Genomic DNA, 144179 nt, shown 5'->3' on the forward strand with positions numbered 1-144179 from the left:
TTGGGGAGCGGGGAGCCACAGACCTGGGGGCGGTCTGGGCTCCTGAATTAACTCTATGTTCGCTCTTATATACTATAATTTCCCACCAATAGTAGCACATTTTAATAATATGTTTGGTCCAATCCGGTTGTTTCTTCTGTGGGTGGTCCGCCCCTCCCCCTGGTTTCCTCTGTGGGGGCTGGCTGCCCCCACCTCCTCGATCTCCTGTGTGGGTCTTCCTTCAGTAAACAGAGGGGGCCGCCGATGGCCCCCGTCGGTGTGGTCTTTTGATGAGTACAGAGGAGGGCGCTTTTGATGACCCCCTCCTTGGCTGCTTAAGTCTCCCCTGAATGAATCTACATTCCTTCGTGTACCATTATTGACCAGATCATATAACTGTGATAACTATACCAGGATTCTTAATTCTAAATATCTATATAGATGTTTTTATTGATTTCTTTATAGAGTTGTCAATCCAATCAAAGCCAATCAAGTATCATGCTTTTTCATTTAACTTTGAACCATGTCTTTATTGATTAACAATCTTTAATCCTGTCTTATACTTATCAGAGCCAGTTATCTGGTCTCTGCTGTCGGTGCTGACATCTGCTAACATTTGGGTGTGACTTTTCAGTTCCTTTGTTCTAGTGTTGCTGTTATCTGATGCAACTGTCAACAAGTCTAAGCTGGTCTGCCCTGTTGTTCAACTCAGCTGTCTCTGTAACACCAGTATCAGCTCCTTACTTTAGCACTGAAAATCCATTCTGCTGTTGAAAGGTACACCTGGCATAATATTATGGTTTTCTAATTATTCACCCATATTAATTATGAAATTCCAAGTCAATATCACGACACGTGCCCATTGGTGCCCTTCCAATGGTCTAAACTTGACCATGTGCCCCCACAGTTGAAAACATCGCGCTAAAGTGCCCTTTTGAGTGTCGAAAATGAGAGGACATGCCCATTGGTGCCCTTCCAATGGTTAAACTTGACTATGTGCCCCCACAGCTGAAAACATCACGCTAAAATGGCATTTTGAGTGGCGAAAATGAGAGGACGTGCCCATTGGTGCCCTTCCAATGGTCTAAACTTGACCCAAACGGTTAAATAATGTCACACAAAAGTGTTAGCTACCTACAACTCTGAGCAGCCCCGTCACTACAATATTCCATCCATTTAAATGTTCAGTTTTAGACACATCCCCTCTTGAATGTTCAGATGCCAGAGGGCTTAATGCAGTCTGAGCTGTAACCCTGCATCCTACTGCTGTGTGTGAGGTAGGTAATACAGCAAGCTTTCTTTGAAGTTGCAAAGATTGAGTTTGTTTTACCAATTATGCATTACTAAATACTAATGTATGTACACTGCAAGTGCTTTTATTGATGGCAGTATGTTTTAGCCTAGGCTAGCTGTACTACTGTAGCTAGCTAACTAAATAGGTACCTTGCTTAGCTGATTCTATGCTAACCTGTGTTCTCAATTTAGAAATAAAGTGTACAAATTATTTTAGGATTATTTGCACAAAATATACCCATAGCACTTTAAACCGTGTTGATAAATACCTTTATGTTCTACCGCCAATGCTCGTGCATGATTATCCATATATGGTCATGAAACACCCCCATGGGATGTGAAATAATGGACTAACCCGAGCGAACTCTGAGAAACTTGAGTAGCCTCCAGCTGCATCCCCGGAGATTACCGCTCACGGGCAACTTCCACCAGCCACACGACATTTCTGACGCTGACAGAACACGCGCTGATTGGCGGAAAGTACAGAAGTATCTCGAAGTACGTCTGACGTTTCTCTACGTTAGCGAAAGTTAATTGAACGTCAAAAGCAAGTACGTCTGCGCTGACGTGCGGTTGTTGAGAGTGATTGATTGAATTGATTGATTGTTTCTTGTTCCGTTATCAACATGAGAGGGGGGGGGGGGCAAAGTTACCGAACGTATATCGATCAGGTAGGAATATCTTGTATTGATCAGCTTAGTAGATATTGTACCGATCAGGTATTACAGATCATATCCGCATGAAATAAACAAATGTTAAAACCCATTTAGACTGTTTCTCATTCCTGTACTGTTTATACTCTGCTCCTGTGTTGTAACCCAACCCCCTCCAATGTACAGTAAATGACCAAGTATGGTTTTGTCAATATTCCAATGTACAGTTTTGCTTGTACAGTTGTACATTATTTATATAGCACTTTATTAGAAGTCATCTCGAATTATATATTCCAACTATATTTATTGTAGGGCAAAATAACTGATATACATACCCTCATCTCGCACCTTGTTGCTCATATGCACATGTCCAGAGTTAATAATATTGTATATTGTTTACACTGCCTTTTTATTCTATTTTTACTTCTCCACTGTACTATAATTATGTGACCTGTACCTTTATGTCTTCTACTACCTGTACCTCCCCTCCCCCCTCCCCATGCTGTACTATAATTATGTGACCTGTACCTCTATGTCTTCTACTACCTGTACCTCCCCTCCCCCCTCCCCATGCTGCTGAATTTATCTTATCTTATGAATACAAGGTAATAATAAGGCTTACCTTGTAATTGCATTTCTCCATCTTTGTTAAAGTTGTATGATGCGTGCTAACTAACTGCATCTGCTTTTGACGTTCAATTAACGTTCACTAACGTAGAGAAACGTCAGACGTACTTCGAGATACGTCAGACGTATTTCGAAATACTTCCGTACTTTCCGCCAATCAGCGCGTGTTCTGTCAGAGGCAGAAGTGTAGTGTGGCTGGCGGAAGTTGCCCGTGAGCGGTAATCTCCAGGGATGCAGCTGGACCCTATTGGGAAACTTCACTGAGAGCGAGATTGTTCACGGAGGTCTGACCAACTAATTCAACGCGCTGTCAAACCAAGAAGACACAACGCGTGTTATGGGATAAATAAGGACTTGTACACGGTGATGTCAGATATCAACGACTCCCTAAGACCATTGCTGCAATTCTGCCTGGACAGCTCCACTGTTTGGCGTTGGTGTGTCATTATAACCATGCTGGAATATGAATGCCTTTATTAGTTTCGTTCGATTGGCTACCGGGTATAATATGATTTGTAGAGGTATACAATCTATTTTGTTGTCGGTATTAGGTAGCCTATATGAATTATATATAATAGCATAGCCTACATTATGCAACAGTAACTTGCGCATATATAATAACATTATATATTAAATAATTAAATACATTAAATAATATGTATAGGCTATAGGCCGTCATTTTGCCTTAATACTATAGAGCCTATATTCTCAAATGGCATTTAATGGCTATCCGCTGTGGGCTAAATCTCCTCGCTGACGGACCAGTATACCTTATAATATCATATTCCTATATGTCTCCAATGAATCATGGGGCTCTGGGGAATAAAGGTTGGGAACCCCTGCTATTATAGCCCATATCCTTTATAATGTTATAGGCTATTTTATTTACAGTTTACTCTATCAGCCTACCCAGCATGTAATACGTTCTTTGTTAGAACTCAACTCGTTATTATTTTGCGCATAGATTGCAGAAATACGGGAACGTTTTGATTTATATTTAAAAGGCTTTGACATTGTAAAACGAAATAAGTGGAATTTCGAAGTTATGTAAGCAGAATACAAGTCATATCACCCACACGATATATGCTCTGTATCCAGAGCATGTATGCTTTTCATTAATTTAAGACACATTTATTGCAAGGGTTTTGTAATACACATAAACTCAACAAATAACCTCTGGTCTCGTTGCAATGCGTTTTTAATTCTTTCTTATACAGTAGGAAGGGGGAAGAACACTATATCATGGGTGTTCATATGAATTGTATTCTGCTTACAGCTTCGAAATTCCACTTATTTCGTTTAACAATGGCAAAGCCTTTTAAATATAATCAAAACGTTCCCGTATTTCTGCAATCTATGCGCAAAATAATGACGAGTTGAGTTACGCGGAGCGCAGTCAGTACACCCCGTATATTCTGATAACGCTATATATAAACCATGCTGCATTCATTCAGAAAGAAAGACCTATTATTCCAAATGCTATTTATAGGGTTTTGACAATAATTACACTACTGTTGCTATTTTACAATTAACTATAATGAATTACGGGGGGTCATACAGAACACGTCAGTCAAACTAATGCACGAAAGCTTATTTCCGCGTTGAAACGAATGCATGAAACTGATGAAAGCATATGCCGTCCGTCTGCAGTCTCCATATTCTACCGCCGGGCGCCAGGTACGCACAGTCAGAGCTGTGCGTAGATATACTCACAAAGTCAAGCACACGTTCAAATTGATAAGTCCCACACTTTGCTTAGAAATGATCGTACGCACGGGTTACGCACATATCTGTGCGTACGCAACGTTGATAAATGAGGGCCCAGAAGTAGTTTTCCCCAGAATGGCTGGAGGCTTAAAAAACACCAGAGATCCATAGCCTGAAGTATTTTTTTTTTTAAACTTAAATTTTTATTAACATTTATAGACAAACAGCACTTACACAAAAATGGATCCCATAACACAATATGAAAGAATGCAGTGAACATAAATGGTTACATGAATAGCATTGTTGGTTATATGTTTCCACTACAGTTGTTTTTCCAGGCACTTAATACAAAGACTGATTGTATACTGCCCTTGAACAGGTATAGACAAATTTATTACCTACTCAAAAGGATTAGATACTGACTAAGGCAAATATGTATGGTATGGGTCCAGTGACCCTCCTTGAATTTCCTTCTTCTCTTATCCTTCGCCCTTTCAATTTCTTTTATACTAAATTTCTCTTTGCCTTTTGATTCACCCATTTACAAACCACATCCTCCTTGATTATTAATACAACATTGTTAAACAGACATAAATAATAAAGTACAAAAATGTAATACAATTGTAATGCCCAAAAAAAATAAAAATAAAATCAGAAAATACTAACTAAGTCAAAAGTGTGTGACATGGGTTCAGAGACCCTCCTTGAACCTCTTTCCTCCTTTACCCTTCGCCCTCTTGTGATGCATTTGGTTCTTCCTCTGTGATGTCGTTTTCGTTCCCCTTGTAATCCTCCCACTTTCCCCATCTTTCTCCAAATTTCTCTTCCTGTAACCTCAGCATGTGTGTTATCCTCTCCATATCCTGTATCTCCTCCACTATTCCTACCCATTGTGCTATTGTCGGTGGGTCTTCTTTGTACCACAGTCTTGTTATTGCTTTTCTGGCCGCTATCAACATTATCTTTATTAAATATTTGTCCCCCCCTTGTATTCCCTCATGTGTCAGGTCTCCTAAGTAAAGCACCAGTCCTGTTTGTGGTAACCCGTATCCTAATATTCTGATCATTGCCTCCCCTATCTCCTCCCAATACCCCTTCAGCTTCTGACATCCCCAGAATATGTGCGTGTGATTTGCCCCCTCCTTCCCACACATCCTCCAGCATGCTCTTTGTGTTGGTGCATATTTTCCCTTCAGCTCTGGGGTTATAAAGAATCTGATTATGTTTTTCCATCCAAACTCTTTCCATATCCTCAATCCTGTTGTTGAATGTTGCACCTCGCATATGTTCCCCCATTCCTTCCCTGTTATTCCTATCTCTAGTTCTCTCTCCCATTTCTCCCTTATATAATCGGTCGTGTGTCCCTTGCTGGTCATTATAGCCCGGTACAGTGCTGATATTACCCTTCCTTTCCCTCCTTCGTATGCCCTTACTATCATCCTAATTATTCCATTCTGTTCTTCTTCCTTGTCCCCTCTTATTTCTTTATTATAGTAATCTCTAATCTGTAGATATCTGAAGTGGTCCTTGTTTTCTAGTCCAAATTTCTCCTTTAATTTTTGTAGTGTTTGCATTTCCCCCTTCTCTATCATTTTGCATATCGCTGTTGCCCCCCCCCCTCTCCCACCTTCTGAATCCATGGTCCAGCCTCCCTGGTTTGAATCTCTTGTCATGTGCTATCCATCTCAGAACCCCTGACTGCTTCTCTAATTTGTGTGTTTTTACTACTTTGTTCCATGTGGTCAAGGTGCATTTGGTGATAGGGTCTAACAGTCCCTCTTTTTCTTTGAACAGTTCCCTATCTCCCACCAGAGCTTGTACCTTGTATCCCTCCCCTTCTTTTTCAATGTCTTTCCATCTTGCCTCATATTTGTCGTTACACCAGCACGTCACTGCTCTCAGTTGCGCTGCATAATAATAATCTTGTAGGCTGGGTACTGCCATCCCTCCCTCTTCCTTTGGTAGTTGTAGTGTTTTATATCTGACCCGTGGTCTTCTCCCCGCCCATATGAACCTCGATATCAGTCTGTCCCACTCCCTGAATTGATTCTGTGGTATTTGTATCGGTAGTGACTGGAACAGGTACAGTAACCTTGATAGTATGTTCATTTTAATGACCTCTATTCTTGAATTGAAGTCCAAGGGCATTACTGTCCATCTCTCTAAGTCTCTCTTGATGTTCTGATTTATCTGTGTATAGTTCGCCTCAAACAGTTTCCCCACCCCTCTCGTGATGTTCACCCCTAAGTATTTAATCTTGTCCATGTCCCATCTTATCCCGTACTGTTCCCTAATTTCCGTCGTTGGGGTATAGTTCTATGCTAAGGTCTGTGTCTTTGTCACGTTTAGTTTGTATCCTGAGTAGTGGCCATATTCCTTCAGTAGATCCATCAGTGCCGGGAAGCTCTTGTCTGGTTGTCTCATGTATACTATCACGTCGTCCGCAAATAGGCCTAGTTTATATTCCGTTCCCTTTATCCTTACTCCCTTGATGTCCTCGGTCTGTCTGATCAGTTGCGCCAGTGGTTCAATGAAAATGGCGAAGAGCGTTGGTGAGAGACAACATCCCTGTCTGGTAGCCCTCTCTAATCTGATTCTATCCGTCAGGCTGCCATTCACCTTAACCCTCGCTGTCGGTTCTTGATATAGCGCCTTGATCATCTTCATCGCCCTCCCGTTCAGTCTGAACCTCATCAATATTTTATATAAAAATGTCCAGCTCACACTGTCGAATGCTTTTTCTGCATCTAGGCTAATCAGTACCGCGCTACCACCTTGTTTTTGTATCTCCTCTACTATGTGTAATGTCTTTCTCACGTTGTCCTGTGTCTGTCTCCCTTTAATAAATCCAGTTTGATCTTCATCTATAATGTCTGGCATAAACGTCTCAAATCTCTTTGATATTATCGATGTATACATCTTGTAATCCACGTTGAGTATGGACACAGGTCTGAAACTACTACATAATTCTCTATCCTTCCCTTCCTTCGGTATCGTGGTGATTATGGCTTCCTTCCACGAGGGGGGCATTTTACCCTCTTCCATCGTGTGTCTGAACGCCGCCCCTAACATGGGTGCTAATTCCGTTCTAAATGTCTTGTAGAATTCCGATGGGAATCCGTCACTCCCCGGAGATTTGTTGTTTTTAGCTCTACTAATTGCCTCTTCCAGTTCTCGTTCCGTAATTATTTTATTTAATTCTTCATTCTGTTCTTTCCCTATCGATGGTAACTCTAGCTTCTCCAGATATGCTTCTACATAGCCTGAAGTCTTATGTAGATCATAAAGATCCGTTCAGAAATGAGTGATTAGGAGTGATTTTGGTAAACTGTGTACAAAAGAAAAGCTCAGTTTTCTCATAGACTTCAACTAATTCTGCTGTTTTTCTCTTCCTGTTTTCGCTCGTGAGTTTTCACCTAGATCCCTGATTCGTACATCGCCAGGTGGGGTATCATTGGAAAGCCACACGCATTGGCTACAACCCTGTCCAATCATTTTCGAGATCGCCAAATGATTGACGGAACTAGAGCCCCAAGAGTCGGGAGTAGTATTTGCGCAATACCGTGTACTTCACGCAAGCCTCACATATCCGCATGTAACTCGAGAACCGCTGAACGGATTTTGTCACCTGTGAGGGATATCGACAGGCAACTAATGGGGCTTTAATTCGACATATAGATTGTATTAAAAAATATGTACAACCGAGCCACTAGAGGTCGCCAAAGTGCAGGTGGGCAAATCGTCCTCAAGAGGGCCCCCACCTGATAAGAAGTGGGTTTAGCATTGGCCTATATTTTATGATTACAGATGCCAAGGAGAGAAAGAAATCGGAAGAATATTAAAAAGCAGCTGAAAAATGCTCTTTGGAAAATTGGGTCTAAAGGCAACAATAGTAATGGAGGAGATAAGGATACAGTTATGTATTTGTAAGTCCTCACTACTAGATACATGTACAAGCTTGTCTCACAGAGCCATAGTTTGGATTATAACTGAGAATCTGGTGCTAACATGGTCAATAATGCTTATTTTGGACAGACAATTGTGTCTTAAACATTTAAATTGACCAACCATATACCCTTTTTATTCCAATCAAGGCAAGAGGGCTAGTGGTGGTAGTGCTATATGACATATTATTTTATAATACAATTATAACATTGTAGGCTACAGTACGAATATTATATACAGTACAATTATATTACTATTATAAAACTAATATTATTTGCTCCACCTTAGATAAAAACAGTACAGACAATGAAGATGGAGATAGTCAAGAGGGAAATAATGATATCAGGAAGAGAGATGGTGAAGAAGTGGAGGAAAGAGAAAATGCAGATGATTCTATGGAGAGAAATTATGAAGAAGTGGAGGAAAGAGAAATGCAGATGATTCTATGGAGAGAAATGATGAAGAAGTTAAGGAAAGAGAATGCAGATGATGCTATGGAGAGAAATGATGATGAAGACGGTCATGGAGATGCTAAAGAAAGCGAGGATGAAAATGATGATAGGGGAGAGAAATTATTCAAACGACACAACAAATAACTTGAATGCTCTCCTGTTGCCATTAAAATATCCCACTGATTCAGCCAGTAGCCAGGTACAATATATTAACTTTAATGGAGATAATGGGGAAGATAGAAAGCGGGGAGGGAGAGATACAGTAGAAGAGAGAATGAGAGGACAGGATGAGAGAAGGAGAGGAAAGGACATGAGGAGAGAAGGAGAGGACAAGAGGAGAGAAGGGGAGTACAGGAGGAGAGATGGGAAGTACAGGAGTACAGGAGGAAAACTGTTAAACTGTTTTATATCCTGTAAAATATATGTTGTAAATAGCTTTTAAAGAATAGGTTCACTATTTTTCAACTCAGACTATATTAAAATGCTGTTTCCCAAATATTTATATTCCTCACTGATATCTTTAGCATTGAGAAATGTACCACTGCAGCAATGGTTTAGGCCTTCAAACACCATGATAATCTACTTTTCAAACACCATGATAAATCTAAGTTTAAAACACAATGATAAATCCACTTTTCAAACACCATGATAATTTACTTTTCAAACACCATGATAAATCTACTTTTCAAACACCATGACAATGAGGTGAAATAAACATTTGAAAGGTGTATTGTTCCCTGTGTGTTTTTATCATAGAGGTGTGGTTATACTATTAATCTGGATTGTCTATGTTATTCTAATGTTAATCTTAACCCTTTATCTGCCAGGGATTATTCTGATCATATACCCCTATCTGCCACTGTTGAAAGTTTATGGAGATGTTCCCCTTCTTTGCAGGGCTATAACTTTTTTAATTGTATTGCTAAATTGACATTACTATGGCCCATTCAACGTCAAGTATCTATCGTTTAGGATGTAGCAACGTTCTACTTTTTCATTCACATATTCATACTAAAATATGGTCTAAAGTATAAATATGTTTTTATCGCTTTCTGCAGCATTCTGCAGAACGTGATTTATAGCCCTAAATGCATTATATTGATGATCAAATACAGTTTGATTCATGTAGTGTGGGTGATATGATCATCAGAGCAGTTTGTATCGAACACGGTAATAATAAACGCTGAAACTTACCCCAGTCTCCTCGGGCCGTTGGGCGATCAGCTTGGAGTAGAACGTTTTCTATTATGGGATGTTGATCTAGATTAACCATTTCCAGGTTGTATAATACTATATACATCCAAATAATGTTGTTTATTGAGTTAGGGCGAGCGATTGATTATCCAGTGTGTCGAGATGGAGCCCCGGGAGCTATAGCGAGTGGCCGGACCGGATTTGGATGAGCACCACTTTCGGTTTCCGGTTTGCTGTTTGGGCGATCCGCCGATCGGCCACCAGATGGCGCTCTTGAACCGTTGGAGAGTTGAGAGGAGATCAACAGGAGATCTCAAGTCTCCGCGGGTGAAATATGATTGCCATCACAGATTTTTTAAATATTGATCTCAATGACGTGTTACGGCATCATTGGCAGATTACGCATGGCGGAGAATGACGTGTTAACTCGTCCTTGGCGATTAAAGGGTTAATCAAGGATGAAGACTATTTCACCATACATGACGCATCATAGCTTTTTGCTCACTGATGGGGTCCCATCATGTTGTGCAGTAGGTGCCCTTTTTTTCTTTTCGCCCCTGCCCTTCAAACAGCCTGAGTCCGCGAGTCGGATATGTGGACTCCAAGGTACTTGAAATTGTTCACACTCTCAACGAGTGCCTCATAGATGCTGAGGGGCTGTAGTTATATTAGATTAGATTATTTAATGACCACCCAGCCAGGCTGATGGAATTTGTTTTCAGTGCATTACATTGCATTGTTCCAACATAGAACATCACTTACAATACATACACTACATGCAGTTAAATACATATACATAATTACAAGACCACAATATCAGTTTATGTCCATAACAGCAGAGATAGGGGGGTTGCTGCTACAGGGAGTTCAGTGTCCGTATGGCAGTGGGGAAGAAGCTGTTTTTAAAGCGGGATGTTTTGGTGGTCAGGGATCTGTAGCGCCTCCCGGAGGGCAGCAGCTGGAAGATATGGTTCCTTGCCCCAGTCCTCCTAAAATCCACAATCATCTCTTTACTTTGACTGACGTTCAGGGAGAGGCTTTTCGCCTGGCTCCAATGATGGAAATGTATTCATAAATGTTTTTAAGACATAGGTATATCAACAACAATAGGTTCACCATAGCATGTCCATGTTGTAAACAGGGACCAGAGATCTGCTTACCGGAGGCTCTGAGCAGCTAACATGTGTAGTATTACCCTTGTGTTCAAAAGGTGTAACTTTATACTGAATATAATATTTCAATGGACAATTATGGAAATTAATTCAAATATTCCTTGGTCTGCTATCAACCTATGTTCAACGTTTCATCCAATCATCCCTGTAGTTTGAGTACTGTATATTTGTACAGGGTAGACTTAGGTTAGAAATATATATATATTTGTACCTGGGGTTTACTTAGGATAGAGTGTGTATATTATACTAGGGTGGGCTCAGCTGTACCACATAGTGATATAATTGATATAGTAGTGAGTAATGAGTATACATACAGTATGTCTCACCTGTCCAGACATCCAGTGCAGTTCAGACATGAAATGCCTCCGGCTAAGCTGTGCCATCAAGGAGGCATAATTATGACGACTATATTTACAGATATACTGTATTAAATACATTTGCGGAAAATAGATACATGTCCATATCAGCATCAGAACTTGTTCAGATTACTGTTTCCAAAATGGAAGTTGTAAAATATGTTGATAATGACACCAGAAATGTGTCAAGCGCTTGAAAAATGCCAGTGTATCATATGTATCGACCATAGAGTCCCATTCATTCAAGGGTAATTTTGGTAACTAACGTATTAACTCGGTCATACATGCCTCATCTTTGATGCAGCTTGGCATGATGAAAGAACATCCAAAGACATACAACCAAAACAAATTGCTGTGGGTGTTAGAACAAGTGCTGAAAATCACATTCAAATGGACCCTGTAAAATAGATACATTAAATAGAACCATTTAAGAGTTGCCAAAGACTACATCTATTAAAATTCAAACAAATGTTATTAATGATATGAAATACATCTTTGAGCAGCTTTTACTCAATTAAAGGTTAGATTTCCCTCATATTTTGAGTGTAAACTAAAGCAGAGAAGTGAAGTTATTTTGTTCATATTTACCTATAGGGTGCCAATACTTTTGCAAGGCACTGTATATATATATATATATATGGAGATCCGACATATCCGAGTGTCATCCTTCCTAGGTATGTCTTTCATGGTTAACAGTTGCTTCTTCAATGATTTGGTTGGGTGGTTGAAGAATAATACATTTGATTATGTATCCATCTAAAAATAAAGAAACATGTAAACAAATCATGTCTGCACCCAATCTAGTTACCTGCACATGTTGTCCTGCCCAATACTTGGATACATATTTTACAAATGTGCTGTTGAAACAAAAAGTCAAGACTTTAGAAACACGTGTGTATCAAGGTTTTTATTAAGCTCACTGTACATCCATGTACCAAACCGCATTATCATCACATGAAAGTATAATCTTGAAATGAAAACTATATCAAGGGAGGAAGGCAAGAAAACACCAAATAATGATAATGCAGGCACAATATCACCATGGCAACACAAGGACAAAGAAATAAGGATTGTGAATGGACGTTGTACAAGTGTACTAATAGAGAAACTTTATTGAAACTCAAAAGAAACTTAAATCTGATCTTACATTTTTGAGGATCATTCTCCAAAGCTGAACAAAGGTAAAGAAACAAGAATAAAATCAATAAATAGGCACTAGGAAAGTAGACACATAGTAGCCAGAGGCATTTAGTCTTAAGAGATGCTAATTGACCATATTCACACAGTGGCCATTCTGCTCTTATGTCATGCTCAGATTGGGATTTATTTCCACTCTGTTCCCACCTGGAAAGACGTCCTAACCTGAGCGTGACATAAGAGAAAAATGGCAACTGGGTAAAGAAGGTAAAGAGGCTTCATCTGGTGGTAGACAAACAGAAATAATGAGCAGGGTGAAAAGCACAGCAGGGTAAGAAGGGACAGCAGGGTGAAAAGACAGCAAGGTGAAAGGGACAGCAGGGTAAGAAGGGACAGCAGGGTGAAAGGGACAGCAAGGTGAAAGGGACAGCAGGGTGAAAGGGACAGCAGGGTGAAAGGGACAGCAGGGTGAAAGGGACAGCAGGGTGAAAGGGACAGCAGGGTGAAAGGGACAGCAGGGTGAAAGGGAGAGCAGGGTGAAAGGGAGAGCAGGGTGAAAGGGAGAGCAGGGTGAAAGGGAGAGCAGGGTGAAAGGGAGAGCAGGGTGAAAGGGACAGCAGGGTGAAAGGGACAGCAGGGCGAAAAGACAGCAGGGAAAAGGGACAGCAGGGTAAAGGGACAGCAGGGTAAAGGGACAGCGTGTTTACAGGTTAGTGCGGAGTTGACTTTGACAAGGCTATGAAGGTTGCAGTCAGGTCATTTGTCTGAGGAGAAGGCTCTGTGTGTGTTGGGGAACTGTTGAGAGCTGAAGTCAGGGTCCTCCCTCACTCGCTTCTTAATGTCTGCCTTCACCTGAAAGACAACACAGCCAGGATTATTCACATTATTATTGTTGTTGGCAATAATAAAACATTACAATTAGACTTTGTCAACATACGGGCTGGTGCGGTTTCATTGCTAAAAGGCCCTACATGTAGAATTCTGAACAACAAAATGTCATATTTCATTGTAACCATTTTCAGACTGTAACAACAGCTACTACAAGGACAATTTATGAAACCATTTACAGACTAACAACAGCCATTACAAGGAAAATTTGTAATCAATTGCCAGATTGGTTGTGATACCTTGTGATACAATTACACTAAACAAATGAGACCATTTGTACCTGTTCTGCATAGGCTTCCTGGAGCTCCTGGCTGTCCAGCTCTTCCTGCAGGCTGTCTGGGGTAGTGACAGGCTTCACTCCTGCCGTCCTGGCTGCCCGACTCACCGCATCAGAGAGAGACAGTAGAGCCCCGTCCCCCTGTCCTGTCTGAAACCACAAAAACACACACATGTTGAAAGAGGTAAGTCAAATCTGATTCTTTTGCACAACTAAATGTACTAAAAACTAAGGATATGTTAATTAACTTTAGAAAGGTTTACTATAAGTTTACATCCTATTCCTAGGCACACAGCTATCAAGGACAATGAGCTTGTGGACCATCACAAGTACAGTACCTTGAAACCTTGTTGTAAACCTTGACTGTAAACAAAATGTTGAGACCAACACTGATGCTATGAAGAAGTGGTTGTCTTTTCTATGGAAGATGAGATCATTCAATGTAAATACTGCTATGCTGTCTCTGTTTTACAAGAGTTGTATAGAATCTGTTTGGACTTGTTGTATGGTAGCCTGGTTTGGCAATTTTAGTCTGTGTAATAGGAACAGTCTAGTCTTATGAAACAGACGAGCAGGATCATTGGGGTGGGCCGGGCCCAGATGAATGACATCTTTACCAGGCATGGGCTCAGGAAGGCAGATGCCATCTTGGACAGTGCCGGCCACCCACTGCTGGGAGAATTTGACTTGGTCTTCGTAGGTCTTTTTTCTTTTGGAAATAGGCTGCTACTCTTGCTTATGATGCACTTGTTGTTGTTGTTGTGTCAAATGTTGATTTGACTAGACTTGTCAGGTAAGGACAGGTGAGGATCAGCAAAGGGAACAAGGATTGGAGATTATACCCTGTACATGACTGTAGGCAAAGTTTCTGCAAGTCCCGCCTTCCTCCTTACCAGTCTCTTAACTGAAACCTTATCAAAGGTGGGTGCCTCTCTGCTGTAGTGGTACTAGTTATGGTTAAGGTAAAGACTGGAGTTGGATTGGTGAATCGCTATGTCAATCATTATTTAGCAAAAAACAGTCAATTACCTTCCTGCGTTTGGCAGGCATCCCGTGCAGATAAGCATCAGACAATGGAGGCTGAGCCTTCATCTTCCTCTGGGTGATCAGGTCATGCCTGATGATGGGAACCCACTCCTGCCACACAGACACACAGCATGGGTCACCAGGGGTAATGGCAAACATACAGTACACACACGGTCACCAGGGGTAATGGTGAACATACAACTACTCACTCGTAAAACACAAACAGTAACAGTGTAAATGTCAAACATTTCCAAATAAAGGTTTGCTTCTGTTAAAACTACATATATATATATTTATGACACACGCTACTAATTCACTTTCAATTCTGGATTTCATCAAAACTGAAATGTTTTTAAAATACCGACATTAATAGATTATCCTTGATCAAGGGATGGTTTATATGAAATAAATTACTACTGCGATGACTAAGGACCTTTCATTTTACGGTATACATCACAATATCTGCTTTACATTTTTTATTCTCTTATGATATTCACAATTTCTTTTTAATCAAATGTTGTGAGAAAGTGAATAATTGCTATCTTAAAAAAAAATAAAAAAAAAAGTATTTAAACAAAATTATGTGACATCACAAAAAAGGCTGATTTCAGCACAATATGATCCCATTGAAAGATGATTAACGATAACATGTATTGCCCAAACAGTTGAGTGCATTTTAGAATGATCTTTTAAGAGTTGAAAACGATTCTATCCCCCCAACCGTGGCTTGACCCATTAAACAATAAAGCCTGAATGTAATACAGTAACCAGGCTCCTTACAGGAGGTACAGCAGCTGCCCAGGCCTCAGAGTCTCTGAGAGACTCCTCCCTCCCTCCCTCAACTCCTGCCGTTGCCATGGCGCCACCCAATGGCGCGGCTCCTCCTGACGCTCCCATTTCCCCTGGCGCCGCCCTCGTCTCCCGTGACGACTCCCTGGTCTCTCGGGACGCCAACATGGCCTCCTCGGCGGTGGTGGCCGGGGAATGGGTGTCTTTGATCTGGAAGAGGAAAAGGGATCAAAACATGTCCTCACTCAGAAACAACAAGGTTAACTAGCTACTTTCATGTGAAAGGGAGTCAAACAAGGGTGCACGGTGCTTACCGGTACACTCTGCGCTTGTTCAGGCTCTTGTGTAGCACTTGTTGAAGACTGCTCTCGCTGTGAAAGACATCATGCAATATGTATTAGCTATTTCAAACTGAGATGTCTGACGTAATGGTGACGTAATAGGATCTGGAAGAGCCACCAGGGTCCTTATGTTAGGAGAGTGTGATGTCTCAAGTGGGTGAAGTTTTAAATGTGTCAGAGTGACAGAGTCTTCCACTAGAAAACACAGGCTTACATACAAAATCCTGAATCCAGGAAAGATTTGATCAACAAATCCCAGAATGGGGAAAATAAAAGTTGTCTCTTAACTCATTCAGCGCCGGAGCTACCGTAATTTTTGGACTATAAGCCGCTGCCTTCCCCCCCATTTTTCGACCCTGCGGCTTATATAACGGTGCGGCTAATCTATGGATTTTTACAGCTAACTGGGCGCGCTCCCTTAGCTCTGTGACCGTCAGATCAGACTCCTAAATCTGCTGCAGCAGTGCACGCCTTGCCCCTCCCCCTCACAGACCCACGTCAACAAACCATTACGGCAAGAGTCTAGTGTATGAGCAGCTCAGAGCTCCTCTTTCAACATAACTGAAGCATTAAACAAAATGACCCAGTCAACGAACTATTCACTTTAGTTTATTAATGCATGAGGCGTTGTCTAATGTTATCTAGCTACTGATGGCTCCTGATATCATCAGTTTGGCATTCGATTTCGCAGGTGCTGGCTAACTAGCTATCGTTCTGTGAGCTGGTGTTGGTACCTGGCTGGCTAACTAGCGTGGCTATCGTTCTGTGAGCTGGCGTTGGTACCTGGCTGGCTAACTAGCGTGGCTATCGTTATGTGAGCTGGCGTTAGTACCTAGCTGGCGCTGGCTAACTAGCGTGGCTATCGTTCTGTGAGCTGGCGTTAGTACCTAGCTGGCGCTGGCTAACTAGCGTGGCTATCGTTCTGTGAGCTGGCGTTAGTACCTGGCTGGCTAACTAGCGTGGCTATCGTTCTGTGAGCTGGCGTTGGTACCTGGCTGGCGCTGGCTAACTAGCGTGGCTATCGTTCTGTGAGCTGGCATTGGTACCTGGCTGGCTAACTAGCATGGCTATCGTTCTGTGAGCTGGCGTTGGTACCTGGCTGGCTAACTAGCGTGGCTATCGTTCTGTGAGCTGGCGTTAGTACCTAGCTGGCGCTAACTAGCGTGGCTATCATTCTGTGAGCTGGCGTTGGTACCTGGCTGGCTAACTAGCATGGCTATCGTTCTGTGAGCTGGCGTTGGTACCTGGCTGGCTAACTAGCGTGGCTATCGTTCTGTGAGCTGGCGTTAGTACCTAGCTGGTGCTAACTAGCGTGGCTATCGTTCTGTGAGCTGGCGTTAGTACCTGGCTGGCGCTAACTAGCGTGGCTATCGTTCTGTGAGCTGGCGTTAGTACCTAGCTGGCGCTAACTAGCGTGGCTATCGTTCTGTGAGCTGGCGTTAGTACCTAGCTGGCGTGGGCTAACTAGTGTGGCCATCGTTCTGTGAGCTGGCGTTGGTACCTGGCTGGCTAACTAGCGTGGCTATCGTTCTGTGAGCTAGCGTTAGTACCTAGCTACCGTTACTGTTTAAACAAAAATGTTAATAAATGGGAGCTTCCTCAAACAGCCATCTCTTTTCCGACAATCCCCTCTGTGCACGAACCCTTACATATGGTAATTAAACATTAAAACACCTGCGGCTTATATATGTACACATCATTCAATTTAACTGCTGCGGCTTATATTCAGGTGCGCCTTATAGTCCGAAAATTACGGTATGTGCCTGATATAGGTCTAGATGGCCACCGCTTTAATCAATGGGAGGAGTGGGAGATTTGCGAGTGCTTAAAATATATCTTAAATTATGCCTATGGGTCTAATACACTCATCGATTATCAGTGAGTTGCTTGCAGTCAACATGTACAAAACGGATAGTTTTTTCATCTGTACATTTCCGTTTGATACCGTTTTGAATAAGAGTATAGTTTGTGATTTCTAGTAATTCCAGAGAAAGACGCGATAATAGCCCTTTAGTGGAATACACAAAACACGTTGTAATTTTTCGGCTGATTATCGAATCTTCCTGAAATCAACACTAGATCATAATTATTATCCTTCCTCGTGCATTCATGCAATGTTGTTTAGATTACATATCAGATCAAAAGAAATAATCCAATTATCTGATCGCCATTTGAAGTACTGGGCGCGGAGGTCCGTGCCACGTTCAACAGCATTGCATATGAGGGGAGGGGGGGGGGGGGGGCAGCCTCGCAGATCTATCATTGAAATCAGGTTACCTCGCCTGATTATTTAAACCACGCCTGCACGTCTTGGATCGTCCCAGAAAAAAAACTATACCATTCCCAGTCGAGTGCAATACCAGCCGGAAGGCGTAGGGGGGCGGTATTTGCCCTTTTGCGAGCTCAGACCCATTCCCAACAATAACATCAGGCTGGATGGATGAAAATGAATGGATATCGCTAATAAAAGAAATAACGATTCAAACCCAACTATACTCGTGATTGGCGCTCAAGCGATGGCGAGTTAACCCGACTATCATTGGGTCTGGCGTCCAATGAGTTAATGTCTGACATTAAGCATTTGTAATGTTTATGTCCCTTGCCTGTTTCCCTGTAATTACTGTATGTTTGAAAATTTGTAATTAAAGCTAGTTGGCAAGTTTCTTTAGAACCATTTTGGTAATATTTCAACCTTCAAGTGTATGAATTTGTGTGTGCAGACAATGTAAGGCTGATGTATGTAGTTTACCTGTGTGTATGTGATGTAAGGCTTGATGTGTGTAGTTTACCTGTGTGTAGAGACGGTGTAAGGCTGGATGTATGTAGTTTACCTGTGTGTAGACGATGTAAGGCTGAATGTGTGTAGTTTACCTGTGTGTAGATTAGGGGTGCACCGATATATCGGTCGGGTATCGGTATCGGCCGATAAGTGCCTTGTTGACTGCCATCGGCCTATAAGCTCAAATGTGCCAATGGCAGTAGCCGATAAATATCCATCAATTTGTGTCGCGTCAATCTGGCCCACACGTTCAAACTTTGAAAAAAGTTTCAGTCAAGCGACCTGCACAACGCCGCCCCCCACACACACGCTACTGCATCAAAGTTACTTATGATTAACAAAGGCATTCGTTTTGTGGCATTAACGTTGTATATAGTTACATGTTCAATAACATCAGCGTATTTACCCGACCATATAGCATTGTTGGTCATTCATATCTCAGTGCCTTCCTTTGCTCAGAGAGCCTGTACTGAATTGTACCCATTCTGCAATCTGTTAATAAAGTTTTCAATCAGGCAAATGTATAGAAAAGCTTTTATTATAACATTCGTTGCAGTAAAATCATTATGCCTCGTTTAGTACTCCTGCGGGGCGCTGGTAATCTACTCGTGGGCCGCGGGGAGCTAACTTTATTAGCTTTGTTGTTGTTGTTGTCAAAATCAATGGCGGACTTCCCGGAAGTAGAAAACGAATAAACGCTTGCCGATTGGTGGTAAGAACAGCAGGAGGTGGGTGCTAGCGGTGTGATGTAATTGGCAGAAGCGACTGTCAATCAAAATGGTTCGGTTGTACCTGACACGACACATGCATTGCAAACTCAGATTATGGAGATATTACTGGAGAACATGGAGCTTTGTTTGAGAGAGATACAGTGAGTGCTGTCTCTTAAACTCTTAAAACTCATAAACTTTTTTGTCTTTTTAGTCAAGTTAGTCTGTTGAAGATGAAAGCCAGTGGGTATTGTATGACTCAGACTTCAGCAATAATCCTGAGAATTATAAAATATATAAAAAACATACATGGCATGATGGTAGGGATGCCCCGATCGATCGGCCACCGATCGTTATCGGCCGATAATCAGTATAAATATGCGATCGGTGATAATGCTTTATTTTCGGCCGATTGTCAAAACCGATCTTACTCGCTGAGTTCTGTCTCAGACACCGGGTGGTGCGGCGTCTGCTCATCCTCCAGCCCCTCCCGCACGCATGTAAACACGGGTCTAGTCTAGTGGGACGGCGTCTCCCTGAGCTAACGTTAGCTACCGTTACAAAATGACCCAGTCAACTATTCACTTTTAGTTTAATACATGATGAGGCATTGTCTAACCGAACGGTATCTAGCCGGCTAGCTACTGATAGCTCCTGATATCAACAAACGCTCCAGCAATAGTCTAGTAGAGACGTGTATGATACTCTGTTAGCTCACGTTAGCGCAAGTTAGATCACTGTTCAAAACTAAATGTCCCATTGAACTAAATAATTCACTGAGGCGTTGTATTAACGTTATATATACGGCTAGCAGTAGCTACAGATAGCTCCTGATATCAATGTCTTATAACACTCGATTCGACGCGTATTCGAGCTGAGGGCTTGCTGAGCACAGTAACGTTATACCAATTGTGAAGAAGGCACGACAACGCCTCTACTTCCTCAGGCGCCTAAGGAAGTTCCAAGTCAGTCAGAAGATCCTTAGGAACTTCTACTCATGTACAATAGAGAGCATCCTGACCGGCAACATCACCTCCTGGTTTGGGAATAGCACTGCACAAGACCGTAGCAGACTACAAAGAGTGACACGTTCAGCCGAACGCACAATTAGAGGGGGGCTTCCCACCCTCCAGAACATTTACAACAAGCGGTGCAAGGGGAAGGCTAAGAGAATTATTAAGGACTCGAGCCACCCGAACAACTGCCTCTTTGAACTGCTGCCGTCAGGCAAGCGATACCGGAGTCTTATGGCGAGCACAGAAAGACTCAGAAGGAGCTTCTATCCCCAGGCCATCAGGCTGCTAAACGAACAATAATCGCTAAACTAACAATAATCACTATGCAACAACCATCAAATGCACACAGCACACACACCCACACGCACACACTCACTCACTCAAACAAACAACACACTGCAGCACCCACTCTCCACACTTTAGATCACACAAACACACTTACACTTTATATTTATTGATAAAGGATTTGCACTACAACTCGTACACCTACTGTGAATTGTACCTAAACTGCACCTCGTCCATTTATGCCTTGCACTATATAGTATTGTATATTAGTACACTGCACAGTATTGTATATTGTATGGTAACTACGTCTACGAACATTGTACATATGTCTAAACTGAACACTGTGACCTCTTTTTTTACTTCTAATTTTTACTATGTTTTTATTTCATACTTATCTTGTCATGCACAGTCTCTGGAGCGCAACAGTAAGAAGCATTTTGTACAAAAGTATTCTGTACTTCTGTATGACAACTATTAAAGAAACTTGAAACTTGAAAGAAACTAAAGAAACTTGAATAGGGTCCAGCTGCAGCGCAGGAGAATCCTGGCCGTAGCTCGAGGCTACTAGAGTACACACAGACAGTGGAGCTTGTTGCGTGGTGGCGATGTCTCGCAGATAATACAAGTACAAGTCTAATTATATAATATATATATTTTATAAAAAAATATATATATATAAAATAATTTTAAATTTTTTTAATCAAAAACGATCGGTATCGGATCGGTATCGGCCGATATGGCTCACGACGATCGGTGATCGGTATCGGTGGCAAAAAACGTGATCGGGGCATCCCTACATGATGGAATACCATAAACATATTTCTTGATGTTTCCTTTTTTAAGTAAGTAAAGAGGCCTACCGGTATGTTGATATCGGCGAGCACAATTTGTAACACAAAAAGAGAATTGTAGCCTATTTATTTATTCATTTTATTATTATTATTTTATTTGTTACCATGCCTAAAATAATAGTCAAGCATACTAACACATTCATAAACAATAATATAATTTTTTGTTATATGGTTATAATAAAAAGCTTTTCTATACATTTGTCCGATTGATTGAAAACTTAATTAACAGATTGCAGAATGGGTACAATACAGTACCAGAAAAAGACTTTCGGCTTTTTTACATAAGGGTCCTCCATTTTCAATTCATCAAAACATTTAGATACATACAAATATACAGTAGTTTCAAATTATCAAAGGCTAGAAACACTTATCTTTCAGCGGGATGTGTGTAGTTTACCTGTGTATATACGATGTAAGGCTGGATGTGCTCCTGTGTGACAGGGATGTGCTCCAGGATGACCTGTAGTCTCATGGTCATCATGCTGGTCATCCAGTTTACCAGGCTGGGGCTCATGTCACTGGACATCCTCCTCTGGAACCACAGACAATCAGAGAGGGGATTGGCTTTTTACACATTACACTACTGTTCCTAGTAGTGTCCGAGGGAAGCAACAGTTGTGATTGGAGGATCAAGAAAAGAGGGCGGGCATTGTAGACATTACAAAATGATAGGGCTGTCAACTACAGAAATTCTAAGTTGAGGCGGCTAGGTGGCGCAGTGGGCAAGGCGCTCGCCACCAACGCAGGAGATGCTGGGTTCGAGCCCAGCTCTCGGCGTTGCTACCAGCTTGGCTGGTCGTTCATACTAATACAATTGGCAGTATTAGGGGGTGGGAAGCTGGTGGGTGGGGATTGGAAGTTGTGGACAGCGACTCCTACAGGTCGGTTGGTGCGCCTGCGCAGTAGAATCAGGAAGCGACGAGGGCGGCGTGTCCCTCCCACGCAGACCCTCGCCGCTGAGAGATCACGCTGTGCAGGTGAAAAGATGCGACGGCTGCCTCCTCGAGTACCGGAGGGGACACGTGATGCAAGGCTTCGTCAACATTGCAGCCGGCTTGTGGGAGGCATGGCCTAACAACGTTCGAGACAGGGGAGGGTAGAATTGGACAATACGAAATTGGGGACGGGAGAAAAATAGAAAAATGGGGAGAAAACTTTGATAAATCTTTTTTTTTTATAATAATTCTAAGTTGATCGACTAACAAAGTCTTAGTGATATAACACCCCAGAAATGAATTAGAAGACTAATTGACTAGGAGGGGACAGGCCTAATTGCTACACACATTTGACTATTAGACTAATATATTACTGAGAACTGGTATACTGTATATACCACACCATCTTTCAGAAGAAAACAATACACTGTGTGGTGAATATCTACACTCTTTTCCCCAAAGAACATTCATTATTTTGTGTTTTTCCCACTTTTAATAAACCTGGAAATTACTTTACACACCTGCACAAAAGCTCTGTTACAATACATGAGAGAATAATCACAGATTTCAGTCTAGTAATATCTTAGGGAGAATCCGGCGATAGTTTCAGTGACTCCCACCACAGTAGCAGATGAGTTTGCCACATTTCCAAATTTACCCATCTCAAACCCCGCCCTCTTTTCTTGATTGTCTAAATCCATTTCAGTGCTTGCCTGTGTGTTCCTTGCCCTGCCTAACCTGCTATCACCAAAAATAAACATGGGCAATCTTTTTAATTTGAAAGTGTTTTTAACGAAAGAGAAGGGATAATGTTATCCTAGAAGCCAATATGAGTGTTTTAATTCAGTTGCCACTCCCAGTGATAGGGGGAATCTGATACACACTGGTGGTGGGTGGAACAATATGACAGCCTCTGGCTTCTTCAGCACCATGAAAAGAGCTGAATATGGAGAGAAAAGAAACTGCATGTGATTAAACTTAAAGTGATTTACTTATGCTTAGGATTCCCCCAAGCTTGTTCTAATTTTGGGAAAAAACTGCCTTATTTTTTAGTGCTTCATACTCTTGGAATGCCCTTCAATGCAGTTTCAAGTTTGATATTCTTCTAACTTTTGGACAATTTAAAGCTTTGATTAATAACCATTGTACGTCATTTTGTAATTGTAATGTCTGCTTTTCCCGTTTCTGGTTTTCGGTTTGTATCTTATCTTGTGTTTATCGTGCTGTGATCACTTGTTTTTATCTTTGTGGTCCATCTCTTTTAATTGTATACTCTACGTCCCTGTAAATGAGGGAAACCTCATTTTAAATACAGGTTATGGAGTTTAAATACAAGTTATGAATAAGGAACAGAAGCTTGTACTATCAATTCAAAACCTCTAATACAGGTTGAATAAATAACGAACAGAAGCTTGTACTATCAATTCAACACCTAAATCACAGGCTATTGAACTTTATTTCTGGACATTATCACTTCAGGTAAAAGAAAGTGATCTGAAATTAGATTGCAGGAATGAGAGAGCTATAGTTTGTTTAACCTTTATTTTACCCAGGGTAGGTTCACTGAGCACAGATGCTCTTTTCCAAGAACGCCCTGCTTCACATTCACACAGTTCCATTCACACCTGGGAGCTGCCCAGTACAACCACAGTCGACACCATTGGCCACTGAGCAACTCCACTGGAGCAGTTGGGGGTTAAGTGCCTTGCTCAAGGGCACGTCAGCGGTTGGTGTTCCTGTCGATATATAGAGTGAGCTACTGTAGAGACACAGTGAGAGAGTGAGTCTGTGTGTGTGTGTGTGTATACTGACTATGCGGTGGTTGATGACAGCAGTGAGGGCGGTCTGGTCTCCCCTCAGACAGTGCAGGTTGAGGGCCAGACACTCAAACAGTGCCTGGTTGCACAGCTGGAGCAGCTGGGGCCCAAACGACTGGTCTGGATTGGGACAAACATAAAATATATCCAGACAGAACAGAACATTGTTTCTCCTTTTCCACTGAGAAAGACACCCTGCTGTGAAAGGTCCTATTGTTGCTCACGCTGTCATGCTGCTGTGCATATGGAAACATGCAGAACAATTATTTAAACAGGATAATTCATGGCACATGAACAAGCCAATATTAAAAGGAACACACCAACATTTTGGGAAATTAGCTTATCGTCTTCTCCAGAGAGAGACAAGAGGATAGATACCAGTTTCCTCTGTTCATTCAGTAGAAAGCTATCTGGCTGCATTAAAATATTGACAGGGCATAATCAAAGCCTTAACACTTTGGTTGCCTAAGGTTAAATTAATGATATACCATAGATTGCCAGCGCTATTTGTCTATGGAGAAAGTCCCCTTCTTTGCAGGGCTATAACTTTTTAAATTCTATTGCTACATTGCCATTATTAGGGCCCATTCAAAGTCCTATATGTATTGTTCATTGTGTAGCAACGTTAAACTTTTTCATTCACATATTCATAGTAAAGTATGGTCTAATGTATAAGTATGTTTTCATCTCTTTCTGCAGCTTTCTCCAGAACGTGATATATAGCCCCAAATGCATTATATTGATGATGAAATACAGTTTGATGGCAATCAGCGCGATATAAAAAATTCCAACTAGACGTACTTCTAGAAGTTACTACACGTCATCTGATGTTGACCGGATGGGCGAGGGGGCGTTTATAATTCCGTGGGCAGCGTTATACCAATCATCTAATGTGGGTCAAATGTTGATAATATCAGTTATTATCGAAGACGGTAACGTTACACGCTGAAACTCACCCCAGTCTCCGCGCGCCGTTGGGCGATCATCGTCGAGTAGAAATTTTATCATTATGGGATATATTATTACCCGGTCCATCTCCAGCTTGTATAATGGTATATACGTCCAAATCATGTTGTTTATCGAGTTATTAGCAATCGATCGCTATGTAGTGTGACGAGCTAGAGTCACGGAACATGTACCGAGTGGCCGGAAGCAATACGGACGTCTAGCAAAACCTCTAGTGCGCTTCCTGTTAAGCGCTTGCGCCGATCGGCCACCAGATGGCGCTCCTGAACCGCCAGAGAGCTCAGTGGGTCCTGCTGGTGGATCTCAGGCCAGCGGAGGGACATTATGAATCCGATCGCAGATTTTTGAAATATTGATATAAAGACGACGTACAGCGTCCCCCGGCAACTTTAGCATGGCCAGCAAAGACGTCTAAAGACGGCTCCCGGCAGTCAAAGTGTTAATGTTATTTATAACAACTTATATACAGCCCAATGCAGTGGCAGGTAGTTTGATATTTCCGGTTTCAAAGTTAACTCTTTCATTACACCGGAATGAAAAGAAAAAAGTCCTTCAGACACACGCCCTTATGAGCGCCACCTAGTATTAACAAATAAGCCTAACTGATACTAGACAATACTATGCTTTCAGATAATATTGATGTTTTTGGTTGTTGTTTTTTTGCTTATCCGATCTGTGACTCAAAACCGTGATCCGAACCGTGGGTTTTATTTTGCAGCCCTAGTCGTTACCCACCACTGTGCTAAATTAATCAGTGACGTGTCTGTGTTCACCTGTGCACCGGAGGATGTGTGTGGCCATGCGTGTGAGCTGTTGTCTAAAGAAGGACGAGTTGGTCTGGGTGATGTCGACCCCCTCCAGCACGGTGACAGACGACTCTCTCTGAGAGACCAGGGGAGAAGAGGGAAGATACAGTGTTGTTGTAGGTTCTTTCATGTTGTGTTATTTCCGTTGCATTATCCAAAAGGAGGATGCGGTTGACGGTAGACGAGACTTACAAAGCTCTCCGTGATGTACTCCTCCAGGTGCACTCCCACCAGGCTTTCAGCAGCAGACTGCCATTAGAGGACACGAAAGGGATGGGGAGGACAGAAGAAAAAGAGGGAGAAGATAAAAATGATAAAAAAAAAAAAAAAAAAAAAAACGTATCAATCAATTATAAGTTATTTAAATTAGTTAATCCATCTCATATAAGAATAAATAAATATAGATGTTTGACCCCAGAAATGTTGCTATGATAGAATTAACCCATCTCAAACCCCACCCGCCTTTCTCGATCCTCCAATCACAAGTGTTGTTTCCCTCTGAGGGAACTAAAATCTGAACAGGATTTGAAAACATAACCACATAATTAGGCGTCTAGTTGAAACAGAATTTGCCAGAAAACTCAAAGCCATGTTGGTAATATTAAGATACTTTTTCTTAATGTTCCCCAATATCTAGGTCCACTGTGGAGGGTACATTAGCCCCGTGGCTTGCTGGGTCTGCATCAGCGGTTCTCAAACTACGGATCGCGACTCAAAGTGGGGTCGTGGGTAGGTGACAGTAGCAAGTAAAACATTAAAAATATATATATATATATATTTTTTTTTAATGTTCTGGCAACATATTTTGGCTAAATATGCCTAGTTTTATACATGTGTATTGATAACAGTGCTGTAATAAAATTTTCGAATAAATATGCATGATCAAGTTCAACAACGTGTGCTTTTATTTTGATATTCCTAAATTCCACGTTGAAATTATGCGATACATTAAGTGTGGGGTCGCCAAAAAAAATCCTAAATAAAATGGGGTCGTGGTATAAAAAAGTTTGAGAACCCCTGGTCTGGATAATAGACTGATGGGGACACCCTGGTGGCTGGCGAGGGGTACTGACAGCGATGTTGGCATCTGTGGGTTCCCTGCCGCTGAGGAAGTTCTGGGTGAAGAACTGAGACAGCTGTGGCTGGATGCGGCTCAGGGGCTGGTGCTGGCCATGGAGCAGCATCACCAGGTCTGACATGGTGAACGTCTGGCACACCAGATTCAGAAGCTCTCCAAAGAAACCTAAGACAAAGAAGGGGAGATATACAGCTAAGAGTCTAAGACAGTAGCCAGGTCTGAAATACCTCAGTAGTACCCACATAATCAGAGAGAAGCTACTAACCATACTACCCTCAGTACCCACATAATCAGAGAGAAGCTACTAACCCAAACTACCATCAGTAACCACATAATCAGACAGAAGCTTCTAACCCAAACTACCTCAGTACCCACATAATCAGACAGAAGCTTCTAACCCAGGGGTCAGCAACCTTTACTATCAAAAGAGCCACTTTTCCCCCCTCCCACAAAATAAAATGCTCAGGGAGCCGCACAACCTATTTACCCTTAAAATGAAGATAACAGTGTATAACGTTTTATATATCGCCAAGCATACCCCACATTTAGCATAAAACGCCTGACAATTGCATACCCAAAGTAATGGTTGAGGTACTGGAACACTGGTGCCAGGACAACAGCCTGCTCCTGAACATTGGTAAAACCAAGGAAAAGGAACTGATCGTGGATTTTAGGAGAAGACAGCAGGAGACACACACACCACTGAGGATAAACGGGGCTACCGTGGACAGGGTGAGCAGCTTTAAGTACCTGGGGGTCGACATCTCAGAGGATCTGACATGGACAACACACATAGACTCAGTCGTAAAAAAGGCGAAGCAGCGCCTCTACCACCTGAGACAGTTAAGGAAGTTCAGAGTATCTGGGAAGATACTCCAGTCCTTCTACTCCGGAGCTGTAGAGAGCATCTCGACTGGAAACATCACTGCCTGGTATGGAAACAGCACGGCACAGGACAAGAAGGCCCTACAGAGAGTGGTGCGCTCAGCCGAGCGTAACACGGGTATTGCACTACCACCCCTGCAGGTTCTATACAACAAGAGGTGCAAATCCAGAGCCTGCAGAATAATGAAAGACCCTCACCACCCCAACAACAGCCTGTTCATGCTGCTACGGTCAGGCAGACGCCTGCAAACACCAGCTACTAGGACAGAGAGACTTCGGCTCAGCTTCGGCTCAGGCCATCAGAGCCTTGAACACTGAACTCTCCACACACAAGCACACATGAGCACACACACGACACACGCACTGTACACGCTCACACACTAGCAGCCACTTTAACATGAGCAAACACACACTCATGCTGCACACGCTCACACTTGGTCACTTTACAAAAGGAAAGGTCACTTTAAGAATAGTATAACTTGAGATTGTATAATATAGCATGTATAGCAGTGTACATAAAAGACCCAGTGCCTCATCCGTAGCCAACAGTGTATTGCACTACCACAGGACCTAGCATGTCCTACCATGCTCTGTAAATAACTCATGTACATATACCAATATGCCCTACTTTGTTTACTTGTTTTATTGCACAATGTCGTTCTATTGGATTCTATTATATATTACTATTGTATTATGCACATCGTTGCGGGCAAGACCCCCCGCATTTCATTGTATACTTGTATGCCGTGACAAATAAAACTCTTGACTTGACTTGATTTGCGATTTATTATACTTTATACTTATAGCACACAGTTTGTTGCATTAATGGAATTATAAAGCAACAAAAAGACTTTTTTTTTTTTTTTACTTTGTATTGCTGTTTTTACCTGTTATAACAAAGGAAAACATCAAACTCTTATGAAGAGGAGAAAAAATACTGGCTGTGTAGACCTATTTTTTTTATAAAACACAGAAGAGGAGACAAAACACCGATGTCTGTAGACAGATTTTGAAATAAAACCCTGAACTACCGTAATTCCTCTAATAGTAACCCCGGCTTGTATTTGTTTCAACTGTAGCGGGTACCAGGCTTGTATTAGGAGGAGGCCTGTATAAGAGGGAGGCCTATATTTCAAATTTTCAAACGGATCATAATGAATAAATCAACATTTTGTGTCAGTTTGAACCCAGTAAAATGTACTGGGTTCATTTATTGAAACCAAGTACTGTATGAAATAGTAAACAGTGCAATTACAGGTGGTCACTGGTCATTTCAACGTTTTCAAAGTGAAATCAAGTAACTAGCTCAGTATGCAGCTCAGTATATTAGTAACCCGGCTTGTATTAGGAGGCCGGCTTATAATTGCTTAGCTCAAGAGCGCACCCGGCCATTAATAGAGACCCGGCTTGTATTTGAGACCCGGTTACTATTAGAGGAATTACGGTATTCAGGTATATTTGAGTCCTTCCCTTATTTGTGGAACATTTATAAAATAAAAAGTAGTCCACTTTGAAAAAAGACTACCATGTGTAGACCTACTTTGAAATAAAACACAGAAAAGGAGAAAAAACAATGGCATCTGTAGACCTACTTTGAAATAAAACCCTGAACTATATAGCTCTATTTGAGTCCTTCCCTTATTTGTGGAAAATCTATCAAATAAAAAGTAAATTTTTCGTTGTTTGCAAATTTCGCACCACATATCAGGCATACAGGTAAGCCTGCATAGTTAGTCGTGAAAGCAACTTAATCTGTCCACGCTGAATTAAACCCTCTATGTTCCTCAGACTCCTTTTTTTGGATGTATCCATGGTTAGCTTACTGGGGGGTCGGAAACTCAACATTAGCTACTTGCAGACGGCAGGGAGAGGTGCAGGGTGTGACGTACTGTATATTTTTGTTGACTATATATTTTAGATGAAAAAAAAAAAATTGGGGCCAGGGAGCCGCAGCTGATTGGCTAAAGAGCCGCAGGTTGCCGACCCCTGTTCTAACCCAAACTACCGCAGTACCCACATAATCAGACATAATCTTCTAACCCAAACTACCCCCAGTACCCAGATAATCAGACAGAAGCTTCTAACCCAAACTACCCTCAGTACCCACATAATCAGACAGAAGCTACCAACCCAAACTACCCTCAATACCCAGATGATCAGACAGAAGCTTCTAACCCATACTACCCTCAGTACCCAGATAATCAGACATAACAGAAGCTTCTAACCCAAACTACCCTCAGTACCCACATAAGTGTTGTCAAAAATATCGATTTTTCGATACATATCGATTCTGAATATTTAAAACGGTTTCAATACTCATTTCCCGCAATATCGATATTTAATTAATTAAAAAAAATATTTTTATTTTTTTTGTATAAGGAAGTTGCATTGTTCATTTCAATACCTGTAATAGTACAGTAGTCCACACACACACACACACACGTGCATTCAGTTAAGTTGGAATATGACTAATACAAACAGTTCAGTTTTTTGTCAGGTACATGCAACACAGATTACAGTGTTTACATCCGTCTGCTTGAGAAAATACCATGTTCTGCAATAAAATGATTGAAGTGAGATGAACAGACTATTTGATTAGATAAAACATGTTGACAAAGTTTTACTTTGCAGTTGAAAAAAGGTAATAAATTAAATTTGATAAAAAAATGTTATGATGAATTGAAAATGGGGGACCCTGATGTAAACAAGACAAAAGTCTCGTCTGGTCTGCATCCCCTTAACAATTGTGTGTAGTGAGCTCTACTGTATTGTATTCTGCAATCTGTTAATACAATTGGCAATCAATCAATCTGTTATGCTTAACACGCAGTACTATTAACTTTACTTAATTTCTAAGATTATATCATTTAGTTATTTTTATGACTGTGATCTAAAGATAAACAAAGGGTTTTAAAAGTGTTATTTATATTTATCTTCTCTTATAGTACCAGAGAGAAGCTGAGGAGAATCAACCAGCAACAAAAACAAAATCTATTAAAAAATAAAATATATATCAAATTCCACCCCCCCCCCCCGTGGTATCGAAAATGGTATCAAATATCGATACTTTTCAAGGTATCGTATCAAAGTTCAAAGTTCCAGTATCGTGACAACACTACCACATAATCAGACAGAAGCTACTAACCATACTAACCTCAGTACCCACATAAGACATTAAATAAAGAAATTCCCTATCCATAGTTGCCGTGAGAAAGAATAAAATAAAAAATAAATTCCCTACCTACCCATGGCCGTAACTGACAACCAACAGGAAACAAACAATATTTTTTTGTTATGCCTAAACAGACAGAAGCTACCAACCCAAACTACCCTCAGTATCCACATAATCAGACAGAACAGAAGCTTCTAACCCAAACTACCCTCAGTACCACATAATCAGACAGAAGCTTCTAACCCAAACTACCCTCAGTATCCACATAATCAGACAGAAGCTTCTAACCCAAACTACCCTCAGTATCCACATAATCAGAAAGAAGCTACTAACCCAAACTACCCTCAGTACCCATAATCAGACAGCCGTTTTCTGTAGCCATGAGATGTCCTCACAAGCATAGTGATTTGTTGATCTGAATTCTATGCAGGTGTGATATTTTATCTGTGGATTCAGAGACATCTATAATGTGCAGGGTTAGCAGGGTGGCCTAAAGGTTAGAGAAGCGGGATTTTGACCAGAAGGTCACCAGTTCGATCCCCCGGACTGGCAGGAAAGATCTGTATGGAGAAGTCAATTAATAATGCACTCCTGTCCCTCAATATCCACAGCTGAAGTGCCCTTGAGCAAGGCTGCTCCAGTGGAGTTGCTCAGTGGCCAACAGTGTCAGACTGTGGTTGTACTGGGCGGCTCCCAGGTGTGAATGTGTAGAACTGAGTGTGAAGCAGGGCATTGCTGAAAATAGCATTTGTGCTCAGAGAACCTAACCTGGGTAAATATACTTTTTCCGTTTTGATTCTAATAACATGCACGGTGCTGTAGCGTTGTCCGACTACATTAGTCTGCATCCCAGCCAGGAAACAAAGAATAATAATAATAATCTTTATTTGTATAGTACCTTTCATACAGAAATTCATGCAGCTCAAAGTGCTTCACAACAGAAAAGACAGGGCATAAAATGAGCACATAAAGTGCAGACATATAAAATCAGTTTTTCACATTAGGATCTAACATCCCAACAGGCCATCTTGTTTATTGATTGAAAACTTTATTAACAGATTGCAGAATGGGTACAATACAGTACAGCTCAATACGTAATAAATAATATTATGGTTTGATTCAGTTTTAAATAGACAATAATAAAAAGAGTAAGATAGAATACAGTAAAATAGTGCACATAAAGTGCAGACATATAAAATCCCAGTTTATAGAAACAGAAGTAGCCAGTTTGCTGCCACGTGTCTCAGAGCGATAAGTCATTGTAGTAGACGATGTAATGGCTTAACGAACGATCAGATCAAGCCATGATTCTACACACGAACAAGATGCTGTCAGTTTGACAGGTCTGAGAGAGAAAGAGAGAAAGAGAGAGTCTGCACTGCGGAGCAGATAATGTTATGGAGGGTGTTGCAGCAGAAACTCTGTAGGTGTACACTGTATACACAACAGTTCTCTGCAAGGGTGACTGGGATGGAAGCCAAAAACTACAAATCATGACATAGGTTAAAAGTTGGCCCTATTTTATTTAGGCCATTTACTAATACTTCGACTATTCACTGGAAGAAGCTTCGACTACAAGTCACAGTGGCTGTAAAAAATAAATAAAAAATAAAGGGTTATGGAACTAAGGAACATTCTATTGGGGCAGATTTGGCATGGCTTCTCCAAATAAATCATGACAGAGCTTATTTTGGTGTAAAAATCTGGCTATTAATAATACATTGTGGATAAATTACCCTCTAAAATCTAATTTCTTGCAAAAGTTGCATTTTGGCAAGACTAAATCTATACCTCACGATGTCTGTCATGTTAAGCAAAGAAAATATGAGACGTTTAAGGAGATCTACACCAGAGTTCATTAAAGAAAGAGGCAGAAAGGGGTCCGAATGTTCCAGACTGAACAGCATGTAGACTAGAGCTGACTAGTTTTATGGATATCCTTTCAATGAAAGATCAGCACATGGACTTCATTCAGAAGTAGACCTACAGGTAATGTGTAAGTGCAAGTCATTATATTTGCATATGCTTTGTCATGCAAAAAAGTGCACTTGTCCTCCTAAACCAGCTGTAAATTATGCTGAAGGCCACGAGCCTGTGATGAGACTAATATTGTTGTGCATTATGTTTTAGTACTGCTGTTTTATGTGCACGGTTTGATACGGATAGATCTATTTTATAATCTGTTATGTTAGCCCTCTGTCTTTATAGTACGTCTATTACAAGATCAAGAGTAAACCAAAACTTCCTTGAGGTCTGCGGCAGCCTAATTTGTCTAGCCTGCGGGTGGTCTTTCTGACATAATGAATATGAATAAAGTGTGCTAATAGGTGCAGAAAGCAGCGAGGAATGATGCATGCTCTCGAAGGCAGAGAAAGCCAGCGAGTCTGAGTTGCTAGGCAACAGTGCCTGTGGCCAGATACACACGAGGGAGAGAAGAGGAGAAACAACAGAGGCATAAACATTTTCCTCATGGTATTTTCTGATTGCTATATGGAGGGGGGAAATAATTAATAGTCGAATGGTCGCAGTGAACAGCTAAATCTGATTAGACTGAGAAGATTCTTAGTTGGGTACAGCACTATATTTATTAATATATAACAATTTACTGGCTACAACAACTAGGTTGAGCAAGGGCACACATGCGTACAAATGTTAAAATTATGAGGTACCACCTCCGCCTGAATTTGACCCAGAAAAAATGCTGAAAAGGGCAAACTCATCATATTGACGACATGACATGAAATTGGCCAATACGGACCGTGGACTGCGACGATAGTATTGAGTGACTTTTATTTTGAAAGAGGTATCATGGCAAGGCAAATCGGGAAGCAACAAAGCTTCTGGCTGATGGCTTTTCTACAGTGGTAACAACCAAACATGTGGCTGGTTAACAGAAGAGGAGGATAATCACAGAACAGCAAGCAAATATAACATTATCATTTGCTGGATTTAATTGTTCCTTCTGTCGCAAAATGTATTGTTTGTGCATGCTGGCTTCCAGGCTAGTGTGTGGGGGTAGCTAACATTAGGTGTTGGTGTGTTTTTGTTTAGACACACAGTAGTTATCTCGCTATAGTTTCTAGCGAGAGTAAAACCGAGAGCAAGGGAAAGACAGAGCCCTACAGAGAGATGGAGACAGAAAGGAAGACGGAAAATAAGGAAGTCGTAAAAAGAGTAAAGGCCTAGCCCTAGAGGGACAACAGGGTTTAAACCTCAAATAACTAAAACTAAAAGAGGAAATGATGCAGAATAAGATCTTTTGTGATACATGCGTGATGCGTGGCTGTTACCAAACCAGTGTTCCCATACGTATTTGTAGCATCCACCACAATATCCACAATAAATAGCCTGCCCAAACTGATGAAATAACATGGAGATGGTGTGGTGGTTAAGAAGACTCACCGATATGGAGTATGGATATGAGTACTTCCATTGATGAAGAATTCTGACAGCTACAGTTCTAATCTAACCAGATGCCAACCTCCCACAATATTGAACCTTAAATCATTTTAATATTGTTAAATAGCATTGTGCTACTTCTTGGCATCCGTAACATTAATCAATACAGAGTGCAAGTATTTTAGCCTGGTACCAGACCAATACTCGATACTGTTGTTATTATTATTATTTGTATCCTCTAGTTAAGACTCCTGCCCCTGGAACCAGAGGTTCCCCTGCTGGGCTGGGATCAAATCCAAAGAGAAACCCAAGAAAAAGAAAGAAAGAAGCATGCTAATTGTATATATCTCAAGTACTCTACTCTGTCCACTATAACTCCAAGGAGCACTTTACCAGTAGGGTCCTCGGGGCTGATGAAGATGTTGGTGGTCTGGGAGAGCCTCTGCATGAACTGGGCGATGCTCTCCGTGTCGCTCTGGGCCTGCCCCAGAGAACCCATCATGGTGGACAGCACGCCGCGCACGATGCCCGTGAACAGCTCTGGGTCGAGTTCCGTTCCGTTAGGGGGGAGATTAGGGTTGGGGTTGGTGGGGGTAGTGCCTGGCGGAGGAGCAGGTCTGGTGCCGAAGTCAGGAGGAGGAGGAGTGAAAATGGGCTGGGAGGCCTGGAAAGGGAAATTGATACAAATGGAGTTTGTTTGTTTTAGTAATACGTATTTATATCAAGGTATTTATGGACAAGCAGAAACATTTTTAATCACAATCTATTACTATTTCAGAGGGAGTGAACGTCTGTCAAAGTAGTCTCACTTCAGAAATTCTTAGTCGTTTAACACTTTGGTCGCCAGGCTTATATTCACAATAAACCATCCCACGCCAGCTCCATTTGTCTATGGAGAAGTTCCCCTTCTTTGCAGGGCTATAACTTTTTAAATTGTATTGCTAAATTGACATTACTATGGCCCATTCAACGTCAAGTATCTATTGTTCAGGGTGTAGCAACGTTATACTTTTTCATTCACATATTCATACTAAAATACGGTCTAAAGTATAAGTATGTTTATCGTTTTCTGCAGCTTTCCCCAGAATGTGATTTATAGCCCTAAATGCATTATATTGATGATCAAATACAGTTTGATAGCAATCTGCGCGAGATAAAAAAAATCAAATGGACGTGCTACTACTTATCATCTGATGTTGACCGGATGGGGGGGGGGGGGGGGGGGGGAGGGTTGTTTATAATTCCGTGGCCAACGTTAGATGATTCATCTAGTGTGGGTGATATGATCATTAGAGCAGTTTGTATCGAACACGTTAAAAAATAACGCTGAAACTTACCGTAGCTTCCTCGTAGCATTGGGCAATGAGCGTGGAGCAGAAATATTCCTATTATGGGATGTAGAAATATGCAATCCATCTCCAGGTTGTATAATAGTATATACATCCAAATCATGTTTATCGAGTTATTGGTAACGGATTGCTATCCATTGTGTCTAGCTCGAGTCCTGGGACTATTAGCGAGTGATCGGACCGAATTGGAATGAGCACCAGCTTCTGTTTCCTGTTTCCGGTTTGGGCGATCCGAGTTGAGAGGGGATCAACAATAGATCTCAAGTCTCCGGGCGAGAAATATGATTGCGATCACAGATTTTTGAAATATTGATATCAAAGACGTGGTACGGCGTCTTTGGCAGAATGAGCATGGCGGGGAATGACGTGGTAAGGCGTTTTTGGCGACCATAGTGTTAATATTCGTTGGATTGTTGTTGATTATATCAACAAATCTGTAAAATTGTATTCCCACATTATTGTCCCTCCACAAAAATATTTAGTATTAGACTTTTATATTTTTTTTATTAACCCAAATTAGCTAATATTCCATACAAATGTGCAACAAGAGTTCATTCTTCTGTGTGTATTGAATAATTAAATAGTTGGACATTTACAGAGGGGTATTTTTAAAAAGAGCAAAATAATTTGCATTTGTCCCTATTTTTTCCACATAAAATGGATATAGCAATATATATACTGTATATATATATAAAGTTAAAATAAAGCTTCTGCAAATTAACAGCTATTTCTGTTAACAAGCACCGTGTCAAGTTTGATGGCAGTACCTACAAGTTATGGTGAAAAAGAAGTGTTTTGCATAAAGGCAATATGTCATTTTGAGAAAATGGCTTTTTCAGTAGCTTGTTTACATTATGCAGCTCGTACAAAAATTTAAACATTTGATTTTTATACCGGTAGTTGCTTTTGATGATTGCTTTATGTATGAAATTAAGGGTAAAAATGTGATGTCTCAAGTGTCAAATCTTAATGTTTCTTTTGTTTTTAACAGCTTGCTGCTAAATTAATTACCCCAGTGAGGAAAATAAGATTTCTCTACTCTAATTCAATAGAAATCACCATATATATTGTGACAGATCTCCTCCCCCCTCCTTTGGATATGTGAAGGATGGAGATATGTCCATCACGGAAGGAGTAGAGTCAATTAGGTAGCTGATAGTACTGATAGAACACACCTGCACATCATTAGTCGAGCCACATCTCACGTGCACACACCCAGTCCCACACACTACATTAACACTAGGTTAGAGAGGGTTGAGTTGAGCGGAGTAAGGAGTTGGAGTTGTGGTATAGAGAGAGAGAGATTGATATTCAGAGTTGCGACGGTGAGAGGTAGTGAAAGGTGAGGAGAAAGCGAGATAGGTGTTCTTTGTGTACTGGACCATGGACTAGCTGAGATTCCCCCTTGTGTACGGACCCTGGACTGGTCGACTACTCTGAATTGTGAACAATCCCTTTTTCTGTCTGCGAGCCTGTTTTTTGTTTTTGACCCACGGACCGGATCACGACCATTCTATTGCATTTTCCTTCTGCATTCTGCCCTAAATTCAATAAATACTTCTATTTATTGATATTGCTCGTGTGGACATTCGCATTTGTTTGTATTCGAACCGTGGCGAGCCTGTACCCTATCAGGTTTGTCAGAATATATATATATACAGTATATATATATAAACAAAATGTCGACAGTCATATGCAAACTTTGAAATGAAAGTCCAATGAAATGAAAATCAGAAAATAAGTGGTATATGATGAAAAATATGAAAGTCAATGCTTGAAAGAAAATACTTAGGAAATCAGTTTTTCATTTTCAATTCTGTAAAAGTCTTGTCGAATGTGTATTATGTTTTGTGTGCTCACCCCAGGAAGACTAGTTGTTGTCATGCAACAGCTAATGGGGATCCTAATAAACTCAATTATGCTAGTGAACCTATTCAGACACCAACCTGCTGCATGAATTCAGACACTCCCTGGATGAAGGCTGGGACTCCGGGCATGGTGACGGTGATAGAGGGGGCCCCACCAGGCCCCACACCTCCTACACCTCCTACCCCTGCACCTCCCAGGATGGAGCCAAGGAGCTGGTTGAGGTCTGGTGGCAGCGCTTGGGGCTGGGGGTGGGGCTGGCTGGGGGCTGTCCCGGGTTGGCCGGTCGGAGCGGTGGCATCTGCAGTGGGAGGAGGCGCTGGGCCCGACGTGGAGAAAGAAAAGGAGGAGGAGGAAGAGGAGGATGAGGAGGAAGAGTGAGTGTGAGTGTGAGAGGGGGAGGAGACTGTTGGGCCGGCTGTAAAAATCAATAGAAACAGGTTTGAAACTGAAAACATTCGTTTATTTACATTGAAATCATATCAAATCAATGTTAGATTTAGAACTGTCCCACCAAGAAGACAACTGGTTTACTATGCATACTTCAGAAAGCCACCTTCACTCCACTGTATGACCATTAGAGCACAGTGGCTCTACTTACCCATCTGCCCAGGCAACAGGAGCTGTCCCACCAGTCCACTGATCATCTGGTTGAGGGCAGCAGGGTTGAAAGGCTGTGACAGGACAGCATGGATAAATATAAAACTCAACTTTTAAATCACACAGCATCAGCAAGCTAAACCCACAAGCCACTGAATCCCGAGACAACATGCCCACCTGTCCCGGTTGCTGACCCGGCACGGCAGCCCTCACGTTGATGGTGGTCCCTCGAGTGCCAAAGGCCATCGGGTGCATGCCGGGGGCAAAGGCCGGGCGGGTGAACACCACCCTGGCTTGGGGCTGGGGGCCGGTGGGGGGAGGCGGAGGCGGGGCGGTGGGGGTGGTCGTGGGTGTGTTGGGGCCGGTGGTGGTGGTGGAGGAGGTGGCTGTTGAGGTGGAGCCGGGAGGGGTGGGCTGAGGTGGGATCGGCTGGCCGGTGGCAGCGCTGGTAGCCACCCCGGTAGCCACCCCGGTGGCCACATGCTGGCTGACCCCAGTGGCCATCTGGCTGATCTGCTGCATGAGGTTACGCACAAAGTCTGGGGGCATAGCGCCTGGGGGGGGGCAGATAGATATGAGACACAACAGCTAAAACTGTAAATCTATGTATGTATGTATCGATTTTGGTGCAGTGGTGGATGGTTACCAAAATAATTAAGAGTTATTAGTAGTTATTAGTAGGGGTGTAACGATTAACTCAATTTGGTTCAATATGCGACACTGGGATCACAATTAGATTCTTTCACAATATTTAGAAATGCTGGGACAGAAAGGTATGATTTGGCCAGCAGTGGGGAAAATCAAGCATTTTCATTCCACCACTTGAGAGGACTGAGTGAAATAGAGGCGTCAGTTACAGTCTGGATTCCACCATTGGGCCTTGCGGCCACTGGTTCAGTGAACGAGTCCCAGAGGAGATCTTCCAGTCTTCTTGAGGGGGAGATTGTTCGGTGTCCGTCAGGTCACCAGGCTCCCCTCCTGCATGTGTGGGGCTGGTGGTACCTACTCCCCTCGCTTCCATTTCATCCAGTCAAATGGGACTTTTAATAGCAGAGGTAGAAGAAACTTCCTAAATATAGGGTATCTTCACAAAAGCAACAGAGGCAAGCCCTGCACATTCACTCTCTTTCTTTTATCTCCCTCACACACAACCTATACCTGAACACACAAAATTACATCTAGGCAGTTTGAGAAAGCCCAGACACACACACACATAATCTGTGGAGCATATAGATGATGGCGTCCTCCACCCCGATGTTTGCACACAGCAGGGGGGGGGGGGGGGGGTCGAGGGAGTCCCACACCAGGGGCTTGAAATGTTGCAGGACCAGTCTCTCAAACAAAGACGTGTGACGTCAGAGCAACTGGCCTGTAGTTGTTGAGGGTGCTGGGTCGTCCCTTCTTGGGCACCGGGACAATGCAGGAAGTCTTCCAGAGCTGGGGCACCCTCTCCAGCCTTTCTCCTTCAGCCTGTGGAAGATAGATGTGTTCCTCTGTGTATCTGTCTGACAGGTCTTTCAGTCTGGCTCTCTTCATGTATCTGTCTGACAGGTCTTCAGTCTGGCTCTCTTCATGTATCTGTCTGACAGGTCTTCAGTCTGGCTCTCTTCATGTATCTGTCTGACAGGTCTTTCGGTCTGGCTCTCTTCATGTTCTCATGGCTCTCATTGGATGCCCTGCTCTGCTCCATTGTGTGCTTCAGGGGCACAATGAGAGCCACTGGAGATCTTTTCACTGTGGCTGTTATCTGAAATGTAAGAAGCCCCACTATGTCCTCAGCATGTCAGAACCATGATTCGTTTGTGTAATGGAAGCTCCAGCAGTTTCTGTTTGGAGGCGAATACAGCCATGGCTGTGGAACTCGGTGGAGGAACTGTCGACCAAGCAAACAACTGACGTGGGGCAGACTCAAACATGCTAATGTAGCAAGGTTTAAAGTGAGCAAAAATGTGTGGCGCCAGCCCGGCCTCTCTCCCCGCTACACCCATGTTCATCGTCTGGAACAGCAGCAATGCCATGCTCAGCCCTTTCAAGCTGCAGCTATGTTGACTCCAGTGTGTTCACCTTCATCTGCTGCCGCTGTGTCGTTGCGTCTGATAACGTTACTTCCACACCCGCCTCCACAGAACGCAGTGCGACGTATGCCGTTGAAAGAGCAAAGTCAAAACGTGATAGAATAACGTTGATTGCCGTTCAAACAATTTTTACATATATTTTTTGTATTTTTATAATTATATTTTTTATAGTATATAAATTTGTCCTGTTCTCTTGTGACCACAAATGTTATTGTTATTGTCTGTTGATTTGTTCCAAGTATGTCTTGTTATGTTATGTTAAAAAAAAGAAATAAAAAAGATTTGATAAAAGAATTATAATAATAAGATTCAATTATTAGAAATAATAGAACACCGCTATCGCAAACCATTTCTTAATTTCAAGGATGCACATGGTCAAGCTTTTTGCATCGCAATCTATCGTTACACCCCTAGTTATCAGTAATCAGAATGGGTATGAGTTTCATTAGTGGAGGAGGACGGCTGTATTTCTCACCTGACGGCTGTGGGATCTGCTGCCCAGCACCTTGAGGGTTACTTCCAGGGCCTGTATGGAACACACAACACACACTAAAGGTTGAGGGTTACCTCCAGGGCCTGTATGGAACACACAACATACACTAAAAGATTGAGGGTTACTTCCAGGGTCTGTATGGAACACACAACACACACTAAAGGTTGAGGGTTACTTCCAGGGCCTGTATGGAACACACACTAAAAGGTTGAGGGTTACCTCAATATTCCAACATTTGACACTGTATTCCAAAATGTCAGTTAGCAATAATGAGTGCTGGGCGGCTACGTGGCGTAGTGTGCAAGGCGCTCGCCACGAATGCGGAGACGCTGGGCTCGCCTGTTCGAGCCCAGCGCTCCACATTGCTTTCAGTTTAGCTGGTCGTTCAAACTAATACAATTGGCCGTATTAGGGGGTGGGAAACTGATGGGTGGGGATCGGGCGTTGTGGACAGCGACTCCTACAGGTCGGTTGGTGCGCCTGCGCAGTATAATCAGGAAGTGTCGGGGGCAGCGTGAGCCTCGCACGCGTTACTCCTCGACACAGAGATCGAGCTGCGCAGGTGAAAAGATGCGACTGCTGTTACCTCAAGTACCGGAGGGGACTTGTGCTATGTATGACTTAGTCCACATTGCAGCCGGCTTGTGGGAGGCAAGAAACAGAGTTCGTGACAGGGGAGGGTTGAATTGGATGACACGAAATTGGGATGGGAGAAAATATAGAAAATGGGAGAAAAAGTGGATCAAAAAAAAAAAAGGCAATAATGAGTGCTAATTATTCAACTGGCACAGCAAAAAAAAGAGTATTAAAAAGCTTCCCAAATTCAGTTCTGTAAATCAAGAGAAGTTCCAAGCCACTTTCACTCTTTGGTTCACTGCACACTCAGCTAATGCTTTTGGCAGTAGGGACGTCACCATGTTAGATTTTGGTGGCACAATTATTGTCAGAAGAAATAAAGTTTTCTTATCGACAATATGGAAGGAAAAAAACACAGCTTTTTTTTTCATTATAATTGTCTTTGACTAAAACTCAATTAATAAAGAGAATTAGCTTAATTCATGTCAGAGCGAGAGAGACACCTATAGCAGACTTAATGATTTTAGAACATTTCCAATATAGCTAATGAATTTAAATTATTATCATCATCATCAGCTATATCAATTTTTTTTATTTAAATTTTTTTCTCTGATTTTCTTCCCGTCCCAATTAGTCGTTGTGCCAATTCCCCCCCCTCCCCTACCTGGCTGCTGTATGCATGTTCTCCTACGAGTCGGTACAAGGGTGTCCCGAGTCGATCGCACGCTTCCTCCGAGACGTGCGCCGACAGCCAGTGACGTCTTTTCACTTGGCAGCGAGGACTCTCATTGGTGAAGTGTAACGCGTGGGAGGGCACGCTATCTCCACCAAGTCCTGCCCCGCTTAGCAAGCGCCGAGACCTGACCTGTAGGCGTCGCTGTCCACAACGCCAGATTCCCACCCGCCAGCTTCCCCACCCCCTAATACTGCCAATTGTATTAGTGTGAACGGCCAGCCAAGCTGGTGGCAACGCCGAGAGCTGGGCTCGAACCCAGCATCTCCTGCGTTGGTGATGAGCGCAATCTCTGCTACGCCACCTGACCACCGCTCCAGTTCGTTTTTAATAGTGTAACGTGTGGCTACTTAAAAATCATGTATATTGGGAATACAGTATACAGCTAGTTTAAGTTTATATTTTGGCGCTTTCTTGGTGGATGTAAGGCTGGAATGTGAACAAACCACCACCACACACAACGTGACTCACGAGATGCAGGACACCACAGCTAGACATCGTAGCTTTTACAATTCTTAGTTATGAAACTGTGATGTTATTTAACCGTGGTTATGGCAAAACCGGTTCATCCCGACATCCCTACTTGGCAGCGTAAAAAGGATGCAGTGGTATAGTAATCATCCGGTCCCAACGGGCTGCAGCCAGCAGCAACAACTCAGGAGGGGTCGGAGCATTCAATTAGTGGCAGGTAGGAGACACAACACACCGTCCGTGTTCATCTGCATCATGACCACCGGGACCGCCTGGTGGCTGATCCTGATGACCCGGGGGGGGGCCTGTCCCTGTCCAGCCTGCTGACTGGACGGGGCAGTCCATGCGGGGAAGGTCTGTCCCTGACCTGCCTGCTCCGATTGGCTGGCCGGCTCAGTGGGTGGAGCCTGTCCGTCGCTGCTGCCGCCACCGCTGCCGGGCGTCATGGTCACCGTGGCGCCCAGGTTCATCTGTGTGTGTGTGTGGGGGGGGGTTTGAGAGCACATCATCAGCTCCCAGTTCAATTCAATTCAGTTACATGGAGCAAATCATATGTTTCACAGTAGAACACATCAAGACATGAATACTAAAATAATGTTATGCACATCATTTACTGTTCACTTATACTTCCTTACATATCTTACTGTGTGGAAGTATGGGGGTCGACATTTAAAAAAGACAGTAAATCCAATAGTCTTACTGCAAAAGAAGGCCATTCGGAACCTTTTCAAGGCTGGTTACTATGAACACATAAATCCATTGTTTATAAAGTCTCATCGTTAGGGGATGTTTTTAACAAACAGGGTTTTTGTAGTGATAAAGAAAATGTTCCGATACAATTTTTTCCTTTCCGATCCGATTCCGATACCTAAGCTTTGGGTATCGGCCGATACCGATACTTATCCGATACCAGTGCATACATTTAAAAAAAAAAAGTATAAAAATTATATATATATTTTTTTTTTTACATATACTGTTTTATATATATACTGTTTTTTTTAGTAATAACTAGAAAGTAATGGTATTTATTCAACAGGTGATTGTATAGATTTGTATTAGTATCATTAATCAATGAGTATGGGGCTGCAGCACTGCAGATATACCCTACTCTAGATCCACTCGCTTTGCACTCGCTACCCAGTGGCTCTGCAGATATACCCTACTCAGTCTACAAGCTCCGTTGAAGTAGCAGAGGAACTGTTGTGATTTTTGCACAATAAATGATTGATGATTTGAGAGATATTTGTAAATTTACTGTTCAAAAAGCTAAGAAAGGGATTAAAAGGAGGTGTATTTCTATTATTGGGGTTAACTTGTGGAACAATGCTGATATACAGTTAAGAATGAGTAATTCGCTTTTGGTTTTTAAGAAAATGGCGTGTAAAGTTATTTTTGAAAACTACAAGGGTGAATAATACTGTTTTTTTGCTATTTTCTTTTAGAATACTGCAAGTCTTAATTTTGTTAAGAATATAGGACAGGCATATATAAGCATTATGCTTCAGTCTGTACCTTTTCAGTCACTGTAAAAATCAAATATTGTTAAATGATGGTGTATATTGTACTACTACTACTACTACTACAGTAGAACACATCAAGACATGAATACTAAAATAATATGTTTCACAGTAGAACACATCAAGACATGAATAATACTAAAATAATATGTTTCACAGTAGAACACATCAAGACATGAATACTAAAGGGTAGACCGCTGACTAGGGCTGTCCTCAATAGGGATGCACCGATCCGATATCAGTAAAATAGCTGGATCGGGTATCGGTAAAAATAAATATATATAGATTTTTTTCATTTATATATGTATATATATATATATATATATATATATAATAAATTAAATAAGAAATAACCATTCAGTACATTTATATCTATGTGTTAATTTGTTACATTTAGTTTCACTAAGTTAGGAAAGTAATGTTTTAAGTCAAGCCTGATGTTGCCTTGCACAAAAGAATGATCCGTCTCTTCCACACAGTGACAGTGAGGCATACAGTTTATTAATTGAATGAATGAAGTTTATTTTCTGTCTTTGTTTACAACAAATCAAAAACACACTTGTGATCCTTTACAATTCTTAAAAACAAAATATATTTGAATACTTTATATTTTTACTTTTGGGGGGGGGGGGGGGGGGGATGGACAATGGGTATCGGATCGGTATCGGTATTGGCCGATACCCAAACCCAGGTATCGGTATCGGGACTGAAAAAGTCGGATCGGTGCATCCCTAGTCCTCGACGAAAGAACATTCTGAAATTCTTAGTAGACTAAAGGTTTAATTGATCAATCTAATTAATTGACAAATGTTAAATAGTGTTTCCCACATTACTGTCCTCCTGCAAAATGATGCAATCATGCAGAAGGACCTCCTTGAATTTAGTAATCATTGGATGTGAATATTACTGTGATAACCAGAAAGGTGCTCTACATTTTTCAGCAAAGAAAAAACAAAGACTTCTTACTAAAAAATAAGTGTGTTAGTCGACCAAGGTCGATGAATGAGTCCCCTACTACCAACTGGAACAAGCTGCCATTGACTTACATGCAGAGGGATGTGGTGGTGGTGCATGGCTGCCGGCAGAGTGACTGGGCTGGTGTAGTGAGACATGGGCCGGATCACGTGCAGGTGGCGGGGGGCGGGGCTCAGGAGGATACAACGCAGGTCACTGAGGGCCACCAGGGCGTTGCCTAGGAGACGGAGGGCCTCCCCAACCAGGTTGAGAATGCGCTGGTCCTCCTCTCTCTCCTGTGGTTGACATAGTAAACGGTGATTCACTTCTTTTGGAATAATTATTATATACACAGGAGGCAGCTCAAAGTGGGGAAAACAGGCCGATGCACACTTGACCTCCCCACCACCTTGTCAATTCCCATCCAATCTACCTATTTTTAGTTTGTCAGTAAAAAAACGAATTTTTCATAGCCTCAAAACGAATTTTTCATAGCGTCTCATGATGTTTACCATGTCTACATTTATCAAATTTGGCTGTCTCCAGGTAAACAGACTATAAGAATGCATAATTTTGTAATAGTAACAGGTATGGAGATAGACTGGTGGCAACGCTGGCCAGTTAGCTTTATCTAGAGCATTGGTTCTCAAAGAGGGGTCCTTGATGTGGTTCCAGGGGGTCCCCAGCTAAATGAGTAATAGTTTAATTTCACTAATATTTTCTTCACTAGAAGTTACCCCAGTGAGAGAATGTATAAGGATGGATATTCTGATCAAAGGTCATAGATCACTCCCTCCACTATTATCTCCTCACCTACAGTATAGTATATACTTGACTTGACTTGTATAGACAGTTTTATATTTTGGAATTCTGGACTAAATCACATCTGACAACAACAAATATCTTCTCAGATGGGGGACCTTAAGACAGAATCTTATCAAAAGGTGGTCCTTGAGGTGTAAATTCAGGGATCCTTGACATGAAAGGGTTTGAGAACTAATGATCTAGACTCAATCTAGCCCACAATCTCTAGAAAACCTTTAAGTTAATTAAGAATCCTATTGTTTTGCGGTTACATTTTATGTTCTTTCTGATAATCAGACATAAAACGTACAGACGCATTCTGTGTCTCGAGAGCTCGGGTGCATCGGAACTCTAGTGATCTGCAGATGCCATTTCCTCAACTATTTTTAATGGTAGTTGGTCCAACTCAAGGAAGGTTGAAGAAATAGTTGAGGTAATAGTGTCTGCAGTTCACTTGAAGTCTTCTCTCCACTGGGTGACGTTATTTCTGAGTTACATGTCCTCTTCACAGCAGAATGATAGGATTCGGTTTTAAATTGGCAAAAATGCCCCTTTAACAAGCCAAGGTTGATGGCAGAGATGAGTGACTGGGTAGGCAGTAGGACATGGACGGACGAAGTAGGGCTGGGCGATATATCGAGTATACTCAATGTATCGCGGCTTGTTCTACATGAGATGTAGCAAATTACTATATCGTGAACATCGAGTATATGGTGTCACGTTGCGGCTGAGATGAGACTTGCTTTTGCGCAGAGCTGTCCTCTCATTTCATTAGACATGACCAGCACGGACCTTAAATGACATGCAATTGTAATTTCATTAGACAGACCAGCGCGGACCTTTAATGACATGCAATTTAATTAACACGAGCAATGGGCTAACGTTAGCTGCTAACCAAGTTATCCATGATGACTATGCTAAGCTAACTAGCGTTAGCTGCTAACCCTGGAAAACGCTCAAAGCGGACTCCACAACACTAGTTCCATTCGTGAGGAAAGGGGGTGGGTTATATTGACGACGCTTGACAACAGAAGTTTAAACATAACTTCATATTTATTGGTTATTCGTTTCTTTATATCATCCAGTTTCCATCTCCGTGTGTTAACACTTTGATCGCCATGGGTTAAATTCATAATTTACCATCCCTCGCCAGCTCTATTTGTCTATGGAGAAGTTCCCCTTCTTTGCAGGGCTATAACTTTTTAAATTCTATTGCTACATTCCCATTATTATGGCCCATTCAATGTCCTATATGTATTGTTCAGGGTGTAGCAACGTTAAACTTTTTCATTCACATATTCATACTAAAATATGGTCTAAAGTATAAGTATGTTTTTATCGTTTTCTGCAGCTTTCTTCAGAACGTGATTTATAGCCCTAAATGCATTATATTGATGATGAAATACAGTTTGGTAGCGATCGGCGCGAGATGAAAAATTTCAACTGGACGTACTTCTAGAATGATCTACGTATGATCTGATGATGACCGGATGGGCGGGGGATCGTTTATAATTCCGTGGGCAACGTTAGATGATTCATCCAGAGTGGGTCATATGTTCATCATAGCAGTTTATATTGAACACGTTAGAATATAACGCTGAATCTTACCATACGTTCCTCGCGCCGTTGGACGATCAGCGTGGAGTAGACCGTTTTCGATTATGGGATGTAGAAATGGCGGATCCATTTCCAGGTTGTATAATAGTATATACGTCCAAATAACGTTGTTTATTGAGTTAGGGCGAGCAATCTATTATCCAGTGTTTCAAGATGGAGTCGCGGGAGCTATAGAGAGTGGCCGGACCACATTTGCATGAGTACTACTGGTTCAAAGGTTAATATCCGGTTGGCGATCTGCCGATCGGCCACCAGATGGCGATCTTGAACCGCTAGAGAGTTGAGAGGAGATCACACTTGTGTCTCAGGGCCCCGGAAAGGAAATATGATTTCGATGACAGATTTTTGAAATATTGACATCAAAGACGAGTTAAGGCGTCCTCGGCGGAATGAGCATGGCGGGGAATGACGAGTTCCGGCGTTTAAAGTGTTAAACTCTTCCTGTTTACATTTGAGTGTGACATCATCACCTACGGCAGCTTAGACGATCAAAACGCAAACCTAGAACAAAACCCGAAGGGGGGGGGGGGGGGGGGGGAGCTGGCTCTCTTGCGCGTTCTCGCCCTCTCTCGCCCTCTCTACATTCAATGATTTAAAGTAGCCAAACGTTACAGTATAAATACTAACTGGATAGTTGATGATATAAACATTTAATTTCATTATCAGAAATAAAATCATTAAGTCTGCTATAAGCCATTATCCTCACAGTAGTGTGTTTCAAGTTTCTTTAATAGTTGTCATACAGAAGTACAGAATACTTTTATACAAAATGCTTCTTACTGTTACGCTCCAGAGACTGTGCTAGACAAGATAAGTATGAAATAAAATAGTATAGCATGTAAAATAGAAGTAAAAATAGAGGTCACAGTGTTCAGTATAGACATATGTACAATGTGTAGTGTGTATATATATATATACATATGTAGTGTGTATATATATATATATATATATATGTGTGTGTGTGTGTGTGTGTTTGGCTAAAGTGGATAGAAAACACAGTACTGTGCAAAAGTCTTAGGCACCCAAGAGTTTTTATATAAATTGTCTTAGATGTAAATACATTTTTTTATTAGTGTGTCAGTAGACTACTCTTAGTACATTTTCATTAAATAATTTTTTAAAGCATCTTCATGGTTTAATAATGCAAATATATGTTGCAGGGACTTATTATAATCATCATATTGGTGTGACTGTATGCATCAAAGGGTTAAATCAAACATTTGTAAGTGCTTTAGAGGAAATGTCAAAATATCGCGATATATATAGTGTATCGTGATATGGCCAAAAAATATCGCGATATCATTTAGAGGCCATATCACCCAGCCCTAGGACGAAGCTTACTGTGTTGTTATTGTACTCTGCCGTGGTGGCTGTCTCCAGGATGGTGTGAGCTCTTTGGATGAAGGGTTGCAGCCTCTCCTCCACCCTCCTCAGCTCAGACAGCATCTCCACCAGCTCAGCCGGGCTGGGGTGACTGAATGAGGGACAGAGACGGAGGGTTTTTTATTCATGCCACAGAAATAGCACTGAAGGCCAACACCACAGCTAATTTGAACGATAGACAGAATATTGAATATATAGACAGATTGAGAGTGCAAGTGTAACCCTATGACATTATGCTGTCTCCTGCAGTATCTCATTTCACAGTGATGACCACCTTGTAATATGGAGATGGCTATATTGCAGTCTTCCCAATGTGGATATTGAGTTCATTCCTATTTCTATATAAATATGATATATCATTCCGGTTAATTCATACAATGTTGGATTGGAGAGAAATCTAGGTTGTGTGGTGCAGATCCTGAAGCACATGCTGCATTCACTGAAATACACACAACTACCGGTGTGACAGTGACAGTTGTCTTACATGGGTCCGGCTTGGGGCGTCGGTCCCTCGGCTTGGGTAGAGGAGGAAGGGGGAGGAGGGGGAGTGGATGGGGGAGGGGAGGTGTCCATGGGTTGGGCGGAGGGAGAGGGAGTAGAGGTGGTGGACGAGGAGGGAGGAGGGGGGGGAGCAGCAGCAGCAGCAGCAGGAGCAGCAGCAGCAGGAGCCGACTCCGGAGCTGACGTGTCGCCCGGCTGACCCTGAACATATCAGACATTAGAGACAACAGAAGAGCATGCAAGTTAATCAGCAGCTACTAGGGGTATAATGACACACGTTTTCCATTCTATATGGAGTAGGGCTAGGTATCAAAATTCAATACTATTATGGTATCAAATTAATTGCTTCAATACTATGGAAAGATGGAATGACATTTTGTTAATCTCCGTGTCAGTGAGCCAATAAGCGTGTTACAAGATATAACTTCCTCTGTTCAACCACAATTCAAAATCATCCAAAATTAACAATGGGCCTCATTCAAGAATACTTATTATTTTTCTTATATTCTTGCTTACCTGTCTGTTAACCCTTTATCTGCCAGGGATTATTCTGATCTTAATCACCTCTCTGCCACCACTGTAAGCCTATGGAGATGTTCACCTTCTTTGCAGGGCTATAACTTTTTAAATTGTATTGCTAAATTGACATTACTATGGCCCATTCAACGTCAAGTATCTATCGTTTAGGATGTAGCAACGTTCTACTTTTTCATTCACATATACATACTAAAATACGGTCTAAAGTATAAATATGTTTTATCGTTTTCTGCAGCATTCTGCAGAACGTGAGTTATAGACATAAATACATATATTAGATCATCAAATGTAGTTTGATACCGATTGACGTCAGATAAAAAATTTCAATTGTACAAGGTCCTAAACGTCGTGCCTCATCATCTGCTGGTGACTGGAGGGGGGGGGGGGGGGGGGGTTATAAATCCGTGGCCGACGTTAAATAAAAATTTTTTAACAAATTTTAGATATCTCTAAATAAATCACATCTAGATAGTTAAGAATCCATACCTTCAGGCACATTTTATCCGGTTGAATCCAGCGTGATGCTATTAACTTTTTGGCAGCCGTAAGACCGACAAGATTAGCCTCTTACCATGTACTGAGTGTGATAACTGATAACTAACGTTAAATCATTTATGTAGTATGGGTGATATGTTGATCGGAGCAGTTTGTATGTATAATAATAATCAAACACGCTGAAACTCACCGCAGCTTCCTCGTAGCGTTGGACGATCAGCGTGGAGCAGAAAGTTCGCTATTATGGGATGTCGATCTAGTTGGTCCAGTTCCAGGTTGTATAATACTATATACGTCCAAATCATGTTGTTTATCGAGTTATTGGCAACGGATCGCTATCCAGTGTATCAAGCTGGAGTCCCGCGAGCGATAGCGAGTGGCCGGACGAAATATGGGTGAGCACCACTTCCGGCCGCTCACTTCCGGTTGTGGCACCTCGTTGATCGGCCACCAGATGGCGGTCTTGCACCGTTGGAGAGTTGAGAGGAGCTCTACAGCACCAGTCAAGTCTCCGTGGGTGAAATATGATTGCCATGACAGATTTTTTAAATATTTATCTCAAAGACGCTGTACGACGTCATTGGCAGATTACGCATGGCGAGGAATGACGTCTAAAAACGTCATTGGCGATTAAAGGGTTAAGAGAACAATAAGAAAAGCCACCGCGACATTCATCAAGTCATTCTTTTTTTTTTATTATTATTTTTTAGCATTTTTACAGCTTTATTGGCCACGCAGGACCGACAGAGGAGAGGGCGAACGGGAAGAGAGGTGGGGAGGACATGCGACAAATAACGACGGGATCTGGGATCAAACCCGGGTCGGCCGCGTAGGTGCGCGAGGCACTATGGTATGCGCCACGAGGGCGCCCCTCATCAAGCCATTCTTAACGTCCAACTCTGTTCTTACCCAGGTCTGTTGCATGATGAATCCCACTCATTCTTAAATTCAAATGCGCGTTCACTCTCAAAACATTTGCATACAGACACGCCCGCCATCTCCTTATAAGGCGAATGAGGAGTGTGTAAAACAGCCGAGTTTCGGCATCTGATCTGATCCATTAAACAGAAAGCGATTTTGCGACTGATCTCAAAATGACACACACACAAACACGTCTCACGACTCAGTGCGTGTGTGTGTGTGTGTGTGTGTGTGTGTGTGTGTGTTCCTGTGCGTCGCTCATCGCGTGTGTTAATCTGATGACAAGACTTATACTTGTACTTATACGTATACCGCATACTGTATAGTGCGAAATAAATCGTTCCAGCAAAGTAGGCTTTGTCAATACTGAACGACGTGGCTTGTCAAGAACCAATCGCGCAGTAGGTTGGGAATACTGGATCGGTCACCTGTCATCTCTCTCTGAAAGGTCCCTGTGGCTAAAACCCCGAATTCGCTCAGAACTTGTAGGAGCAGAGAAGAGAGGAGATGTTGTAAATATGCGTTCTATGCATACGCCTGGGAAGCCAGCATCTAACTGTTCTAACAGCAATATATAATCCATTTCAGAAGAAGACCGCATGCAATAAGTTATAATAATAATAATTATTATTGAAAAGTTCTGGGTTTATAAAGTCGTATTTGGGGGCAATTGACCAATGGTTTGCTTTCAACCCATGAATTCCTTCCTCTCTCCTTTTTATATATGTTTTTTTATTGTATCTACCAAAAACTGTATTGTATTGCAAGTGTCTTTGAGCATTAGGAAAAGTGCTATATAAATCTGATGTATTATTAGGAATGGTAAACTTTTTTAAAAATGTTTCTCATCTGGGTAAGAGTTTCTTATCTGGGTAAGAGTGCTCTCGACCACTCTTAGAATTTGGTCTTGCCTGAGAGAAAAGCAACACTAAGAAAACATTGCTGAATCCCAGGTAAGAACAAAATAAGAGGAAATGCTAGTTAAGAACGAAATCTGTTCTTATATCGCTTCATGAATGAGGCCCATTGTCTCTGACTGACTCACACAGCACACGTAACGCACATAACAATGTAAGGTACAGTATCGAAAAAGTATTTTTGGTATCGGTATGGAATCCCAGGTAACGGTATTGGCAACAGTATCAAACTATCAGTATTCAAACAATACCCAGCCCTAATATTGAGATTGTTAAACCTCTAGGAGTTATGCCAACAAGAATGCAGTCTCTCCAGAGTGCAAAGCAAACTATTGCTTTGCTAGTAATTTTACAGGGGAACACTTCTCCACATAGAACACAAGTGGAAATGGAATTGCATTTTCTTTCTCCATTTATGGGATGTAACCGTGTACACTTTGCCAGAGTATGTAAGAAGCAACACATGCTGTGTGGGAGCTTAACCCCTTAACCCAATCCGTGCCAATCACGATGATAGTCGGGTTAACTCGCCATCGCTTGCGTGGCAAGCACGAGTATAGTCGGGTTTTAATCGTTATTTATTTTATTAGCGATATCCATTCATTTTCATCCACCCAACCTGATGTTATTGTTGGGAATGGGTCTGAGCTCGCAAAAGGGCAAATACCGCCGCCTATCGTCTCCCGGATGGTATTGCACATCATTGGATTGGATTGGCTGGGTATGTGCATCAGAAAAAAAAACTCCGGTCCGGGTTTCCCTTCTCAGGCATGCAGTATCGTGTTACCACATTGACTGGGGAGGCTGGGAGCAGCGTGGATTATGTGTTTGACTATAACGTTGGATCAATGGACGCGATCGATATTTGGAATGACGATCAGGAATTGGATTAATCTTTTTGCAGAACATCCGATGTGAGGTAAGGACTTTATGTGACCAGTCTTGGGTTAATCAGATGTTCCTTTCACCGCCATCGGAGCATGCGTGCGTGTGTGTGTGTGTGTGTGTGTGTGTGTGTGTGTGCGTGCGTGCTGTTGGCGCGGAGCAAGACACGGATAAGCGATTTTTCAGCCCGCTTCTCTAGCGTGCATAAGGACACATATACTATCGATAATCTAGCGTTTATTTGAAAACTATTCATAAATCATCCGAAAAATGACACCGTGTTTTGTGTATTCCACTAAAGGGCTATTATCGCGTCTTTCTCTGGAATTACTAGAAATCTCCAAAACTATACTGGTATTCAAAACGGTATAAAACGGAAATGTACCGATGAAAAAACAATCCGTTTCGTACATGTTGACTGCAAGCAAGTCATTGATAAGCGACAGGTGTATTAGACCCATAGCCATAATTTAAGATATAGTTTAAGCGTTCGCAAATATCCCTGTCCTCCCATTGATCAACACATTGGATGCCAACAACGTCATAATTCGTTATTGCCCGCCATGCGTTGAACGCCAACAACGTGATAATTCGTTGTTGGGATCAATATTTCATTTTTTCACCATGGCATTCATAATTCATCCAGCCTTCCTGCGAGACTGCAACTGCACCCTGTCTGATATTGCAACGCCTCAATACCGCCCCCTGGTGGATGATCGGGCGAGTTACACTCCACGCCAAGCCGGAAGTGGCGCTGGTGCATCGAGGAAATCCCTCCGGCAGAAATATCTTGTTACGTGGGTCCAGACAAACACTCGAGTGCATCGGATCGCTTTCTAAACGCAATAATCTATATGATTTCGGCGTTTATTGCGTCATACAAACGGGAAATGGATCTAGCAGATCGACGTCAAATAATTGGAATATTTTTCCTCCAGTCTCACCGGCGAACGGTAAGAGGAATATAACGTTATTTTCAGCCTGATTGTTTATTCATTTACGGCAATCCATCTAAACAATGTATCAACCCATACTAAATAAAGCCGTTACTGACGACCAAGGAATTATAAACGACACCCTCCCCCCTTTCCTTCACGCATGATGAAGCATAATGTATACCGATCATATAATTCTTTTTGAATATAGCGTGTATAGGAAAGAAACGGCAATCGATAATCCATCATATGCTTCAGGGCCTATAACTGCCGTTTTTGGAATTACAGCAGAAAACCTTAAAAACATACTTATATTCTCGACGGTATTAACACAACAATGTATGAATGAAAAAATATAACGTTCCCACATCCGGAACGATAGATACCCGATGTTGAATGGGCCATAGTAATGTCCATATAGCTATAATATTTAAAAAGTTATAGCCCTGCAAAGAAGGTAAACATCTCCATAGGCTTACAGCGGTGGCAGACTGGACCCAATGATGGGTACAATGCACAGCGCCCAATGTGTTAAAGCGCTGGCCTACAAGCCCTAATTTGGTGATATCCGGCCGGCTCTGAATGTGTTAAGCCCGAGCGGTCCGGTACGAAAATAATATCACGTCATAAATACCGGTAGATCAATAAAGTCTGTATTAATTAACACTTTCTTTGCCACGCTTATGTACATCCTTATACCATCCTCTGCCAGCTCTATTTGTCTATGGAGAAGTTCCCCTTCTTTGCAGGGCTATAACTTTTTAAATTGTATTGCTAAATTGACATTACTATGGCCCATTCAATGTCAATTATCCATCGTTCAGGATGTAGGAACGTTATACTTTTTCATTCACATATTGATACTAAAATACGGTCTAAAGTATAAATATGTTTTTATCGTTTTCTGCAGCATTCTGCAGAACGTGATTTATAGCCCTAAATGCATTATATTGATGATCAAATACAGTTTGATAGCGATCGGCGCCAGATGAAAAATTTCAAATGGACGTGCTTCTAGAAGTTACTACTTATCATCCGTTGTTGCCCGGATGGGGGGGGGGGTCGTTTATAATTCCGTGGCCAACGTTAGATGATTCATGTAATGTGGGTGATATGATCATTAGAGCAGTTTGTATCGAACACAGTAAAAATAAACGCTGAAACTTACCCCAGTCTCCTCGGGCCGTTGGGCGATGAGCAAAAATATTCCTATTATGGGATGTTGAAATATGCGATCCATCTCCAGGTTGTATAATAGTATATACATCCAAATCATGTTGTTTATCGAGTTATTGGTAACGGATCGCTATCCATTGTGTCGAGCTCGAGTCCCGGGACCTATAGCGAGTGATCGGACCGAATTTGGATGAGCACCAGTTTCCGTTTCCGGTTTGGGCGATCCGCCGATCGGCCACCAGATGGCGCTCTTGAACCGTTGGAGAGTTGAGAGGGGATCAACAGTAGATCTCAAGTCTCCGCGGGAGAAATATGATTGCGATCACAGATTTTTGAAATATTGATCTCAATGACGTGTTACGGCGTCATTGGCAGAATTAGCATGGCGGGGAATGACGAGTTAAGGCGCCCTTGGCGAGTAAAGTGTTAATGTAGCCTTTTTTTCTTTTTTTTTTGGCCAAGAGTAAAGACCCTAAACCTATCAAAACAGCAGTCAAATTGTATATGTTCAACACTATGTTTGTTTACCAATGATTTTAAGTGTTATTAGCTAAATATGAGTTCATAAATATCTCGGCGCATCCCGGATGAATATTACGGAAATAAAAGGAAGCTGTCATACATGTGTGTAATCCTATGAAAGAAGAGACCCAGGGCTTTCGATGGGCTTTCAAATTTCATAAAACTACACTACGCAGCCCCCTGTCAAACTTGGGCGCAGTCTCGTGTGAAATAATTTTTCAACGTTATTTTTCATATGGAACAAACCTGAACGTTATTGCCATAACATTTCTTTACCTTTCTGTGAACGTCTGAGAGAAAAAAGCATCTCTATCTGATGAAAAATGGCGGAGCTATTTACATTACAAAAAAGTAACTGTACTTGCAGTAGATTTTATTCACTGTCTTTGCTGCCCTGTTATGGGCACCTGGTGGTACTAAAACCAGATCGAACTCTGCCATTGGAAAGAGGAGATTTGGCCCGATCCATAGATGCATAACTTGGCCATAATAAGGTCATTTATAGGCCTGATATTCTAAATTATATATTCATATTTCAAATTGCATGTGTCTGGATGGCAAAATGCAGTACTGTATCTACAATAAAACCTGTAAATCATCTGCCCTTTATTAATTTGCTTAGATTTTTTTGTACACGTGATCTCAAGAAGGTGATGAATGTGCTCAGTGGCAATTTGTCACATCTGGTCAATGTTAGCATGGTGCTTTTCACCGTGAAAGATGGGGCGAAAAAGAAAATTATTATTTATATTCTCCTTTGGTTCATTACAATTTACTCAAACATAGTAACAGACACAATATTTCTGACACTGGGAATACATTCACCGAGGTCCATAAATGTCCCTAGATACCAGGAACATGCTAATGGACCTTGTAGAAGTGGAGCAATCTTCCATTTACTTGGGTATGTACATTTAGGCAAGTTTTCTGAATATATGGCTGGGGGTTAAGAGGTTGGTTTGCTGGTCAAGACACAGGGATCTCTAAGCTCTTACCTCCATCCTCTGGATGAGAGCAGTGGTATGCCTCAGCAGGGTCTCAGCCAACAGCAGCCTCAGCCTGGGCTCACTCTGCACCGTCTGGTCCATATCGATGTGCACATTCATGGACCCGTTGCTCTGAAAGGTGGAACCACGAGTAACGATATTATACCAACTAAAAAGGTAAATATACACAGACTAATTTACCACAAACTTCTATTCCAGCGGTTCTCAAACTACGGGTCGCGACCCAAAGTGGGGTCGTGGGTAGGTGGCAGCGCACTGGCAAGTACAAAAAAAAAGAATAATTTTTTTTTGTTTTGTTCTGGCAACATATTTTGGCTAAATATGCCTAGTTTCATAAATGTGTATTGATAACAGTGCTGTAATAAAATCTTCTGATAAATATGCATGATCAAGTTCAACAACGTGTATTTTTATTTTGATATTCCTTAATTCCACGTTGAAATTACGCGATACATTAACACTTGAGTGCCAACGACGAGAATTCTCGTTATTTCATGCCAACCGTTCAGTGCCAACGACGAGAAATCTTGTTATTCATCTTTTCTTTTTTTATTAGCGATTTCCATTCATTTTTCATCAATCTAGCCTCACGTTACCACTGGGACTCTCTCTGAGCTCGAACAGGGAAAATACCACCCCCTATCGTCTCCCGGATGATAATGCACCCATTGGATTGGACTGAATGAAAATGCATGGGGAAAAGAAAATCCGGAATCCACATTTTACTTGTCAGGCATGTAATCCGAGCCGATTGCAGTCTTTGTGGTCCCTCAGAACAGCGTGGAATGTGTTTCGAGCACCCAGCGTTGGATCAATAAACGCGATCGATATTTGGAATGGCGATCAGGAATTGGAATAATCTTTTTGGAGAACATCTGATCTGAGGTAAGGAATCTATTTTACCAGTCTTGGGGTAACCAGAGCTTTTTTCCACAGATATATCACGTGGGCCCTATATGTGTATGTGTGTGTGTGTGCTGATCAGGAAATAAGAGAATCGATTTTTCAGCCCGCTTCTCTAGCGTGCATAAGTACACATATATTATCGATAATCTAGCGTTTATTTGAAAACGATTCATAAATAGGCCGATCCCTGATCCGCAAAGCACTCACAATCACACATAACCCAGACGACCCACTCTACCAGCACTACTTCCCTTCCTTCTGGCTGTAGGTATAGACTACCCATGTACAGAAATGCCTTCCTTCTGGCTGTAGGTATAGACTACCCATGTGTAGAAAGGCCTTCCTTCTGGCTGTAAGTATAGACTACCCATGTGCAGAAAGGCCCGTTTAGCAAGAGCTTTGTTCCCACAGCCATACAGTACAAGCTTTAAATAAGTAACCTCTTAAGTTATGTGAAATCCGGTCTGTGGTATATAGTGGGTCAATCCATGTCTTTGTCTCTGCTGTGTGACCCCTGTAAATCCTGTATCCTGTATAATTCTGTATGTCTTACTTGTTTATGTTATGTACTGTGGAAAGGAAGTTCCTCTTGAGGACAAATAAACTATGAATCTACTTTCTTAGTGTTGTTTTTGCATGCGAGGTCCCATCTCGTTAGTATCATGTGTGTCTGTTATACTACAGTAGGTCGTCATATGTCTTTGCACCGTTTTCGCCACGACAAATCTACATTTCTTATATTTGTAATAAATAAGTCAGATGTACCCCAACTCACCCACCAGATGGCATCATTGTAAGACTTGTATAGGGTTAATTACCCATGTTTTTTGGGAATGCAGAAAACAAACGATTTTCGAAAGAGGTTCATGACTTGACTACTAAAGTCTTGGAAATTCTGTTGGACATTACACCTATACGGTATCTCTTTGGTACTGAATTAGACAAGACATTAGATCCCATATCTGTGAAGAGAATTGGAATATCATATATAGCAAAAAATAAGATTATCCTGCTCAACTGGAACAAACCAAGACCTCCAACATTTGATCTTTTAAAAAAGATTCTCCATGACACTTTGCAACTGGAACAGCGTACATACACTTTGAACATCTTTCGTAGAACTTGGGAACCCCTCATGGACCTCCGACTGTCCACCAGTGTGTTGTGCCTTGATTGCTTGTGGTGAGATGTGATGTGACCATAGATGTTTATTTTTATATTTTATTTATAATGTAATACAATTTATATTTCTTGTAATATTGTAAAAAGATCAATAAAAAAATTGTGATTTCCATGGAGGGTGTTTTGCCACAACAGCTTACCCCAGTGGTGGTGGTAACTCTGGCGTTCCTGCCGTTCTCTCCCAGGCCTGACACCATCTGCTGCACTGACATCTAAAAAGAGTGATATAACACCATAGAAATCAAGCTCCGTCTTAAATGGCAGATTTGATGCCGGACATGCATACAGTCTGTGAAGAACATCTTTCCAGAAGGACATATCCACTGTTTAAAAAAACGAAAGAAAAAAAAACTCACTATAGAATACATTTTAGAGAGTGCAATAATCTAAAATTGTTGGTATTTTATGAAACACTGATGACTGAAGATTAGGTAACAAAGTGTTCTCCTAAATGCATACATAGCATGTTTGGAATTAAAAGTCTTCTTATTATCCACATAAACATACATACTAGGGCTGCAACTAATGACTATTTTGGTAGTCGACTAATCTGTCGATTCTTTTTTCGATTAGTCGACTAATCGAAAAACAATTATATAAAGAAAAATTTTTTTTTTTTTTTTTTTTTGCACTACCTATCTTTGTGAAAGTGGCTTCTCAGCTCTGGTCCAGCTGAAGACAGAGCAGAGGAACAGATTGGACATTGAGCATGACCTCAGAGTTGCTTTGAGACTCTTGTCAGGACCAAACAACATCCCCAGTTATCCCATTAGTTCCCCCAAACTTACTGTCGGTCTGTTATGTTAAGCTAAGAAGTCTTCAGCTGGCTGGACCAGAGCTGAGAAGCCACTTTCACAAAGATAGGTAGTCCAAAAAAAAAAAAAAAAAAAAAAATTATTTTTATTTTATGACTAATCGACGCAACAATTCCTCGTCGACGATTTTTTATAATCGACGTCGCCGATTATGTCGACTAATCATTGCAGCCCTAATACATACCATACATACATAGAAACATAACACATAAGTAGGGTTGGGCATCGTTTGGATTTTAATGATTACGATTCTGCTTTTTGATTCCAGATCTTAACGATTCTCGATTTGTTACAGGGCAGGGTCAAAACAGGGTTGTTTTAATTATTATTATTATTTTATTTTTTAAACCTTTACACAAGTCATATTCATAATTAACTTCAGTTGAACCTGTAAATTATTGCATAGTTTAATTTGATTTCAATAATCATTCATCCAAACAATAAGAAGAAAAAAAGTATTCATTTAGGGTAAGTTACTGAAACTGCAACACACATAACATATAAGATTACTATTAGGGGGGCGGCTACGTGGCGTAGTGGGCAAGGCGCTCGCCACGAATGACGGAGACGCTGGGCTTGCCTGTTCGAGCCCAGCGCTCCACATTGCTTTCAGTTTAGCTGGTCGTTCATACTAATACACATTGGCCGTATTAGGGGGTGGGAAACTGATGGGTGGGGATCGGGCGTTGTGGACAGCGACTCCTACAGGTCGGTTGGTGCGCCTGCGCAGTAGAATCAGGAAGTGTCGGGGGCAGCGTGAGCCTCCCACGTGTTACTCCTCGCCACTGAGAGATCGAGTTGCGCAGGTGAAAAGATGCGACTGCTGTTACCTCAAGTACCGGAGGGGACTTGTGCTATGTATGACTTAGTCCACATTGCAGCCGGCTTGTGGGAGGCAAGAAACAGCGTTCGTGACAGGGGAGGGTTGAATTGGATGATACGAAATTGGGATGGGAGAAAATATAGAAAATGGGAGAAAAAGTGGATCAAAAAAAGATTACTATTAGGGTGGGTCAGGGTGGTGGTGGGTAGCTAGCTTAGCTCTATTCTTATGTTTTCTTACCTAAATGTCGGTGCTTCAACATCTATGGGGTGCAGCTTTTTCACCACATCATAAGCCACTCACTGCTCAACTTTCTCTGCTGACATCTTTCCCTTTGCCTCTAAGGTGAATGGAGTGTCACGTCGCTGGATAACTGAATAGCAGTAGGCTGGCTACTAGGGCTGTCTTAAATACTTCGAAGCTTCGTTCGATGGCACAAGCTTCGAACACTAAAAAAACAAAGTTAAAAAAAAATAAAAATCTTGCGCCTCCATTCCAATGAAACGAAAGTAAGCAGCGCCTCGACTCCACCTCTCTACAACAAGCACATGGAGATTATCTGTGTTGAAAACAACAAGGACATGTGCAGCAGACATGTCGACGAAGAAGTCATCAGACGTGTGGTTACACTTTAAAATATGCAAAGACAATGCCCAAAAAGCAGAGTGCCAGATATGCCAGAAGAAAATGGCATATCACAACTCTACAACAACTTTGTCAAATCACCTAAAAAACTTAAGTATCGTTGTACGCGACGGCGACGCCACACAAAACATTAATAAGGCTATGCCTATGCTGCTATGACTAATGTGTTACCAAGTTGGCTAATTTAATTGTAATCATCTGCTTTTGTAGGTGCATTGTCTGATATAATTATAAATTAAATATAATATAATTGTTTGCTTGATAGACGAAGGTTGCAACATAATTATGTAATGTCATGTCGTTGGCTGTGAGAGCAGCCCCACTGCACCCAGGCAGCGCAGCCGAGTGAAACCTTGTTGGCTGCGTCAGTCACAAAAGGGGCTACTTAATTAATTAATCCAATCCACTTTATTTATAGAGCACATTTAAAAACAACAAAGTTTACCAAAGTGCTGTACAAGTCCCACAACATAAGATAAAAAAATATATATTATAAAAAAAATAAAGAAAATAAATCGAATTAAAATCGAAGCTCGGCCCCGAAGCTTCGATTGCCAAAAAAAGCTTCGAAGGTCAGCCCTACTGGCTACCAACATTACTAGCAATGAGCAGACATTCATTGATGATTTGTACACCATGCGATGCGTTAGAGTGCTCTACCCATTCTACTCACTCAGGCGGAAACTACAGTGGCCGCACAGAAACTAGTGCAAGTTCAGCCCCTGTCGGACCTCCTAATTTGTTTAATAGGAACCATCATCAAAATGAAAATGTAGATTTTCGGTGCCCAACCCTACACATAAGACACTAATAAATAACCTGAATCTGCTGAGGATCCATGATATTGACAGGGAGGTTGAAGGTGCCCAGCATGACGTAGCTGTTGGCATTGCGGTCGTGTGGAGGCACTTGGGAGGGTCCCTGGGAACTAGAGGAGGTGGTGGAGGCTCCGCTGTCGGCTGAGGTGCCTCCTGACCCTGAGCCGGGCTGGGAGACCGGAGGAGGGGCCCGCTCCACGAGATGGATTACCTTCCCACCCACGTCTGGGAGAGCAAGAGAGAGAAACAAAAAGGTTACATTTGTACTAAAACACCACACTTCCCTGAAGATCCAAACATACTGCTGCAAAATTACTAATGTAACCCGTTATATAGTATTATGGTACGTTTTCATCAGATCCATTGTGGACATGGAGGAACGTGCCACTCTGGCTAAAATCGGTTGAATGTGCCGCTGATTGGGTGGTCCTCGACTTGCATCCCCGGACTTCGAACAGGGAAAACATGGTGGCTTGTTCGTAAACGTTCTCTTATTTCACGTTAACAGTCCACCATAAATTGTGTCTGAAAATATTTGAGGCAATGCATTTTTAGATCTTTGGTGTATGTTACCCCCAAAAGTGGCTTTGTAGATAGTGTTTACCGTGTTTCCATATTTTGACTATTCCAAAGCCACGCCATTCAATCTGGCTCACCTGTGGTGCCCTTCAGCTCGCTTGTTGCGGCATCCATAGTTGCTCCGTGGTCACTCTAACTTGCTGTAGAAGTCCTGCTACTTTGTGTACAGTTAAGGTTTAGTTGTAATTTGGCGATTCATGGTCTAGTTTTTCCACAATATAGAATCACCAAATTACAACTAAAACGCAACAGTACACAAAGTGGCAGGGCTTCTACAGCAATATGAAGTAACCAGGGAGCAACCCCTATGGACGATGCAATGAACAAGCCTTAGGGCAATGTTCCAATGCTGTGGCTTTGGAATAGTGTCCTTCCAAATATCCAAACTATCTCCAAAGCCACTTTTGGGGCTAGGTGTCTGTAGATCGTTATTTGTAGTGTCAAGATGCACTGCCATAAAAAGAGGGACATGTCTGCAAAAAAATAGATGCTTGGAACTAAAATGAGATGCTGAGGACAGGACAGGTATTATGAAGCTACTCGAGAGCAGTTGTGTGTTGCTCTCTGTCTCAATGTGTTACTTACTATAGTCTGTTAGAGTCCTTTCATCCTGCAGAACTCTGCCCTGGTAGATCAGTCTCTGTTTGTCCACAGGGATCCCCACTGAAGGTGCAATGTGTTCCTTGAACTCTTTCACTGTCAACTAGGGGAAAGACAGAAGAGAGCTCACTTTTGGTTCATGTTGATGGAAAGTTCAGTTCACTTCACACTGACGCTGCAATACGAGAGAGGAGTATTTACCAGAGCGCCGACAGTGTAACTTCTGCTCTGAGAATCTAATGTCTTGACCGTCACCTCTATGTCTGCAGCTTGTTGCTCCATAGTGTTCCTGCATCATAACAAACACACAGAAATGTCAGAAAACTGGTGATAATAATTATATGCTGAACTTCTTGCAATGAGTTGATGTGTCCACTTAGCTAACGTTAAATCGAACGATCGTTAAAGCAACGTTACGGAGCCGGTAGAGGCTTTTAGTTGATAGTAAACTAACGTTAGCTATGTTGGCTTATGGCCCGCTGCGACATAACTACGATGATAATGAAGAAAACGACAACATATTCCGATTAAATGTGCCATTGCTACACATGTTGAGATCTGTGCAAATGTATTTCACTGTGAACAGCCAGATACCATTAGCCAGTACGGTACGTTAGTAGTGGCTAGCTGGCAGCGATGCTAACCGTCCTAACGTTAGCCAAGAGGCTAACTTTCCTTCGAGTCAACAAGGCAGATGTGGTTGACGCACTTTGTGTAACAGATCAATGTAACGTTGCTGCGTAGGTTAACGTTCATGCCGACTGTTACCTTAAAAGTCAGACTGTCCTTTTAACGTATCCAGTATGTTGTTTCTTACCAAATTACATACAAATGACTTCCTTCCTAGTAGTAATAACTAAGCTCGGTAATTGCCAGACGCTACCAGACGGTGCTGGCCTGGTATGTGACGTCAGCCCGGATGTGACGTTGCAAACTGAACAGGAAGAGCTTGTCTTTGACTTGCTCTCTTTAGCTGCCAACGGAAACATGGCGAATCTCGTGGACGCGACGACTCAGCAGCAGTTTGAAGCCTTGCTAACTAAAGCTGGAAAGTGCCTGACTGTAGTTCATTTTCAGGCAGCATGGGCTCCTCAGTGCGGTCAAATGAACGAAGTTATGGCCGAATTGGCCAAGGAGTACAAGCACACAACCTTCGTCAAATTGGAGGCTGAGGCAGTACCGGAGGTCTCGGAGAAGTTTGAAATAGCCTCCGTGCCTACCTTTCTGTTCTTTAAAGGAGGGGAGAAGGTGGATCGTCTCGACGGAGCCCATGCACCAGAGCTTACTAAGAAGGTCCAGCACCTGGCTGTGTCGTCGGGGCCAGGACAGGTAGGGGGAGACACCTCGCCCACCGAGGACCTGAACCAGCGTTTGAAGAGGCTGATCAATGCAGCGCCCTGCATGCTCTTCATGAAGGGGTCAGCACAAGAGCCTCGCTGTGGTTTCAGCAGACAGATAGTAGCACTGTTGAAGGAGCACAACATACAGTTCAGTAGTTTTGACATTCTGTCTGATGAGGAGGTCCGACAGGGGCTGAAGACCTATTCCAACTGGCCCACCTACCCCCAGCTCTATGCCGGCGGAGAACTGCTGGGGGGACTGGACATAGTCAAGGAGTTGGCTGAGTCCGGAGAACTGGAGAACACCTTTCCCAAGACGGTCACTCTGGAACACAGGCTGAAGTCCACCATCAACCAGAGTCCAGTCATGCTTTTCATGAAAGGCAACAAGGAGGAAGCAAAATGTGGCTTCAGCAGGCAGATCCTGGAGATTATGAACGGAGCAGGGGTGGAATACGACACATTTGATATTCTGCAGGATGAAGAGGTACGTCAAGGTCTGAAGACTTATTCTAACTGGCCAACCTACCCTCAGCTTTACGTGAAAGGGGAGCTGATCGGAGGACTGGACATAGTCAAGGAGCTGAAGGAGAGTGGAGAGCTGACATCGGTGCTGAAGGGGGAATGATGACAGATGGAACAGCTCATGCCCAGACCAGATCATCCTCCGGCAGACGAGATGCACAAACACTAAGCAGAGAAGGAATCATCCTGAGCACCCACTGAGATGAACGTCATTCCCCAACTGCTTATTTAAAACTGCAATAAACTGACACGAGGGTACTTGTTTTCATTCATTAGAATATCAAATATGAGCGTTTTTTGGCAATTTGTTCTTTTACCTTTATGGATATACACCACCTGAATCACACTGAACAGACGATAAACTGTCTCCCAGTACTTGCCAGTGTTGAAGCACCACTTGTCCATACAGCTTTCATATCGGTGCAGTTATCTTCTCGTGGTGAATCTCTGGTAATAGGCCTACATTCAGTAGCTGGTAAATATTCAACTCTCTGGTAAATATCATCTTGTGTCTGCTCTGCACCCATGGATCACATCTCTCTTGATGTAGCCTACTAAGCCTAGTATTCAAAACCAACCATGTTGGCACCCGGTTCAGCTCTGCTATAAACATGTATTTGCCATCTCATCATCCCGCTTTGTCCAGCTCTCACCAATGCTTTGCTCATCCAGGAGACATTAAACAAGACAGAGGTCGAACCATTTAGATGCGTGTCTCTATAGTTAAGAATGGAGTTGAGGCTAAAACACTTTTGAAGTACCGCTCCTGAAGCTTTGCTTATCATTAACAAAATTAAACTATAAGGTTCCAGCGTCATATTTCCAGATTGGTTGTGTTGTATTTGGTGTTTCTTTATGCCAATATATTGAGTTTGCATAAGAAGTCCATTGGCAAAAAAAATAAATAGATTCCCTGAACCTATCAGTTGTCAAAATGGCTTTGCATTGACCTGCCATAAAAATACCAATAAAAAATATTAACACAGTGACCTGGATCCAGGTGTATTCATTTCATGGCTTTGCTACGTTAATACAAAAATACAATATCCCTGTTTTCATGTAGGCAAATCTTCCATACTCTTGGTCATTGAATAATTGACCCCTCCCTTATGGGCTAGGCTAGAAGTGTCAAATCATTGTCATCCTGTAAAAACCTGCTTTCATACTGCTCATCTTATCGCCCCATGTAACATTCCTTCAATTCATGCATATGTGAAGACTTGTAGAGACTTGAGGGGTATGAAGATTTGATGTAACCAAAGTTAGGCTTAGTAGCTGTAAACATTAACAACTCAATGTGTTGCTGGTACGTTTGAGAAATGTGACAATTAGTGAACTCCCTAATGGCTAGAGACCACCTCAGATTATGATGTATAGGCCATTAGGCCTATATGTTAAAACAATCCTGTGATTAATATTCTATAGGAATATTCAGAACTACATTGAAACGCCAAAGCTGAATCACGTATGCAATGCCTCAAGTAGTCTCATTGTAAAATAGTGTCAGTCCAGAGTACTTTTGCCCAGCTAGATAATGGAGTGAATGAGGTCCTCAATTTAGGACTTGGGCATCACTACAAAATTACCTCTTATCACTTCCTCTGCCCTAATCCTTTTACTTGGAATAGTAATTTGATGAAGATTGTACTGGCATGTCTGAAAGTATTGGCAATGTATGAAATGGCTTATGTTCCATTGCATCAGTCAGATCAGTGATTAGCAGAGTTCTCTGTGCAGCACTGCACTACCATGGGAATTTACGTCACCTCCTTGTAGAATTTCCAGTCTGTCTACAAATTATCCCTGCAATTGGCGGCACACCAAGCAGTGGTCGTTCTGAATATAGCAAGGGTGGAGAGGGAAATTCTGCCCTTAAAATCTATTATTAACATGTGGATGCATGTTCTCATGTGCTTGCTAAAGGGAATGTCACCCCCTCCTTAGATTACAACCTGGTTTTCTAAATAGCAATACTAGAATACCGTGCAGTAGCACTAGGGATGATCCAAATGCTTTGAATCGCTGTCATGGTCATTTACAGCTAAATCTATATTTTAATTTTCTTTTTACCACTCCACACTCATTTTGAAAATGAGTTTTTCCTCTGACAAGGACATTTAGTCATGTGAACTTAAAAAACAACAACTATGCTATCTATCCCATAGCTCTCATCTACCTGCTGCATTGAAACTATCAGTGTGCAGGAGGAAGGAGGTTGTGCGACTCAAACCTGTAAGGTCTGTCTGTGACCTGTGGTCTCCAGTCCTCTTCTTCACTGTCTGACAAGGTGGGTTGGTGGTCACTATCTCCCATCTTCTTCACATGTATCGTTAAATGTCTGTGATTATTTGGGGAGTCGGGTGGTTGATGCTGATGCTACAGTATGTCTGCTAAAGCGGAGGGGAAATAGCTAACTGTTAGTTAGTTGGCTATGCCTATATTGTTTATGAATTTCTCAAACGATCTTACATCTCCGACGCTGAATTAGTGAACTCATGCAGACTCACTGTAATTTCAGCACGGAGTGGACCCCCAATAAACCTTTCCCAAAAAGGTTCAGACTAGAGGTCTCCTGCATGTCAAACAGGCTTAAATAAGGAATTCACCTTTGGTCAGAAATAGATTTTTTAAAATAAAAGTTCCCATTGCAATTCCATTTTAAAAGGTTGTCTGCCTATATTTATTTTGCTGTACTGCCAGAGACCTGATCAAAAGCATTAATGCCAATTTCAGTGATTTTATTTTCAAGGCAAAATTATTTAAGCTTAATTAAGCTAGCTTGACACAGCTCTGGCTGATCATGTGAGAAGTTTTGCATAGATCTGTCGGTTGGGACCATCACATTCAACCGCAACCAATGGAATAGACCTCGGGAGTCGCATGATGTTTTTGGACCCGCCTGGTTCAAGGCCTAGTTCCTGAAGAGTTTTGCCTATGCTAGAATTTTCTCAAGGTAGCTGGTTTTATACGGTTCCACTCATTCTATTGGTCTGACATTTGATGGTTGAACACAATTAAATTAAGTTTGCATTTAGAAAATTTAGAAAAATGGAAAAAAAGTCAAAAGGTCACCTTTATTTATATAGCACATTTAAAACCAACCAAAGTGCTTTACATTACAAAGAAACGGGCACATTTAAAATACAATATAAAATGCATAAGTCAATAAAATTCAACAAAGACACTAAATAGTCACAATAGGACCAGGGATGTATGGCTTAAACAAGCCTCAAAAAGCCAATGAAAACAAGTGAGTTTTCAGCTGCGACTTTGTTGTTGACTGAATTTGTTATGGCAGCAGACTATTCCACAACTTGTGGAACAAGTACAATAAGACTGTGCCCCTAATGGCACCAAATGCACAATAACTATAATTTGCACTTGCAGCACACAGTAATGAAGAATGGACAGAATAGTAACAATAACAATTTGGGTCAGGAGTTGTAATTGTATACTACATGACGTAACACGATTACAGTGGACCTTCAGAAATTACAAAAATGGTTTACTAAGTGGCGCAGTGGGCAAGGCGCTCGCCACTAACGCAGGAGATGCTGGTTCGAGCCCAGCTCTAGGCGTTGCTTCTGGCTTGGCTGGTCGTTCATACTAATACAATTGGCAGTATTAGGGGGTGGGAAAGCTGGTGGGTGTGGATCGGACGTTGTGGACAGCGACTCCTACAGGTCGCCTGTACAACAGAATCAGGAAGCAACGGGGGCAGCGTGAGCCTCCCATGCGTTACTCCTCGCCGCTGAGAGATCGCGCTGTACAGGTGAAAAGATGCGACAGCTGCCTCCTCATGTACCGGAGGGGACACGTGATGCAAGGCTTGGTCCACATTGCAGCCGACCAGTGGGAGGCATGGTCTAACAATGTTCGAGACAGGGGAGGGTAGAATTGGATAATACGAAATTGGGATGGGAGAAAAATTGAAAATGGGGAGAAAAAGTAGATACAAAAAAATTTGTTTACTAATTGGAATCCCTTGTAGTTACTGTAAAACAAAAAAAAATCACATCAAAGATACTTAAAAAAAATAGTTGATTACTTCTTTACTCAGAAAAATGACATGAAAAGGTTAGATTCAAGAGGTTTATTTGTCACATACATACCAGGGCATACAGTGAAATGCGGGTGGCCATGCCCGCTTTGATTGTGCATAATACTAAATAATAAAATAGACATAATAAACAGGTAATAAAATAGACATAAAATATACATGATAAAATAGACATGTCCTGAGATAATGCAATACAATGTTAGCTACGAATTAAGGCACTGGGTCCTATGTACACTACTATATAATATATCGTTTTTACTCTATATCCTTATGCTATACTTGCTATTTCTAAACTATACTATACAAGAACCACAACAGTTCTTTCCTTTCCTCCTACAATTAGATGTTAATAATTGGCTTATAGTTATTAACACTATTCAAATAACAGTCTTCGAATATATTTTTTTAGTGCACGTTACTGCATATACACAGTATTTTGATTACTAAGTTTGGGTATATCAGAGTATTACAGTATTGAAAAGGAGACTTTTTGTGCCAGTCCCAAAAGTGAAGTCCAACGTGCTCGAGCCACATTTTGAATAGGAGAGCACATTATGTGCATATTGTTTGCACATATAAGCAAACGTTTCACCTGGGTATTTCAAAATAGACTACCCAAAGTAAGACACTGAAGCACTCATCTACACATTTATTGCAAGGGGGTGACTGACGTTTGGACAAGCGTCTTCCCCAGAGTCAACAGCAGAACAAAGAAAAGGGAGAGGTATATATAACCTCTCACATAATTAGGTAATTGACAGACATTTTAAAGAACAATAAAGAAAAATAAATAATGGCCCTCATGACAATTGTCATAATAATGTAATGTAATAATGTAGAGATTACAATCTCATAATATCAACATAATATACAAAACAATATTTCCCTATAAGCTGGGTGGGTGGCCTAATATTCATACAGCGGTTGGGTCTATATCAATTATCTATAGTTACATGTGACCCTTACATCCCATCTACAAAGTATCCTGGGGAATATTGCATGATTTATCCATATCATTATTTACAAAAAATATTGCCATGTTCTAGATATCTGTTACCACAGTACCTATAAACAAGAGAAGAAAGAGAGCCTATGGATAATCAGAGGAAGCAGGTGAGGCTTGGTTGATCATTTACTCCCCCAAAAGCCGCTGCATTGAGAATATGAGTCCAAAAGGCTTCCCTCCGCAGTAATTTATTAATGATATCGCCTCCCTCTAGGTAGAGGGTGGCTTGATTTCTATTCCTATAAATTGAATGGAGCAAACCGAGCCGTGGTTTGCTTCCACATAATGATGCACCATAGCATAATCCAGATGTTTGTAGTGCGTGACGGTTTTGTGTTCCCCAATAGTGTGCGTGCCATTAATGTGAGAGCATGTTTTTTCATAACCAAGTAGCACACTCTAAAATGTCTCCAGCCTTACACTGATGCAGGAGCAAAGCGCTCCATGGAGCAAGGATGTAGGTCAATAGAGTGCTTGGGTATCATCTGTGACTGCAGTATGACACCCTCTGTTAAAACACACACTCTGTGTCTCACTGCTGGTTTAATTTACATGGAAATGTATTTGGATTCTGGACTGACAGGATGTGACGGCTAAACATGGGTTTTTACATGACATTTGGGGCTGTAAAGGGTTTGTTTACATGTTCGTTAACATCTTAATAAAACAGACCCAAGTTCCCCAACATGTGGTGGATGCTTAAACATTGAGTTTAAATCTAAAAGTCAGGTGGTAAAATCTTAAAATCATACTGATGTTTCACAGGCAGCCCGTGAAGAACGGAAAAATCTGTAATGATGTTGTGTATGTGCCTTCTAGATGGCTGCTATATCTCAATACTCTTAACGGTAGACTTTGGTCCTGAACAACTGGAGAGCAGAGCTCTGCAATCATTTACCCAGTAGCAGGGAGTCATGAGTTCAGAGAAGAGAGTCGATCCAGGCACTCAAAAAGATGTAAAATCCAGAGGGAAGATGGTTAAAAGGCATTTATTAAAGGTGGCTAAGTCATTTAAAATCTAATCAACATGTTTCGACCATAGCGGTCTTCATCAGGATTAGAGTAAAATGTACAAACACATCACCCCCTTACATACCCACAGGTGAGTGTCAGGTGAAACAATCAAGCAATAAACACCAAATGATTGAACCGAGTGATGATTGGAAGGCACACGCAAGGGCGGAGCCATCAATCAGTGACAGTGTAGAAAAATAAAAAATATATATATCAAACAGGCTATAAGTATAAGCATAGATAAATAATCAGTAAGCAATATACAGAAAAATATAATAGCCTATGTAGCCTATGTAAGGTACAAAGAATACACACAATACAATGGCAATAAACATATAGGATAGAAATCAAAGATAACACATGAAGTCAATATCCTCATTTAGCCCAGGGGCATTAAGAGCGTCAAGGCTATGAATCCAGAATGTTTCTCTCTGATTGAGTTTGCGGATGCGGTCTCCGCCCCTAATAAGAGGTTTGATATGTTCAATGCCCACAATTTTCAGTATAGAATCGTTATTGTTGTGTACTTCTGTGAAATGTCTGGCTATGGGATAAACATGATTTTTGGTTCTGATGGCGTATTTGTGTTCAGCTAAACGATCCCACAGACGCCGCTTGGTACGACCTACATAGAAGATGCCAGGACAAGTACATGACAAGCGATAAATGACATGAGTGGTATTACAGTTAATAAAGTCATTAATCTTGTATGATCGCTGAGATTTAAAGTCAGTGAATGTCTTGGTTTGTATGACATTGACACAGTGTGGACAATTCATACATTTGTAGGTTCCAATAGGTCTCCTAAGCCAAGACTCCTTAGTCGCGGGAGGAAGGTAGCTATGAACTAATTTGTCTCTTAATGTTGGAGCACGTCTGAAAGAAAAAACTGGAGGTTGAGGGAACACTTGTCTGAGAGTGGGGTGACGGGGTCACTATCAATAATGGGCCAGTTCGCATTAATGCGCTTATATACAGTAATATACAGTAAATGTACAGTAATAAATGTAGGGGGGAAAAGTTAAGTGTCTATGTAAAAGTCAAAAGTCCAGGAAGATTACCAGAGTGCCTGTGAAGTGCCCTGTTACAATAAGTATAGACAGTATGCTATACAAGTAAAGGTTATGTTATTATTATTGTTCCCACTCCAGACGTCAAGACGGCGCGCATCGCTCCCTATTTCCACGGGAGGATGGCGTCTCTTCGCCCCGGTCCCCTGGGACCCCCTTTGTTCTGCGCTGCCCGTCTGCAGCATCCGAGGAGGAGGAGGATCTCCGTGCCCGGCCCCTGTCCCCGTGCCAGGCCCCCGCCGTCGGGCCCCTGTCCCCGTGCCAGGCCTCCGCCGTCGGGCCCCTGTTCCTGTGCCAGGCCTCCGCCGTCGGGCCCCTGTCCCCGTGCCAGGCCTCCGCCGTCGGAACCCTGTCCTCATCCCTGTAAGCAGCTCTGGCCCTCGCCCTGTCCAAGGCCTTAACCCTGTTCTCTGTCCCTGTCTCCAGCCCGCCTCTCCGGGCCTCTGTCCCTGTCCCCCTCTCCAGTGCCCCTGGTCCTGGCCCTGACACTTAGCCCTGGTCCTTAGCCCTGGCCCTTAGCCTTAGTCCCTTAGCCTGTTCGCCTCTTAAAGGCACAGTGCCGCATTTTCCATATTTCCTTGACTCTAGTGTTTTTGTGTTTTCCCTTAAAGGGACTGTGCCGCTTTTTGTTCTATAATAAATATTTGCCCTGTTTTGGCTTACTCTCATACCTGTCTTGTGTTGTGCGATTGGGGTCGGTTCAAACCATAACAGTGAATGGTAGTGTGAGAAGCCGGGCAAAGTTAGTAGGCCTATTGACACATACTGTATCTGTATATCAATGACTGAGGCCTTCAGCTAAATAATCATATATAGCCTAAGTCTATTTTTTAATGTTTTTGTTGTAGTTTTTTAGCAGCCAGCCAATGTAGGCTATTTGCAGTTGTATGGTCAGTACACACACAGCCTTTATTTATGAATGTACAAACGCAAATATGCGGTCTTTAGAAAATGATCATTAATAAACTCTGGAAAGTCAAGTGGTTGTATGTGGGTTCTTTGTGGGATTTACGGCCAATTTAATCCCACCTATTTTTGAGTTTCCCACCATATATGTTTATTATGACTTTACCATTGGTTTTTGATCTTATTCAGGCACATGGCATGGTAACATAGACAATTATTAGCCAATGAGGGACCCTGTATTTTCCCCACCCACTTGTTCTCTCCATAGCAGGTGGTCGTTGGTGTCACTTGTGGGCCTGTATCTATATCTAGAAAAAATAGTTAGTTTTCTTTCCTATCGCCTTTCTCTCATCTCCTCTCATAATTAGAATCAGAAACACTTTACTGGAGTGTCACAGTACATATTACTGACACACTCCAGTCCGTAGGACCTCACAGGACTGTGTAAAAACATATTTGTGTGGCCTACATTGTCTCTATTCACACGGCAGTAATTTTCTGTGTGAAATGACTGTTCGCACCCAAGGTGGGAAGGAACCCAACCTGAGCATGACATAAGAGAAAAATGGCTGTTGTGTGTTCAACACCAGCTTGGTGTGTTACTTGGGTACAAAATTTGAAATGTCAAATATACACTGTGATCTATGTAGAGAATATAGAGCATAATAGACTATGCATAACACTCATACATAAATATTCAATCCTGTCTAAATTAATGTTTTAGTGCCATCAGCCGTGATATACAGTGTGGCTGTAGGTAGCTGTAGAGAAAAGTGTAGTCAGTGTCCTGGATTACAGATTGGGCACACTATAGATTACAGATTGGACACACTAGATTACCAACAGGGCATACTGGATTAGGGAACTTTGTACTTTTACTCCACTACATTTATCTGATTAGTTACTTTGAAGAAAAAGATTTAGCATAGAAAACATGGTAAAAATGTAGATTATATACTTTCACATTTGAAGCCTGTCAACGTCAAGAGGACATAATCAGAGCAGCATAACTGGACCACATAACATACCATTTTAACATAACCTATAGAGGTCAATGGATTGAGGGTTGAATGCTCCCAAGGACTGGAATACACAAACGTCATGTAGAATGCATTCTTTTATTTTAGATATAAGTACATTGAATAGCAAATACTTCTCTACTTTTACTCAAGTAGAATTTGAATGGAGGACTTTTACTTTTACCAGAGTACTCATTTATCTGGGTCTTGAGAGTCCCAGGTTCATGTGTAGATGAATTGCATCATCTCACTATTTTAAATTGGAATATGTGCCCAGTAAGCATGCTTTTAATTGAAAGGGACCCCGATTTGGTCAGATTTCCTTTATCAGAAGGCCCTAGAAATTAGTATTCTAGAGCTGTTTTTTAAGAAGTTTTCTTCCTGGGAAAGCATGCACCCAAACCCCCCTAGTTATGTCTGTCCCCTGTGCAACAAGGGGGGCCCATAACACCTTCTTGCCCCAGGGCCCTCTAGTGTTATAATCCAGCCATGATAGTGCACCAGCACGCGTGAATACTTTTGGCAACCAACATGCCCTTCCGCGTTGCTCTGATTGGCCAGCGATTCACCAGCCCTCTACGCTCGTTTTCCCCCTACGCCGGTAACGCGCGCATGCGCATTTTCTTTTTGACGGCACTCACACGCCAAGCAGCTTTTCGCCACACAGCCGCAAGCTGTGCAGGTTTTAATAGCAGGTTTTAATAGGTTTTGCCGCAGCGGCGGCAGGTTTTAATAGGTAAAATTATGCATTCGTCAATACTCTCTCTATATCAACACATAGGTAATATTAATAGGTTTTGCCGCTGCGGCATTATGCATTCGTCACTACTCTCTCTATATTGACGCATAGCCACCAGCTAATATACGTTCCACAAACGCTCCACACCTCCACAAACATCCCGCAGCACAGACGCACACATCCGCACACAGCAGCACAAACATTCCCCACATTTAACATTCACAAACACACAATATTGAAACATAAACACTGCATAACGTTAAACACTAACACTACGATACCCAGAGCTCATTGCGCAAACCGGAAGCGGACATACGTAATCTTTCCTCGCCGCGTCACTCCTAACGTTACCTCACCGGCAACTTATCTAATTTAACAGAAATTAAAACATCTTTTCAAAATCTTTCTTCACATCTATATTTGTAAATTCCACATAACCTTAGATCTTGTTCTTTAAACATTACGTAGGCCCCTTACCCGCTCGCGAATTGAACTCCACCCCATACGTTAAGCTAAAACCAAAGATTTTCGCCCATCACCCCGTTTTAAACAGCGTAAATACGACATTTCTCTCCGTTTTTAAAGCAATCAACTTATATACGCCGACTCACCCACACCTTAGCTAGTATCCCTCCGTTTTTAACAACAATCCGACGGTCGCAACATATTTAAAACACATAATATTCATCGCTAGTCATTACACGCCAAACCCCGCCGCTCTCGCAAGACGCTTGTATTTTCAAACCTCTTTGTCTAGTTTAGCGACACGACACGACAATTCAACATTATCTTTACAGTTATACTGTTTATTAAAACACACGTATTTAACAACGACCTCAAGTACTTCCTATTTAGCTCCTGTATCATAACACAAGCGTATTTGTACGCTCTGTAAACGAGCACCTGGGGGGAGCCTCATGCGCGGCGTAGGGGGTAAACGAGCGTAGAGCGCTGGTATTCACGCAGGAGAGCGCTGGCCAACGCTGGCCAATCAGAGCAACGCGGAAGGGCATGTTGGTTGCCGAAAGTATTCACGCCACCAGCACAGGGTACAATGGGAAAGTTGTGCAGAATAGAATGACAAGCAAGCAAGAGATAGCAGCTGTTTGCCCCCAAACTCATTAACCAAATATGCCCCCTCAGTGCCAGCTTTTAAGAAACCTTTATTGTAGTTATATGTTTTTTGATAAAGATCCTCAGATCAGTGGGTACTACAGGCTTGTTTTTTGATACAATGTTTTCTTTTGTTAACCATTATTCTTAACTTTGTTGTTCCTTCTTTATTTTATACTGTTGCTTTATCACTCTTTTAGAATAGAATAGAAGTACTTTATTGATCCAGAGGAAAATTCAGCACTACAGACCGCTCACAATACACATTTAGGTATAAAAAATCACAAATACGAATAGAAATACAGTCTGGGATATACATTCTAAAATATGTATGGACATTCTAAAATATACAGACACAAATATACAGTAATATACAGTAAATGTACAGTAATAAATGTAGGGGGGAAAAGTTAAGTGTCTATGTAAAAGTCAAAAGTCCAGGAAGATTACCAGAGTGCCTGTGAAGTGCCCTGTTACAATAAGTATAGACAGTATGCTATACAAGTAAAGGTTATGTTATTATTATCATTATTATTGTTTTTTTTATCATCAATATTAAGAGTTTTGGGTGTTATAGAATACAGACATGATTCCTGAGCCTATAAAGTGGTACTTGTTAGATTCTGATCAATCTGGCCAGTATCACGTCTTCTTGTGTTATCCTCTCTTCATCCAATTCCTCTGCGTTGTGTAATTTTAATGGTCCTGACGTCTCAGATACTGGCTGAATATAATCCTTATCTCTCCCCGTTAGTACGATCCGCAAACCATAATAATTCTCCACCTTCGTAAGAATTCGACACTTTGACAACGTGAAATACCTTCCAAGGAAAAGCGTTGTTTATTTCTATAAACAGAAACCTCAGCTCAGATGTTAACAGATTGTATTGTCCTTGAACAGTCTATTCTAATGATCTTTCGGTGTGTTCAGTCTATTGTCCTTTTGCTATTCAGTCCACTGGTGGTCAGGCCTGGTCTTTAGCCTAACCCTCCTCGCGTTAGCCGAAGCTAATGATGATGTGGCATCCTTCCTCCCCCCCCCCTCTCTATGAGAGGAGAGAGTCTCTTGGTCTCTTCCCTCCTGTGGGATTCATTTCTTTGGTCTCCCTCACACCCGGAAACACTGTTCGACTTATAGATCTTCGTCATAGTAACGATAGCCCCGCCCCTCTTCTGGTTGTCATGCGACGCGCTGTCATGACAACCGCGTTTAACCTTTACACACATTTCAAAACGTTTCATTCACTCTCAAAACCTCCATCGCGCTCTGCCTCTGGGCCCACACCCGCTCTTATCAATGTGTTCTTACAAGGAATGTCAACATTCTGCTGGCTGCTAAACATTCTGCTGGCTACTGCCTCTGAACCGCTCCTTCTATCACCGTCTTCTAAGCCAAGCACATTTCGACCTCTCTGACCCGGCCCCTTTTAGCTGTGGTCATCTCCCCCCAATCTATATATCACCTACATTGAAAAACACCCCCAGAACACCCGTTTTCTCTCATACTGTACAGTACAGTATGTAAAGTGGTACAGTGTTCGTGGTCTTTCTGTTTCAGTATGTGGGGAAATGGTACTTTATTGCAGCAGTCAGTCACAGAGAGGCTGACATCCAGATGTACAGAGCGATGGACAGCACAGTGTTTAGCGTGGAGGAGACGTCAGTAAACAGCACGCTGCTGCTGAGTGGAGACATACGCATGTGAGACTGCAGATATGCTACTGTTACAGAACAGCTATGATATTGTTATAGTCAGAGTGCTTGTGGTGACGTCACCCCTAGAACCCGACTGTTTTCATTATACTGAGTAGGTCTGTAACACTATCTCATGTAACCTTTATTTAACAAGACAACTTGATAAGGAGCATAATTGTTATGGTTTGTAACCGACCCCAATCGCACAACACAAGACAGGTATGAGAGTAAGCCAAGAACTGGGCATTTATTGAAACACACAGAAAACGGCACTGTCCCTTTAAGGGAGAACACAAAATACTGGAAAACAAGAAATGGGAAAAAGGCACAGTGCCTCAGGAGGCGAGCTGGCTAAGGGGAAGGCTAAGGGGACAGGACCAAGGCAAGGGAAAAGGGCAGGAACAGGGAGGACTAGGAGGACCGGACGGGATGACTAGGAGGACTGGACAGGGAGGGCTAGGAGGACTAGAGAGGGGAAACAGGGACAGAGGCTCGCGGAGGCGGGCTGGGGAGAGGGAGGACTAGGAGGGCTAGAAGGACTGGACAGGGAGGACTAGGAGGACTAGAGAGTGGAAAACAGACAAAGACTGGGATACAAGCATTAGAAGAATGTTGCTGCTCTGCAGCTTCTCCCGGGAAGGCTCGTCTGAGGAATCAGACAGTGACGTCAGAGCCGCTCTGCAGAATCCTCTCGGCAGCTCTCCGAGGTGGTAAACGGGACAGAGAGGGAGAGAGAGAGCGGGTTAGCTCAGAGTACAGTTGGGAACAGAGCAGGTGACAGGAGAAGTGACTTGTCCCAAAACAGATACTCCAGTGACTGAATCTTCGGTGTAATACACACTGTGAGTAAAGTCCAACTACTATCCACGTGATAGAATCTTCGGTGCAAATAAACACTGTGAGCGAAGTCCCAATAATAATCCAAGTGACAGTATCTTCGGTGTGAATACACACAGTCAGCGAAGTCCAAACAATAATCCAAGTGATAATATCTTCGGTGTGAATACACACAGTGAGCGATGTTAAAGCAAATATTATCCCAATGAACAATCCAAAAAGCTGACACTGGGTGAGTGACAGTCTGACAAAAAGCAGGATATCTTCAGTGTGTTAAACACACGAAAAACGAATAGGGTCAAAGACAGTCTTGCAAAACTCACCCAGGCGCTGTGCGTAAAGAGAGCAGGATCAACAGGGCGAGCGCGTCGCCACGGGGAACGGGTTGTCCAAGCGGAGGTCTGAGTGGTGCGCGACTGCTTGGAGTACGCGCCGGTACGGAGGGCGCATCTGGCGCGGAGGTCTGAGTGGTGCGCGACTGCTTGGAGTACGCGCCGGTACGGAGGGCGCATCTGGCACGGAGGTCTGAGTGGTGCGCGACTGCTTGGAGTACGCGCCGGTACGGAGGGCGCATCTGGCGCGGAGGTCTGAGTGGTGCGCGTCTGCTTGGAGTACGCGCCGGTACGGAGGACGCATCTGGAGTGCGTCTGAATGCGCGTCTGGAGTGAAGAGCGCGTCTGCGCGGAAGAGCGCGCCAGGCTCGGAGGTCTGGATGGTGCGCGTCTGCTTTGAGTACGCGCCGGTACGGAGAGCGCATCTGCTGCGCGGAGGTCTGGAGTGGAACACCGGAATACCTCCCGTAGAGGTTTAGAGAGCGCAGTGCGGTGTCTCCTTCCAGGCAAACGGCGACAGGTGGCGAAGGCTTGAGTGCATCTGGCGCGGAAGTCTGGATGCGCGTCTGGACGTCTGCTGCGCGGAGGTCTGAAGTGGAACACTGGAATACCTCCCGTGGAAGTTTAGAGAGCGCAGTCCAGTGTCTCCTTCCAGGCAAACGGCGACAGGAGGCGAAGGCTAGAGCGCATCTCACGCCGGAGATGAAAACAGCATAACAGACAGAGAACCTCCCGAAGGAGTCTTGGTGATAGAGATATGATACGGAACGACCCGACAAGGCTAGAGGGGAAGAGCGAGGCACTTAAAGCCCACAGGGGTGCTAATTAGAATACACATCAGGTGCGGGAGGTAATTGATAATCGAACTAGAAGTGTGTGTTCGGCACCAGACCAATCAAACACATAATGACAGGTAGTTCAAGGGTGTGGCTGCTGAAGAGCAAACGAACGCGAGGGTGGGGGCTAGTGAGGTGAGGAGAATGCAATTGATTAACAGAAAACTAAAGGAACAGAGCGAGTAGGCTTAAAGGAACAGAGCGAGAAGGTGAGCAACGGACAAAACCTCACAGTACCCCCCCCTCCACGGGAGCCACCCGGCGACCCAAAAATACAGACAGAGCGGCAGGGGACAAAACAAGGCAACAAACAAAAAGTACCGGGCCATGCTAGTAGGGGAAGCTACAACAAAAGTGGGGCCAGCAAGGAACAAGGTAGCCGAGGGGTAACCAGGGTAGCTGAGGGGTAAGTAGGGTAGCTGAGGGGTAACCAGAGGAGCTGAGGGGTAACTAGAGGAGCTGAGGGGTAACCAGAGGAGCTGAGGGGTAACTGCCAGGGCACTGATAGCTACAGGGCCTATGCTAGCTGTAATGCAACATCAACATAGAGGCTGCGCTAGCTGCCGGAGCTAGGCTGGCAGACAGGGCTGGAACAGGGGCACTGGAGAGGGGAACAGGGAAGGGGCTAGCAGAGGGAAAGGGCAGCTGCCAGGGCACTGGCAGCTACAGGGCCTATGCTAGCTGTACTGCTACATCAACATAGAGGCTGCGCTAGCTGCCGGAGCTAGGCTGGCAGACAGGGCTGGACCAGCATGAGAGAACAAGCTAGCTGGAAGGACAGTCCTAGCTGTGGGGAACTGACCTTGCTAGCTGAAGGGGCAGTCCTAGCAGTGGGGAAAACTGACCTTGTCAGCTGAAGGGGCAGTCCTAGCAGTGGGAGCAAACTGACCTTGCTAGCTGAAGGGGCAGTCCTAGCAGTGGGAGCAAACTGACCTTGCTAGCTGAAGGGGCAGTCCTAGCAGTGGGGGAAAACTGACCTTGCTAGCTGAAGGGGCAGTCCTAGCAGTGGGAGAAAACTGACCTTGCTAGCTGAAAGGGCAGTCCTAGCAGTGGGAAAACTGACCTTGCTAGCTGAAAGGGCAGTCCTAGCAGTGGGAAAAAACTGACCTTGCTAGCTGAAGCGGCAGTCCTAGCAGTGGGAGAAAACTGACCTTGCTAGCTGAAAGGCAGTCCTAGCAGTGGGAAAACTGACCTTGCTAGCTGAAAGGGCAGTCCTAGCAGTGGGAGAAAACTGACCTTGCTAGCTGAAATGGCAGTCCTAGCAGTGGGAAAAAAACTGACCTTGCTAGCTGAAAGGGCAGTCCTAGCAGTGGGAGAAAACTGACCTTGCTAGCTGAAAGGGCAGTCCTAGCAGTGGGAAAAACTGACCTTGCTAGCTGAAAGGGCAGTCCTAGCAGTGGGAAAAACTGACCTTGCTAGCTGAAAGGGCAGTCCTAGCAGTGGGAGAAAACTGACCTTGCTAGCTGAAAGGGCAGTCCTAGCAGTGGGAAAAACTGACCTTGCTAGCTGAAAGGGCAGTCCTAGCAGTGGGAAAAAACTGACCTTGCTAGCTGAAAGGGCAGTCCTAGCAGTGGGAAAACTGACCCTGCTAGCTGAAGGAGCAGTCCTAGCAGTGGGAAGGCTACACAAAAAGTGGAGGCCATGCAGAGGGACCAGGGTTAGCTGCCTGGGCATGGCTAGCTACAGGGCCTATGCTAGCTGCAAGGGCTGCATTAACATAGAGGCTGTGCTAACAGCCGGGGCTAAGCTAGCAGACTGGGGCCATGCAGAGGGACTGGGTTAGCTGCCTGGGCATGGCTAGCTACAGGGCCTATGCCAGCAGCAAGGGCTGCATTAACATAGAGGCTGTGCTAGCAGCCGGGGCAAGGCTAGCAGACTGGGGCCATGCTGGTAGTAGAGGCCTAACAAGCTGCAGGGGAGCTAACGAGGCTAAACAGGGAAGCAAACAGGGGAGTCAACAGGCTAACAGGGGAGCTAACAGGGGCGACTAACAAGCTAACAGGGGAGCCAACAGGGCTAACAGGGAAGCTAACAGGGCTAACAGGGGAGCCAACAGGGAAGCCAACAGGGAAGCTAACAGGCTAACAGGGGAGCCAACAGGGCTAACAGGAAAGACTAAACAGGCTAAACAGGGGAGCTAACAGGGGAGACTAACAAGCTAACAGGGGAGCTAACAGGGCTAAAAAAAAAAAAGGCAAACTCAACATACACCGTCTGTGCTGGCTGGGGTCGTCGATTGGTCGGGTCGTACTGTTATGGTTTGTAACCGACCCCAATCGCACAACACAAGACAGGTATGAGAGTAAGCCAAGAACTGGGCATTTATTGAAACACACAGAAAACGGCACTGTCCCTTTAAGGGAGAACACAAAATACTGGAAAACAAGAAATGGGAAAAAGGCACAGTGCCTCAGGAGGCGAGCTGGCTAAGGGGAAGGCTAAGGGGACAGGACCAAGGCAAGGGAAAAGGGCAGGAACAGGGAGGACTAGGAGGACCGGACGGGATGACTAGGAGGACTAGGAGGACTGGACAGGGAGGGCTAGGAGGACTAGAGAGGGGAAACAGGGACAGAGGCTCGCGGAGGCCGGCTGGGGAGAGGGAGGACTAGGAGGGCTAGAAGGACTGGACAGGGAGGACTAGGAGGACTAGAGAGTGGAAAACAGACAAAGACTGGGATACAAGCATTAGAAGAATGTTGCTGCTCTGCAGCTTCTCCCGGGAAGGCTCGTCTGAGGAATCAGACAGTGACGTCAGAGCCGCTCTGCAGAATCCTCTCGGCAGCTCTCCGAGGTGGTAAACGGGACAGAGAGGGAGAGAGAGAGCGGGTTAGCTCAGAGTACAGTTGGGAACAGAGCAGGTGACAGGAGAAGTGACTTGTCCCAAAACAGATACTCCAGTGACTGAATCTTCGGTGTAATACACACTGTGAGTAAAGTCCAACTACTATCCACGTGATAGAATCTTCGGTGCAAATAAACACTGTGAGCGAAGTCCCAATAATAATCCAAGTGACAGTATCTTCGGTGTGAATACACACAGTCAGCGAAGTCCAAACAATAATCCAAGTGATAATATCTTCGGTGTGAATACACACAGTGAGCGATGTTAAAGCAAATATTATCCCAATGAACAATCCAAAAAGCTGACACTGGGTGAGTGACAGTCTGACAAAAAGCAGGATATCTTCAGTGTCTTAAACACACGAAAAACGAATAGGGTCAAAGACAGTCTTGCAAAACTCACCCAGGCGCTGTGCGTAAAGAGAGCAGGATCAACAGGGCGAGCGCGTCGCCACGGGGAACGGGTTGTCCAAGCGGAGGTCTGAGTGGTGCGCGACTGCTTGGAGTACGCGCCGGTACGGAGGGCGCATCTGGCGCGGAGGTCTGAGTGGTGCGCGACTGCTTGGAGTACGCACCGGTATGGAGGGCGCATCTGGCGCGGAGGTCTGAGTGGTGCGCGACTGCTTGGAGTACGCGCCGGTACGGAGGGCACATCTGGCGCGGAGGTCTGAGTGGTGTGCGTCTGCTTGGAGTACGCGCCGGTACGGAGGACGCATCTGGAGTGCGTCTGAATGCGCGTCTGGAGTGAAGAGCGCGTCTGCGCGGAAGAGCGCGCCAGGCTCGGAGGTCTGGATGGTGCGCGTCTGCTTTGAGTACGCGCCGGTACGGAGAGCGCATCTGCTGCGCGGAGGTCTGGAGTGGAACACCGGAATACCTCCCGTAGAGGTTTAGAGAGCGCAGTGCGGTGTCTCCTTCCAGGCAAACGGCGACAGGTGGCGAAGGCTTGAGTGCATCTGGCGCGGAAGTCTGGATGCGCGTCTGGACGTCTGCTGCGCGGAGGTCTGAAGTGGAACACTGGAATACCTCCCGTGGAAGTTTAGAGAGCGCAGTCCAGTGTCTCCTTCCAGGCAAACGGCGACAGGAGGCGAAGGCTAGAGCGCATCTCACGCCGGAGATGAAAACAGCATAACAGACAGAGAACCTCCCGAAGGAGTCTTGGTGATAGAGATATGATACGGAACGACCCGACAAGGCTAGAGGGGAAGAGCGAGGCACTTAAAGCCCACAGGGGTGCTAATTAGAATACACATCAGGTGCGGGAGGTAATTGATAATCGAACTAGAAGTGTGTGTTCGGCACCAGACCAATCAAACACATAATGACAGGTAGTCCAAGGGTGTGGCTGCTGAAGAGCAAACGAACGCGAGGGTGGGGGCTAGTGAGGTGAGGAGAATGCTATTGATTAACAGAAAACTAAAGGAACAGAGCGAGTAGGCTTAAAGGAACAGAGCGAGAAGGTGAGCAACGGACAAAACCTCACAATAATCTTATTGATTGTGATTTCCTTTGTCCATGTTTAGTGGAGATAATTGCCACAAAGCAAAATGGACCTACCATATCCTTCCTGGAAGAGATTACTTGAAGCTAGAAGGTAACAGAACTACTATAACTCTTATTGACACATGTGCACACATGTGGACAGGCACATGCATGCATGCACGCACGCACGCACGCACGCACGCACGCACGCACGCACGCACACACACACACACACACACACACACACACACACACACACACACACACACACACACACACACACACACACACACACACACCTACACACCTACACACACACACACGCCTGGGAGAAATGCGAGGCCCTGTGCGAGATTTAAACGCGAGCCCCCCCCCCCCCCCCCCCCAAAAGGTAAAAAAAAAATTCAAAAAAATTATATATATATATATATATTTTTTTTCATACAGTCAACATATTCTTAAATAATAGCGCTGCCCGAGGCTGGGCATGATACAGTCAACATATAGCAAGAGAGAGAGCGAGAGAGAGCTCCCGTTCTACAGTCAATATACAGTGTACAGAGAGAGAGAGAGAGAGAGAGAGAGAGAGAGAGAGAGAGAGAGAGAGAGAGAGAGAGAGAGAGAGAGAGAGACACATTGGAAAGAAATTGAAATGCTATTTGGCCCTAAACAGAGAGTACACAGTGGCAGAATACCTGAGCACTGTGACTGAAGATCCTTGACTAGGTACAGACTCAGCGAGCACAGCCTAGCCATCGAGAAAGGCCGCCATAGGCAGACTGTGTGTGTTAGAAAGAGAGAGAGAGAGAGCATGTGTGTTTGTCGTGTGTGTGTGTGTTAGAGAGAGAGCATGTATGAGAGATCCAAAAGGACAAAGATCAACACTTAAATCCAAAGAGAGAGAGAGAGAGAGAGAGAGAGAGAGACACATTGGAAAGAAATTGAAATGCTATTTGGCCCTAAACAGAGAGTACACAGTGGCAGAATACCTGAGCACTGTGACTGAAGATCCTTGACTAGGTACAGACTCAGCGAGCACAGCCTAGCCATCGAGAAAGGCCGCCATAGGCAGACTGTGTGTGTTAGAAAGAGAGAGAGAGAGAGAGAGAGAGAGAGAGAGAGCATGTGTGTTTGTCGTGTGTGTGTGTGTGTTAGAGAGAGAGCATGTATGAGAGATCCAAAAGGACAAAGATCAACACTTAAATCCAAAGAGAAGAGGGTCTATACCAGAGAAAACAAACCAGCAAGGAGCCAATGGCCGACATCAGCTAAATAGGCTAGCCAGGTACTGTGACACCAGGCCACACACAGCTTTGGCCAACGGCCCAACGCTACCCAAGCTACACAAACGACCAAGACATTCACACACAGCACATGTCGTATCTCCAAATGTTGTGAAGTAGCATATGTTTTGCCTGGAAAAAAACATCGTTATTAACAAAACATTCGGGAGGGGAAGGAAGGAAGAGTGGGGTAATGTCATTACATTTTCATTCATCTTACCTGCACCAAGGAACGCAGGGCGAAAGGCCGCAACACAGGTCTCCACGTTGACGAAAGGCCTCTCGCTGGCGGGACAAAAATAAGCTATGCTATGGCCGGAGCCTTGTCATGGTGCAGGCCCGACTACATCTTCTGTCAAAGATGATGTCGTAGTCAGAGTGCCAGAACCCCCTGCTATTCTCACGGCTAATGTCAATGGTCGTAGCACAAGCTAACAGCTAACTCTAGCCTAGGCTAACTGATAGCATCAAACTAACGTGCGCAGCCGGCAGCTAACGTCGTAGCTAAACAGCTAACTGGCTAACAGTTAGCTCAACCCGGCTATCGCTAACCATTAGCTAACGCAGAAGCAAGCTATGCGGCTACCACTGAAACTACAACATGAGAAAAGCAATACAGGCGCTGACACCAGGCCACACACCGTTAGCTACTAACTCCATACTACAACAGCTAGTCGACCAGTTTGGCTCCAGAGAGAGAGAGAGAGAGAGATCAACGGCGGGAATAGAATAGGTTGCATGAACTCACCATAACGCAGTATCAATGGTAAAGTTGGAAGGAGACTTTCTTGGCCCACGGTGTAATTTCTTCTGATCCATGCTGCTTTTGAAAAGACATCCACTCGCTCCTCTGAATAGCGCTGAATTAGATCCCTGTACCTCGTGGGTCCGAGAAGAGCCCGGAAACACTATCCTAAAATCTGTAGAGCAGCAGAGCCGCAGAAACCGGAACACTGCAGTCTGCAGAGCCGCAGAGGCAGGAACAAGTCAGACACATTCTACAAACGTGTCTAATGTGAAATATATAAGCATATAAGCAAAACTAGATTTTAGGTCTGTGATGAAAAAGGGCCTCGCGGGAAGGGGGGCCTCGCAAAAAAAAATAAAAAATAAAAAATAAATAAAAAAATTTAAAATATATTTTTTTTATTTTTTTATTTTTTTTATTTTGCGAGGCCCCCCTTCCCGCGAGGCCCTGTGCGACCGCACTGCTCGCACACCCCCTGAGGCGGCCCTGCACACACACACACACACACACACACACACTGATGTAGACAGGACTAACGTTTTCTCTGGTCTGCATCCCTTTAACAATTGTGTGTATTGGGCTAGCCCATTCTGCAATATGTTAATAAAGTTTTCGTTCATTCATTCATTTATCCCTTACACGGGTGCATGCACAGGTGTGCCGCAGTGGAGGTTATTGCATGACTACTAGTGGAGCAGTGCTTCACTAGTAATAGACTTTGATCAGCAGCCGCCACTGGTGTTCCGTGCTTAGTGAAGCAGGTGGCATCGGTCCTTTGCCCTGACATGGTGGAACGGTATCCCGCCCGGCCGACGCCAAGAGGCGGGTCGGCCCGGCAGGTGGCTGGTGGGCTGATGAAGCTTATACCGCCGCAGTACAGAATTTAGCAGCAACTAACAACATTGCTCAATTGGCTGCTTTTCTGTCAAAAATGGTGTCGGGTGGTGGGGCCTTAGGGCCAGCCGACGTCAAAACCATTGCGCAAGTTTTTGAGGTTATTCAGCTTTTGACCCAGCCGCAAGCTATAACCGCAGGGAGGGCTAGGATGCTGTCAATGGTTGTTCACAGGCATCTTTGGTTGGAGCAATCTCCCCTTGAGGAGGGGAGGGGTCTCCTCCTCAGGGCTCCCCTCTCCGCGGGTGGACCTTGGTATGTCCACGGGGACGTGGGCGGTATTTGACCTGGGCTCCACGCCGCCCTACACCGCGCAGCCAGAGGTGAGAGCACGGCCTCGCCAGCGGTTGCGGCAAGGCCCCCAGCCAGCGGCCATGTTTCCCCCACCTGAGATACCCTGGACACAAAGAAAACAGGTGATCACAAGGCCGACAGCCTCGGCGGCCGAGGGATCGGCTATATTAGATGGGTACGCCCTAAAAACCCGCTGCCATCTAGCTGTGTCTAGCACGCTCTCCGGTTACTCCCCCCCGCTACGCTACGGAACTCAGGGCTCTGATTTGTCCCCTTTGGCTGCGGGCCGCGTTCTTCCAGTGAAGCGCAAGTGGCCCCACATTTGTCAGAGGGGGAACTCTAGGCCCAGGAGGTCGCAGCGTGGGTTCCCCCCAGCCCCGCCCTCGCCAGGCCGGGTATTATGTTAGTGCCTCCCCCGTCTGGACTTCCGATCCCACGGTGGTAAGTCAGGCACGCGTAATTTGGGTGGTAGTACTATCACTACAGGGCTACGGTGTGTAGAGACCCACCCTATCGGGCAGTGTGAGGACCACACACCATGCATGTCCAGCTGCAGAGCAGGCTGTCCTCAGCAAGCTAAGCCGGGAAGATGCTCAGCGGGGGAGCCTATGTCACCAGGGGTGATGGCCGCTCCCCCCGTATCAGACCGCCCCTTCTGTCGGGGTCCCCCCCTTGGGTGCGATTGCCTCGTTGGTAGAGTCAGAGTGCGATATCCCGGCTCCGCGGGACACCCTGCTCACGCGGTTGGCGAGACCAGGGTTGACAACGCACAGCGGGAGGGACCGGGCCACCTATCTACGATTCCTAGCGGACCAGCGGCAGTTGGCGGCGGGGGCGCTTTGGAATTTTTACCACGTATGGCTGCAGTAGTAGCCATATGTCGGTGTGGATGGAGAGAACGCTGAGGACGGCGCTTGTGTTACAGTTTACACACCCCCGCCCTCCGTTTTTGGGTTTGGTACAGACTCTATTATCAGAGTCAGCGGCAGTGACAGCCCTGGCCGAGGAGATTCGTTCTCTGGCGGCGAAGCAGGCCGCCATCGTGGTTCCATGGGAGGACGCGATGAGCGGCATTTCCTCCCGATATTCTCTGGTGCCCGAGGGGGGGGGTTCAGAATGTTGACCGTCACCCACCTGTTAAGCGCTGTCAGGTGGGGGACTGGTTCACCTCCATAGACCTGAAGGATGCGTATTCGCATCCCGATCTTCCCTCCTAGGACATACCTACGCTTCCTTTTTCAGGGCTTAGTGTACGAATACCAGGGGCTGCCGTTCAGCTACTCTCTGGCTCCTCGCATCTTCACCAAGTGCGTGGAGACCGCGTTGGGGCCTCTGCGTCGTCAGGGGATATGAATTTTATTCTACCCTGGACGACGTTCTGGTCCTCGGCCGGTCAGAGAAGATCGCCAGGTCTCATACCAGGCAGGTGGTGGAATTCCTCACCAGCCTGGGTTTTGCTGTAGACTGGAACAAGAGTGCTCCTCTTCCCAGTCAACGGGTGGAGTACTTGGGCTTATTTCTAAGCTCAAGGTCTATATGGGCATCCCTCTCAGAGCGGCGGCGAGAGGATATTCTCGCCGCACTCGGGAGGTTCCGTCCTGGCAGGACGGTTACGGCGCTGACCATGATACGCCTGCGCGGTATTATGGCATCTGCTCAAGCTGTGGTCCCTCTTGGCCTCCTCTTCATGAGGAGGATACAGAGGTGGGTTTTTCAGTGTGAAAATAGACCCTGTGAGAGTCAAGTGGAAGCTGCTGAAGGTTCCCATGTCAGTACTACTACTGGGGGACCTCGCCTTCTGGGGGGGCCTGGGGCCCTCACCAGCGGGGTCCCCATGGGCAGCAGGCTGTCACACGTCACGGTCTTCACCGACGCCTCCCTCACGGGATGGGGGGGACGTGTCGGACCGACGCAGTAGGGGGCAGCTGGCAAGGACCATGCTGCCCGGTCTGCACTACATATCAATGTGTTGGAATTGAAGGCAGTGCTTCTAGTCCTCGGACGGCACGGCCATCATGTGATGGGCGAGCATGTTCTTTTTTTTTTATCCACTTTTTCTCCCATTTTCTATTTTTCTCCCATCCCAATTTTCATATCATCCAATTCAACCCTCCCCTGTCTTTGAATGCTGTTTCATGCCTCCCACAAGCCGGCTGCAATGTGGACTAAGTCATACATAGCACGAGTCCCCTCTGATACTCGAGGTAACAGCAGTCGCATCTTTCCACCTGCGCGGCTCGATCTTTCAGCGTGGGGGGTCTGGGCTTTGGAGGGGCCCGCCCCCGTCGCTTCCTGATTCTACTGCGCAGGCGCACCAACCGACCTGTAGGAGTCGCTGTCCACAACGCCCGATCCCCACCCTTCAGTTTCCCTCCCCCTAATACGGCCAATGTGTATTAGTGTGGACAACCAGCTAAACTGAAAGCAATGTGGAGAGCTGGGCTCGAACAGGGAGGCATACCTGTTCGAGCCCAGTCTCCAGTATTCGTGGTGAGCGCCTTGCCCACTGCACCACGTAGCCGCCCCGGGCGAGCATGTTCTGATCAGGACGGACAGCACGACGTCGGCGTCGTATGTCATCAGACAGGGGGGAGTATGCTCCCCCCGTCTCCACCGGGCGGTGGCCGATTCAGTCCGTGGCCGCCCGGGATTCTGTACGCGTTCCCCCCCATACACCTGATAGCTCAGCTGTTGGGACGGGTACGTCAGGAGCGCGGGACTTTGATCCTGGTCACGCCGGGCCGGGGCACGGCTGTGTGGTTCCCCGCCCTGATTCAGCTCTTGGTGGCCCCGCCGTGGCCTGTTCCGTGGTCACCGCGGGCCCTCTCTCAGGCACGCGGAACTCTGTTCTGCCTCCTGTTCTGGGGCTGCCTGATGGCTTGGCTGCTGAAAGGGTGAATCTGGTGGGGATGCGTCTTAACTCTTCTGTGGTTAACGCCATCCGGAACGCGCACGCTCCGTCCACTACTGCGGCTTACGCAGGGAAGTGGCGTATGGTTCGAGAGTGGTGTGAGGTTGGGGGCTTGGACCCGGTGTCATGCCCCCTGGACTCGGTTCTGTCCTTCACGGTCGGCCTCGACAGTGATGGTATATGCCGCAGCTATATCTCCTTGTCATGTGGGCTTTGAGGGCAGAACACCCTCTCGTGGGACGTTTCTTGCTTGGCGCACGGCGTCTCAAGCCTGTGGAACGTTCTCTGTCTCCGAGTCGGGACCTCCAACTGTTCTGGAAAGGCTGTTGGGGGCCCCGTTTGAGCCTCTTGAGCAGGCGCCATTGGATCGTCTGTCTTACGACCGCGTTCCTTTTTTGGGCCATCACCTCCGCTAAATGCGTGGGTGAGCCGTGTGCTCTCTCGGTGCGGTTGGAGTACCTGTCTATTCGGGCCGATAGCAGGCGACTCTGTGGCCTGATCCGGCCTTCGTGCCAAAGAATATCCGGAGCTCTTGTCGCTCCTGGGATATTGTGCTTCAGGTGTTTCGCCCTCCTCCTCACGCTAGTGGGTTGAAGGTGAGCCTTCACCTGTCGTGTCCTGTCCGTGCACTGAAGGTTTACCTTAGTCGCACGCGGGATCTCAGGGCTTCCGATCAACTGTTTGTTTGTTACGGTGGCCCTCACGCGGGTAAGGCGCTGTCCAAGCAGCGCCTGTCACATTGGTTGTGCGAGGGCATTGCCCTTTGCTACACGTCGGCTGGACAGGTTCCCCCCGGGGCCGTCAGGGCACACTCCACTCGTGGTGTGGCGGCCTCTGCTGCCTTCTGCTGCCTCCTGGTCCTCCCCGAGTCCTTTCGTTAGGTTTGACCTCATGGACATGACTGGGGGTTCTGTCTCCCAGGCAGTCCTGAGGTCCGGGACCTCTCCTGCATCCCGCCATCAGGTGGGCTAGCAGGAGTGTGTGGGTGTGGACCGCGGAGTGCTGTGTCACACGTGGTCCCGCTTGCGCTGTGCGTTCAGGGGTGCCTGGTTCCCCTTTTTTTCGCACTTTGGTTGTAGTTGACTGCCTCCCCCCATTCGTTAGAACGGGCGGGTGGACGGGACTCCCCTCCTCCCTGGCTGGGGCTTACGGGCCCTCAGGGGGTGCATTTGACGTGGCCACGCGTCCGCTCTGCCCTTTATCTCAGAAGGCAGAGCGAGAGGCGATGCCAGTAATGAGATATAACGTAAGGTTATCCTATAACCCTAGTTATATGAATACTGGCTGAGCATCTCGCTCTTCAGAGCGCTGAGGTCCCTTGGATGTTTTCCGCATATGGAATTTGAACTTGGAAGGGTGAGGGCGTGACCACTTCCTGCCTGTTGCAGGGGCACGCAGGGGAGTGGCGTGGTCACGTGCAAGTGGGTGCATGTGTTTAGTTTCGCACATGGCAAAACGCTCCTGCGCACATCTGAAATCGGTTGCAAAAAGAATTTTATTATTATTTTTTTTTTTTTTAACAATTTTTTTTTTATTCAACAAACATGACCATGTTCACGTCTTAAACTCATACTGAGGCCTTAGTTTTGGTTTTAAATTGCATATCATCATTCATTTATTTATTATCACACAGAGCAGAAGAATTTTGCCAAAACAAACCAATAGTATCCAGCTGCAGAACGGCAGACCAGCCACACTCTCTCAGACCCAAACGCATTTCCTTTGATTTAATTATACATCAAATGATTTATGTCAAGGATTGCAATGCCTCGCTTGAATGAAGTTAACTTTTCACATGGATAACATTAACATTCAGGCTGAATGTAATGTGAGAAATTGGGATAAAAAAAAAAAAATAAATAAATAAAAAAAAAAATATATATATATATATATTATTTTTATTTATTTTTTTTATTTTTTTGATCGGGAAAGATCGGTATCGGTAGATACTCAAAATCACATGCTCGGGATCGGATCGGGAGCAAAAAAAATTGATCGGGACATCCCTAACGATAACCTGTTGCATGTGACGTTACCAAGAGAAGCCCCGCTTTCAGTGCTTTGTGGGCAGCGCTACTGCACACTCACACAGACACACACAACAGATGAGGAAGTGGACAGATCCGACCAGCATTGCTGGCTCCTCACAATGCAAACGCGAAAATGTACATTACAGATGAACTGCAGAGAAAATTTCCAATTTATCATCCCGGTCGAGACTAATTGGAAGCGGAGTGCAACGCATGCAAAGCTTGACCATATGTTTATGTGTCTAATAAAGGTGCTGGCGATCTCAAAGCTCACATGGACACAGCAAAACATTACAAACAAAGCAGTGCGAGGCGAGAGTTTGATGGCATGGCAAAGTTGACCAAATTGATTGAAGAATGCAGCTATACAGAGAGAGAAAGAAAATAATTGAAAACTATTTTGATGCCTCAAAATGATGTTTTGGTTTGATAAGATATGATACAATCATAAGGATTATGTGTGTAATAAATTAGTTTAGTACACTAATTGCAACAAATCTGAAACTGCATAGTGCACTTTTAAATTAGTATCTTTGTGAGGTTACTGTTTTATAATTTACATTACATTGAAAAGATAAAGATATATTTTTTAAAGCTGGATTTTCTAATACAGAAGAGGTATTATTTAGAACATCATATTTTTCTTGTTATTTATTTTGTCCAGTAAGACTTGAAAATATATATTATTTTGTCATAGGTTGATTTAGTTATTTTCTTGAGATTTGTCAGATAGATTACTTTAGGCATAATACAGCATGTTGAGTAACTTTGGTTATAGAGAGATATTATTTTGTTATATAAAATAATATAAACAATAATTTTATATCCATACAGAGGTATACTTTAAATATATTATAATGATAAGGCATCTTTGAGTAAACTTTGATTAAGTATCTTGAGGCTGAAGGCAGAGTGTCCTCTTTTAAAAAAATCACAATATGGTCACCCTTGAAGTCGCATTATAATTCACTTAATAAAATAATGTCTAGTCAGCCTCCTAAAAAGACAAAAGTTAATGACACGACTCACACCGCCGCCGCCAAAGTAAGGACTCTGCTCTGTATCGTCAATCAATGGTCAAATAAATATTTGATTAAGGAATATATATGCCCTTTTGTATTATTTCTCTGTGTATCAGCAAAATGTATATATTTTTATGTTAGACATTAAGGGAAATTAAGATTCTCAGATTTTTTACAAACCGCCGCTTATCAACTAACCGGTTAATCGGCAGGTGACGTATGTTGCTCAGTAGTTGCTGATGTCTGCTCAGGAGGTTTGAGTGTTTGCTCAGACCAAAAAATAATTAGAGGGAACATTGACTATTAGTCATTGGAATGCAGTCTCATACTCTGTGAAGATGTGTTTATAATGTGGGTGCTTCGAAATCTTCCTTCCTGTTCATTGAAAAGTTGACCTCTAACATACTGTAATTATAAAATTTTATATTATTATAAAAATAATAAAAAAAAAGAGAAAGAAAAGTGGACCAGTGCTTTCAAAAATATTGTCAAAGTTGAATAGGCCTGCTCCAAAGCCATTCCTGCACTAGCTCTATTGATGAGCTTTATATGCATTTAGCCTACATATAAAGCTCTATAACGAACCGCAGTGGATTCTGAGGGTTAAGTCAAAACTCGTCCTAACTAATTATTGCAAGTTGACCTTGTGTTTTCAAAGGGATCAACAGAAAGCTCTCGACAAAGGCTGTGGGGTGAAATACAGTAGAAAACTACCATTTTCTCTCCGAAGTCTCCTTTCAGCACCCCACCGGCCTTTATAGCGAGAGCTTTCTGTTGATCCCTTTGAAAACACAATGCAGGGGGGCTCCAGTAGCTCACCACGTATCTCGGCGCTATTTCTGCGTCGGGAGGAGCCGTGCTGCGTCACGGTTCTGGTTGACTCCGAGTTCGATTCCCGGACCCGCCGTCATTTGCCGAATGTCTTCCCCTGTTCTCCCTCCCGTTTCACTCTACAACTGTCGGTCATGCTTGACCAGAAAAGCGATAAACGCTAAAAAAAAAAAAAAAGTTTAAAAAAAAAGAAAACACAATGCAAACACAATAATTAGCTAGGACGCGTTTTGACTTAACCCTCAGAATCGGCGGTTCATTATAGAGCTTTGTATATGCATACAAAGCTTTAGCCCCTTTCGTGACACACTTGATGGGTGTTTAACACACTTGATGGGTGTTTAGCTGGGGTGGAGGGTGTAGAAAAAATTCTTATTGGGGACTGGAACACGGATATGCTGCGTAAAGCAGCACCCGTATTCAAGGCCTTCAGTAGGTTTTCTGATCTGCACAGTTTCAGCCAGCTAATCACCCAACCCACAAGGGTATGTGATTCGACACAAACCACCATTGACCTCATTTTGACCTCTGACAAGTCCATGATCTCCAATAAAGGGGTGATAGCATGCGGGTTAAGTGATCATTATATGATTTTCTGTACCCACAAAAAGCTAAAACAGAAGGCCGGCTGTCACAAAACAGTCACATCTAGAGACCTCAAAACCTACTCTAGAGAGGCCTTTAACCAAGAACTGGAGAGCATGGACTGGTCAGATGAACTCAGTGGTACACAGGTTGAAGAAACATGGCTTGGATTCAAAACCAAATTCACAACAATACTCAACAACATGGCACCCGTAAGAACCATCAGGGTTAAAAATCGCGCTGAGCCATGGATGCACACTGAAATACTGGCCGTTATGAAAACCAGAGACAAAAAATGCTCTGAACTTCATAAAAGTCAGACAAAGCTTTCCAAAGGCTCAAACAGTGAACTCCAAGCCCACATGGTTGAACAAAAAATTCAAAGAAACAGACTAAGAAATGATGTTAGTCATTCTATTTAAACGACCACATGGGACACAAGAGGTGGACGCTGGCAAATACTGCGGCATGGTCATGCTGGACCTACAAAAGACCTTCGACACTGTCAATCACTCCATTCTGATTGACAAGCTAAAAGCAATTGGTTTTGATAGTTTATCAGTGAGCTGGATGCAATCCTACCTGGAGGGGAGAAAACAGATGGTGGAGGTAAACGGTACTCTATCCCCCCCCCCTCACAGTGAGCTGTGGTGTTCCACAAGGAAGCATACTAGGACCGCTACTGTTCCTAATTTATGCAAATGACATGTCGTCAGCCTGTGACTGCAACTTGTTCCTGTTTGCGGACGACTCAGCCCTGCTGGTCTCTGACAAGAACAAGTTGCAGGTTGAAAAAACCCTCAGCTCGGAACTAGGCAAAATCTGCATATGGCTCGCTGATAACAAACTATCATTACACATGGGCAAAACAGAGTCCATTCTCTTCGGTTCAAATAACAAACTCAGCAAGACCGACGGCTTCTCAGTTACAGTGGGTGACAATATTGTCACAAGGAAAGATTAAATTACCTACCTGGGTTCCATCCTAGAGGCAAATCTTTCCTGTGACAAAATGGCATCCAATGTAATAAAAAAAGTCAACCAACAAACTAGATTCTTGTACCGGATCTCCTCTCATGGTAAACAAGAATACCCTGAAGACTCTGGCAGGAGCACTCATTCAAGGGTACTACGACTATGCTTGCACCTCATGGTACCAAAGCACCTCAAAGGCGCTAAAAACAAGATTACAAACATCACAAAACAAACTGGTCAGACTACTACTTGACCTTACCCCTAGAACCCACCTCACCCCTGCCGACTTTGACAAACTAGGATGGCTTAGAGTAGACGACAGAGTACAGAAACTTGCAATGGGCCTGGTCTACAAGCTACACTATACGACTAAAGTACCCATGTACATGTCAAAATACTTCCCAAAGGTCAGTGAATACCACGACCACAACACCAGAGGAAGCTCAACAAATCATGTTAAACCCAGATTCGGCTCAAACAAGGGACTAAACACGTTTCGCAATTATGCCACATCAATGTGGAACGCCCTACCCAAAGCTGTAAAGGAATGTGAATCCCTACCCACATTAAAAACCGCTCTTAAAGAGCACCTACGGGAGGCTGCAATTCTAAACTGGCCACCGTAAATGTCCAAACCCCCCACCCCCTCCTAATAGACAGTCTCCTCCCCACCGCATGTATATATTCTCTCCCCACCGTATGTATATTTCTCTCCCACCCACCCCTCCAAATGTACAGTCTCCTCCCCACCGTATGTATATTTCTCTCCCACCCACCCACTCCTAATGTACAGTCCCCTCCCCATCATATGTATATACTCTGTCAGGATCTATGGGTAACAGTACTGTATATTTGAATACCGTTTTTGTCACAAATGTATCAGTACTAAATACCTGTATGTCCCTATGCCATAAATATCATGTATGTTGTGTATGTCATAAATGTCAATAATGAATTGAAAATGGGGGACCCTGATGTAAACAAGACAAACGTCTTTCTCTGGTCTGCATCCCCTTAACAATTGTGTGTATTGAGCCGTACTGTATTGTACCCATTCTGCAATCTGTTAAATAAAGTTTTCATTCATTCATTCATTCATTCATTCATGCACGCCAACAGGGTTGGACGAGTGAAACCACAGTCCCTTATTCCTCCATGAGAAAATCCCATAATTAACTCTGAAGAACTGGTCCTCCGCGAAACGCTTGTTGTACAAGTATCGCAGAGAAATTTCAAAGGTACTAACAGTTGTACGAGGGTTTCGGACAGAGAAACGCAATGGTTTGAAGGCTCTGCGTTTCTAATAAACATTTTAAATCATTTTATAAACTGGTCAACACAGCTTTATTTCTGGCATTGGGTGCCTGATGCGCCTGCGCTGTGATCACGAGCGTTTCGCGGAGGACCAGTTCTTCAGAGTTAATTATGGGATTTTCCTATGGAGGAATAAGGGACTGTGGTTTCACTCGTCCAAGTGCATGAATGAATGAATGAATGAAAACTTTATTTAACAGATTGCAGAATGGGTACAATACAGTACGGCTCAATACATACAATTGTTAAGGGGATGCAGACCTGAGAAAGACGTTTGTCTTGTTTCCATCAGGGTCCCCCATTTTCAATTCATATAGACATTTATGACATACATAACATACATGACATTTATGGCATAGGGACATATAGGTATTTAGTACTGATACATTTGTGACATAGGCGGTATTCAAATATACAGTACTGTTACCCCTAGATCCTGACAGAGTATATACATATGATGGGGAGGGGACTGTACATTAGGAGGGGGTGGGTGGGTGGGAGGGGAATATACATACGGCGGGGAGGGAATATATACATGCGGTGGGGAGGAGACTGTCTATTAGGAGGTGGTGGGGGTTTTGGGCATTTACGGTGGCCAGTTTCGAATTGCAGCCTCCCGTAGGTGCTCTTTAAGGGCGGTTTTGAATGTGGGCAGGGATTCACATTCCTTTACAGCTTTGGGTAGGGCGTTCCACATTGTTGTGGCATAATTGCGAAACGTGTTTAGTCCCTTGTTTGAGCCGAATCTGGGTTTAACATGATTTGTTGAGCTTCCTCTGGTGTAGTGGTTGTGGTATTCACTGACCTTTGGGAAGTATTTTGACATGTACATGGGCACCCCGGTCGTATAGTGTATCTTGTAGACCAGGCCCATTGCAAGTTGCTGTACTCTGTCGTCTACTCTAAGCCATCCTAGGTTGGCAAAGTGGGCAGGGGTGAGGTGGGTTCTGGGGTTCAGGTCAAGTAGTAGTCTGACCAGTTTGTTTTGTGATGTTTGTAATTTTGTTTTAAGCGCCTTTGAGGTGCTTTGGTACCATGAGGTGCACGCATAGTCATAGTACCCTTGAATGAGTGCTCCTGCCAGAGTCCTCAGGGTATTCTTGTTTACCAGAGAGGAGATCCGGTACAAGAATCTAGTTCGTTGGTTGACTTTTTTTATTACATTGGATGCCATTTTGTCACAGGAAAGATTTGCCTCTAGGATGGAACCCAGGTAGGTAATTTCGTCTTTCCTTGTGACAATATTGTCACCCACTGTAACTGAGAAGCCGTCGGTCTTGCTGAGTTTGTTATTTGAACCGAAGAGAATGGACTCTGTTTTGCCCATGTGTAATGATAGTTTGTTATCAGTCACGAAAGGGGCTAACAAAGCTTGTCAATAGCGCTATTCCTGCACCTTCTTTCTCGTCTTCACATTACAGCTGGCTTCCTCCATTCTTTAGAACAACGTTGTTCAGTTAATTAATTCATATAGTAATGAAAAGTCCCCAGGTAAGAAAAGAGTTGTGTCAGTTTTCTCTCTCTCCGTGTTTACAGTGTTGGGACTATAATTGCATAGCCAACCACAATCACTAGCACTAAGTTCCACACAGGAGGACCAGGGTAAAACATAAGGCTCTGGGTAAAATACCATGAGTCAGATAAAAAACAAACTCTTGTTCGCCGTGTGGCGGAGGAGCCCCCCACATAATCCCAGTGACGAGGGGGGAATTCCCACATGGTGACCGTTGACGTCAGATACTGTGATCCAATAGCAAGGCAGTGCAAGCCTCCCGACCCCTCTCCCTTTTAAACATTGGTTAAACATGCAAATATACCAGTAGAACCTACTGATCTGAGGATGTTTATGAATTGCTTAAACGCTGTAGATTATATTATATAGTCGCACTGTAATGCGATAACCACGTTATCTCCAAAAGGGCACATTTTCAGATTTTCACATTACATTTCCTTTGTTTTGTGTTGTTTCTTTTCTATAATGGGTTTTAAATGTTTTTTTAGGGTTATTAAATAAAAAATAACACAAGAATGTGGGAAATGCCTGGCCCCCAACACACACACACACACACACACACACACACACACACACACACACACACACACACACACACACACACACACACACACACACACACACACACACACACACACACACACACACACACACACACACACACACACACACACACACACACACACACACACACTATGTGCACTCTTGCACTAAAACTTTTGCCCCTAGTTTTCTCCCCTTTAGCTTTTAGTATTTTAACTTGTATTTACCAACATATGGTTACAGACAATGATTAATTATGTTCATGACTGTGTTATGATTTTCTCGTGATCATCTTACTTGTCTGATTTCGATTTAATTGAAAAGAAAAGGCCATATTAAACTTAAATTGGAATAGCAGAAACTGAAGTTATAAAGCTGTTCTTGAGAATGACATAAAATGTAACCCAACTATGAAAGAAAGAGAAAAAAGAACAGAGAAGGGTCAGTAGTTCAGCTACTGTACTTCTGCTACTAAAGGTGAAATAACAGGCTACTTCATAATCACAGTGAAGCAATCGAAGGTTGAGTGGTGACGTGTTTTGGTTTGTTGATGCCATGAAATAAAAGGACATGCAATGTTAACACCCTGATCTGTCTAAAAAACAATGACACCATTCATGCACTTCCCTTTTGCCTGAGGCTAAAATGTGACATATTCCCACAATGTGACAAACTTCCCACCACAGTCAGGACAGCTTAACCCTTTCACTACCACACTACAGAAGGTTAACCCTTTCACTACCACACTACAGACGGTTAACCTTCTGTAGTGTGGTTGTGAAAGGGTTAACCCTTTGTCGTGTGGCAGTGAAAGGGTTAACCTTCTGTATTGTCACAGTGAAAGAGTTAACCCTTTGGTAGTGTGGCAGTGAAAGGGTTAAACCCACCCAATTTCCCACCGTTGACTAAAAACAAACCTCTTCAATGAATATCTGAAATAATTTTAAATTTTTAAGTCTTACAGTCTTACTATTGTATACTTAAGCATTACATCATGCGCAGGAGTGGGTTGTGACAATTAGACCATGCCTAGGCATGGTCTAATTGTCACAACCCACGACTGCGCGTGGTGTAATGGCTTTTATTACATGGCGTTTTAACATTCGCCGAAATGCTTGATTGTGATTGGTCAATAGCGCTCAGTTGCCCCTAGCAGCGGTCCGTTATTACTCGATAACGGACCGCTGCCGAGCAATAATGACCGCTGTTCGCAGCTGGAGCAATCAAGCCCACTGACACACACTGCATCAGTGCAATTAGACACACCTGCCGGCGATAATAATAACTTTATTTGGGCTGAGAGCGGAGCCACAGAACAACTGCGTCTGCATTTGATCTCGTCTTGTCGATGGTGTAAAATGAATTAGGTATATTGTTAGTAAGTTAGCCATGTAATGGACTTCAAGATGGCGGCCGTGCAGTAAGCAACTCACACCACATGCTCCCGTGGTAATTGACTAAACTATCTGAAAACACGGTTGAATTCTGAATACCCCCCGAGAAAAACGAAGGGGAAGACAATTTCAAGGTTACCCTGTCGTGAAGATGAAATGGAGAACTCTGAATCAGAAGGAAAAGGCAACAAGGAGTCGGAGATAAGCAGACGCTCCACCAGACACAGACAGACCCATATCCCGGAGGCTTTGGTCCTATGTCAGGATGGAAGTAGGTGAGTTCCAATTGTTGTAGGCAATCACAGAGACGGAGAAGGTATACTCTTGAACAGGTTCGACTTTAATAGTAAAGAACACAAAGAGTAATACTAGGATACTATGCCAAAGGCAAGGAACGAGAGAATAGATAATGGAGCTTAGTGGTGGTCCAGAACTGGAACCGGCCGCGTTATCTCCGAACGCCTATAGTGAAGACCTGACGAATGACAAGCAGAGGAAAGGAATGTTAAATAGCCACCAAATACCAACATTCCACCACACACCCCTGTGACAGCCAATCAGAAGCCAACCCCTAAGTGACAGTACTAAATGACAGGGAAAAACAAGTGACAGCAGTCAGGTGACAGATGACAGAGAAGGTGGGTGGTTCCCGACCGTAGTCAGGAACCAGAATCGTAACAGTACCCTCCCCCGACGAACGGCACCAGACGTTCACCTGGGGGCCTCGGGATTCAGCCGCCGGAAATCAACGATCAGGCTGGGATCTAAAATATCCCTTTGAGGCACCCAAGAACGCTCTTCTATCCCGTACCCCTCCCAATCCACCAAGAACTGAAACCCCCTACCCCTCCGCCTACAACCCAGTATCCTCCGCACCGTGTAAATGGGCTGACCACCAATAAACCGAGGCGGAGGAACCGTAGGCAGTGGCGGGGCCAAGGGCGATGAGAGGAACGGCTTCAACAGGGACACATGAAACGTCGGATGAACCCTCATAGAGCTCGGAAGCCGTAGCCTGTAAGCCACAGGATTCACCCGACGTACCACTTTAAAGGGCCCTATAAAGCGAGGAGCCAGCTTCCTGGATTCCACCCGGAGAGGGAGATCCCGGGTGGAAAGCCAAACCCGCTGCCTAGGACGGTAAACCGGAGCCGGACAACGCTTGCGGTTAGCCTGCCGCTGGGTACTAACCGAAACCTTCTGCAGCGCCGCCCGGACCCGCTTCCACGTCCTGCGGCAGCGAACCACGTGTGCCTGGGCCGAGGGCACCTCCGCCTCCTGCTCCTGCTCGGGAAACAGAACAGGTTGAAAACCATACTGACACTGAAAGGGAGACATACCGGTAGAGGAGGAGAGGAGGGTATTATGCGCGTACTCAGCCCATGCCAACCTCCTACTCCACGTTGCCGGGCAACCGGCAACGTAACATCTGGTCCTGGTTGACGCGCTCCGTCTGCCCGTTCGACTGTGGATGAAACCCAGACGAAAGGCTGACGGAGGCGCCGAGACCGGCGGCAAACGCCTTCCAGAACCTGGAAGCGAACTGAGGACCCCGGTCCGACACGATATCCACCGGAAGCCCGTGGACCCGAAAGACATGCTGTATCACCAGATCAGCAGTCTCTCGGGCCGATGGAAGCTTGGGGAGAGGAACAAAGTGAGCCGCCTTAGAGAACCGGTCCACCACCACCAAAATGGCGGTGAACCCGTCCGAAAGGGGGAGGCCAGAAATAAAGTCCAGGGATATGTGCGACCAGGGCCGTTTAGGAATAGGAAGCGGCCGGAGGAGACCTGCTGGTGCACGCGCGCACATCGGGCAGGCCGCCACAAAGGAACGCGTATCCCCCTCCACTGTCGGCCACCAGAACCTCCTACGGATAAATTCCAGGGTCCTGGTGGCCCCAGGGTGGCTGGTGAGGGATGAGGCATGTGTCCACTGCAGCAAACGTGAGCGTGCCGCCATGGGCACATACGACCGCCCCGGAGGGCCCCCGCCAGGATCGGGCTCCCGCGTCAGCGCCGACCTTACCACCTTATCTATGCCTCAAGACACGGGTGCCAAAATCAAGGCCGGTGGAATAATGGGATGGGGCTGCTCCTCCCGACCAGGAAGATCAAACTGGCGTGATAACGCGTCGGGTTTGATATTCTTGGACCCGGGCCTATAGGAGATAGTAAATCGAAATCGTGTGAAGAATAACGCCCACCTGGCCTGGCGAGCGTTAAGGCGTTTAGCCCCTTGGATGTAAGCCAAGTTCTTATGATCGGTCCAAACAATGAAAGGATGTGCCGCCCCCTCCAACCAATGTCTCCATTCCTCCAGTGCCAATTTGATAGCCAACAACTCCCGATTACCCACGTCGTAGTTGCGCTCGACTGGTGACAGACGGCGAGAAAAAAAGCACACGGGTGCATTTTCCCATCCTTTAAGCACCTCTAAGAGAGCACCCCCCCCACCGCGATGTCAGAGGCATCCACCTCCACAATGAACGGAACCTCCGCATCGTGGCGGATCAATACAGGAGCGGATGTAAACCGACATTTGAGATCGCAGAAGGCAGACTCTGCCCTAGGCGACCATTCAAAGCCAGGGAGAGAGGCCTTAGTGAGAGCTGTTAACGGATTGGCTAAGGCGCTAAAGTTGTGAATAAAGCGCCTGTAAAAATTTGCAAAGCCCAAAAACCATTGTAACCCCTTGAGCGACGAAGGCCGTGGCCAGTCCAAGACTGCACTCACCTTGGCCGAATCCATGCGTAGATCACCCTTCGTCAACACAAAGCCCAGGAATGAAACGGTATCAGTGTGAAACACACACTTCTCGGCCTTAACGAATAGTTGATGCTTGAGGAGACGGTCTAGCACCTCCCGAACATGCAGTTGGTGTTGCACCATATCGCGAGAAAAAATTAGGATATCATCTAGGTAAACAAACACCGACACCCCAATCAAGTCTCGCAGCACGTCGTTAACCAGGGCTTGGAAGACTGCCGGAGCATTAGCCAAACCAAAGGGCATGACCAAATACTCATAGTGACCATTAGGCGTATTAAATGCAGTCTTCCACTCGTCTCCTTCTCTAATCCTGACCAGATTGTATGCATTACGTAAGTCAAGTTTAGAAAAGACCTGCGCCCCCTGTAAGCACTCAAAGGCCGTGTCCATGAGAGGTAAAGGATATCGGTTCTTGATGGAAACGTCATTCAATCCCCTATAATCAATGCACGGACGCTGATCCCCATCTTTTTTATCAACAAAGAAGAAACCAGCGCCGGCCGGGGATGTGGAAGGACGTATGTGCCCCGCAAGCAATGCCTCCTCAATGTAGGTGTTCATGGCCAAGGTCTCGGGGCGTGAGAGAGAGAACATTCGCCCGCGAGGCGGGGAGGTACCGGGTAGGAGATTAATGGGACAGTCGTATGATCTATGAGGCGGTAGTGCTTTAGCACGTGTCTTGCTAAAAACGTCCGCCAGGTCCCAATAGATCTCAGGAACCCCTATCAAATCGGGATTAGATGGTGGAACAGAATCTGCGACGCTCCCCACCATCCTGGAGAGAGAAGAAGGAGAAAAAAGAGAAGAGGGGGAGGGAGACAAGGGAGTGGACAAACTCTCGCCGATGACCGACTTCACGTCGACCTCCGTTGAAAGCTTGCCCGTGCTCCAATTAATATTACGTATACATGAAGACAACCAGGGATGACCCAACACCATTATAGAATAGGGGGAGACAATGACAAATAATTGAACCCACTCCCACCCCCCACCCGCCACCCGGATGTGTATAGGAACAGTGTGTTGAGTGACGCTCCCACTGCCCAGGGGCTGACCGTCCAGGGCGTAGACCGGAATAGGAACCCCCAACTCTTCTACCGGGATTCCCCATTCTCTCACCAACCCCAAGTGAATGAAATTGCCCGCCGCCCCTGAGTCAATGAGAGCCTTCGTTCCCCTAACGTTACCCCCACAGTTAACCGCCACCTCCAGAAATGTACGTGTCTGATGGTAGCGCTGGGGTGAGCCCACCTGCTGGCGCCCTCTCGAGGCCCGGCGGAGCACCTCCTCTACCCGACTGGCGCCGAGTTGAGCCAGCCTGTTCCCGACAGCTGCCGAAACGATGACCGGTGCGGCCGCACCGGAAGCAGCGTCGCTCCTCGATGAAGCGATGCCGCTCCTCGTCTGAGAGCGACAGCGCCCCAAGCTGCATGGATTCATCACCCAGTGGCCCACTCGTGTAATGCGGGAAAGTATCAACAACGGGAGGAGAAGGGACACGTACCTGGGTAGTATCTTCACGCTCCCTCTCTCTCTCCCGATGTCGGTTGTCCATCCGTATGGTGGTGTTGATGAGCGTTTCCAGCTGCTCAGGGATCTCACGCACGGCGAACTCGTCCCTCATCCGTGCGGAGAGTCGCTTGAGGAACAGGACCACACAAGGAATTTCCGGCCAAGCTGCCTCCGGAGCCACAATCCGAAATTCGATGGCGTAATCTGAGACCGTACGGAGGCCCTGCCGGCAGGCGAGAAGCCGCCCACCGGCCTCGAAGATCGAGAGTACTCGGGAAGTGTCGAATACCCTTCTCAACTCCCCGGTGAAGTCGTCCACACAGTCGCAGATAGACGAACCGCTCTCCAATTCGGCCGTAGCCCAGGAGAGTGCTTGACCGGTGAGGAGGGTGATAATATATGCGACTTGTGCTCTGGAAGAGGGAAATGGTTGCAGCTGGAACACGAGTGAGCACTGGGTGATGAACTCCCTACATCCCTCCGGTGCTCCCGCGTAGCGGCCTGGTGCGGGTAGCCGTGGCTCCTGGGTCCGATCCTGGTGCCCAAGAGCTCCCTGACTCTCCTCGGTGTTGAACGTGGTGTTGAACGCCGCCTCTCCTGCCGCCGTCTCTCCCACCGTCGTCCTTACCCCAGCCACCTCGACTTGTGCCTGCTGGGCTGTGAGTAGCGCCGACTGCGCCGTCTCCTGCGACGAGCTGACGATCCCGCCCAGCCGAACCAACTCGGCGCTGACCAGATGTTGGTGTTCCTCCATGCGCTCCTGTGCACTTTTCTGTGCCCGGAGCATCTCCATGATTGCCTCCATGGAACTCTGTTGGTCAGGTCTTCTGTCAGGATGGAGGTAGGTGAGTTCCAATAGTAAAGAACACAAAGAGTAATACTAGGATACTATGCCAAAGGCAAGGAACGAGAGAATAGATAATGGAGCTTAGTGGTGGTCCAGAACTGGAACCGGCCGGGTTATCTCCGAACGCCTATAGTGAAGACCTGACGAATGACAAGCAGAGGAAATGAATGTTAAATAGCCACCAAATACCAACATTCCACCACACAACCCCGTGACAGCCAATCAGAAGCCAACCCCTAAGTGACAGCACTAAATGACAGGGAAAAACAAGTGACAGCAGTCAGGTGACAGATGACAGAGAAGGTGGGTGGTTCCCGACCGTAGTCAGGAACCAGAATCGTAACAGGCCTAGGAACGATTAGCAAGAAGCTAACAGCGGTAGACGCCAGGGTACAGATGGCGAGTAGGACTGAACTAGAGAAGGAAAGACGACTATGACAATGGAAAACATGCGCTCGCTCTTGAGAGAAGATGCAGAAAGAAGAAGCCACCAGACAATGGAAGCCATGCGCACGCTCTTGTCAGAAGAAGCCGAAAAAAGAAACCAACAGACGATGGAAGCCATGCGCTTACTGTTGAAAGAAGAAGCGGAAAAAAGGAACCAGCAGTTAATGAGGGAATTTGCGCGGATGGAGGAAAAGCTGGAGAAACAAAGTGAAGCTTTATGGGCAAGTTGGGAAAGAAAGATAAAAGACGGGCTGGAGGAAAAGATGGAGACATGTGAGGCTACCGTGGCTAACCTAGAAACGAGGATGAGGGAACAGGAGAGAAGGTACACGAAAAGAGAGGCCTCGTTGGACAGCAGCTACGGACCAAGATCATTGGGAGAAGGAATGCCAGACGCTCCGAACTGATAGTAAAGAGATGGGAGAGAATATGGAGAATATGATCAACTATGCTAAACGGAAGAATCTGAGAGTGATCGGCATACCAGAGGAACAGGACCTGAAAGGACCGAGAGGGACGATGACAGAATACTACTCAAAGATGTTCGGGGGGCAAGCGGGGACAGGAGTCTTCACTAAAAATCCCAAGCTGGAGGCGGTGTACAGAGGAGCCCCCGTAAGAAGGAAAAAGAAAGGCGAAAACAGAACCGGGAGGAGGCCATTAATAGTGGTATTCTCCAACCAACTGGACAAAGAACCCATACTAGACATCGCAAAAAAGAAATGAGTTTTGACACACGAAGGATTACAAGTGAGGATATACCAAGACCTCACCCCGACCCTGGTCAAGAAACGGGAGGAGTACAGGGAAGTGAGAGACTACTGCTTTCGGGGGAGAGGACAGACGGGCTTTGTACGGGGTGCCATCCTGAAGGTGACATGGGAAGGAAGGACCACTCTGTGTGAAACTCCCGACCAAGCACGACGAGCCTGTGGTATGACGGTGGGGACAGACCCAGCGCGACGGGGACAGTCACCCGCGGGGCAAGGAGCAGAGGAAAAGCAACAGGAGGGACCGACACAGTAGGATGACACGGGTAGATAAGAATGGTATATTAGGGAAGGGAGGGGGGTAAGGGAAATAATCTATAAAATCGGGCAATTTCAATGATTCAATATATAGGCAGTACGGGTACGACTTAAAAGAGGGAAGAGGGGGGGGGGAAGGGGATTCTGAGAACAGCTGAAGCAGGGGAATGGTATATTCTGGGGGAAAGGGTCATTTCTATTTTTCAATATGTGGACTGGGCGGGTATAGTTAAGTAGTTATAGTTAGTTAAAGGTAATATGGAGAGGCAGAGGGCCAAACATAGACAGAAGGAAGAGTGGATAGTTAGGAAATGGGGATGAAGGGAAAATGTATATTTCATGAAAAACACTGCAATTTTTTGTACAGACAAGGGAAACTAATAGAGAGGGAAAAGTGTGTAAGCTAGAAGGCCTGGCGATCTCTACCGTTCAGTATAAGTACTGGACACACGCAGACAGAAAAAAGGGATAGCTATATAGGAATACAACGGAAAGGTCAAGGACCCAGCATAGAAGTGAGGAGGAGTGGATAGATAGGGTCTGTGGAGGAAGGGGAAGAGTATATTACATAGAAGCGCAACAAGTTCTGGTTTAACTCTACAAAGGATACCCCCCTTCTTAACGGGTAATGGGTATAGCTTAGGGATTTTTGTAGGCCATATCCCCTTTCTTAACAGGTATTGGATATGGTTGATGCCCGGTAGGTGGCGGACTTGGTTTTGTTTTGTTTCAAGAGTTTTGTTTCAATGTTCCAATGTTTTAAAGTGATGGAGACCTAGAAGTTTGGAGGCTGAAATAGAGGACTCCTCGAGATGGTTACGGGAGGAGGAAGGGGGAGAGTAATGATACAGACTCAAGTTGAAGATAGTTTAGTCAAGTTAGACGTTAAATAACAGAAATGCGGCAGGAGAGAGAGAAGGGCAGGTAAGATGCATCCTGTTAACAGGAGGCAAAGAGGGACCTGTGAGAAGTCGGAAAAGAGGAGGGTCAGAAGTCCACGCCCAATAGGGGGGGGACGTTAGCTTTATATGTGGGGTCTGGGGATATTTGTGTTTTTTCTCTTTTTTTATTTACTATTACAGGACACTTCGGCTGGAACACCACATCACAAAACATGGAGGAGTGACAGGGGAGGGGGGCAAGAAGAGAGTGGGCAACATAGGACATAGGGATGAGTAGGAACGAAATAAAATATATGAGCTGGAACGTGAGGGGAATGAGCCACATTATTAAGCTAAAACAGATTCTAGGGAAGATAAAAAGATCAGGAGCTAAAATAGTTTATTTACAGGAAACACACAGCACTGGGGAAGATATCAGGAGAATTGAGAATAGATGGCAAGGACAGGTCTACTCGGCCCCATTCAACTCACAAGCTAGAGGAGTGATGATACTGATAGACAAGTCGATACCATTTACTTTAAGAAATAAAATTGTAGACCCAGGAGGGAGATTTATAATATTAAGCGGTACTATAGTCTCCATGCAGGTGAACCTAGTAAATATATATGGACCAAACAATGATGACCCGCTGTTTTTTCAAGAACTGTTTATGAAAATGGCGACTCTCACAGGCCAGTTCATCATGGGGGGAGACTTTAACTGCGTGAGGAGACTGGAAATAGATAAGTCAGGGGGAGGGGATACCTCCCACGGAAGAACAAGGAAAGTAATGGATACGTTTATGAGAGACCTCGACTTGGTGGAGATATGGAGAAAACTAAACCCAGGCAAGAGGGAATATTCGTGCGCTTCTAAATTACTAAGTAGGCCAACGTTTTCTAGAATAGACAATTTTTTTGTTTCGTCGAGCTTGATATCTAAATTTACAGGAAGTGAATATGACAGTAGATTACTGTCTGACCATTCTCCAATGATGTTAAGTATGAGCATGCCGGAAATAGCGAAGACACCCCCTAGATTTAGACCACGTGGCTCAACAACCCGAAATGTATGACTTTTATAGGTGAAAAAATAGACATGTACTTCTCCATAAATACAGACCAGACAAGTGCAACGGTGAGATGGAAGGCATTTAAGGCGTATATAAGGGGAGAAATGATAAGCTATACTAAACATAAATCTAAAGAACATTATAAACAAATGGAGGACATAGAAAGACAGGTGAAAGAAGTGGAAAAACAGCTATATAGAGGAGAAGACCCAGTAAAACAGAGGGAACTGCGGGTATTAAAGGCCCAGTACAAACATCTATATCCACTACAAAGATAACATCGGACTTACAGTGGCTAAAACAGTCGTACTACGACCAAGGGGAAAAAGCAGGCAAGATACTAGCGTGGAGAATTAGAAAGGCACAAATGGAAAGAATGATAAATACGATCAAATTAGGGAATGGAATTGAAACGAATGACCCAATAGAAATAAATAACGCCTTTAAGGAATATTATGAAAAGTTATATAAATCAGAATACCCGAAAGACACAGAGCAACAAAAGGAATTCCTGGACAAGTTAGAATTCCCAAAAATAACGGAAGAGGAACAGAAACAGTTTGACCAAGAGCTAACGATAGAGGAATTAAACGAGGCGCTTACGGTTATGAATAGTGGGAAGGTGGCGGGCCCAGATGGGATACCAACAGAAATATACAAGAGATTCGCAGGGAAACTGCTACCCCATCTACTGGAAATGTTCAATGAAGCATATGAAGAGGGGACTTTGCCTCCATCCTTAAGATCGGCGATGATTTCGGTACTTAAGAAACCGGGTAAACCACCCTCGGACACAACTTCATATCGTCCTGTGTCCCTCATGTCCTGTGATACGAAGATTTTATGTAAGGCGCTAGCTAGGCGCATAGAGGAGTCGGTTCCGCATCTGATTAAAAATGACCAGAACGGATTTGTATTGGGAAGACAGGGGTTTCATAACATTAGGAGATTACTAAATGTTCTTCACACTAAGAAAAACGAAAAAGACCACGCAGTTCAAGTTCAAGTTTCAAGTTTCTTTAATAGTTGTCATACAGAAGTACAGAATACTTTTATACAAAATGCTTCTTACTGTTACGCTCCAGAGACTGTGCAAGACAAGTATGAAATGAAATAACATAGTATAGCATGTAAATTAGAAGTAAAAAATGAGGTCACAGTGTTCAGTATAGACATATGTACAATGTTCGATGCATAATAGACGTAACTGAGTTACCATATAACAATGTACTATGCAGTGTACTAATATACAATACTATATAGTGCAAAGCAGAAATGGGATGAGGTACAATTTAGGTACAATTTACAGTAGGTGTACGAGTTGTAGTGCAAATCCTTTATCAATACATATAAAGTGTGTTTGTGTGATCTAAAGTGTGGAGAGTGGGTGCTGCAGTGTGTTGTTTGTTTAAGTGAGTGTGTGCGTGTGGGTGTGTGTGCTATGTGCAATTGATGGTTGTTGCATAGTGTTTATTGTTCGTTGAGCAGCCTGATGGCCTGGGGATAGAAGCTTCTTCTGAGTCTTTCTGTGCTCGCCTTAAGACTCCGGTATCGCTTGCCTGACCGCAGCAGTTCAAAGAGGCAGTTGTTCGGGTGGCTGGAGTCCTTGATGATTCTCTTCGCCTTCCCCCTGCACCGCTTGTTGTAAATGTTCTGGAGGGTGGGAAGCCCCCCTCCAATTGTGTGTTCGGCTGAACGTGTCACTCTTTGTAGTCTGCTACGGTCTTGTGCAGTGCTATTCCCAAACCAGGAGGTGATGTTGCCAGTCAGGATGCTCTCTATTGTACATGAGTAGAAGTTCCTAAGGATCTTCTGACTGACTTGGAACTTCCTTAGGCGCCTGAGGAAGTAGAGGCGTTGTCGTGCCTTCTTCACAACACTGTCAATGTGTGTGGTCCATGTCAAGTCCTCGGATATGTGGGCTCCGAGGTACTTGAAACTGTTCACTCTCTCAACCGGTGCCCCGTCGATGCTGAGGGGGCTGTAGTCCTTGACCCCCGACCTCCTGAAGTCCACAATCATCTCTTTTGTTTTGCTGACGTTCAGGGAGAGGCAGTTCTCCTGACACCACTGTGACAGATTCTCTACCTCTTCCAGGTAGGCCCTCTCGTCGTTGGCAGAGATCAGGCCCACCACTACTGTGTCATCAGCAAATTTGATGATTGTGTTGTTGTTCCGCTGTGCCACGCAGTCATGTGTGTACAGGGAGTAGAGGAGAACACAGCCCTGGGGGGCCCCTATGTTGAGCGTGATGGATGAGGAGGTGCAGTTGCCTGCTCTTACCACCTGGGGTCTGCCCGTCAGGAAGTCCAAGACCCACTGGCAGAGGTCATAGTTCAAGCCCAGGTCCCTGAGCTTGGCTATGAGTTTGGAGGGGATGCCGAGTTCTGTCATTAGATGCCGAAAAGGCATTTGACAGGATTGAGTGGGGATATCTGTTTGAAACACTTAAAAGGTTCGGGTTTGGAGAAGGATATATAAAATGGATCAGGATTCTATTCACAGACCCAATGGTCGAAATAACTACGAACAACCAAATATCGACACCGTTTAAACTACAGAGATCTACCAGACAGGGATGTCTGATTTCTCCGTTGCTATTTCTGTTCGCAATCGAACCATTAGCGATGACGATTAGACAGGACCCGGGAATCACGGGGATGAGAATAGGGGGTATGGAGCATCGCCTATCGCTTTTCGCGGACGATATAATACTATACTTAACTAAATTGGATACCTCAATTAGAAATGCGAACGAAATACTGGAGAAATTTGGAGTCTTTTCAGGATATAAGACGAATCAAAATAAAAGCGCACTTATGTTACTAAATAAGAGAGAAAGGGAGAAAACACCGGTGCACACGCAGTTTGCGAGCTCCCCCAAGGGGTTTACATATTTGGGGATAAACATAACCCCGGAGATTAAAGACTTAGTACAGAGTAATTACGATCCAATAATGACAGATGTAGAAAATAGCCTTGAAAGATGGAGCAAATGACCAATATCAATGATAGGCAGAGTGAATGTTATTAAAATGACTATATTGCCTAAATTCCTATACCTATTCCATTCAATCCCAATGCCCTTGCCTGAAACCTTCTGTCGGAGATTGAAAACGATGTTCACACGTTTCATATGGAACAATAAAAAACCCAGGTTGAGACTGACACTCCTTTACCTCCCGTATGACAGAGGAGGGCTTAGACTTCCAGATATGAGGCTTTATTACTGGGCGGCACAGCTCAGGACAGCAATGTTTTACTTTCAACAGACAGATATACCAGCTTGGATGGAGATAGAAAAAGAGGAGACAAAAATAACACTAGACGCATATATGTATTCACGACAGAGTAACTTGTTGATAAAAAGTACAAAGAACCCGTTCCTCCAAAATACAGTAAGGATCTGGCACAAGGCACACTTACACTTAGGTAGAAGAGATCAATTATCGGGGTATACACCAATCTGGGGGAATGAGGAATTTAAACCGGGAAGGAATGATGGGGGATTAAAAAATTGGGCAGAAAGGGGTTTGGGTAAGATTAAAGACTTATACAAAGAGGGGGAATTGATGACCTTCGAACAGATAGTAAGCACATTTGAAATCCCAAGATCACACAGATTTAAATACTTTCAAATCAGGAGCTACGTAGTCTCAAAGAACAGGGGCACAGAGGAACCACCCACATCCATAATAGAAAGGCTTACTAGGGACAATATGGTGGGAAGAGGACAATTATCCAAGTTTTATGATGTGTTGTTATCAGGATCGGATGAGAGCTCTTTGAGCAGTTTGCGGGCATTGGAAGAGGGACATGGGGGTAGAAATAGCAGAAAAGGACTGGGAACAAGCATGTGAGATGTCACAGACACTTTGAATAAATACCAGATGTAAACTCCTACAATATAAGTGGATACAGAGTATATATGACACCAGAGAAATTACACAAGTTTTACCCCATGATCCCGGATGAATGTACTAGGTGTTGATTGATTGATTGATTGATTGAAAACGTTATTAACAGATTGCAGAATGGGTACAGTACAGTACAGCTCAATACATACAATTGTTAAGGGGATGCAGACCAGAGAAAGACTTTCGTCTTGTTTACATCAGGGTCCCCCATTTTCAATTCATCGTAACATATATGACATACATGACATACAGATAGACAGTACTGATACATCTATACATTTATGACATACCAGATTTGCAATTACAGTACTGTTTGTGATACAAAAAGAGTCCAGAAAGAAAAAGTATATACATTTGACGTAGAAACTGTACATTGGATTGGGTAGGTGGGGGTGGGGGGGGACTGTACATTGGAGGTGGTTGGGTGGGGGGGGGGGGGGGGGGGGGGGGGGGGTTGGGTAGGAGTGGGGGGGGGGGGGGGGGGTTTGGGTAGGAGGGGTGGGTGGGGGACACTGTACAACTGTACAAACAAAACTGTACACTGGATTATTGACAAGACCATACTTGGTAATTTACTGTACATTGGAGGGGGTTGTGTTCGGACATTTACAGGGGCCAGTTTCGAGTTGCAGTCTCCCTTAGGTGTTTTTTGAGAGTGTTTTTGAAAGTGGGTAGTGATTCACATTCCTTTACAGCTTTGGGTAGGGCGTTCCACATTGATGTGGCATAATTGCGAAACGTGTTTAGTCCCTTGTTTGAGCCGAATCTGAGTTTAACATGATTTGTGGAGCTCCCTCTGGTGTTGTGATCGTGGTATTCACTGACCTTTGGGAAGTATTTTGACATGTACATGGGTACCTTGGTCGTGTAGTGTATCTTGTAGACCAGGCCCATTGCAAGTTGCTGTACTCTGTCGTCTACTCTAAGCCATCCTAGGTTGTCAAAGTGGGCAGGGGTGAGGTGGGTTCTAGGAGTAAGGTCAAGCAGTAGGCTGACCAGTTTGTTTTGAGATGTTTGTAATTTTGTTTTTAGCGCCTTCGAGGTGCTTTGGTACCATGAGGTGCAAGCATAGTCGTAGTACCCTTGAATGAGTGCTCCTGCTAGAGTCTTCAGGGTATTCTTGTTTACCAGTGAGGAGATCCGGTACAAGAATCGAGTTCGTTGGTTGACTTTTTTTATTACATTGGATGCCATTTTGTCACAGGAAAGATTTGCCTCTAGGATGGAACCCAGGTAGGTAATATCTTCTTTCCTTGTGACAATATTGTCACCCACTGTAACTGAGAAGCCGTCGGTCTTGCTGAGTTTGTTATTTGAACCGAAGAGAATGGACTCTGTTTTGCCCATGTGTAATGATAGTTTGTTATCAGCGAGCCATATGCAGATTTTGCCTAGTTCTGAGCTGAGGGTTTTTTCAACCTGTAACTTGTTCTTGTCAGAGACCAGCAGGGCTGAGTCGTCCGCAAACAGGAACAAGTTGCAGTCACAAGCTGACGACATGTCATTTGCATAAATTAGGAACAGTAGCGGACCTAGTATGCTTCCTTGTGGAACACCACAGCTTACTGTGAGGGGGGGGGATAGGGTACCGTTTACCTCCACCATCTGCTCTCTCCCCTCCAGGTAGGATTGCATCCAGCTCACTGATAGACTATCAAAACCAATTGCTTTTAGCTTGTCAATCAGAATGGTGTGATTGACAGTGTCGAAGGCCTTTTGTAGGTCCAGCATGACCATGCTGCAGTATTTGCCCGCGTCCACCTCTTGTTTGATGTGGTCGTTTAAATAGAGAAGGCATGTGTCAGTGGAGTGGGATGTTCTGAAGCCAGATTGGAATTCGTAGATTAGATTTTTTTCCGCAAGGTATTTTTCGACCTGTTCGTATACAATTTTTTCCATGACTTTCGAGATGGAGGTAAGGAAAGAAACAGGGCGGTAGTTGCCTGGGTCTAATTTACTGCCTTTTTTGTGCAGAGGGGTCACTCTCGCAATTTTGAAGTCCTTGGGGACGTGTCCCTGTTTTATGGAGAGGTTTATTATGTGTGTGATGACTGGGGTGATGGCGGCTGCTGAGTCTCTGAGGAATTTGGAGGGGATGTTGTCATGGCCAGTGGCCTTGTTAGGTTGGAGGGCGCTCAGTTTTTTGAGTACCTCATCTGTTGTTACCATTTCCAGTTTGAAGTCGTCTTTGTGGACCCCTAGGTTCTTGTAGTATGCTACTATGTGTTCTACCCCATAATGCTCTGAGTGGGAGAGTAGTTTGTTTACCAGTGTTGTGGCTATGTTTGTGAAGAAACTATTTAAGTAATTGACTACATCCAGCTTTTCTGTGATGAGCGTGTTGTCCGTCTTTATGTTTATGTTTGAGAATCTGGTTTTAAGTTTTTTACTGCAGCCTAGTTGGTTATTGAGTAATTTCCAAAGTTCACGTGGTTTGTTTTTGTTTTCCTCGGTTTTGTCATTGATGACATTTTTTTTTGCTGTTTTGATCATGGAGTTTACATAATTTCTTAGTCTGTTTCTTTCCAGTTTGAGTTCAGTCACGTGGGCTTGGAGTTCACTGCTCGTGCTTATGGTAAGCTTTGACTGACTTTTACGAAACTCAGAGCATTTTTTGTCTCTGGTTTTCATAGCGGTCAGTATTTCAGCGTGCATCCACGGCTCCGCGCGATCTTTTACCCTGGTGGTTCTTAGGGGGGTTCTTAGTGTGGGGTAGAGATAGGGACCCTATACCACTGTATGTGGGAATGTGAGAAGATACAGGAGTATTGGAAGGAGATATTGGAACTCATATCGGAGATGACAGAGATAGAAATCCCGACCGATCCTAAGTTATGTATACTACACTTATACCCGGAGAAGTTCCCAGCTTATATTAGAAAGAGGAAATTGATAAATGTTTGTTTGCACAGGCCAAGAGAGTGATAGCTCTAAACTGGAAGGAGATACAGAGACCAGGGGCTAAACAATGGTTAAAGGAAGTGTCAGAAAACTTAGCAATGGAGAAACTAACATACATACAGAAGGGAAAAACAGAACAATTTGAAAGGACTTGGTCATCGTTTATACATTTCCTGGAAAGGGTAAGAATCTAAAGGAGAGAGATAGGAAACATGAAAGGTAAGGGAAAGGAAAGGAAAGGGAAAATGGGAGGAAAGGTTTAGGGGAAAAAAGAGAAGGAAAAAAAGAGAAAAAAATAAAGGTGGATGGAGGTAGAGAAGCCGAAGAACAGTTGTTTATTTTTATCTTTATTTTATTTTTTAATTAATTTTATTTTATGTAATTTTTGTGCTGATATTTACGTGGTTTCTGGTAGGTAATTTAAAGGAGAGCTATTGGGATGTTTCTTTCACTATGTGGGGACTTTTGCACAGTTCCGGTGAATCTATGGAACACCTCGGAAAGGTTTGAAAAAAAAATATATATATATATATATAAATAAATAAAATAAGAGGATCATTGTTCTATATTTCTAATCAGGTACTGAAAAGCAACATGGTTCTATCTCAGGATCTTGGGACACTTTAAGGCTGGGCTCCCACCACTGTGTGGACGGGTGCCAAAAGCCACACAGGCTGCCACTTAGGCGGGTGAGAAATCTCGGACATTGAGAGTTGGATACGTGGATACTGTTGATGTGAATCCATAGAGCTGGGGAAAGGTACTGGACACTGAGGAATGCCGTTTATAGGATAGTTCCCCTTTATAAATTAACATTAACAATAATTATTTCTATTGTAGTATGTCTGCGGAAATGTCATTTGTATTATAATTAGGGAGGGGAGGGGATTGGAGGGTGTCTTTTTATTTTTGTCATGTGATTATTGTCTGTATATATGTATGTTTGTATAAAAGAAAGAAATGCAATAAAAACATTGTTTAAAAAAAAGTTAGCCATGTAATAAGCGGGATAATGTATAGCCTATACTCTGTCATTGTCGCAAAATAATTGACGCCTCGGTATTCTAAACTGTGTCGGTCAATTATTTTGCGACAATGACCTCGTAGCTATACATTATCCCTTACTTATACAACTGGCACATTCATCCAACCTTATTGCTATACAATAAACACACATTAATTGAAGATTTATTGAAAAAACCATCCGCCAGAAAAAAGTAGTTCCCCCCCAAAAAAAGAGAAGTTGCCTCCATGTGGAAGCAGCTCGGAAGTGCATCCAACTGTTCTCAGTAGGACATCCAACAAACTAACACATCCAACTGTCTCTCAACTAAGACATCCAACAAACTAAGACATCCAACTGTCTTTCAACTAGGCATCCAACAAACTAAGACATCCAACTGTCTTTCACCTAGACATCCAACAAACTAAGACATCCAACTGTCTTTCAACTAGACATCCAGCAAACTAACACATCCAACTTTTCTTTAGTTTTTAACCTACTTTCTATAGAACTTCATTCTTAGATGCTTCTATAGAAACAAATTCTATAGAAACAAATAAAAAAAAGTTTTCTTTGCCCTATAAGAGTTTTTTTTTTAAACCTACTTTCTATAGAAGCAGCTGGGAGGTGCGCTGTTTTAAGTGAGCGTGGGTTATTGAATTGATTGATTGATTGCAAATTTTATTACTGACCGCCTTGTTTCCAACTGGTTAAGTTTAGGCCCTCTTTCGAAGTTGGTTAAGGTTAGAGTTTGGAATCAGGGCTGGTGGTCTATCGCCCTGCTCTAAAGACAAACTCTAACCTTAACCAACTTCGAAAGCGGGCCTAAACTTAACCACTTGTAAACAAGGCGGACAGTAATAAAATTAGCTGTTTCCAACTGGTTAAGTTTAGGCCCTCTTTCGAAGTTGGTTAAGGTTAGAGTTTGGAATCAGGGCTGCATGGTGGTCTATCGCCCTGCTCTAAAGACAAACTCTAACCTTAACCAACTTCGAAAGAGGGCCTAAACTTAACCAGTTGTAAACAAGGCGGACAGTAATAAAATTAGCTGTTTCCAACTGGTTAAGTTTAGGCCCTCTTTCGAAATTGGTTAAGGTTAGAGTTTGGAATCAGGGCTGGTGGTCTATCGCCCTGCTCTAAAGACAAACTCTGACCTTAACCAACTTCGAAAGAGGGCCTAAACTTAACCAGTTGTAAACAAGGCGGACAGTAATAAAATTAGCTGTTTCCAACTGGTTAAGTTTAGGCCCTCTTTCGAAGTTGGTTAAGGTTAGAGTTTGGAATCAGGGCTGGTGGTCTATCGCCCTGCTCTGAAGACAAACTCTAACCTTAACCAACTTCGAAAGAGGGCCTAAACTTAACCACTTGTAAACAAGGCGGACAGTAATAAAATTAGCTTTTTCCAACTGGTTAAGTTTAGGCCCTCTTTCGAAGTTGGTTAAGGTTAGAGTTTGGAATCAGGGCTGCATGGTGGTCTATCACCCTGCTCTAAAGACAAACTCTAACCTTAACCAACTTCGAAAGAGGGCCTAAACTTAACCAGTTGTAAACAAGGCGGACAGTAATAAAATTAGCTGTTTCCAACTGGTTAAGTTTAGGCCCTCTTTCGAAGTTGGTTAAGGTTAGAGTTTGGAATCAGGGCTGGTGGTCTATCGCCCTGCTCTAAAGACAAACTCTAACCTTAACCAACTTCGAAAGAGGGCCTAAACTTAACCAGTTGGAAACAAGGCTGCTTCTATAGAAAGTAGGTAAAAATAAAAATAAAATGTGCAATTAATAAATCAATCAATCAATTCGCGCAATTTTTATTTTGTTCCACAATGACTCATGACCCATAATCAAATCAAATCAAATTTATTTGTAAGGCCCGACAACACACGTTAATGTCCCCATGGGCCGTACACGTCTTCTTTAAACAAGTCAAGAAGAAACATAACAATAAATCAAGAACAGAACAAGAACACCATAAGGTCCAACAAATTTAAAATAAATGCAAATAAATGAAAGAATGCAAGCACTCCCAGACATACCCCACGCAAAGGTAAGGAAAAACTCACTAAAACCTAACAATCAATTAACCCAAAACCCATCAATTACATCATCCAACATTGTTTAAGCAACTAAGACATTCGCCGTGACTGAATCGTTTTTCATTTAGTCTTTATGACCCTATCACCATTATCCTTTCGTAATGTTTCCTGTCCGGCTTGTCCGCCATCTTGCTTTCATCCCTAAAACCACGAACGGCGCATTGATAGTAAGCCGGTTGTGGGCGGGTCCTGGGACCAAGAGCGTTGGGTTATGAAAAATACCCAGACCAGGCTGCACAAACAAATTAGTGGGGGGGCATACAATGTTCTCGGGGGGCACAATGGTTTTTCAACACAGGTTCCCTTTTATACATTTCAGCTGGGACAGCGGCGCTGTGGCTTGCTTGGCGCTGCCCACGGTGCTGAACTAAACAGCAGAGAGGCAATTGAAAAATCAAATTTCTCTCTATCTTAAGAACATTCACTTATACAAAAACAGACTGAACTGATATATATAACAGACCTGCTGGGGCAGCGGAATGAGAGCAGGGGACACAAACAGGCTGGATAAGATGGTCAGGAAGGCCAGTAGCGTGGTTGGGGTGGAGCTGGACTCTAGCGAGGGTGGCGGAGAGGAGGAACCTTGCTAAGCAACCCCTCCCACCCACTATACACAGACTTGGCTGACAGGAGGAGCATGTTATAGGCTCACACTACCTAAATGCAGCACTGAACGGCACAGGAAGTCCTTCATTCCGACAGCCATCAGACTATACAATGCATCACTGTGCCTCACTGCATCACTGAGCACAGAGTGACAGTTACCATCTTCCTGGACTCTTACTTTTTAAACAGCACTGTGCAATATTACACCTACTGTAGACTTCAGTATATATTTTTTTATTTACTGTATCTTTTATTCTATTTTTATTCTATTTCATTTTATTCTATTCATAGGCAATTTGTTTTGTTATTCTTATTCGTGACTTGTTCTGTCTAAATGTTTAATGTTGTGTGATTTTCAGTGTCAAATTTCCCTCAGGATAATACATTTATATTCTATTCTATTCTATTCTATTCTATATCTTTGAAAAGTCTCCATTTATTCAACACTTCTGAATTCACTGAAAACTGAACTGAACTGACAAAAATAAGGTGCATAAAAAGCAAACAAAATTCCTCCACAGGCTACTCACCATCATTAGTAGAGCGGCAAGCGGCGTTTGGGGACAGAGTGAAATCTTCTTAAAACACTGCCCCTCCACTCATTCCTGAACTTTTTTGTTAAGTCCTTCTCAAATGCCAACTGAATTAAATTGGCCTTGCGTCGATGAAGCATACTAAGGCGATGTTCTGTAAAGACGTTCTTGAGGGTAGAAAACTAATTCTCACAGAGTGCCGTGCTAGCTTCAGTAGTGTTGTTGTTGACATCAGTGCCCACTAGGGCTGTCCCCGACTAAGGATTTGGATAGTTGACTTTGATTGACCAAAAAAATATATATTTTTTTTACCAGGGTGGGCACAGCTTACTCTGTGGGCGGGCCCGGCCCCCTAATGCCCGCCCATGGCGCCGGGTCTGAAAATACCCACGTGTAAGTTGACTGTTTCAGCCAATCAGAATCGAGAAATTTGCATGCCGTTGTATAATTTACCACTATCTACTATGTACTGTATGTTACTATCCCTATACTACTACCTGCTATGCTAATATGTTTATACTACTATGAGTAACACTCAAGTTCGACACTGTTTGACGAACAATGCCACTTACCCTTAGCTGCTGACTTGTTGTTTACAATTTGTAAGTCGCTTTGGATAAAAGGGTCAGCTAAATGACTAAATGTAAATGCAAATCTAACATATAAAGGCCCAATCTGTAATCCAAACAGAAGCAAATGGGTGGCCCCAATACGAAGAATAAAAAACAAAACAGGAATGGAGACATGTTTTCACTCTCTAGCTCAGTGTTTCTCAACCCAAAAGTGGGTCGCGGGGCCATTTTGAGTGGGTCGCGGATGTGTGTGGAAAAAAAAATTACAAACAATTTGAGCTCATGAAATGAAATTGGCTTCTCAGCTCTCGTCCAGCTGAAGACAAAGCATAGGAACAGATTGGACTTTGAGCACAACCTCAGAGTTGCTTTGTCTACCGTCACCCCAGACGTTGAGACTCTTGTCAGGAGCAAACAACATCCCCAGTTATCCCATTAGTTCTCTGGGATGTTAAGCTAAGAAGTCTGCTAAGAAGCATATTATTTATTATTATTAGAATTTTATTTCATTGGGTTTTTAGCCCTAGTTGCACTTTTGTTGCATCCCCAGTTATACCATTAGTTACCCAAACTTAGGTATGTTATGTTAAGCTAAGAAGTCTGCTAAGAAGCATATATTATTTATTATTATTATTATTATTTTATTTCATTGTGTTTTTACTTAGCCCTAGTTGCACTTTTGTTGCAACCCCTTGCAGTTATCCCATTAGTTCCCCCAAACTTAGGTCTGTTATGTTAAGCTAAGAAGTCTGCTAAGAGAAGCAGCATATATTATTTATTATTATTTAATTTCATTGGGTTTTTAGCCCTAGTTGCACTTTTGTTGCACTTTTTTGTGTTTATTTCATGTTTTTAACAGTGCATGAAAGATTGTGTATTACTGCAAATATTTTTTTTTATAAATCATAGTGGTTAAAAAAAATTGGGTCGCGACTTAATGACTAAGGAAAATGTAGGGTCCTGAGGCTAGACCAGTTCAGAACCACTGCTCTAGCTGATTAACTGTGCTCTTGATACAATGGCTAACACAAGACAACAGGTACATTTATGAGTTTTTAAATTGTATTTTCTGACTGTAAAATGGTTTGTTCATGCTGGAAATGGCAGTAAATATTGGATAAAAACAGACCTTTATTCTGATTAATGATGGGATATAAAAGTTCCGTAATTATTTTCCATCTACAGATCAAACCCTTCAGAATGTGTGTGATAATAACCTAAAAAATATAAATAAATAAATAAATAAAAATCCATATTGGGGCTTTAGTTGATTGCGAAATCCACACTCCATCCATGTCGTCAGCTGTCATCATCACACACTAGGGGTATAACGGTACACAAAAACCACCTCAGTTTTGAAGTCACGGTTCGGTACAGGTTTTCGGTACAGTGGGGGAAAGTTTGGCTTTCCATGTTCCACTCAGGGGTGATGTAGTGTGCAGTAACTAATTGTACTTGTAGGGCTGTCAACGAATATTCTATATTGAAATTAATAATTGACTTGAAAAGAAAAAATAATTATTATTATATTAGATTGTGAAAAAAAAATAGCCCCCGGTTGGCGGTTAACATACCGTTGTATTCGTTCGGTACACACTACAGCCATTCGGTACGGTACGGTACACACTGAAACAGTTCGGTTCGGTACGGATACGTGTACCTTTACACCCCTATCACACACACATCCAAACACGAAGCATACGATGTACAGACGCTGGCGCTGCCATATTTAAATGGTAACCTTGTTACAATCACAGCCAGGGCCTCTTTCTCACCTGCTGCTTCCACGCCCTTATATGGGCATCTTCCTGTCCCTGCTTCCACACGCTGTCGCCCAGGATCAATCTGCACACATGAGACTCGTCTGATCATCACCAGTCCTGATATGAGACCTGCGTTTCCTGCCACTCCTCGAGTGTTGCTTCACCTACCTTGTTACGAGGACTAAACTTATTTGCTTACTGTATCTATCCCTGCCTTGTCCTCCTAACCCTGTTTCCCTGTGATAGGAACACACACCGCCCGGTCTACGCTCCATCCCGGGACACCACCAGCCAGGACGTTTGCTGGGGATCACCAGGAGTGACCCTGCTCTCACCTGTCGCACATTCTCATAATTTTACCCTGTCAGCTTGGTACCTTATAATTAAAGATCCTAAACCGCCTCATTCTCCTCTCCCCTTGTGTTCTGCTCTTGGGTTCAAGATTTGACGCTACCCTAACAAACCTATTGACATGAGGAAGTACAGAGAACATAAAGTGAATTCCCATCTTCCTATCACCATCATACCTTTTTTTCCTGTCGTTTTGGAAGTTCAGAATTCCTCTTTTTTACAGTTGAAAAAATGTATGTGAACCTCATGGAAATCTGGAGTTTTTCACATCATTGAGTTTAAATTCTATGCTTGATCATTACAGTATATAAGCAGTTACTCTGCAGTGACAAATAAAAAAAATACACTTTTCATGATTCATGAGTGACTGAGTGACCATGCAACAGCAGCAAGAGGGTGACTGAGACCCTGTGTTAACATGTGACAGCAGCAAGAGAGTGACTGAGTGACAAAATGATAGACCATGTCCAGGGCTCACTGTCATTTGGTGAAAATGAAAATGTTTTACCATAAAGGTGATTTTGATTGGAGATTTTAATACCAACACTCTTAAAAAAGATGCACCAATCTTTAAATCATTCAGAAATTACTGCAACATACATGACTTAAATCAGCTGATAACTCAAGTCACAAGAGTCTGCTCTTCCACACAAACCATCATTGATCTAATTCTGACATCAGACCAGACCAAGATCTCTAGAAGTGGCGTGATAGAATGCAGTCTAAGTGACCATCACATCATTTTCTGCACTCGTAAAATTCACAGACCTGTAATAAATTGTCACAACACAATCAGATTCAGATCTCTGAAAAACTACACAAGTGAAGCCTTAAAAACAGCTCTGGACAAAGTAGATTGGACAAATGTACTAAACTGCACATCGACAGAAAAAGCTTGGTCATGCTTTAAAACCACCTTCCTTTCAGTTATTGACACGCTTGCACCCTCAAAGGTGACCAGGGTCAAAGCCAGAACAGAGCCCTGGGTCACTGCCGAGATTCTAAAAGCCATCAGTGTGAGAAATGAGAGCTTCTCTAAATACAGAAAAACTAAAAATGAACAGCTCTTTGAGACATGTAAAACACTAAGAAATGGAGTAACCAATATGATCAAAAAAGCAAAACTGAACTATTTTAACGAAAAAATTGAGGAAAATAAAAATAATCCTCAAAAACTGTGGAAGTCTTTAAAAACACTGGGTCACAATAATAGACTCAAGACTAAAACCACAAATCTCAACCTGAAAATAGATAACACGATCATCTCTGACAAATTGAGCGTGGCAAATTGTTTAAACACCTTCTTCACAACTGTTGCTACCACTTTGGTGAACAAACTGCCGATCCACTCTGGCCGATATGGCATACAGCACATCCAGGCCTTTTATAAGGAACTGGGTGTACGTGAAAATGATTTTAAATTGACTGAAGTAACTACTGAAGAGGTTATGAAAAAGCTCAGTATGCTGCAGCCAACAAAAGCCACAGGCCATGACAATATTCCCACCAGATTTCTCAGAGACTCTGCTTCCATCATAGCTCCCATTGTAGCCCATATCACCAACCTCTCCATCAACCAGGGTCACATCCCGCAAGAACTCAAGCTTGCTAGGGTAACCCCTCTATTTAAAAAAGGAAACAAACTAGATCCAGGTAACTACCGCCCCGTTTCTATCCTTTGTTCCATATCAAAGGTAATTGAGAGGCTGGTATATGAGCAGATAGACAACTACCTGACTGAACATAGACTATTGTACCAGTTCCAATCAGGTTTCAGAAAATCACACTCCACTGACACCTGTTTACTGTACCTGACAGATTATATAAAACGGGAGATGGACAAGGGGAACTACTGTGGGATGGTAATGTTGGACCTGCAAAAGGCGTTTGACACGGTCAATCATTCCATCCTACTAGAAAAATTGAGAGCGATAGGCTTTGATAGCAAGTCAGCCAAATGGGTCAAGTCCTACCTGGAGGGAAGAGAACAGGTGGTAGACATCAATGGCACCTTGTCCTCGTCCCTTCCAGTGACATGTGGGGTCCCCCAAAGAAGCATTTTGGGACCTCAACTGTTTTTAATATATATTAATGACATGAAATCGGCATGCGATTGCAACCTGTTCCTGTTTGCTGACGACTCGGCACTCCTGGTCTCAGACAGGGATAAGTCTAAAGTGGAAAGTGTCCTGAGCAGTGAAATGAAAAAAATCTGCTCCTGGCTCAGTGACAATAAATTGTCTCTACATCTGGGAAAAACAGAGGCCATACTCTTTGGGTCAAACACCAACCTAAAGAAATCCCAGGGTTTTAAAATTAGAGTAGGTGAAAACATTATTGAGGATAAAGAGGAGGTCACCTACCTGGGCTTTATTTTAAATAACAAACTTTCTAACGAAAAAATGGCACAAAAAGTTATTACTAAGGTCAATCAAAAAACCAAATTTTTATTTAGAATTTCCTCGTTCATAAATAGGAACGCTCTGAGGACCCTAGCTGGAGCCCTCATCCAATGTCACTTTGACTATGCTTGCACTTCATGGTACAGCAACATATCAAAACAAATGAAGACAAAGCTCCAGACCTCCCAAAACAAACTAGTGAGACTCCTGCACAACCTTCACTTTAGGACTCACCTAACGCCAGCCCACTTTAGCAGGCTGGGATGGCTTAGGGTTGAAGAAAGAGTACACCAGCTTAAAATGCTACTGGTTTTTAAAGTACTAAAAGAAACGGTCCCCAAGTACCTAGTCAATTATTTTAATAAAGTAGGAGATGTCCACAAACACGCCACAAGAGGAAGCCCCACGGACCTGGTCCCGCCGAGAGTCAGGACATGCATGGGGAAAGATGCATTTTTTTTACTCTGCTACGGTAATGTGGAATGCCCTGCCAACATTTTTAAAACTCCTGAACTCCCCTCTCGGATTTAAATCCGCCCTAAAAACATGGCTCAGCAGCAACTCAAATTGGTCTTAAAATGTTTTTTTTATCTCTTTTATCATAACTTGGCTTTTATTTCTTTTATCATGAGTTGCTTTTAAGGGTTTGCGGATTTTCTTTTAACATTAGTTAACTGTATGAGTTGTCAGGTTAGGTGTTTTTATAATTTTTTTTTTAGAATGTGTCCTGTCAGTGTACATGTCCATTTGTGTTTCTGTGCCTTTTTATGTTCCATGTATGGACCACAATGGAAACAAGCCTTGGCTTTATTGTGTTTTATCCATTTTTGACCTGCGTTATTGACACTGTTATTGTCTTGTCTTTTAAAATGTTTTTTTTGTCATACGATTTGTGTCAAAATAAAGTATTCAATTCAATTCAATTCAATGAAGACGGCACTTATATTCAATCAATGATAGTGCCTTGAGAGATTTCCACAGATATATTTAAAATCATTAGGGCTGTCAAAGTTAATGCTTTAATTTTGGAGATTAATTTAAATTATTTAAAGCATTAAATTCTTTTTATCTAGATTAATCTATGGAGTGAAAAATTTTCAACGTTCTGAACTTTCAGCAGTATCTTTGCTTGTTCTTTTTTTGCATTGACTCATGTACCTTTTTGAAAATCATCTGACATGAAGATGGAACATATTTTTGTTGTTAATATGATTTATATTACTGGTAGTTCATACAAGACATTATCGTCCTCTAAGCCAATCTGCACTTTAACATAAGCCTGGGTTGTTTTTATTTCTGTTAGCGCCGCAGATATAAGAAAGAGGTCTTTAAAGCTGAGTCAATGTTGATGGTTTTGTTGAACATTTGTATTTCACAGGAGAGAAACTGTATTCAAAGAAAGCTATTAAAATAGTCTTTGAATCTAAATATACTTTCTTTGTGTTGATTCTACATTCATTCCATGATTTTACTCAAGTAAATATCTGTTACAAGCTTCGGTCATAAGTAGATTAATCTAGATTAATTACAGAAAATGGTGAGATTAATTAGTTAATTTTTTTTATTGACAGCACTAAAAATCATATAAACTATATCAATAACAAATGTACTTTGAGAATATTGCTGTCTGCTCTTTGTGATCATTCAGATTACTGTCCCAGTACCGAAATAAACCTTTACATTTCTGTACTCTTAAACCTTGTGGAAAATCCTTTCTTCATTCAAAGTAACAGGATACATTCCACCACAATCCATAACCAAGTCAGCTGTAGTCATTTGAGATGTGAACATAAGATCACGTGTACTGTGGACATAATTTGAGCTGCACACATCAACAGTGCTTATATCTCAAAGGAGATACTGGACTTAACCCTCGAGTCAACCTTTAAAAAACCCACTACCTGTCTCCCTAGTGACCGAAACGTAAGGTTATATCCTATAACCCTAGTTATATGAATACTGGCTGAGCGTCTCGCTCTGCCTTCTGAGATACAACAGCACTAGGGATGGGAATTGATAGGATTTTATCGATACGATTCCATTATCGATTCTGCTTATCGATTCGATTCTTTATCGATACCCTTATCGATACCTGATCAATTTATAATTTACATAAATAAATTGGAAATGCAACAGAACTACATTTACATTTACATTTAGTCATTTAGCTGACGCTTTTATCCAAAGCGACTTACAAGTTCTGTACGACAAGCCATCAGGAAGGGCACAACTCTATCAGCTGAGCAACAATGTTCATCAAAGTGTTGAGTGCTACAGTGTAGGTTAGTTTATTAGGACAAGTGCATGACAGTACGGTTAGTTAGGGTTAGATATATTTTTTTTTATTCAGATAATGGTTGAAGAAGTGCGTCTTTAGTCGACGGCGAAAGATTGGACGTGATTCGGCTGTCCTAACTGGGGTGGGTAGTTCATTCCACCATTGTGGGGCAAGGACTGAGAATAGGCAACTTCTCTTTGATGACCCTCCCGGAGCTTGGATAGGAGTAGGTCTGAGGCGGCCAGAAGATGCAGAGCGTAGGGGTCTAAGCTCGTTAGAATAACAACATGCAACTTGACATTTCTGATTGTCATTTATTGTTGAGCCCCCATGTCAGAAAAATACAAAAACTGTAAAAAATAAAACATTAACTATAGCCTACACTTAAATAAAATAATGTATTTGAGATTCTCTTAAAATGTATTTATTTTTTTATTCTTAAACTAATTTAATCGATTGAATAACAGGTCGTTATTCCTCTGACTTCTGTCTCACACACACACACACACACACACACACACACACACACACACACACACACACACACACACACACACACACACACACACACACACACACACACACACACACACACACACACACACACACACACACACACACACACACACACACACACACACACACACACACACACACACACACAGAGCTCCCTCCCCGGGCCCCTGTCCTATAAGGTATTGGCTTGTGTTGCTACACGGACACATTTGTATGTTGCACCACCACGGTACTTCCTGGCTTACAGTGTACAGACTAGTAAACAAACACTCCGTCTCTTATTATATGTGAACTAAAGAGTACAAGGTTTACACAACAGCCCCCACCTGCTGTTTTATTGTACTGTACTATCCGCTGTCAGCTGTTTATCTCTCTTTGTGAGCTTGATTAAATAGCGTTAGCTCACGTTAGCTAGCGTTAGCTCCGCGGCTAATTTTAGCTCACCCTGAACTAAATCAATGACTAGGTTCTAAAGCATTCAAGTAGTTTTCACTGCACATAGAAGTAGCCAAACAGCGGGAGCATTTCGGGAGCATATTACCAAAACCCAGGCAATTTCAAGCCCTTAAGGAATCAAATAGAGTCTGCCATGGCTACATGCTAACGTTATTGCGCAACTGTAGGAAAAACCTGGCAGCGATAAGGGAATCGAAAGTCACGGGAGCCACACGGTTCCAGGCATCGGCCAATTAGGAACCGGTTTTCGATTCCCATCCCTATCCAGCTCTAGTGTGCTCTGGGAAACAAAACAAATGCACCCACTTGCACATGACCACGCCACTCCCATGCGTCCCCTATATTACGCCGGAAGTGGTCACGCCTCACCCTTCCCAGTTCGATTTCCATAAGCGGAAAACATCCAAGGGACCTCAGGGCGCTAAAGAGCGAGACGCTCAGCCAGTATTCATATAACTAGGGTTATAGTTATATATCATCTGGCTTCGCGTCTCGCTCTGCCTTCTGAGATAAAGGGCAGAGCGGACGCGTGGCCCCGACAAATGCACCCCTTGAGGGCCCGTAAGCCACAGCCAGGGAGGAGGGGAGTCCCATCCACCCGCCCGTCCTAACGAAGGGGGGGAGGCAGTCAACTCCACCAAAGTGTGAAAAAAGGGGAACCAGGCACCCCCGAACGCACAGCGCAAGCGGGACCACATGTGACACAGCACCCCGCGGTCCACACCCACACACCCCTGCTAGCCCACCTGATGGCGGGATGCAGGAGAGGTCCCGGACCTCAGGACCGCCTGGGAGACAGAACCCTCAGTCATGTCCATGAGGTAAAACCTAACGAAAGGACTCAGGGAGGACCAGGAGGCCGCAGCACAGATGTCCTCCACCGAGGCCCCCCCTAACAGGGCAGCAGAAGCCGCCACACCATGAGTGGAGTGCGCCCTGACGCCCCCGAGGGGAACCTGTCCAGCCAACGTGTAGCAAAGGGCAATGCCCTCGCACAACCAATGTGACAGGCGCTGCTTGGACAGCGCCTTACTCGCACGAGGGCCACCATAACAAACAAACAAACAGTTGATCGGAAGCCCTGAGATCCTGCGTGCGACTAAGGTAAACCTCCAGTGCACGGACAGGACACGACAGGTGAAGGCTCACCTCCAACCCACTAGCGCGAGGAGGAGGGCGAAACGCCTGAAGCACAATATCCCAGGAGCGACAAGAGCTCCGGATATTCTTTGGCACGATGGCCGAATGGCTGCTATCGGCCCGAATAGACAGGTACTCTGACCGCACAGAGAGAGCACATGGCTTACCCACGCACTTAACGGAGGTGATGGCCCAAAAAGGAACGCAGTCATAGACAGACGATCCAATGGCGCCTGCTCAAGAGGCTCAAGTGGGGCCCCCAACAGCCTTTCCAGAACAGTTGGAGGTCCCGACTCGGAGACAGAGAACGTTCCACAGGCTTGAGACGCCGTGCGCCAAGCAAGAATGTCCCACGAGAGGGTGGCTGAACAGTGTTCTGCCCTCCACTCTCGAACCATACGCCACTTCCCTGCATAAGCTGCGGTAGTGGACGGAGCGCGCACGTTCCGGATGGCGTTAACCACAGAAGAGTTAAGACGCATCCCCACCAGATTCACCCTTTCAGCAGCCAAGCCTAGAGGCTGCCCCAGAACAGGAGGCAGCACAGAGTTCCGCGTGCCTGAGAGAGGGCCCGCGGTGACCACGGAACAGGCCACGGCGGGGCCACCAAGAGCTGAATCAGGGCCGGGAACCACACAGCCGAACCCCGGCCTGGCACGACCAGGATCAAAGTCCCCCGCTCCTGACGTACCCGCCCCAACAGCTGAGCCATCAGATGTATGGGGGGGAATGCGTACAGAATCCCAGGCGGCCACGGACACATCGAGAAGGTAACCACCCCCAGAGAGGGGTTGCCTTCCGACTGACCGAGAACCACAAGGGGCACTGGTGGGACTGTCTGCTCGCAAACAGGTCCACCGTGGCCTCCCCGAATCGGTCCCAGACCTGTCTGACTATGTCTGGACGTAGTCCCCACTCGTCGGGGTGAGGACCGCCCCGCGACATCACATCTGCACCCACATTCTCCCTGCCGGGGATGTGGAGAGCCCTCAGGCTGCGCAGATTGAGAGACGCCCATAGCCAGAGCTCGACCGCCGCCCGGTGCAGACGGGTCTGTCGATATACGATGCTGACGTCGTGTTGTCCATCCTGATCAAAACATGCTTGCCCACCACAAGGTGGCCGAGCCGTTTGAGGACCAGAAGGACTGCCTTCAATTCCAACACATTGAAATGTAGTGCAGACCGGGCAGCATGGTCCTGCCAGCTGCCCCCTACTGCGTTGGCCCGACAAGTCCCCCCCCATCCCGTGAGGGAGGCGTCGGTGAAGACCGTGACGTGTGACAGCCTGCTGCCCATGGGGACCCCACTGGTGATGGCCCCAGGCCCTCCCCAGAGGGCAAGGTCCCCCAGTACTGACATGGGAACCTTCAGCCGCTTCCACTTGTCTCTCACCGGGTCTATTTCCATACTGGAAAACCACCTCTGTATCCTCCTCATGAAGAGGAGGCCAAGAGGGACCACAGAGTGAGCAGATGCCATCATACCGAGCAAGCGCATCACGGACAGCGCCGTAACCGTCCTAGGACGGAACCTCCCGAGCGCGCCGAGAACATCCACTCGCCGCCGCTCTGAGAGGGATGCCCATATAGACCTTGAGCTTAGAAATAAGCCCAAGTACTCCACCCGTTGACTGGGAAGAGGAGTACTCTACTATCAGTCTACAGCAAAACCCAGACTGGTGAGGAATTCCACCACCTGCCTGGTATGAGACCTGGCTGTTACGTTCTGGACACCGACTGTGGTCGGTGACCACCCACATTCCTGGCATATGTCACTGGGCTTGTCACCTGTCATTTCCCTGTCAATTAGTGCTGTCACTTAGGGGTGGTCCCTGATTGGCTGTCACGGGGGGGTGTGTGGAATGTTGGTATTTGGTGTCTATGTAACATACCTCTCTTCTGCTTGTTCATTGTCAGGTCTTCACTAATTGCGTTCGGGGATAACGCGGACGGTTCTACTCTGGACCTCCAATAAGCTCCCATTTACCTTATTTTCCACTTGTGCTATTAGCACTTGTCTCTCTTAGAATTTACTCTGTGTTCTTACTATTAAAGTCGAACCTGTTCAAGAGTAAACACTCTCTGTCTCTGTGATTGCCTTCACCCATTGGAATTCACCTACCTCCATTCTGACAGAAGACCTGACCATCAGAATTCCATGGAGGCCATCATGGAGATGCTCCAGGCGCAGGGAGAAGCCCAGACACGGATGGAGGAACATCAACAGCTGGTCAGCGCCGAGTTAATCCGACTCAACGGGGTCGTCGGATCATCCCAAGCGGTGGCGCAGTCTGCGTTGGCCACAGCCCGACAAGCCCAAGAAGGAGTGGCTGGTGTTCAGTCGGCGACGGGAGAAGCAGCGCTCCACGCAGAGGAGAGTCGGGGGGTGTTCGGGGTCCAGGAACGGTCCCACGAGCCACATCTGCAGGCGCCCGCTCGCTATGACGGATCACCGGATGGCTGTCGGGAATTCGTCACCCAGTGTCTACTCGTTTTCCGGCTGCAACCACGATCATTTCCATCGGAGACAGCGCAGGTAGCGTATATTATCACACTGCTCACCGGTCAAGCTCTCTCCTGGGCTACGGAATTAGAGGCGGGGGCGATAATCTGCGACAGTCTGGACGCCTTTACCCGGGAATTGAGAAGAGTATTCGATACTTCCCGGGTACTCTCGATCTTCGAGGCTGGTGGTCGTCTTCTCGACTGCCGGCAGGGCCTCCGCACGGTCGCAGCTTACGCTATCAATTTTCGGATCTTGGCTCGGGAGACAGCTTGGGCGGAGAACGTCTGCGTGGTTCTGTTCGTCAGGGGACTCTCAGCGCGGATGCGAGATGCGCTCTCCGCGCGTGAGATCCCCGAGCAGCTGGAAGTGCTGATCAACACCACCATCAAGATGGACAATCGGCACCGGGAGAGGGAGAAGGAGCATGTCAACAACACCCAGGTATGTTTTCCTTCTTCTCCTGGTGTTGATAATTCCATGCATTACACGAGTGGGCCACTGGTTGATGAATCCATGCAGCTTGGAGCGCTGTCGCTCTCGGACGACGAGAGGCAGCGCTTCATCAAAGAGCGACGCTGCTTCCGGTGCGGCCGCACCGGTCACCGCTTCGGCAGCTGTCGGGTCCAGGCTGGATCGGCTCGGCGCCAATCGGGGATGGAAGGTGCGCCGTTGGGCTTCGAGAAAGCGCCAGCAGGTGGGCTCATTCCTGCCAAAACCACGGATTCTCGTACATTTTTTGAGGTGGCGATCAACTGTGGGGGTGACATTAGGGGAACTAAGGCTCTCATTGACTCAGGGGCGGCGGGAAATTTTATTCACGTGGGATTGGTGAAAGAGTGGGGAACCCCAGTGGAGGATTTAGGGGTTCCCTTACCAGTTTATGCCCTGGACGGTCGGCCTCTGGGCAGTGGGAGCGTCACCCAACGCACAGTTCCTTTACACATCCGGGTGGCGGGTGGGGAGTGGGAATGGGTTACATTTTTTGTCATCTTTTCCCCCTATTCTGTCATGGTGTTGGGTCATCCCTGGTTGTCGTCATGTGTTCGTGTCATTAATTGGAGCACGGGCGAACTCTCAACGGCGGCCGACGTCAAGTCGATCGTCAGCGGGAGTTTGCCCAAACCCTTGTCTCCCCCCCCCTCTTCTCTTTTGTCTCCTCCCTCTTTCTCCAGGATGGTGGGGAGCGTGGCAGATTCTGATCTACCCTCTAATCCCGATTTGATAGGGGTGCCTGAGATCTATTGGGACCTGGCGGACGTTTTTAGCAAGACGCGTGCTAAAGCACTTCCGCCTCATAGATCATACGACTGTCCCATTAATCTTCTACCCGGTACCTCCCCGCCTCGCGGGCGAATGTTTTCTCTCTCACGCCCCAAAACCTTGGCCATGAACACCTACATAGAGGAGGCATTGCTTGCGGGGCACATACGCCCTTCCACTTCCCCTGCCGGCGCTGGCTTCTTCTTTGTTGATAAAAAAGATGGGGATCAGCGCCCATGCATTGATTATAGGGGATTGAATGACGTTTCCATCAAGAACCGATATCCTTTACCCCTCATGGACACGGCCTTTGAGTGCTTACAGGGGGCACAGGTCTTTTCTAAACTTGACTTACGTAATGCATACAACCTGGTCAGGATTAGAGAGGGAGACGAGTGGAAGACTGCATTTAACACACCCAATGGGCACTATGAGTATTTGGTCATGCCCTTTGGTTTGGCTAATGCTCCGGCAGTCTTCCAAGCCCTGGTTAACGACGTGCTGCAAGACTTGATTGGGGTGTCGGTGTTTGTCTACTTAGATGATATCCTGATTTTTTCTCGCGATATGGTGCAACACCAAATGCACGTTCGGGAGGTGCTAGACCGTCTCCTCAAGCATCAACTATTCGTTAAGGCTGAGAAGTGTGTGTTTCACACGGACACCGTGTCCTTCCTGGGCTTTGTGTTGACGAAGGGCGATCTGCGCATGGATCCAGCCAAGGTGAGTGCAGTTTTGGACTGGCCACGACCTTCGTCGCTCAAGGGGTTACAACGTTTTTTGGGCTTTGCAAATTTTTACAGGCGCTTTATTCGCAACTTTAGCGCCTTAGCCAATCCTTTAACAGCTCTCACTAAGGCCTCTCTCCCTGGCTTTGAATGGTCGCCTAGGGCTGAGTCGGCCTTCTGCGATCTTAAACGTCGTTTTACATCCGCTCCTGTATTGATCCGCCATGACGCGGAGGTTCCGTTCATTGTGGAGGTGGATGCCTCTGACGTCGCGGTGGGGGGGGTGCTCTCTCAGAAATGCTTAAAGGATGGGAAAGTGCACCCGTGTGCTTTTTTTTCCTCGCCGTCTGTCACCAGCCGAGCGTAATTACGACGTGGGTAATCGGGAGTTATTGGCGATCAAATTGGCACTGGAGGAGTGGAGACATTGGTTAGAGGGGGCGGCACATCCTTTCATTATTTGGACTGATCATAAGAACTTGGCTTACATCCAAGGGGCTAAACGCCTTAACGCTCGCCAGGCCAGGTGGACGTTGTTCTTCACACGATTTCGATATACCATCTCCTATAGACCCGGCTCCAAGAATATCAAACCTGACGCGTTGTCGCGCCAGTTTGATCTTCCTGGTCGGGAGGAGCAGCCCCATCCCATTATTCCACCGGCCTTGATTTTGGCACCCGTGTCTTGGGGCATAGAGAAGGTGGTAAGGTCGGCGCTAACGCGGGAGCCCGATCCTGGTGGGGGTCCTCCGGGACGGTCGTATGTTCCCAAGGTGGCGCGCTCACGCTTGCTACAATGGGCACATGCGTCATCCCTCACCAGCCACCCAGGGGCAACCAGGACCCTGGAATTTATCCGTAGGAGGTTCTGGTGGCCGACAGTGGAGGGGGATACGCGTTCCTTTGTGGCGGCCTGTCCGGTGTGCGCACGTAGTAAGACCTCTCGACGGGCACCGGCGGGTCTCCTCCGACCACTTCCTATTCCTAAACGACCCTGGTCACACATATCTCTGGACTTTATTTCTGGTCTTCCCCTTTCGGACGGGTTCACCACCATCTTGGTGGTGGTGGATCGGTTCTCTAAGGCGGCTCACTTTGTCCCTCTCCCCAAGCTTCCTTCGGCCCGGGAGACTGCTGATTTAGTTATACAGCATGTCTTTCGGGTCCACGGGCTGCCAGTAGATATCGTGTCGGACCGGGGTCCTCAGTTCGCCTCCAGGTTCTGGAAGGCGTTTGCCGCCGGCCTCGGCGCCTCTGTCAGTCTGTCGTCTGGGTTCCATCCGCAGTCGAACGGGCAGACGGAGAGGGTCAACCAGGATTTGGAGGGGGTCTTGAGATGTTACGTTGCCGGTAGTCCGGCAACGTGGAGTAGGAGGTTGGCTTGGGCTGAGTACGCGCATAATACCCTTCTCTCCTCTTCTACCGGTATGTCTCCCTTTCAGTGCCAGTATGGTTTTCAACCTCCTCTGTTTCCCGAGCAGGAGCAGGAGGCGGAGGTGCCCTCGGCCCAGGCACATGTGGCTCGCTGTCGCAGGACGTGGAAACAGGTTCGGAAGGCGCTACAGAAGGTTTCGGTTAGTACCCAACGGCAGGCTAACCGTAAGCGTCGTCCGGCTCCAGTTTACCGTCCAGGGCAGCGGGTTTGGCTTTCCACCCGGGATCTCCCTCTCCGGGTGGAATCCAAGAAGCTGGCTCCTCGCTTTATAGGACCATTTAAAGTGATTCATCGGGTTAATCCAGTGGTTTACAAGCTACGACTTCCGAGCTCTATGAGGGTTCATCCGACGTTTCATGTGTCCCTGTTGAAGCCATTCCTCTCATCGCCCTTGGCCCCGCCACTGCCTGTGGTTCCTCCGCCCCGGTTTATTGGCGGTCAACCCATTTACACGGTGCGGAGGATACTGGGTTGTAGGCGGAGGGGTAGGGGGTTTCAGTTCTTGGTGGATTGGGAGGGGTACGGGATAGAAGAGCGTTCTTGGGTGCCTCAAAGGGATATTTTAGATCCCAGCCTGATCGTTGATTTCCGGCGGCTGAATCCCGAGGCTCCTAGGTGAACGTCTGGTGCCGTTCGTCGGGGGAAGGTACTGTTACGTTCTGGACACCGACTGTGGTCGGTGACCACCCACATTCCTGGCATATGTCACTGGGCTTGTCACCTGTCATTTCCCTGTCAATTAGTGCTGTCACTTAGGGGTGGTCCCTGATTGGCTGTCACGGGGGTGTGTGTGGAATGTTGGTATTTGGTGTCTATGTAACATACCTCTCTTCTGCTTGTTCATTGTCAGGTCTTCACTAATTGCGTTCGGGGATAACGCGGACGGTTCTACTCTGGACCTCCAATAAGCTCCCATTTACCTTATTTTCCACTTGTGCTATTAGCACTTGTCTCTCTTAGAATTTACTCTGTGTTCTTACTATTAAAGTCGAACCTGTTCAAGAGTAAACACTCTCTGTCTCTGTGATTGCCTTCACCCATTGGAATTCACCTACCTCCATTCTGACACCTGGCGATCTTCTCTGACCGGCCGAGGACCAGAACGTCGTCCAGGGTAGAATAAAATTTGTAACCCCTGACGACGCAGAGGCCCCAGCGCGGTCTCCACGCACTTGGTGAAGATGCAAGGAGCCAGGCTTCCGGTTTGGCGAGGAGAGGGTGAGCAGCTGCAGAACAGAGCTCCCGGTCCAAAATTCAAGAAAGGTTAATAAAAAGTTATAAAACACGATAAAAAGTAACAACTCGAAGATAAAAGAAAGATGACAAGACCCAGTGCACAAAACTCGACGAGAAGTGAGAGAAGAGTGACCCCGGACAAAGAAAGTACGACGAAGGGAAAGGTACAACACAAGGAGATGACGCAGCAACATAACGTTAGACCACAGCGAGGTCTGGCTGGAGACGGAGCTACAAGCTAACATGGAAGCTAACACGATGAATATGCAAGTTAGGATTCGGATCAGGCTAGAAGCAATACAGAATGCTAACGATGCTAACATGCAAATCAACACGCAGGCTGGACTTGATGCAATACCAAATATTCAGAGGAACATGGAGGAGAATTCAAAAGAAATAAAAACGTTAGACAACAGCGAGGCTGGAGACGAAGCTACAAGCTAACATGGAAGCTAACAGGATGAATATGCAAGCTAGCATCCGGATCAGGCTAGAAGCAATACAGAATGCTATCGATGCTAACATGCAAACCAACACGCAGACTGGACTCGATGCAATACAGAATATTCAGAGGAGCATGGAGGCTAATTCAAAAGAAATAAAACAAACGACCCCCAAAAGAAGGACAAAGAGACAACCGGACCAACCAGGACTCGGGCGCCGAGGTTGGTCGGACCGTCCGGGATGCGGGCACGGAGGTCGCCCAAGCCGGCCAGGATGCGAGCATTGAGGCCACACACACCAACCGGGAGCAGAGTGCCGAGATCAACCAGACCAGCCAGGATTCAAATAACGAGATCTCACCAAACAGGACTGACCAAGATTCAATACCACATATACATATTATTTGATAGTGAATGGATGTTATGATTCGAGACACACTGCAGATAACACACAGACCACTGGGAATACAGACAAGGTAAACACATTAGTTGGGAAAATTGGGACTTGATTCGGGACATATAATATAAATAACACGTACTAGATTAAACTGTAGACACTAACACACATGACGCACAACTAAGACAACGGGGAACATGGGGAAAAACATTCAGAGAACTGACCGGGAGCTCTGGAACTGTACTATCATATGAAAGATAAAAATTCAAAGAAAATGTTGGACAATAATAGGGGCATTGGAGAATCCCCATTGGGGAATCTCCGTCGTTATAGGAGGGGCCCTCTCCAGGAGAGCCTTACCCCTCCAGCTCGCCAACAGGGGTTAAACGGGGTTAAAAAGAATTACCTGGGAAGTGCCAATTGTCTTTGTATGATTGATTGAAAACTTTATTAACAGATTGCAGAATGGGTACAGTACAGTACAGCTCAATACATACAATTGTTAAGGGGATGCAGACCAGAGAAAGACTTTCGTCTTGTTTACATCAGGGTCCCCCATTTTCAATTCATCATAACATATATGACACACACAACATACAGATAGACAGTACTGCTACATCTGTACATTTATGACATACCAGATTTGCAAATACAGTACTGTTTGTGATACAAAAAGTGTCCAGAAAAGAGTGTATATACATTTGACGTAGAAACTGTACATTGGAGGAGGTTGGGTAGGTGGGGTGTGGTTGGTTGGGTAGGGAGTGGGTGGGGGACACTGTACACTGTACATTGGAATACTGACAAAGCCATACTTGGTCATTTACTGTACAACTGGGTTAGGACATTTGTAGGGGCCAGTTTCGAATTGCAGTCTCCCGTAGGTGTTCTTTGAGAGTGTTTTTGAAAGTGGGTAGTGATTCACATTCCTTTACAGCTTTGGGTAGGGCGTTCCACATTGATGTGGCATAATTGTGAAACGTGTTTAGTCCCTTGTTTGAGCCGAATCTGGGTTTAACATGATTTGTGGAGCTCCCTCTGGTGATCGTGGTATTCACTGACCTTTGGGAAGTATTTTGACATGTACATGGGTACCTTGGTCGTGTAGTGTATCTTGTAGACCAGGCCCATTGCAAGTTGCTGTACTCTGTCGTCTACTCTAAGCCATCCTAGGTTGTCAAAGTGGGCAGGGGTGAGGTGGGTTCTAGGAGTCAGGTCAAGCAGTAGTCTGACTAGTTAGTTTTGAGATGTTTGTAATTTGGTTTTTAGTGCCTTTGAGGTGCTTTTGTACCATGCAGTGCAAGCATATTCGTAGTACCCTTGAATGAGTGCTCCTGCCAGAGTCTTCAGGGTATTCTTGTTTACCAGAGAGGAGATCCGGTACAAGAATCAAGTTCGTTGGTTGACTTTTTTTATTACATTGGATGCCATTTTGTCACAGGAAAGATTAGCCTCTAGGATGGAACCCAGGTAGGTAATTTCATCTTTCCTTGTGACAATATTATCACCCACTGTAACTGAGAAGCCGTCGGTCTTGCTGAGTTTGTTATTTGAACCGAAGAGAATGGACTCTGTTTTGCCCATGTGTAATGATAGTTTGTTATCGGCGAGCCATATGCAGATTTTGCCTAGTTCCGAGCTGAGGGTTTTTTCAACCTGTAACTTGTTCTTGTCAGAGACCAGCAGGGCTGAGTCGTCCGTAAACAGGAACAAGTTGCAGTCACAAGCTGACGACATGTCATTGTACTGTACTGTACCCATTCTGCAATCTGTTAATAAAGTTTTCAATTAATCAATCAATCTAATACAAGTAACGCTGTGTTACTGCGTTACATCGTTGCCAGGATGCAATGTGTTTTTTTTGTACTCCTATCCTACCTAATCTATAACGTTATATTACCCATTCTACAATCTGTTAATAAAAGTTATTGATTGAAAATTGTATTAACAGATTGCAGAATGGGTACAATACAGTAAGGCTCAATACACACAATTGTTAAGGGGATGCAGACCAGAGAAAGACTTTCGTCTTGTTTACACCAGGGTCCCCCATTTTCAATTCATAATGAATTGTAAGTAGGGTGCAACTAGCACCGTGCATTCCATGATTCTTTGTGGATCTAGCCTTGACGTCTGTCAGGGGGTGCTGAGTGAGCTGAGGGAAGTGGAAGTTCAACTTCATTTCTAAGCGGATATCTATCTTATAAAACCACTCTGTGATAATCATTTGAGTATGAATGTACAAAAAGGCTTCATGAAGAAAAAGAAAATACAAAAAAAGACCAGAAGGTTGCCGGTTTGGTTCCCCGAGCGACCCCGGCAAATCTGGGTGGAGGGAAGTGAATGGAGAAATTCTCTCTCCTTTCCACATCCGCTCCCTCAGTAACTACTGTAGTAGAAGACTTATAAGTTATTAGCATAGAGTGTGTTTGTTTGTGAAAAAGAACATACATGCTCAGCAAATCTTCCCTGGGTAAATAAAGTATAAAGTGTAAATTATAAAGTGTAAATTATAAAGTGTAAAATGTAAAGTGTAAAGGTTTACAGGCGCTTCATTATCTCTACGCTGTTTTCTTTTGCTCTAGTGGGGGAGTCGTGGAAGATTGACAGAGAGGTGACCTGTGACCAATGTGCCCTCGAGCTCCGCAACAATTCCATCCATATCACAAAGAGTGGTGTCTACCAGACTACCACTTATACGCCCACGTCACCTTCGGACCAAAAGAGACGGCAAGATCACAGAGAATGACTTTCTTCAAATACAGTGGCCTGCAAAAAGACAAGCGGGTTCTGTTTGAGGGGATCTATCCCGAGAGGAACGGTTCAGTGTTCATAGCCAAGACAGTGAGAATCCGAGCCAACGTGAGCGTGAGCTTAGTGATCAATGGCAAAAGTCGAGATGACGTGAAAAACATATACTGGGGTGCCTATCAACTCTGAGCCACCAGGCCTGTCCACTGAAGAGGAAAGGACAGCCAGTAGGCTTTTATGGGCTATATGGTTTATTGTTTTGGTTCTGGAAAATGCAAGTTTTGTTGGCATTGTGAGTTTTGTAGGCTTTGTGCATTTTCTTTGACGAATGTGAACGTCTGGAGTGGGAACATAATCGTTATATTTTTTTGTGTGGTGTAATTTATTAAATAAAATAATACATTGTGACACTGATTTCAAGAATGCCATATGTAAATGATGAATTAAAAGTAAACCTCTCTACTTAGAAGCAGTTTGTTAGGTTTTGAGATCCACCTCTGTGTGCATGTTCTGACCTGTGAACAACCAAAAGGCCACAAGGTGGTGCTATACCTTTCATCAAAACAGATGTGGAATGAAGCACTGTGTCTGTACTGTGTACACCTGATCTGTTATCAACTTACAAAAATTACAATTACTTTTACAGCATAAAGTATCACACTTTCCTTACTCGTTCGGGTATATATAACCTACACGAACTTCACATGTACAAAATAATGACTATATAGTGACATGCAAAATCATGAAACATCAAATGGTCATTGTACTGAAATGCAGCCACGCTTGCTCCTGTGCAGCTCCAGTGTTTAGTAGGCAATCGCGTCAGTCATAAAACAGAAAACCACATGTTTGGCACAATACTTCAGTCAATCTGATTTCCTTGTTGTCATTGCTCCTAGATGTCATGTTGTCATTGTTGTCTATATGAATTGAAAATGGGGGACCCTGATGGAAACAAGACACACGTCTTTCTCAGGTCTGCATCCCCTTATATTGTACCCATTCTGCAATCTGTTAAATAAAGTTTTCATTCATTCATACCCAGAAAGTGATATGTTTGAACTTAGTAGAACACCTTCTTATCTGCTGATCCTGATCCTTAATGTAATTAAGAGTTGTACTAGAAACGCAAGGTCTACTATAAAAGCCGAGTCACCTAGACCCTGTCACGTAAGAGTCACGTAAGGGGCGAGTCACCTTGTTGGATATTCACAGATTCGAATTTCCGCGGTCAATAATTCCTAAGCGAAATGTTTTTAAAACACAAAGGACACCTCTTTCCTACCGTACTAAGGTAGACAACGAGCTACAACCTCATTTTCACCTAAACGAGCCGTCCTCGGAGCTGTACATTTAATATTGATCTCTTACTGTGAGGCGAGTGCGCAGGGACCGCAACACCGAGACACTACAAAAATATTCAATAACTTCACTGTCATACAGTATAGTGTCACCAAAAGCACTTCACACATCAATAGTCTCCCAAATACTACAACACTTGTATTTGAAAAATAATTTGGGGGATTTTTTATTGGGAAAAACATTAAATAACTTCACTGTCATACAGTGTGGTGTCCCCAAAATCACTTCACGCATCAATAGTCTCCTGTTGGTTATACTACACCACTTAGTTTTGAAAAAAAAACGTTTTCATAATTTTGGGGATTTTTTATTGGGAAAAACATTCAATAACTTCACTCTTATACAGTGTAGTGTCACCAAAATCACTTCACACATCAATGGTATCCCATTGGTTATACTACACCACTTAGATTTGAAAGAAAAAATGCTTTTTCATAATTTTGGGGATTTTTTATTGTGAAAAACATTCAATAACTTCACTCTTATACAGTAGTGTCACCAAAATCACTTCACACATCAATGGTATCCCATTGGTTATACTACACCACTTAGATTTCTCGTAATTTGGGGGATTTCTTTTTTTATTATTGAATGTTTTTCCCAATAAAAAATCCCCCAAATTATAAAAAAGCATTTTTTTCAAATCTAAGTGGTGTAGTATAACCTGCTCTGCTCTATGGGATATCCGGGTCACCTAGCCGTGACCTTGAAAGAATTCCGCTATTTGCACCTTTACCTGCCCGGCCACGCCCCTTCCTCCCATATGCATATAGGCGAGGGGCGTGAGGGCGGATTTAGGATTGTAGGAGATCCGGGGCTTAGCCCAGATGGGCCCCCTTTTTTAATTTTTTTTGGGCAGGCAAGGGGTGGTTTGGAGGGGGTCCGGCACTACCCCCTCCACGCCAGATTTTTTTTTAATTTAATGAACCTGTACGTGCAATTTCCTGCAATATAGAGCCTTCAATCTTGACCAATAAAGCTGCTCTTTTCACTATAAAACTCAGTTAACCATAACGTAGTTATGGTTAGATTTATATATTGGGGGGGGATATATCATATTTTTCATATAATCAAAAAGTGGTGGAGCAAGATCATACCTTTGCTCCCCCAAGTTCAATAGTGGGAGAGCAGAGATGCTCCGAATGCTCTTATGGCCAGGCGTCTATGATTCACTGATACAAAGTAAAATAGTGCAGTGCAATAAAATAGTTAGTAAAATAGAATAAAATAATGCAATAGTGCATTGCAATAAAATAGTTATCATCGTATTTTTTCGGGAGGCCGGTAAGGAGTGCATTACAGTAGTCGAGTTGGCTTGAGATAAAGGCATGGATCTGGTTTTCAGCGTCCTTTTGATTTATAAATGGCCGTACTTTAGCTATGTTTCTAAGGTGGAAGAATTAAGTTTTTGTCAACTTGTTGATTGTGATTTAAAGCTTAGGTCTGAGTCTACCATAACAGCGAGACTTAACTCACTCAAATACAGTTAGCAGCTGGATAGACCACAGATGGAAATTAGCTTCTGCTAAATCTGGTGCAAACATATTTTCATGTAACAATGATGAATAAAAAAAAAAAAAAAAAAATCATTTTTTTAATTTTTTTTTAATTTTTTTTACTTTTTTTTTAAATAGATTCGGGGCTTTTCAGAATACATCCGGGGCTTGAGCCCAGGTAGCCACCCCCTAGCTCCGCCCCTGGGCGTGACCGTACTCCACCTTCCCAATTCTTTCACTTCAGGAAGTGTTTCGCTATACGCACACGGCATGCAAGTGGCTTTTAGCTTAGTTATTCTCTGTGGTTGCTGTTTTTACGGAGGATGGCATCACCAACAATTTTCGTCACAACCTCCTCTGTGGGCCACAGAGGTTCCCTGACCCCACGTTCATGGTGAGAGGGTGAGCTTCGGCGGCGCTCGGAGCTGGGTGCGTACCGTCCAGAGGCCGTTGAGCGCCCCTCTTCAGTGAGAAGGCCCTCCGGCTCCGGCGTCCCCTCCGGGGTTGACTTACGGCGCAAGCCCCCCGCCGCTGCTTACTCCCGCCATTCGGTGAGCAGCTATGGCTGGTGGTCGGGCGGTTCCACCAGCACTTCCTTCTCCCAGCCTCCGCCGTTCGCTATGGCAAACGGCGCCGGGTATGGTGCTGCTCAGAGGCCGTCGGCTCCAGCAACATCAAACGGATCCCCGACGAGTGAGGTGGTCGGCAGTAGAAGGGAGAGTATGTGCGGGCCACGGGGTTCAAGTCCCCCGGTCTATGCGGAAAATGCTGAGGCCCTGCGTCTCTTACCAGCACATCACAGGTGTTGCATGGAGTGGACGCGGGGTGTAAACATGGGGAGAGACGCTGCTGGACTTCTTCAGAGTTCCGTGACGGTAGACCGGTGAACATCACACGGCATTCAGTAGTCGAACTGGGTCGTGCTCAGGTAGGGCCGGCAACGGCATCTTGTAGTGTTGCACTGTGTTGGTACTGTCACTGCAGCAGAAGGTTCCTTCATCTCTCTCTCCCTCTGTTCTGCCCTCGAAATACTATACGTTACAATGAGAAAGGTCCCTCTAAAGGAGTGACGAGTTTTGTTTGTAACGTG

At 44.3% G+C, this 144179-nt stretch overlaps 2 protein-coding genes across 3 annotated transcripts; one reads left to right on the forward strand and one right to left on the reverse strand.

The window, feature by feature from the left end:
* Positions 1 to 12270: 12270 nt before the first annotated feature.
* On the reverse strand, positions 12271 to 64131 carry bag6 (BCL2 associated athanogene 6). Of its 2 annotated transcripts, none has more exons than XM_084336927.1 (25): positions 64006 to 64131; positions 63439 to 63526; positions 63223 to 63340; positions 62060 to 62283; positions 59098 to 59169; positions 56858 to 56980; positions 49458 to 49675; positions 48932 to 49064; positions 45262 to 45465; positions 42934 to 43168; positions 40901 to 40951; positions 38528 to 38904; positions 38352 to 38424; positions 37831 to 38069; positions 34929 to 35199; positions 27075 to 27244; positions 26194 to 26250; positions 25969 to 26077; positions 24225 to 24349; positions 21875 to 22009; positions 15810 to 15866; positions 15487 to 15705; positions 14710 to 14817; positions 13684 to 13830; positions 12271 to 13367 (listed from the first exon to the last, which is right to left on the reverse strand). In XM_084336927.1, exons 2-25 carry the CDS (start codon positions 63517 to 63519, stop codon positions 13272 to 13274), a joined length of 3642 nt encoding a protein of 1213 aa, XP_084193053.1. In that variant the 5' UTR covers positions 63520 to 63526; positions 64006 to 64131; the 3' UTR covers positions 12271 to 13271. The 2 variants fall into 2 exon arrangements, with proteins under 2 accessions (XP_084193053.1, XP_084193052.1); XM_084336926.1 differs by having other exon boundaries at positions 37831 to 38168.
* Positions 64132 to 64181: 50 nt separating this feature from the next.
* glrx3 (glutaredoxin 3) lies at positions 64182 to 66080 on the forward strand. Its single transcript, XM_084336928.1, has one exon. It carries the CDS (start codon positions 64225 to 64227, stop codon positions 65203 to 65205), a length of 981 nt encoding a protein of 326 aa, XP_084193054.1. The 5' UTR covers positions 64182 to 64224; the 3' UTR covers positions 65206 to 66080.
* Positions 66081 to 144179: the final 78099 nt, after the last annotated feature.

The sequence above is a fragment of the Notolepis coatsorum genome, assembly GCF_963971535.1.
Source record: "Notolepis coatsorum genome assembly, chromosome: 19".
NCBI classification, from domain to species: Eukaryota; Metazoa; Chordata; class Actinopteri; order Aulopiformes; family Paralepididae; genus Notolepis; species Notolepis coatsorum.

Coding starts and splice junctions, on each gene's coding strand:
- bag6 (XM_084336926.1), bottom strand. CDS start 63,519: ATGGAGCAACAAGCTGCAGACATAGAGGTGACGGTCAAGACATTAGAT. Junction 62,284..63,222: donor AAGGACTCTAACAGACTATA/GTAAGTAACACA, acceptor TTGCTCTCCCAG/ACGTGGGTGGGAAGGTAATC. Junction 13,831..14,709: donor TGCCTGCCAAACGCAGGAAG/GTAATTGACTGT, acceptor TTGTGGTTTCAG/ACAGGACAGGGGGACGGGGC.
- glrx3 (XM_084336928.1), top strand. CDS start 64,225: ATGGCGAATCTCGTGGACGCGACGACTCAGCAGCAGTTTGAAGCCTTG.